The sequence below is a fragment of the Python bivittatus genome, unplaced genomic scaffold (genome assembly GCF_059951505.1).
Source record: "Python bivittatus isolate LINGU-HERP-01145 unplaced genomic scaffold, Pbiv_v1 ctg000780_np1212, whole genome shotgun sequence".
In the NCBI taxonomy this organism is placed as follows: Eukaryota; Metazoa; Chordata; class Lepidosauria; order Squamata; family Pythonidae; genus Python; species Python bivittatus.
In genome coordinates this window covers 4,120,137-4,250,268 of record NW_028277108.1, presented here as the reverse complement: position 1 = coordinate 4,250,268, position 130,132 = coordinate 4,120,137, and the positions used below count along the sequence as shown (strand labels likewise).

Here is a 130,132-nt window from a genome sequence, read left to right as displayed (position 1 = left end):
ATAGCTGGATGATACAGAATAAATACCTAACATAGGTGGAGTTGTGGCTCCGGTCTAAGATTTACAGTTTCCCAGATAGTTCCATTTAATGCAGTTTCAGTAATCAGGTTGATTATAAGCAGAAGCCTTTTTTCTACAGAATTGTACCACACACAAAAAACAACATCTTCCTTTGGTCTCCTTGAGCTCTAAGTTAAATACTGATAAAGGAAGGTTATTAGGTGAAGAAGCAAACCAGTTTCCATAAAGTGGCAAGAAAAATCATGATTTCATTTTTTAAAAAAGCATGCTATTTTATGAGAATTCATCTCTCCTGTTTGCTTCTGTGGTTAATTAACATAACTGAACACCAACACGTTTCCACAGCACTGACCAAAAATAATTCCACACACTTAAATATGTGGGAAGCAATTATGACCATCTTATAAACTAAAATCCTAACTCTGAGTGTTCTTGATTTATAATATGAAATTATGAAGAAGCAAAGTTCTGTGGGAAATGAAAAGTGTCTTGATGCAGAATGCTGCAGAGAGAAAATCAAAGATTACCCAACATTACTTATTCATCTCTGGTACCTCTTCACAAAAATGTAGCAGACAGAATTATTTTGTTTCATTCAGGTTTTGACTGGGTTAGGGTCATTTGATTAATTTGATTAATTTGCTTTTTAATTTGTTTAAAAGATGCTTTTCTTTTTAATTTGCTCTGATTTTATTAGTCCACTTTAAAATTGTTTATGATTGGGAAGTATGCTTTTTAGTGGAAAGGTGGTCAATGAAGTCCTTAATAAATAAGTTCAGCTGTGTGTGTGTATGTTCTAACCACAACATTTAACTCAAATTTAAATTGTCTGGAAATTCCATTGTTTAATTTGGGGAACTTAACATGGAAGAATTTAATTGCGCCAATAACTGTTGATAGACAAATTCTGCCAAGCATCATCCTTTAGGGGAAAATTCTGACTCGTCTTGTTAACAATTTTCATTTGTCTTTTGTTTTGGGTTTGGGTTTTTGCGGGGGGGGGGGCGTTTGGCCATAATAATGTTTTTGATTTTATTTCAAAAGGCACAAGAGGATCTGCTATCCTTGTTTGAACATTAACCAAGAGGAAAATGAGCATAAGATGACTGGGAGTTCCTAGAAAGAAGATTCTGAAAGCATAATTGTAAACAGTTCCAATGAGAGGAAGAAACAGAAGATGGTTCATGTGTGGTTGCCAAGATCTTCATGACTATCCAAAAGCCCAAACCAACAAACAAAAAAAGGACACAGACAGCAAGTGGAGAGAGACTAGATCATCAAGGAAAAGCATAAGGAAGTAACCCAGAACTGTAGAAAGAATGTCAGGAAACCTCAGAATGAGCTGAGATTGGCAAGGATATTAAGAGTAACAAAGAGGTCTTCTTTAGATAGATAGGAAGAGGATCAGTATAAAAGCTGTTTGGGGGACAAGACAAAATGCTAACAAGTGACAGAGGAAAAGCAGAACCACTTATCTTATATTTTCTCTCAGTCTTCTCCAACAAGAAAGTATATGTTTCTCCAGGAAATTGGGAAGAGAAGACTGAAGGGGCAGGAATGAAGCAGAACATTGATATGAATATGATCAGGAAGTATCTTCTTACTTGGAATGAGTTTAAATTCCAGGTCCAAATGAATGGTCAAGGGGCTAGAAGCTACAGTAAATCTTAAGAAAAGAGTTTGAAGGAACTGGGAATGTTTAGGCTTGAGATGAGAACACTTAGCAGGGATATAATTTTATTCTTCAAATAGCTGAAAGAATGCCACACAGAGGATCAAGTCCTACTGTCTGCTACTCCAGCATGCTGGATAAAAAATAATGGATTTAAGTCACAGGAAGAAAGTTTTTAATTCATTGTTACAGGGAAGAAAAGCCTTTTTGACTGGAAGCGCAGTTTGGCAGTGGAACCAATTATCTGGGGAAGTGGTGAGCTATTCTTCATATTCAAGCAGAGATCAGAAAGTCATCTTGCACAGAGCAAGGGGGTAGACTCAATGTTCCCTTCCATTTCCACCTCTCCAATTTTAATTAACTTCTCTTTAACTGCTATTGGGACATCAATTAGCACTTACAACTTCTTTTGCTTTTTAACAGAACTGGATGAAAGTTTTAGGCACAGTAGCTCCTTCTGAGAGGATGGAGTATGACACACTTCAGACCAGGAAGTGCACAGGACTTCTATGCAAGTGACTTTTATTATCAGATTTTGCTGTAAATGGAATGATGTTTCTTTCAACTTTTCAGCAGAAGTGGATGTTAGCAGACATATCTGTTGCTCTCCATAAATCCGCTTATGGGGGGGGAAACTCCTTAAAAGGAAATGTTAGGATTTTATTTATAGGGAGTGATTAAAAAGGATTTGCTTCCTTCCATTATGGTGGTTTTGTGGATATTTCTATATCATAGAAGTGTCCTGCAGGAAATACCGCATACCATTTCAGAACAGTAAGTGCAGGAGACAAGGACTAACACTGGTTTTGGATCAAGTGCTCTCAGCCTAACTTACCTCACAAAATAAGGTACGATCAAATGCACTGTTGTGTACTTGAAGGTATAGATGTGATAAAATAATAAAATGTTTTGTTTCTCTGGCTTTCTACTCATGCCTCCCCAAAATGTCTGGGGGAGAGATGCCTGAGGAAACAGGAAAGGAGAAAAACATCCAAGAACCTATACAGTTGGGTTCCTTCTTCCCTACCTGTAGGGCCATTTCCATCCATCTGACCGTGGAAAGTTTGTTGTTTGTTTTTACATAATATTTATTGTATTTCTTTATTTCAATATTTTATACTGCGGGGAAGCTGCTTTAGGAGAACTGCCATTGGACACTTCTGGTGAGTGCTCTGGCAAGCTGATATCCTGCCAGCAGCACGACCGCATTTACAAGGAAAATCACGGCTGGACGCTGGATCTGGACCAGCAAAATCTCTCTGGAAGGAGAGATTGTTGAGATAACCACATGACTCCAGACAGCCGCTCCTCACAAGTAGACTGCAGAAACTGTTGCTTTGCAGTCGGCTTATGGGTTGAGTGGCTGGGAGTCGGGACACCATCGAGCTTATACTCGTAATGCAGCCTTTTTAGGACATAAAGCTCAACTGAACCTCATTTCTTAATCACTTTTTGGATTTTTTTTTTATTATTGTACTGGAAATATTAAGCCCCTTTGGATCGGCAAGGTTTTACCGTATTCATCAGGTGAGTGCCTATTCCTTGGAGACAGATGTTTTAAATGTGATTTTAGAAGCTCTAGAAAAATACTATTTTGGGGTTTAAACAGCAAAAGGGTGTTTAGAATATGGATTCTGGAAAATTAACAATGGATTAAGGGTCCAGATAGACTTGGAATTACAGTTTTGAATTAATTAGAAGAATCCTTCCCATGGGAAATGGTGATTGTTTGGGTTCTTTCAAGAGGAAATACGATAATGAGACCTTGAAGGATTGACACTAGAGGGAGTTAGAGGATAATAAATTTGTTTTGTTAACAAAGAAAAGAACGGAGCAAACAGCTTTAATGGATGTCTTTGAATATTGGTCTTTAAAATTACTTGATATGATAGACAGATCGTGCATCAATGAAGTCACAGAAGAACAAGTTACAATGGATAAGTTTGAAATTACTTTGAATGTGGATTTAATTGTGTCAAGCAGTGAGAAATATATGGAGAAAGATGCACTGGATATTCAAATGAAACCGCTTAAGTTTCACTGCTTAAAGGAGATACTCAATTACTAAACCAGAAAAGCAATTTGGATAACTTCTTCTTACTGGATTTACAAAAGAGGTCTGTTAAAGTCTTGAAGGACTTTATGAGAAGTGATTTAAAAAAGGACAAATTTTACTTACTGAATGTACAAAACAGGTCTCTTAAAGTTTTGAAAGATTTTTGGGTTAAAGAGAAGATGAACAGAAAGCAAGCTCTGGAACTACAGTATTTTGGAAGGGATTAAAAATTCAGATTGTTAAAAATTCAGGGAAGGAATACAGGGTTGGCTTATTCCATCAAAGTTAAAATAGAAAATCAGTTATATTTGGCTTCCCTTACTGGACTTTTGCTGATAAAGAACAAATGACAAGCCTTTTGGATTTTGTTTTTTAGTTAAGAAATGAGTTGGAGCTGAAGAGAGTATATGTTGTATTAAGAGATGGTGATAAGCTATTAAAATTTTTACTTGCTGATATGAAGGAGGAAGTTACTTCTTTTTTTCTCCTTTCTTTTTTACACTTTTTTCCTTCTTTCATATTTTCCTTTTTATATTCCTATATTTTTGTAGTTTGTATTAGTTTTTATTCTTAATAAAATTATTTTTTTTTAAAAAAAGGAGAACTGCCATCCATCCATCCATCCATCCAAATATTAGTGAATAAGTAAATATACTTATGGGGGACTTTTCACATTTGAGATGTGTTGAAATGAGATTCCTTATCCCTGCTTTTGTGGCCAATTGTTATGCTCTTTGGCATGTGTGTATATGTGCAGACTCATATACTACTTGTGTTTGATATAGCCATAAAACTACCTTATCGAAAAAGCTCTCAGATCACCCACCCACCCAGCCCTATTATTTCAGGCAGAGAGGGAGTGTTCTTGCTCATGGTTTCAGAATGAATTCATTGTTGGGTTTTGCATTCAACAGTGAGGTAGAAAAAGGCAGACGAAGCAAAACCAGTTCTTCTCCCCCACTGTACTGCAAATTCTGGTCACTCGTAGTTCATGTGATATGACCTGCGTGCACTCCCTTTAACAGAGGGTGATACCCTCTGAAGATCTGAATTCATCAGGAGTTCTTCTTAGAGGATATGCTCCTGAACATATACAGAGTACTAAAAGAATATTAAATAATGAAATAGCAGAAAGCCCCATTAAAAATAAAAACATTCATAATATAGTGATCTTGGATGCAGTGTCTAGGCTTAGTCTAGCTATCAGTGATTGCCAGCAGATATTCATTATATCTGAAGTAAAAGTTAGAGTTATTGATAAATATTTAAGATAGGAAAGCCTTTCTAAATTGCATCTTGAAGAGAAGGAAGCACAAGAAAGAGAAAGTTCTCTTTTCTCTCTTAAACAGGGAGATTCATTTAACTAACTACAGGCCAGGTGGGAAACATGACACATGAACAGCATGCGAAGATTTTTATCCTTATCCCTTGGCCTGATGGAAAGAGATGATACAATCTCCAACAACTAGATATAATGTGTTACAGAAATTTAATGCAGGCTGTAAGACTCTGTGGGAATTCTACACTGTGATTGCCAGTAGGAACTACCCAGTTAACACAAGTTCATTAACTCCTTGTAGAGAGCTCTCGGCATTTCTGTCACGGACACAGATTGCATCTGCATTGTATGGTAAGTAATACTGTAGGTGGAAGTTACCAGGAAAATGTATATATGAAAGACCATTGACCATGAGCAATAAGCATAGCTTGGGGCATCTAACCAGTACTGCTCAGTTACAAAATGGAATAAACATTCAAGAAAAACCCATGGATGTGTTCCTTCTAAAATACTTCCAAAACCTCTATGACATGAAGTAATAAGAATAAACTTTATAAAGCTATTCCCAAATTGAAAACTTGAAAGGCGGGGCTGACTATCTGAAGAACTGCTTATTCCTCATAGTTTCTATCCATCTCATATGGTTTGACAGAGTCAGCATGTTCCAGATCCCATCAATTAAACAATGTCACTTGGTGGGACTCAGGAAGTGTGCCTTCACTGTCATGGCACCTGCCCTCTGCAACACCAGTCCCTCTGAGATTCATACAGCCCTCACCCTGGTTGTATTTAAATGTACCCTTAAAACCTGGCTCTGTTCCCAGGGTCTGGATTAGAGTGAGTGATGGACCCTTTATTTGACGTATTTTTTTTAATTGTTGGTTTTTTCCCATACTTTCTGATGATATATTCTGTGCTTTTACTGTAGTTTTATTCGTTGGATTTTGTAAGCTGACCAGAGTCACAACAGACTGAAATACTATACATTTCATAAATAAATAAAATTATACCCTTTCCACTTTCAACCAACTTTTTTTTAAAAAAATATGAAGAACTGGAGAGAAATTGGAGGTGCAATTATCTCTGCATCTGTTATGGTATCCTGGCATATTGCTTTCTAGCTATTATAGAAATTGATACCTGAAACTATACTAGTCTACTGCCTACTGTCGTCTTAACTACAGGGAAGATCTTGAAAAAGTTGAGACTACTGCATTACTCTCTTAGAACATATTCATGTTGCGATGAATCAATAGCCCAGAATTTGCAAGAGGTTTTGAAGAAGGCAGGGCATTTTCCTCTTTGTTTCAAAGGGGGTGGGGAAAAAAATCTAATTGAAATTTCTTTAACTCCTAATGTCACATTTTCTTTTTGTCTGACCATGCAACACTGTGTGATTGGATGATCACTGAAACAGAAGAACAGGAGGGATGGTGTTGGGCATGCCCAGGGCACAGGCAGAGTCCTTATGCTGCTATTGAAAACCTCTTGTTCTTCACACCTTGTTTGCAGTGCCACAAGCAAACAAACATGGGGGGGGGGGAATAGGAAGTATTCAGAGACTTTTTTCAGAGTGCAGAAAAGTTAAATATCACCACCTGGTGTGAAGCTGTGAAATAATGTTATCATTTGAAAATCATTTGGAGTAGGCATGGAAGAACAGAAGCTCTATGGATTCCAGCGTCCAAGATATAGAGACAACCACAGAATGTACGTGGTCCTGGCTGAGCTCCATTCTAGTTCTCCCGTGTTGAGTGTAGAAGTCCAAATGGGAAATCCTAAAGTAAATCATTGTTCAGCAATGGGGATGCACTAAAATAGAGTAGCTAACAGTCTTCCCAAGTATGTAAGAGGTTGCTGCTTCAAAAGCAAAAAAAAAAAAAGTTTTAACTTTTACAAGTTTTACTTTTATACATACCTCAAATGACTGGACTTCAATAACTTCATTGTTTAATAAATTTCATGTTTTAATGAATTTCATGTTTAATGAAGTTCATTGTTTAATGTTCAAATGACTTCATTGTTTAATGAAGGCAGAACCCCATGCTTTTTCTTTTAAGCCTTCAGCTGAAGGAAATAAAATTTCATTTTTTAAAAGTATTGCTTTGGTTTAAATATTATCAAATAAAATATAAAACCCGCCTGTGTTTACCAGGACTCATTTCCAAACACAGCAATTGCTCCCTGAAACCACCTTTAGCTCAGTTCAAAATCTGCTATATATCTCCTACCTAATCTAAACACCTACATTAATACATTGCGCAAAGCTATGCCTGACTGAGCAGAGTCTAAATGTATCTAAAAGGTAAAGCTAGATCTTCAAGTGAGTTGCATAACCTTCCTCAACCAGTTGTCTGCAAAGAGTGGGATTTATGTGGGCAATGTTTTGGAACTGGGAATTGTATATGCTATGGGAGTTGTTCAGCCATGTCTGGAAAATCAGATAAAATGGAAAACGGCCAGAAAATACCATAAGGAGTTGTCCTTAGAGTTTGTCTTGGCCAACTTTGTTCAGACTCATAAGCTAAACAGCATTGGGCCTAGTTAGTACTTGGATGAGAAACTACCAGGGAATAAGATGGCTGTAGGCTAAAATGGAAAATTAAAAAAAAAATGCTAGAACACAGTGAAGGCAAACCTGTTTTAAGGAAGAAAAGAGGAAGAATGAGAAACTTGTGGCTGGATGGAGATGATGAGATCTTCAAAAAGAGAGAGGTGAAAAGCTTAAGAAAAAGGGACAATGCATCAACTTGGTAGAAACAACAATGAATTGCAAGGACAGAAAGGTCTGGAGAGACGTAGTGAGTAGTGTTGGTATAAATTAGATTCAGCTATGTTTCCTTTTGTCTTTTGCTGTCTCCTTTTCTGCACTTTTCCACTGCTTATCTCAAATAAATAAATGGTTATAAATAAAGAAATCTCTGCATGGATGTGTCCACATGGTCACCAGGAATTAAGCTCAACTTCAGCAAGTCTTTATCTTTATTCTTCTAGTAGCATTGCAGGCAGGATGACTCTTTGGAATAGCAAGGTTGCAACGAGCACATCATATAAGTAGAATTATTATAATCTGACTTTTGCTAAATCTATGTACTGATGACACCCAATATAATGTATATGTTTGGGTATCCATTCATGTAAAGATAACTAATAGATTCATGTACATTATATACCCTAGAAATTTATGTAAGGTTATTTAAAATAAAAGATGATGTTCTAAAGAAGTTTGGAGGGAAAAAAGCCATTACTAAATAGTAGGCAATATCTTGGCTGCATGGGTGTGTGTGTAAGAGAGAAAGACACACAGCGAAATTTAGCAAAAATCTAATGAACAAATACAAAGGCAAATAAGTACTTTCTTGCATTTGCTGTCTTCCAACGGAAAAATTGTACTGGAGATAACAAGAAAAAAAATATATTCTGCCCTCTTTCTCTACCCTCTGCCTGCCTATGGGTCTACAATTAACGATGTGATGAATGGCTTCCTCCAGCATGAAAAAGAAAAGATGGGGGTGGAGAATGCATTCATTACACAAGCAGGGAGGAAACCTCACCAGCAGATAGCATTTAATGACTTTCAGAATACAAAGCCTTATGGGCAGAGAAACAGGTATTACAAGAAAGAGTACATGGAGAAATTGTTTGCAAAAATGGCGGGTAGGAATGCCACCTATTCCAATGTGTGCAGGTGACAAATGAAAATATTCTCTCACTGCCCCGGGAATGGGGAAAATCCCCAAGGAATCTGCTGTTTCTTGGGGTGTCCTGTGATAGAATCCTCTGGTTTCATAACGCTAGTTGCAGATTTTGAAACTGCTGCTACCAACTGCAAACAAGCCAGACCACATTTATTCTTCAGAAACCATATGTGGGAAATCTGGCCCATATGAACCACTTTGAACCAAGGCTGAAAGTTGGAAAGGGTACCTGCTAGGTCAGAGAATAGAGAAATATAGATGTGGCACTGTGTATTTGCCTTTTCATAAATAGCTTGGTTTTTCTCAGGTTTCTGCACGGTCTGGAAGGAAGTTAGCACCTTCCCAGTCTGCCTTCAGCTACAATGCTGGGCCAAGCTGCTCAACATAGGAATTATACCCATATCACCCTAAGTCTTTCTTGTTTTTGATCTCCAGGTGATTTGTGTTCTGAATTCTCTTGTATTTTAACAGAAGGAAATCAGGGTACACACACACACACGTATAAAATAAATAGAGAGAAGCCAGGGTAAGCACATATTAAAAAATATATAATAATACGAACCAGTAACAGCATGAATTGACAGGAACATTTCTTGGCTAGGAAAAGGACTGAGATGGGCCTACCCTCCAGATGTAATGGGCTGTGAGAATAACCTTGGGAGACGGAGGAAGAGCTACAGCCACAGATAAGAGACATCTCAGCCCCCAGGAGGAATGGGGACATGAAAAGCATCTCAGAAGGGACCCTCCCTAGTTCACCAGAAAGCAAAGGCAAGGGGAGAGAGATGTGCTTTCACACTTGCAAGACCTGTTACTGTAACCTTACAATAAACATTGTGTTAATCCTCCTGGTGTTGGTTTCCTGTCTGGTCCACCTCGAAGGGCTGACATCAGCCTGCCCCCAGTACTTGGCACTGCTGCTTCTCCTCTCATTCACATATACCTGCGTAGTGCCTCCGCAGGGGCTGACTTTCATGGTTGCCCAAAAGTTTTGCTGCCACCACGTTGTGGCAATCCAACGCCAGCCTGGTGGCTTAAGCCTGGAGGGGGATAAAAAAATAATAAAAAGAGGCGGACACGCAGCTTCCCCCGCCGAGCCGGCCGTTCGGTCCCTTTCCTCTGAGGCGTCCGCCTTTTGCCCCACCCCATCCCCGTTAGTTCGGTGTAACTATAAGCCCGCGCGCGGCGCCACGCCCTCGCCTTGCCAGGGGAGAAATGGGGGCTCCTTCCGCGGAGGGACCCCTCCGGGACGAACGGCCTCTCGCGTGAGACACGAAGCGGAGCCGGCGGCTTGGCACCGCTCAGGGGAGGAAGCGGCGGTGGCGAGGCCAGGCGAGTGGGTGCAGCTGCTGGGCCGGCCTCGGCCTCTCATTGTTAGGTATTGTGGCGCGGCGGCAGCAGCAAGCGGTAGCGACTGCAGCTGATCCGAACAAGAAGAGCGCCAGGCGGGCAACCTCCCCGCGTCGACGCGAATCTGGGCACCCTGCGCGGCGGCGGCGTAATGGTAAGCGAGCCGCAGGGCGCCGCCCGCCTCCTTTGTGTATCTTTCTTGAGCGCGAGGGATGGGTGGCGGTGTAAGGAAGCAGGAAGGCAGGGCTGGCTTTGCTGCGCAGAGATACCGCCGGGAAGAGAGGGAAAGGAAAGGAAAGGAAAGGAAAGGAAAGGAAGGGAGGAGACACGCTGCGGGAAAGCTCCGGTGCGTGCGTTTGTGGCGGCGGCGGCGGCATTCTCCATTGCTCGTCGCCACGCTTTGAGCTTCCGGCGCCTTTGGGCTGGCTGCGGCTTTGGTCTCACCTAGCAAGGAGGACCAGCTTCTCGTGTTTTGTAGCGCTGCAGTGGCAGCGCCTATGAGTGTGGCGTTTGGGGGCGGGGTGGGATAGAGCGTGCACGGCTTCTACGAGAAAACTGCTCTTTTTTCCTCCCCAATTGCGGGAAATTGGTGCAGCCGGATCCCAGCGACGAGAGATCGAGCGGCAAGGGCTTGGGAGAACCGCCGGCTGCGGTGGTGGTTACCTAACGTAAGGGTTCTCCCCCACCCCGCCGATGCATCAGCCTAGACCGGGACCGGCGACGGCTTTGGCCGTCCCGGGGGGCATATCCAGCCCCCTGGGATGAGCAATTGCTACTTCTTCTTCTGGCAGGTGGTGCCCGCGCTCAAGATTTACTGCATGCTTCCCTTCAGGGCTGAACCTTTCCCTTGCTTGTCCTCAGCAGTTTGGCATCTATTACTGCGAGGCACGGGTGGTTTCCACCGTGATGACTTTGAATGAGGTCCCATGGCTGCGAGAGCAGAAGGAAATCAGGGTAATGTGTAAAGCGGCACTGAGGAGATCCAGGAATACTAATTGCCTGGAAGGCCCTATTCGAAGCAGATAATCATAAATTGCTTTATTTATATATATATATAGAGAGAGAGAGAGAGAGAGAGAGAGAGGCTTAACAATTCACAATAACTTTACATTTTGGCAGAATGAAAGCTGTGTTCTATTTCCAGTTAGATTCAAGAGTGATTAACATAGTCAAGAGTAAATTCTGGCTTAGCAATTCTTGTCCTGTTTTATCACAGGTGATTTGAAATGATACCTAGAAGTCGCATTGCTAGAATATAAAGAAAACAGAACAGAAATGTTGATTCCATGCAGTTATGCTGTCCTGAACAGTATCCCCCTCCCTTGTAAACCGTCCAGATGTACAGTATTGGGAATTCAGCTGCCAGAATGGCCTGCAAGTTCCAGTACGTCTGGATAGTGCCTGGTTGGAAAATGCTGGCCTGCAATCTTGGCCTAGCTTGTCCTCATAACATTTTGAACAGACTATAGTGTCACTTGCAGTAATATGTTTTGAAAAGCCAATAAAAGAGAAATGTTGTTATATCATATTACACAAAGACATGTTTACCATTTCTACACTGCATCCACAAAACGGGATAAATTATCTCATATAAAATTGCTAACATGGCTGATAGGACTAGGATTGGATTAAGTCTGAAGGGAGATAATCATCTTGAACAATTCAGCAGTTCAGGATCATAAGATTCCAGACTACAGTACAGAGGATAATGTCAGGCAGAAGCTTTTAATAAACAACTAAAACTCAGTTTCAACTATAAAAGCTTTACATTTTAGATATTTATGTGTGTTTTTGTTACATTAGATGCATAAAGCCAAATTTTACCTTGTGCATTACCTACAGCTTTGTTACTTTTTAAAGAAAACTGGCTGGTTTCTCTCTACATCTGTTTTCCATCTTTCACTGGAGGGAGGAGAAATCCAGGTAACATTAGAGTGTTATATTAAAAGGCTGGTTTACCATTTAATTGTTTCATCATCAAGCAGCTTTAGAGCAGTTTTTTCCTACTGTAACCGTTTCCAATTATGTGGACAGCAGTGGCTATGCTGGCTGGGGAATTCAGTGAATTAGAAACCCCATCATCTGGAAGCTGCCAGGTTTGAGAAGCACTTACTCTAAAGGAAGTTCTGGTTTATTTATAATTCGTCTCTTAATTTTCTAGGGCTGATAAATCACTTCAGTGATGAATGCCTTTGAATGGTATATAGCCCAACTTTCATAAGTCAGGCAAAAAAACATGCACATCCATACCAACAGCCAGTTTGGTGGTGTGGTTAAGGAATCAGGCTGGAAACCAGGAGACTGTGAGTTCTAGTCCCGTCTTGGGCACAAAGCCAGAAGAAGGAAATAGCAAACCACTTCCAAAAAAGCTTGCCAAGAAAACTGCAGGGACTAGTCCAGGCAGTTGCCAGGAGTCAAAACTGACTCAAAGGCACAAAAAGGAAAACCACATCAATCATATGGTTTTGATTGATTATGTGCCATCAAGTCAGTTTTAAAACCACACTCATCTTCTTCCAATCCAGCTTTCATCAAGATATATTCTACTCTACATGTAGGTAGAGTAAGGAAAGACTATGCAGCCTCATCTCATCCCTATGACAACTTGGAGCCAGTTTGTTCCGCCATGTTCTCTCTCTACTGTGGCTTCCTGAGGTATGTATAGAATTCATATGAGGACAGAAAGATGTTCTGAGATTCCCGTTTTTCTAAGCACATTCCACAGCTTGACATGATGAACACAACTGAGAGGCTTTTCTGCAATGGAAGTGTATGTTGACTTTTCTTTGGTATTCTTTGGCTTTCTCAGTTATCCAGCCCGCATCAGCAAAAATAGTTTTTTAATGAGATGGGCGGTGACAAATTTGATATATAAATAAATAAATGATGTGTCATGTTCCTTGACCTTTTCTAAAGGCTTGAACATCTGGTATTTCTCTTTCTATGTAGGGCTTAATCTGTGTTGGATGATCCTGAGCATTATTTTGCTAGCATGTGAAATTAAAAACAGTATACAATAGTTCACACATTTTGTTTAATATGGCTATATAAATTGACCTCTTCCCATCTCTTGGCCACTGTGTCATTTTCCAGATTTGCTGGCATATCTTAGTTAGATATGTCTTAATCATCTGTACTGATTCTTCTTCTGTTGCTAGCCATATTTCTGTTGCTATTCTATCTGTTCCTGTAGCCTTCCAACTTGATGATGAGCAGAGTGTTAATCTCACTTCATCTTTGAACCTTATAGGTTCTCCTAAGCAGGAAATACTTTTAAAGGTATCTTGGATGCTGACACCTTTACTGTACAGAATTTCAGTATCAACCTTTCATCTTTGTTTGATCTTCTTTGAATCAGTTGTCAATTGGCATCCTTTAGCTTACCAATTCAAGGTTGGAACCCATTTCTGAGTTCAGAGATCTTTTGGAAGACCTTCTTTGTTTTTCCATGTCTGTTTCCAACTTCAGTGTCTTTATGGATGTTGTTGTAATACTGCTTCTTGTCTCTTCTAACAGTTCCTTGAAATTCTTTATTACTGTAAGTTTGTTCCTGAGATCTTTGTATTTCTTGGCTTTGGCTTCTCTTCTCTTCTTAGCAATTTCCACAGTTTGTTTTCTTCTGTTTCTTGATTATTGGCAGTTTCTTTTCACATTCATCCATAACAACTTCTTTAAGTTTATTACAGAGTTTCTCTTGTTCCTGATGAATAAGGTTCAGAACTTCAAAGCGATTCCTGATGTTCTCCTTGAAAATAGTCTGTATATGCTCAAGATCATATCATTGAAACTAGTTGGGTTTCTTCTTCTATTTTTGCTTAATTTGGAATTTGCATGTGAGCAATGTATGACCTGTTCTACAGTCAGCCTCTGGCCATATCTTTGCTGTTGTAACTGAGCCCTTACACCTTCTTCTACCAATAATATAGTCAATTTGATTTGGTTCTTTGAAGACAGTGCTAGCTATGAAGAAATCATTGGATTGGCAGTTAATAAGTTGTTCCCCTAGGCCATTCAGTCCAAAACCCTTTTCTTCCTTGATATTTCCAATTTTAGCATTCCAGTCTCCAGCCACAAGCAGCACATCTTGCTTGCATGTTCTATGAGTTTCAGATTGAACTTGATCATAAAATCCATAAACCTCCTCTTCATCAGTGATTGGAACATAAACTTGGATAGTCATAATATTAAACAGTTGTCCATAAAGTCTTATTTCTATTATTCAGTCATTAATTGGATTGTAGCCAAGTACTGTTCTTGCTGTACTCTTCCTAACTAGAAAAGCAGCACTTTTCGTTCTTTGTTTTTCATGTCCTGAGTAGTAAACAGTGTGAACTTCTGACTGAAAGTGTCCAGTTCCAGTCCATCTCAATCTGCTGATGCCTAAGATGTCAATTTGCAGTTGTTTCATTTCATCTTTCCTTGTGTTGAGTTTTCCCATGCTCATACCTCTTACGTTCCACGTTCCCACTGGAACTCTGCCTTTGCAGCTTCAGGTTTTCTTTTCCTGTATAGCAGTATCAGCAACTAGATAACCCAAAGGCTTTCATCTAGCCATGTCATAAGCACTACTAGTACCCTGAGTGATCCTTAGCTTTTCCCCAGTACTGTAGCACATTGAGTGCCATCCAACCTGAGGGGCCCATCACCCATCACTATATCATTAATTATTTTGTATATATTATATAGTAATATGTTGATATCATGACTCACTCTAAAACCAACGAAGTATCAGTTGGAGCCTAGTTTTCATATATTTAGTCTTCTATGTTTTGTGTGGGACCCTGTAACCAGACAGGGCTTTTGACTTCAGTACCATGAACAGTTTATTTTTTCCTCTGCTGTTTTTCTCTTCTTACCGACCTGGAAATCTTGAAACCATGCACATTTTTAGTGGTCTTTGAGTGGATCTTATAAAATATATTACCTGATATGGATTTTATAATAAATAGAAATGTTATTGAAGCTTTCTTGCAGTCTTGTCCATAATCATATTCCACTTCCTTTACTAAAACAAGTAAAAGATGTCCAAGATTTATTGCCAGGCAGGCAATATACCAGACTGGTGTTTTAGTTTTAGTTTTCATTTTTTTAAATGTGGAATTTGGGATTAATTTGTAATACATTTTGGCAGAATTTGAAACATAATTGAATGTTGAATCATAAAACCTTATTATAACATTGTGCACCCTATAAAATAGCCAGCTTGTAACAAACTGACTGAGGAAAGGAATATTGTTTATATTTCCATGTGCTAAGTTCAGAACTGATAGTCATGGATCTTACCAGCAGTAGAAGCAGTTGCTGATAGTTGTAATATTGCTAGTAGTGTTTACATAGTTGTCACAATCATACAATATCCTCTACCATCTTTGGCATGCAGACTTGTATCTTCAATTATTTTTGCATGGACTGAATCTGTTTTCTAATTGAAAGTAGAAATTAAGCCCTCCAGGCTTCATACAACTGTACAAAACACTGTTATTTTGGGGGAGTAAAAATCTTCTCTTCTACTTTCTGTGTTTCATTGTGAAGAGGAACTGGGATTGTGTCTCTCAGCCTGCCTGAATAGACAGTCATAAAACTAACTGTGATTAGCTAACTGCATGCAAAAATGTGCATCAGTGCATGAATAGCTTGCTCCACATTCTGTGCATACTGTATATTAAGACAGGTCCGCATTTTGAATATGGCTCAACAAATCGCATGCATATGTCAGAAGCAAATAAAATCTAATTGATTCATAAAACTAATTTTTAATTGAAAAATAAAGTAATAATAACTTGGGCAAAGGTTACTTCCTGAGAGTCATAAAGGTAAGCTAAAGACAGTTAGTATGGAATGTTGGATGAAATTAGATTTTTGTCAGGACATTCAGTGTACAAGTTCTTGTTCTGCCATGAAACATACTCTTTGATGTTAGATTAGTTGCTCATTCTCTAATTTAATTAACAAGATTGCAGGTGGGAAAACAAAATAGGATAATTTTCATATGTCACCTTTCAGTAGAATATGCATGGTGTTTGCATATAGAATAAAAATCAGATAAGTAAGTTATGTGGGTTTTTAATGTGTTGGTGTCATGTGATGGAAAAGCTATGATTAAGCATTGTGCAGTTTAAAATAGGAAATGTATTAGCTAGAAACTTTTCTTTTGAACAGAAGTTATGTTGGTTTTGAGTTGGGATGGAAAAAAACCTAATGTACCTACAGTGGGGCAAAAAAGTATTTAGTCAGCCACCAATTGTACAAGTTCTCCCACTTAAAAAGATGAGAGAGGCCTGTAATTTTCATCATAGGTATACCTCAACTATGAGAGACAAAATGGGGGAAAAAATCCAGAAAATCACATTGCCTGATTTTTAAAGAATTTATTTGCAAATCATGGTGGAAAATAAGTATTTGGTCACCTATAAACAAGCAAGATGTCTGGCTCTCATAGACCTGTAACTACTTCTTTAAGAGGCTCCTCTGTCCTCCACTCGTTACCTGTAGTAATGGCACCTGTTTGACCTTGTTATCAGTATAACAGACACCTGTCCACAACCTCAAACAGTCACACTCCAAACTCTACTATGGCCAAGACCAAAGAGCTGTTGAAGGACACCAGAAACAAAATTGTAGACCTGCACCAGGCTGGGAAGACTGAATCTGCAATAGGCAAGCAGCTTGGTGTGAAGAAATCAACTGTGGGAGCAATAATTAGAAAATGGAAGGCATACAAGACCACTGATAATCTCCCTCGATCTGGGGCTCCATGTAAGATCTCACCCAGTGGGGTCAAAATGATCACAAGAATGGTGAGCAAAAATCCCAGAACCACACGGGGGGACCTAGTGAATGACCTGCAGAGAGCTGGGACCAAAGTAACAAAGGCTACCATCAGTAACATACTATGCTGCCAGGGACTCAAATCCTGCAGTGCCAGATGTGTCCCCCTGCTTAAGCCAGTACATGTCCGGGCCTGTCTGAAGTTTGCTAGAGAGCATTTGGATGATCCAGAAGAGGATTGGGAGAATGTCATATGGTCAGATGAAACCAAAGTAGAATGTTTTGGTCTAAACTCAACTCGTCGTGTTTGGAGGAGAGAGAATGCTGAGTTGCATCCAAAGAACACCATACCTACTGTGAAGCATGGGGGTGGAAACATCATGCTTTGGGGCTGTTTTTCTGCAAAGGGACCAGGACGACTGATCCGTGTAAAGGAAAGAATGAATGGGGCCATGTATTGTGAGATTTTGAGTGAACACCTCCTTCCATCAGCAAGGGCATTGAAGATGAAACGTGGCTGGGTCTTTCAGCATGACAGTGATCCCAAACACACCGCCCGGGCAATGAAGGAGTGGCTTCGTAAGAAGCATTTCAAGGTCCTGGAGCGGCCTAGCCAGTCTCCAGATCTCAACCCCATGGAAAACCTTTGGAGGGAGTTGAAAGTCCGTGTTGCCCAGTGACAGCCCCAAAACATCACTGCTCTAGAAGAGATCTGCATGGAGGAATGGGCCAAAATACCAGTAACTGTGTGTGAAAACCTTGTGAAGACTTACAGAAAACGTTTGACCTCTGTCATTGCCAACAAAGGATATATAACAAAGTATTGAGATGAACTTTTGATATGGACCAAATACTTATTTTCCACCATGATTTGCAAATAAATTCTTTAAAAATCAGACAATGTGATTTTCTGGATTTTTTTCCCCATTTTGTCTCTCATAGTTGAGGTATACCTTTGATGAAAATTACAGGCCTCTCTCATCTTTTTAAGTGGGAGAACTTGCACAATTGGTGGCTGACTAAATACTTTTTTGCCCCACTGTATCAGTCATAGTTATATCAATTGAAATACTAGTATACTATTACTTATTTTGATTATATGAGAGGCCTTTCCATCTGTTGGCTGTGATTTGATTAGAACATAAACGTCTAAGGGAATGTTTAGAACAACCCATTTATCTGAATGAAATCTATGGAAAAGAAGTTTACGAAAGTAAATTCTTCATTGCAAATTGATAATCATGTCCCTTGGTACTCTGCTATGGCTGACCAAAGTTTAGCTTTGAAAATCAATGGAATATTTACATTATATTGAGATAGTACTGACTACTGTAATAACTTTTCTAGTCTTGATTCTGTAACTATGGTTACTTCAGATTCAGCTTGTTTTCTTTTGAAGATTTGCATGATCAGTCTGATTGTGATTTTCTTAGCCTCTTTACACCCTGTTTAGGTGTGAGGGCATATTCACTTTTTAAACTTCTGTTAATATTAGATATTACTGTAAGAAGTTACTGAACATACAACATTTGTATAGACGGTGCAGATGATCAGAATTAGTCTGTTAACCAAACTGTATGCCCACTTCTTGTATCGTAAGGTACAGGATTGCCTGGATCAGGAGAATTTCCTAGCACATGCACAATCAGGATTTAGGGAGCGCAGTTCCCCAGTAGATTAGTCTTACAATTCCTAATAGAAAAATACACATATGGGCAACATCACCCCCTATATATTGCCTTTATTGACCTAAAATCACCTTTCAGTTCTGTTCCAGGGGATAGTCTTAGGTGGAAGCTGTCTCTCACATCCATGGACCAGCAGCTACTTTTTCTAATTGGAATGATGCATAAAAATACCAGCACCCATGTTAGATGTGACAGAGCTGGCTACCTAACTGCAGACATACCAATATGTTGAGGAATGAAACAGGGTGGTATTCTAGCCCTCTCTGTTGTTTATTTTATGTGTGTATTCAGTTGTAGGTATCTTAAACAAAAAGAAATTCCTGCCTCCTAAATTTAATGGTAGACATTTAGCAGTTCTGCCATGTGCTGATGACGCAACAGTGCTTTTGCATATATATATAGATGAGCCTCAAGGGAAGTTTGCAGGCCTTCGTGGAATTCAGTAAGGAAGAAGGGTTATAATCTGTCAATCCAAAAGCCTAATTATGGTTTTCTCAGGAAAACCTAGCTGCTATAAACATCAGTGGCAAACTGGAAATAATAACATCAAACACATCTCGGTATTTAAATACCTTGGAATAATTTTTTCAAGCCTCTGGAACTTGGTGGCAACAAATGAGAGCCATCTCTGCCAAAACAATCCTGGGCTTTTTTTATTCTAAAGGGAGTAAGGCCACCATCCAACTTAATAAAGCTAAAAGTGTATCTCAAAGGTTGTATGATGCCCAGGTATGTGCCTATAATAATTCACAGCTCTTAGATATTGTCCAGTCTAGGTTTTTATGAGCATCCTTCCAGGTTCCATGCTGTGCCTCAAATGTAGTTTTTGAAGTAGTTTTTGTTTTATATTCTATTTCTGCTTTCTTTTATCGTCTTTTATCTATTTTTTTCTTTCTAAGTTTTAACTTTTTAAGTCCTTATGACTGATACACCATTTTTGTGGTATTTGGTTGACCCTTCTGTGTTTTTATCTTGCTAGTAAAATAGATTTATTCATTCTATATTACATACTTTTTTAAACTAAGTTTTGAGAAATCTTTTTTATTTATCATGCTATCATCTATAATGCATCTGTTGCATTTATGCTTTTATGAAGTTAAAATATAGACTTTGTTAATTTAAACATTGTGTGATACCATGTTTATTTTATTTGCAGTACCTTATTTGAAGGTGATACATATTTCTATTTAAATGTCAGTGTTCACTACACTTTGTTGCTGATTTGGTTAAAGCCACAAACAGTTCTGAACTGATATTTTGGCTGCTTTCATTGCTACAGTCTAAATCTACAATTATTATATCTTCAATATCTTTTCTTCTCTGATGTAGTTTTTATGATGAGGGCAACATAAGTTAACCTGCCCTTGATGAATAAGCACATTTTTACCAATTTGATCTATTGTTATCCAGTGTTGTGAAATACATGTTATTTTTCATTCTTAATTTGGCTTAGGTGAAGATGAGTAAATGATCCATGTAAGTAAAAGGTAAATGAACAGTTGAGCAGTCAAAAGAATTTGGTTGGTTGAAATAATAATGGATAATTTTTAAAGCACCATGGTTAGCCACAGGAGGAATTGAATCATCAACAGGATTGGAATTTGTGACTCACCACACAGTATTATTGCAATTGTGAAATAATGAAGTTATATTTCAAACATGTTATCTTATATCAAGTATAAGTCATGCAATTTCAGACATTAGAGATAACATTTCCAGGTCACTTAACTAAGGATAAATGTTGCAATGTCATGAAATTTATTCATTAGATTTCTGAATTGCTGCAATCAAGCAACTCGTAGTAGTCTGCAAAGATAATAATAAAATATATAAACGAAAGGTATCTACAGTATAATAATGCAGCAGTTACAAACATTAAAAACAACAGCCTTCAGGTCTTTCAATGGGTGTACCATTGGAAGACCTGAAAGACCAGGTTAGGGACAGATCGCCATGCAGAAAATCCATTTATGTGGTCACTGAGAGTTGATGCACATAATAATATGGCACATAATCATATTGTAAACTGCCTTGAGTCTTTGAAAGTAGATCAGTATAGGATTGAATTATCAAGAAATAATTCATTTTTCAAATCTTCCTGAAAAACTTTGACATCTACTAGCCCATAGAATCTTGTTTCCCAAGTGATTTTGCTCTTTGGGGTATCTTTTTTGCTGCTACAAAAGCCTAGATTTGATCAGAAAAGCAATTACACAAGCAGCTGTCACAGATTGCTGGGAATCAAGACTCCAGCTAGATCTGCTGAATATATTGAAAAAATAATTCTCATGTGATCTAGAACTGTAAAATACCTTGGAAAAACGGTTTTTAGAAGATAAGACATTTTAGAATCTTTTTAGGAAGAGTGGATTTGGCTCTGAAAGAAGTCAAGGCTCCAAAAACGAAGAAGTTAAATCTTTCTTGGGACTAGTGCGATATTACAATTGGTTTATTCCCCATTTTGCTACCTGTGCCTAAGTATTAACAGATCTCACCCAGAAGGCAGAACCAACAATAGTGGGGTGGACACCAGAATGTCAACAAGCCTTCAAGGTCCTGAAAGAAGCTCTGTGTCAAGATCTCATCCTAAAAGGACCAGATTATGACTAATGTTTCATTGTACAAGTTGATGCATCTGATGTAGGACTTGGCGCAGCGTTAATACAAAATTATGAGGATGGAGAACATCCAGTGGTATATTTAGCCAAGAAGCTATTACCACAAGAAATCAAGTACAGCACCACTGAAAAGGAAGTATTAGCCTTGAAATGGGCCATAGATGCCCTTAAAGTATATTTATGGGGGTAGGAATTTACAGTTGTAACAGACAATCAACCATTGGTATGGATACAATGGATGAAATACAGTAATCCACAAATTACATGGTGATAGCTGTCATTGCAGCCCTACAAGTTCACTATCCAGCACAGAGCAGGGAAACAAAAATCCTTGCAGATTTTCTATCCCGTCAGGGATAAGATGCAGGAACAAATAAAGAAATGGCTAGTGAAGATGTTGTGACAAGAGTGCCAAGAAAAGATCTTGTCACTTAAAAGAAGGGAGATACGTGGAAGAGCGAACTTACCACCTGGAGTGAGCAGGCATTTTTCCCCCCTCCTGGGATCCAGAGTTTTGGTTCTACCTGGGAAAGAGGGTTAAAACAGCCCCACCTTCTCCTTAATTGGAGAGATTGTTTTATGAAAAGGGAACTGAAAACAAGTACATGCGTGGGTGTATCAAGAAAAAGAGTTGAGCCCAGAAGACAGCAGAGACTTGAGAAAGAGAAAGCCCCAACCCAAGGGGAAGCACCTCAGCAGTAGTCTTCGGACAGCAAAAGAAACCTTCAATTCTTGGAGGTGCAAGACTGCTGAGCGGCAGAGCTGAGAGACAGGAAGGAAAAGAGCAAAACCAGAGTCTGCAAACCAGTTCAAGCCTGCAAACCAGACCAAGTCCAAGCCATGCAGCAGCCCAGGTGCAGAGCTCTACAAACCAGCTCCAGAAAGAGAGGGCTGGGGGTGTTAGGTGTGCATGTGTATGGAGAAAAGCCCACTCACAAGTCTGCAGAGGAGTGAAAAGGGTTTTCACATGCAAATAGGCTGAGACTGGCTACAAGAGCTAAAGACCTGGGGGGAAAGGATTTAAAGAGCTAAGAAATAGTTAGGATAAGAAAACATAGTGCTACAAACATAGGAATAGAAACATAGAAATAGAACATATAGATAGACATTTATAGATTAAATAAGAATAGAAATAGTTGTAAACTATTTCCTATAGTAATAGGAAGAAAGTAGAATTAATTTTGTACCCCCCAAAAAAAAACAATTTTGTGTGAGAAAAACAAATAGAGTTTTTTTTCTGTGTTCTGTACCATATTAGGAAAAACCCTAACAGGGTTATTATTCATTACTATTAATAAACTCTGAATATCTGGCTTCTATTTAACGGATACTTTGATGAGTGATAGGCCAAACCCAGATTTGTTTCTTCATAAATTGTGGCAAAATAAGATGACACTTCTGTGAGACAATAGGCTACAAAAGGACTGTTTCTATTCTCCTGTAATGATAGAGTAAATATTAATTTTTTCATGAGAGATATGTGGATCAAATGGGTTACCTAGTCAGCTTTTTTTCCAGTCTGAAATCATTTTGGTTTCTGTATATTTGATACTTGTACTATTTTTGGAGGAAGATGGTACATAGTGACAAGATTGAATAGAATGTTAGCTTTGTGAGGGCAGAATGACTCTAATTGTTAGTTGTTTTTTTAAATAATGTGATGATTTATAGACACAGAAGTCTTATGAGTAAAAGGGAGATTATGTAAATAGACAGCACTGGAACTATTGGGAGGAAGGGTGGTATAAAATAAGGAAATCATATTGGTGCAAAAGCTATGGCCTATGCATTGCTTCAGTTTTTTGAAACTAAGTGGTCATTGTCAGTTTTAATGAAATGAAAAAGGTTTGGTGGCCAGGTTAAATGAAGTATAATACTCAGATTTTGTGGAAAGTGATAAGAATCCATCTTCCACTATAATGCTTCTTCCGAAATGTTGTGGGTTGTGTTACTGGCCAAATCCTGCTAGCTAATAAGAATGTAGGTGTTAGGTGTAGGCCTTGTAGTTAAGGTTTTGAATTAGGATTGGGGCCACCCTCATCTGTGGAAGCTCATTGAGTGACTTGGTTAATCATTCTTGATATTCCAACTTACTGCACAGGGCTTTTGGGAGGAGAACATGAAGTGTGCTATATATGCCATCTTGAATTTCTGGAGAAAAAGGTGGGTATAAATCTAATGAATGTACAAATTAAATCATCTTCAATGTCTCCACTGCAGTAAAACACCAAAAAGCACAGAGACAGTATATTAAAAACATGATTTCAGATTAAAATTCATAACTTAATACTATTTTTAACTTCACAGTGCTATTTTTAACTTAACCCCTCCCACTCATCCCCGGTACTCTCCAAAAAGCTTGGAAAGTTTTTGCAGTACACAATAATTGTTCAGCTTGACTCTACGCTTAAATTCATTTGAAATAATCTTGTACTGGTGAATAATATTATGGACCAGAATGGTTGAAAAATGTTTTCTTAATAGGAAATGGCTGCAAAGGTCCCATGAGGCTTTAAATGGAAGAGCTTTTACAAATAGGGAAGTTTTAATAGCAACTAAGTTCTACCTTCCATTGGGGGAGAGATGGTTGATGTGTGTCTGAAGGAACAAAAGAAGCACTTTTTTTAAAAAAAAGAAAGAAATATGAAAAAGGATAGAATCAGAAAAAGTGAGTTTCTGACTCAGGTTTCCTCTCGCTGTATACCTTATTTAGGGTAACAGATGTTCTCTGGGATTTGGGAAATGGGGAGTGGTAGTGGATCTGGGATGTATTAAGACTTGGACACCATTTTATTGGTTATTTTCCTGCTAAAAGGTAGTAGGAAATTGCACCGCTGACGACTTGGAGTTTTCTGCCAAAATTCAGCCACATGATTTTTGGAGGCTCAGTGAGATACAAAAGAGCCACATGAGAGCAGACGTGATCTGTGAAGAACTCACATTGCTTAGTATGATAAAAGAGGTTTGTCTGCAGATTTGAGGCTAAAATGAAATCAAAAGCAATGAGATTGGCAGAGGGGAAAAAACTTTTTTTTTTTAAAGCATATAATATGAAGGTGTAGTTTATACATTAAAAAATACATTGAAATTCAGCAGGACTGTGAAGTGCTTTGAATTTCATCTCCAAAAAGAACAGTGGAGGAGGCAAGAAGAGAAGGACGCTATGCATCTGGGGGAAAAAAAATGGAAACTGGAGCTGTTTGTGCTCCTGTGTGCTCTGAAGCACTTTTTGGAGGTTGAATCCAGAGCTCTGTGCAACCCTTATTCAATGGGTTGAATAATATTCAATGTTGCAAGGCTGCCAGTACTGATAAAGGTTTATATTATACCACCCCCCCCCATGAAAACAGGGGGGGAAAAAGCCTCTTTCCTGTTTCATTAATATTTTACATGACACTGTCTATTATAAAATCTTGCCTCTTTAGATAGTGGCATAATAATAAATAATGTAGGGAGTCAGGCTGGAAACTGAACACATTTACTTAATAAATTCATTATTAAACACTGGCGAATTGTCAGCAATATAATCATTTTAAATACTTTAAAATGCCATTTTGCATGTTTCTTTGCAATAGTGTATTGTGTCCTTTAAAAATACAGTAATTGAACTGATTTTGTAATGTTAGTGGACAGTACTTTGATTTTCTGTCTTAGAAGCCAAAATACATTAGGCTACTTTTGAACATCAGTCTGCGTAGATTCCTCACACTGCTAAAGACCAATATTGCTTTGTCAGAGTTGATGATAAAATGGTTATTGCCAGTGACTGCTTTTACCTCTTATATTCAAAATGTTCCATCTGAATAACTGCCACTAACTCTTAATGTGCACATAGTGCTCTAAACAGACAATTCTGCATTCATGGGTTGTTTTAGAAGCTAGAAATCCTTTTCTTTCAAGAGACTTGGGCCTTAGGACCTTCAGATCTTCAAAGGTTATCTCTTATTTCATCACAGCTAGACCCAGTCTGAAAGGAAGCTGTGCTCTTGGGTTATAAGCATCTTAATGTGTACTAAATTGCATGCTGACATCTCACTGGCTTTAATATGTGAACTATAGCTATAGCTTCCCCCTTAACATTTGGTTCTACCAACTTTTTCTATTAAAACCTCATAGTCTTATTTCTCAAATTAACATCTCTTGACCCAGTCTCCAAATTCAGTATTGTATTAATAATCACAGGTGATTTTAATGCTAGGATGGAACTCAGCAATGACTTCCTGCTCCCACACTCTAACATCCCATGTTTCTCCCTACCTGTATTGGCTCCTTGGAAATCTGAAGAAAAAGACATCAATATGGGAATGGGGCAGAGTGGAGATTTGTTTTAATTGGCAGCAAAATTTGGTTTGAAGATCCTCAGTGGATCTTCTCCAGGTGACACCTTCTGGGACTCCAGAGGAACCTCCATTGCAGACTGTATGCTAATTTGATGATTAGCTACATGATAATTCTGCCCCACATTCTTGAAACTTTAAGATTGGTTTCCATCTTGACTGTGATCACCTGATCACCTAAATTGCAGTCTAATTTCTTGAATCATTGCAAGTCAGTAATTTGAAACAGATTATCGGCACAACCAGCAATATTCATGAAAGGTTTGTCACTTTTCAGAAAATTACTGCTTTAGCTCATGACTGTTCAAAGTCAAACTCCATTCCACTATCACTCTAACAAACATTCCAAACCTTGGTTTGGTAAGAATTATGTTCAGACCAAGGCTATGGTAAATTCAGCCTATAGAAACATTCAGTTTTATCATGATTCTCCCTCTTGTGAAATTTTTCATTTACTAAAAAAAAGGAATATAAAAAGCTTCTGAGGAAAAACAACAAAATGACTCATTAGTGAAATGACAAGGCTCCAACAAGCAGTAACAAATTAGGATGATCATCTATTGTGGCATCTTGTTTCTCACATTCAGATAAACCCAGCTCCAGTGCCAGTGATTTTATCTATTTAGAATCCTGGACAAGATATTTTGGCAACTTACTCAGTGTTCCTTTTGGTGGTGATTCTCTTGGGCCCTCTTTATCTGATCCCTAGCCCAGTTGGCCCCGGGTTTCACAATCAGAAATCCAAAAACTAATGTCTCAGTTGAAAAGTGGCAAAGCCCCAGGTAAAGATAAGATTTTGCCAGAATTGCTGAAAATAAATCCTGACTGGTTGGCCTCTCTGTTAGCCTCCATGTTTACTGCCATTAAATAGCTCTTTATCACTCCCCAAAGAGTGGCTTAATTCTATCTTTCATCCAATATACAAGAAAGGCGATAGACAAAATCCTGCTAATTATTGCCCAATTAGTTTATTGTCAATAATTAGCAAACTCTGTCCTTGATTTTTATACCATAAACGTTTAGATTAGAATATTTTGGCTTATGAATAAGCAAGTTTTAGATCAGAATATTCCACCATGGATCAATGTGCAATTTTGCATGATTTAGCTGAAAAATAAGCATCCTTTATGTTACTTTTATTGATTTAAGGGCAGCCTTCGATTCAGTTACTGGTAAGATACTATGGAGGAAATTAGCCACAACCGCAATTGATTGTTGCTCTCTTAGGTTGATAATTCTGTTACATGAAAATATTACAATGTAGATTAGAAACAAATGTAACGCTGAATTAACCATCCCCATCCACAGACAAGTCAAACAGGGCTGTGCCTTGCCCCCTTATAACTAGTCCTCACTTAGCAACTGCCTCATTTAGTGATGGTTTGAAGTTACGACAGTGCTAAAAAAAACAATTTAGTTACCAGTCTTTACATTTACGACCTTTGCAGTGTCTCTCTGCTCTTATTTTCACTTGCTTATTTTCTCCATACCAAGATGTCCTCAAAGAGAAAGAACCCCAGTTCAGCTGAAGGAAGTAACAAGAAGCAAAAGAAAACTGAAGGAAGATCGTAAGCCCAGTTGCGGTCACATGATTTTCAATCACTTCACTTAACAATCTATTGCCAGTCCCAATAATGGTAGCTAAAGAGGACTACCTTTATTGTTCAACTTTCATATAAATGACAGTATTGTGGCTCTTTTTAAACCAGAATTTCACCCCCCAGTACTTGCCCATCATCCTTTTTCAGTCCTCTTGTATACAGATGATGCTGTCATCTTATCAGTAACCCAAGTTGGCCTTAATAGATGCATACTGTAGCTGCTTTAGTGTTCTACTGTTCTAGGGAATTTCTTGAAATTAGTTACTCAAAAACCAAATTTCTAGTTTTCTCTAGAATGCACTTTAAGTCCCCTGTTAAATGGGAAATCAATAAAAGGCCAGTTGATCAGGTTAAGGACTTCAAATACCTAAGTATCCACTTCCAACCATCCACTGAAGTAACTGACTGAGTGAGCTTTCTAGTAGAGGTCAAAAAGTTGCTAATGCAATCTTAAAATATGCTAGTCATGAAGGCAATAATTTCATTCCTGCAGCAAAAAAAAAAAAAATTATATAAAGCAAGCATCCTGGGCTTGTTATATTGTGCACAACTCTATAAGGATGCCTCCACTTTAGAAGCTGCTCAGTCTGAGTTTCCGAAAGCCCTACTCCGCGTCTCTGGCTCAACTTCAAATGCCCTTGTTTAGCTAGAGATTGGCTTCATTTCTCTTGGGGCACACCTGACCTTTTGGTATCTCAGATTTTGGCTGAAACAGTTTTTTGGAGGTGAGTCTCTGTTCCCCTCATCCTACATTATAGGTTTTCCTCATTGCTGAGGAGACAAATTGATTCCAATCTGGCATGTTGTGGCCCTCTCCCTTCTGGCAATATTTGTCACTCAGCCTAGATAAAGCCTTAATCAAACTTAAACAGAGGATTTGAGATTTAAATCTACAAAATGACAGGGCTAAAATTATTCATCCTTAATACAGCACAATTTCCATGGATGCTTTTTAGCTAACTGTGTAATATCCTACATATTCCACATAGATTTTTTTTTTTTTTTACCTTGGCTCGAGTTGGCACATTACCTGTTACGGAGACTATTGGGCAAAGATACTAGTATCCTGTACAATAATCGTGTGTGTCTGCCCAGATACAGAGGTTGAGTCAGTAATCTATGTATTGTTACAGTGCCCATTGTACCACTATGATGTCTGGCACTCATAAACCTGATTGTCAGAAATTTGTCTCTCTAATCAAGGAATTACAGCCTTCCTTCTGCAAGATCTAACTTGGATAACCACTATAAAGATTGCTAAGTTTCTAGCAATAGCTATGGCTGGCTGATATCCGCTTCTCATTATTAATTGTTTCAGGACTGGTTTTTCTGTGTTTTAAATTTTATACTTGTGCTTTGTTCTTGGACCATGAATAAATGATTTGATTTAATTTCATTTGGTTATATTTATTTGAAACTTCTCCATTGGCTACTAATTGCAGTTTATTATTTGTACTGGGTACTATACATTTTCCCATTCTCTTTTGTGACTAGATGGCATGATTGGAAAGAAAAAATAAGCTGCATTGCTGACACAACATGGAACAACCATTCACTGTGAGCTCCTTGGTAAGGATGAATGCTTTATAATGTAGGGAAAACTGCTGATCAGACAGCACGTCTGCTTAGCTTCTGTAGAACAAGCATTCTGTTCAAATTCAAATATGTCCTGAGATGCACTGATTCTCCAAATCTAGCGAAGGTGCATCTAAGTTAGTCTCACTTAGTGTATTATTCATAATGTTGTCCTTTTCTGATTTCCTGTGATACTTCTCAGTCTTAAGCTTACAGGTAGTTCTCACTTTAACGATGGTAATTGGGACCAGAATTTCCATTGCTAAATGACGTGGTTGTAAAGCTTTGTGCTGGAATTTCTGGCACTTCTGGTTGCTAGCGTTAAGTGAATCCTGCGCCGTTGTTAAGGGAGGATGTCATATGGTCACCATTTGCAACTTCTTGCTGGCTTCCCCGTTGACTTTGCTTGTATGAAGCTGACAAAGAAGGTCCCAAATGGCGATCATGTGACTGCGGGATGCTGCGACCAAGTACGAGGACCAGTCATAACTACCATTTGTTCAGTGCCATCATAAGTTTGAATGGTTGCTGAACAAGTGGTTGTTAAGCGAGGACCGCCTGTACTGTTAAATTACTCTAAAATGCACCCTTAAACTCTTAGGCTTTTCACTAAAAATCACAATATTAAAGGTTCAGTTAGATACAGTGGAAAATATGTGGGTGTTGCTGATATGGGGGGACATTGATTTTTTCCTCCTCTGTGTCCCAATACCTGGTGATACATGACGCATGGTCTGAACATTATCCCAGTGCGAATATTTCCCTTCCATTTCATTGCCTGCTGTTTGTGTGGGCAGACTAACTCTTAGTGTAGCAGTATTTCATCATGCATTGACACAGCTAGATATTTTCAAGGAAAGAAAGGGAATAGGAAGAAGAAGAGATATGAAGATGCTGTATTCAACAACAGTTCCTTATCCTTATGCCTTGTTTCAGCATGAATCATGTTTCATATCTCTCATACTCCTCTCTGTTAGGGAAAAATAGAACAGTTCACATTGATTTTAAAAGTAGTGCCTGAAAGGTTTATGATTCAGATGCATTTGCATAAGTGTAACATGAAAGAAACTAAAATAAAAAACAGGAATGCGACACAATGGGCATTATTTTTGTTACATGTCTGTAGCAATAAGTATCAAGGAAATTATGATGTTGATGTATATATGTGTGTGTGTATGCATGCACACAGTATTTTGCAGGGCTTTTGTAGAAACATAATGAAACTTCTTCTTAAAAGCAGGGGGTGCACCTTTTAATTGTAGCTCACAATTTCACTTGCATATCTTGACTAAAAGCATGCCTGAATAAAAGTCACCTGTCAAAACAAAATGCAATTTGTGATCTCTTTTAACAGAAAAAGCTAGCAGCTATTCCTGACCACACTGATATTTCCTTGAGCCCAGAAGAGCGTGTCCGTGCCTTAAGCAAGCTTGGCTGTAACATCACAATAAATGAAGACATTACACCACGACGCTACTTCAGATCTGGAGTAGAGATGGAGCGCATGGCTTCTGTCTATCTACAGGAAGGAAATCTTGAAAATGCCTTTGTTCTCTATAACAAGTTTATAACGTAAGGATTGGTCTCAGTTTATAAGCACATATTTTAATCTTTAGAAATTATATGTATTTTATTTATTACTCTGATGCAGTACCAGCAGACTGTACTGACTAGGACTCTGCAGTGCTTTGGATTCAGTTTCAGAAAGGTGTTTTGGAGCATGTAAGAAGCGTTAATTTGCAACTGCCTAGAAGCAATCACATCTTTTCCCATTATTCCATGGGAGCTGCAGAGAGCAGCAGAATAATCCCATGAAAAGATGCCACTGCTGAAGCTTTGCATAGTCTTATAATGACAGATCTAAATCTGGTAGCTACTAAATGATCATGAGTTAAATGTTACCATAAACTCGAGATCATTATCAAAACTCTGGATATGTTTGCTCTCTCCGCAGTTATAAAAAAAAAATCCCTGGGAAAATTCTTGGTTCCAATTCAGTCTTATTCGTTGGCTGTTGTGGGGGTATGGAAAGTCAAGCCGTGACTGCATCTAATATCCCTAGCCTCTGAGGAAAAAAGAGAAAAAAATATTAGAGAGTCAACTAGTGTTTGCTATACTTGAAGAGGGGAGAGGAATATGGTGAAAAGAGAGATTTTTGGTAAACATGGACATGCAAAAATACCTTCTGAAAGTGGCTTTGAGTATAATTTACAAGCCATTTCTTTCAGAAGCGTTCCACTAAAAAGAGTTCCACTGCACCATAATAAATAATATGATTCCAAATAATTATGCTTTATTTATTTATCACATGTATGTGCCACTGCCATCCGAAGACTCTTGGCTTATGCCTTCAAGGGACCAGTGCTTTGCATTGATGAGGTATTTCACAATTTGTATTATTAGGTGCAGGGGTAACACAGTGTGTATCTCCAAGGTGTTTCCCATCCATTCAGGGCCTCTTCTGGTGCTTCCAATTGCTGTGGTTGAGGTGGAAGACACTTCTGCCTATCCATCTTTTCCAGCTGCTCAAATGGCCAACTGAAGCTTTGGTGTAGCCATTTTGTTTTTAGAAGGGGGCGGGCACTTCCCTACCCTGAGCAGTTTCAGAGAGCCACATTGTGTCAACTTTCATGGTCGCAAAGTATCCCTTCAAAGCTCTGAATATTCTGTTTTGGTCTTCAGGCCTGAAGGACCCAACAGTAGAATAGCAGTGCTGTTAATTTAACCTTAAAGTTACAGAAAGCTTCTGTGAATGAAAAGAAAAAGAAAAAGAATGTTGCTTCTAGCCTCATTTATGCACTCTGCAGTTGTCTCAGTGGAAAAGCACTAGTATTGTTCATGAGACTTGCAAAGGGGTAACTGTGTGTTTTCCAGTTTATTTGTAGAAAAGCTGCCATGTCATCGAGACTACCAGCAATGTGCAGTTCCAGAGAAACAGGATATTATGAAGGTAGATTTTTTTTAAAAAAAATAAAGGGTCATCCAGGGGATTTCCCCCCCTCTTTTCAAAGAATGATTCATGACAGATAGACCCTGGCAGTGGTCTGAGGATGTGGTATGTTCTCATTAAGTCTTTTAGGGTACAAATTCAAGAGTCAGAATCAGTATTTGATGTTTGATCCTAGGCTCCAGCATGATGAATTGGGCTTTAAAAAAAGAGAGTTAGGGCCAAATCCTGAAGTCAGCAATCTATAATCTTAGGAATGTATCCCTAGTACCCAAAGATAGAATAGTTGCATATTCCTTGTGTTAATAACAGAGAAAGGATTAACCTGCTATTGAATGTCAACTTTATTGGGATAAGCACTCTGCAACTAAAGCTGTTTCACAGCATTGGGCCTATATATATGCTTTTAATTCAGTACTGTACTAGTGAACCATTCTAGTTGTAGGATTAAGCTGATTATTTGGCACATGAGGAAAGCAAAAGTATTTATATGTGTGTGTGTGTGTATAACACACATAACACACACAGATTGCATTTTATTTCTATTTTCTCTCTTCTTTTCTCTCTAACGAAGAAACTAAAAGATATAGCATTTCCAAGGACTGATGAACTGAAGAAAGACTTGTTAAAGAAATACAGCGCAGAATACCAGGAATATATGCAAGACAAGGTATTTTTTAATTTTATCTATACAGATATGTATAAAATCTCTTAATACATTCTCTGGATAGCCAAGGCAAAGCAAAATTGTAACTTTATGTGATGAACTGATACCATTCATTTTGATGTAGACAAAGTGGCTGCTTTTGCCTTTAAATGCCCAGGTGGTGGAGAAAGTTGATGTGGCTTTATCATCACCCTGCTAAAAAGTATCCAAGTGAAGAAAAAGGTAATGTAAGAAGCAAACATTTGTTATTAGATCTTGAAGCACAAACATGTTCCACTGAGGGATGCTAGTCCTTTTCTGTAATGGTGTGTGGGAATGACCGTGGGAGACAGGAGAAACAGCCACAGACTAGACAATAGTCAGATAAGAGGCGAGGCAGCTAAGTCCACAGAAGGAATGCGGGTTGGCAAATGTCTCAGAAGGGACCCTCCCTAGTTTCTTGGACTGAAAGGCAAGGGATGGCTGGGGTGGGGGGGAGAGATGTACTTTCAGACTTGCAAGATTCTGTTAATATAACCTTACAATAAAGATAGAGCTAATACTCCCAAGTGTGCTTCTTGTCTGGACTACTTTGCAAGGCTGATATTTCTTTCTTACACACGGGGATATCCTCAGAGGGAAGGGGGACAAAAAGCCAAGGGGGTAGGCACAGCTGTGTGGTCCAAGCCCTTCCTCTTCGTAGGTGCATGCATAAAGGGCTTGGATTGTGCAGATGTAACCAACGTCTTGGTTTTTTGTCACTCCCCATCAACCCCCCCCCCCCCACTTGCCCACTTGAGCTGATGATGACTGTCCCACTGCCAGCATAAGAGATAAGAGTACATACAATCCATAGCCATCTGACCGCTGCAAGGACTGCCTTATTCTGGCCAAAGAGATGGAAGAGTGTCAGCAGTTGTTGAAAATGCAGTGACTTCTTTTGCCATTCTTTGTGGCTGCGTTCCAGACAGAGGAACCAATTATATAATGGTCTTAAATACCTTTTTGGATCCTTATGTGGTTTTTGTTGCTGTTTGTAAATTAAAGCTGCTCTCCTTTACAGAGGCTGCTGAAATCCTGTGAAAATAATTACATTTTAAGTTGCCTAATAGTTCCATTGTTTATTTACAATTTAAAAATTTGTGCTACCCTTTAAAACTACATTTTTCCAGAACAATTTACGCTCCATTAAGTTAGAATTAGTCATTCAATCATCATTAAGACTGACAATAAAATGAACAAAAGCAGCAGCCAGAGCAGTTAAAAGTTTCTGTGCAGCACAATTATTAATAATTAACATATTGGTATAAATGTAAAGGCCTGAGAAAATAAAAATGTATTTTCTTGGTGCCAAAAACAAAGGAAGTCAATGCCAAGAATATCTTTTTGCTGAAGTATTCCAGAGACAGGGGGCTCACAGTCACTTATGAGTTCCTTGGAGTTAATGCTTATATTTACTAGAAGTAATTGTATATGGCTTTGTAACCTAAACCATTATATTGGCCTAGTAAGATTCTTGTACTCCTTTTTGTTATATGGAGATTTCTGCCAACCCTAAAATCTTACAAGTTAAGCTATGTAATGAGTATAAAATATGCAGAAAGAAACAACTTCTTCTAGATGCACGTGTAAATAGCAAAATATATTTTCTTGTGGCCCTTTTTGTATGAATAAGAATAACTTTCTAAAATGCAATGTAACTCTTCAGGTTTATTGATTTAATTAAGTGAGGTGGTAGTCCTTTCCCGATATACCAGTCTAGTCTGTATCTGTGACATAAGTTTTTGTTTTCATTTCCCAGATTCAAACTACAAATGATGATGGCAAACTTTTGGGTGAACTAATTAACCTAGCAAAACGGGGGGTGGAAGGGTGAGCAAATAATTATTCAGACATGAGAGTGGTATTGAATTCTAGAATCTGCTATTGAGACTTCAATAATCAGAATAAACCTAGCTGAAGAAAATCTCTAGGCAGAAGAATGAATCATCTTCCCCACCCATACCCTTTGCTTTTAAAATCTGTTTCAGGTGTGTATAGAAACTGGGTCCTTTAGCCTTCCAGATGTTCCTGACTTAGAGCTGTTAGCAGTCTGCACCTTGGCCATGCTGGCTGGGGCTGCTGGAGATGCCAACATCTGGAGAGTGATGTTGCATTACTTTCCATCATTTTCTTGGTAGATGGAGCAGATATTAAAATACTCAGATCTGTTATGCTTCATGTTGTTTAAGCGCATTAGACCTTCTCATCTGGATTAACCCCATTTCAGCTGATGACCTGTTCATTTAATGTGTTCTGTTTTCCAGAACAAATGCAAAGCTGAGTTATTGAAGAAAATAGAGCAACAGAAATTGATTGAAGCAGAAAAGAAGCGGATTGCACAGATCCGTCAACAGCAACTGGAAACAGAACAGTTTCAGTTCTTTGAAGATCAATTAAAGAAACAAGAATTAGCTCGTGGTCAGAAAATTAAGGATAACTCAGTTACATCAGAGCCAACAGATAGGAGCATGTTGTCATCATGCATTTCAGCACACCTGAACAATACTTTCCCCAGAACAGTAGCAAATAAAAGTGATGTTTCTGCTGGTCAGTCTCCTCCAGTCAGTCGGGCCTTAAAGCCAGCTGCTACCTTAAGTGCCGTTCAGAGTAAGAAAGTACATTTGTTGTTCTTGTTTACCTTCTGTGTTTTTGCATGGATAGGATTTAGAGCTCACTAAATGGCTTTTGGATGTATTTACAAAATATACATTTCTTAATACGTGTGGTTTGCCATGAAGCAAGAGAAGCTGCATCAGGCACAAAAAACAATGGTGGTTTTGATCAGGACAAGTCAGATGCAGAGTCTCTGAACACTGAAGCACCCTCTCTAAAGCAGCACATTGTCTGCTGAATGCTTTTCAGATTAGGTTATATGAGAACATTTCACACTGTAGACGTCTTGGTAAATGTCACTCTCGTTCTCTTTGTTAGACAACGCTGCTGAAGGACTGCGAAATGTGGTTCTGCCCAGTGATCTTTGTCACAAATTTTTGCTGCTCGCAGATGCAAATACAGCAAGAGGAATAGAGACGTGTGGCATTCTCTGTGGAAAACTGGTACAATAAAACCTTCACATTTATATGGGAAAGGCACTTTTAATGGTACTCTGTTTAACCGGAATGAACCGACAACAAGAGCAGATCTGAAGCATAAGCGTGCTGTGTAATAGCTGATTTTATTGAAGAGCTGTGAGGGTCTCTTCAGAAAATCTTATTGCACTGTGATCTGCTGTTTGCTGCTTTACTGCAAAATAGTTTATCTTAGACACTGGAAAGCCTGTAATGTTATTAAGCTATCTTCCTGCTGCCTCCAGCTTCCTTTTTATGATTCTGCACTGCGTTTCTCTAGTTTTTGTGAAATTTTATTACAAGCAAAGTGATATTAAATATAGTGATCATGATTGATGTGTTATATCAGATTCTTGGGAAGGAGGGACGAAAAGCTTCTGACAAATATCACTTGGATATTAGCATTTAGATTTTGTTTGCTGTTGAATAATGTTTCTATCATTAGGGTGGATCTTTGCACCATAGCAAAGAGAACAATTATCTATTAGTCTTGATTTTGTAAAACTTTCAGGCTGGGATCAACCTATCTGTCACAGGAACTGATATAAGAGGAAGAACAGCTCAGAGCATGTCAACAATTCAATATCTTTTACTTGTTGGTTAAAGAACTATTTGCATCTATGAAATTTTAGTATTGTGGTAGTTTAGAATACAATGTAATAATTTCCTCCTGCAGCCTGAAACTATCTTGGGGGGCCAGTCATTACCTCATGAAGTTAATTTGAGCCAATAGTTGACATGATAAATCTGAGCTTGACCTCACGGTTGATGCCATGCCTGATTCCACATGTAACACCGAATTGGGGACACATCTGGGCACTAGGAAAGTATCCCATTAGGAATAAATCTGTCCATTTTAAAATTTACTTTATTTCCACTATTTCTTTACCACCATTGCATATCTCTAGGTGATTTACAGATAATGGAAACAATTAAAAACCATAAACGTAATAACTCTCAAAAATTAAGTAAAATATAAAATAGCCCACTGCCAACTGGGTAGGAAGGAAAGCATAGATGTTAGGCTCCAGACACCTGTTGAAAAAGACATGTTTCTACCAGTTTATGAAAAATATCTAAAATAGGGGCTAGCTGGATCTTGGGAATAGGGAGCGTGTTCCAGAGGATCAGAGTTGAGTGGCCTCTAAGTGGTCCAAAATCCCTATAGACACAGTCCTAGGAACCACATAATGACTATAATACAGTCATGGTCTCAAACTTTAACACTGCAAAGATTTAATTGCCTTCCCCTATGATGAATTTATTTGAACCCTTCAGGAGTTTGAGGCATGAAAAACTTCCAAAGCTCTAAATGTCATGACTTGTTTCTTTGACATATGTGACATTCTTTGACATTCTTTGTCGTATGTGTTTGCGATGAGCTGTTCTCTTCATAAAGATCATAACGTTGGCTTTTTTTTATAATCAATGACCAGATCCTTATCTGAACAGAAGGAGGCAGCAGTTCTAAATGTTCTCCTTAGTCCAGAAAGAGAAGTTGAGAATATTGCTGCGGTTTCACATTATAGGGGCACTAAAACAGCCCTATTGGGCATCAATAGACCAGTGTAAAAAAACTGAATGATATTGCAGACCAAATGCAGTGTTTTACACAAAGATGTGCAAAATATTTTGAACTGAACCATTTTGAATTTGAAACACCCCAACTGTGAGTGTAAAGTGCCCTATTTTGAATGAAAAGTAGCTGTCTTGAGATTAAAACAGTAATTTTATGTGTTTTGAACAAGTTGTGTTTTACACTCAGAACAGAGCTGTTTTGCTAAAAAAAACCTCCTAAGGCATGCAAAGCAGTCTATCATGCGTTCAGAGCAGTTGTTTTGCATCTGAAATGGGATATTCGGAATTCAAAAATGTTTACCGCAAAACACTGTGCACTTCTACTTTAAACCACTGAACTGCTTTTATGAGATTTTAAGGAGTTATATTTGATTTTTTGCAGTTATCCACCTTATGTATTCTGGGTAGGAAAATAGGATTTAAATAGTAAGAATAAATAAGGAAATAATAGTGCTTATTTAAAAAAATAGTATTTATCTCCCAGCTTTACAAGAGAATAGATGCATATCCTTCAACAGACTTCAGTACATGACGATATACTATAACTATATAAATAAATAAGAAAGAAAGTTTTATGGTAGGCCTCAAGATTTATTCCTGGAATTCCCAAGTAGTGATGGTAAACATTTGTGTCATCAATCAGTCAGTACTGAACTAGAGACACCAATGATCTGAAATGGATAAAAGTAAGGCAGTTTCTAATATTTTTTCTCTGTAACATCTCTGTATGCAATATATAGAGCCTCCCTAGAACAGGAACCTTCCATGGGGGAAAGCAATTCCTGTTTTACCTGTTGCTTTGATGATTCTTTGGCATCAATTGATGTACACGAGCACAGCTTCTGTGGAATAAATAGTTAAAAAAATTGGTTGATGCCAGTGCTGGTTCTTGGGATTGAAGTCCAAAAGCTATCTTCTTGTGCTTGTGTCTTACAGACTCATAATGAATTCACTATTACTCATGTAATCGTACCAAAACAGTCTGCAGGACCAGACTACTGTGACATGGAGAATGTAGAAGAGCTATTCGGTGTTCAAGACCAACATGATCTTCTCACGCTGGGCTGGATCCATGTAGGTAGAGATAAATATGCTGTGATAGACCGTAGACATTCTTTGCAGCAGGAGGAAAGGGCACTTCTTCCAGTGTAAAGTTGCATTCTCCTTAAGCTAATGTTTGGGGCTGTATGCCGTTGGTAGGAGGGCTGAGTAGACCAGATGAATTTTCTTTCTCATGCAGATGTACTTCTGCATTTTTACATACATACACAAAGCACACCTTTGCTTTCTTATATGCATACGTACATTCTAACACATGACATAGATTGGATTTGGGGGAATAGGTTGCACCATGAAGAAGGAAGAACTGCACCCTTTCTTCACTCAGAAGTGTCTCCCGTGACACAAGTGGGCTTGAGAAAGTTTTATATTGAAAAGTGTTGTCCAGATAAGATCACTCCAGAAGAAGAAAAGATGTGAGTTGTGGAGTGAGGGAGGAGAGGTCAGTTTAGGAGGATGCTGTGGTCCAGATCAAAGATGTTCCAATCCAGTATTAGAGAAACAATATTCCTGTGACCTATTTAAAGATATTGTTCAAGTAAGCATTTGGTGTTTGCCTTTCCCTTTTTCCTTAAATCCCAGTCGATTCTTTTAAAACCAGGTACTTATTCTTGGGAAGTGGCTTTGAGACTGGCAGAAGAACTTGCTGACTTAGGTGGAGCTCCTTTCAGCTACCACAACGTGGAAAACTGCCCTAGGTCAATACGAAAGAGAACATTTTTCCATGTTACGTCAGTGTTGATTTGATGGTGTTTTGGTTTTATTCCAGCTGCCAATTATGTACTTATTGTTGATGTTGTTTTTAACTGTTGATAGATGCCCAGAGTCATGTTTTTGAGATAATGAAATAAATAATTATGTATTTATTTTTTAATAATTTTCATTTATTTATTAATATTTATTTAATAAATAATAGATGGGTGCAGCTAATTCTGACTTCTTCCTACTGTATCTGTAAAACAGAATAAAAGTCACATGCTATATAAAAGTTTGCCTTTCTCTGCAGTCCCATCCAACCCAGACTGCATTCTTATCCAGTGTTGATCTTCACACACATTGTTCTTATCAGCTGATGCTTCCAGAGGCCATTGCAATCGTTTGTTCACCAAAACATAATGAGTGAGTTTGAGCTTCCTTTTCCATCCTCAATAATATTAAGATACTTAGTTTATCGTGTCTGTTAACGTCAACTATAAAACGTTCAAGAAGGCAAGGCGAAAAAAATGTTGAAATACTTATTGTTTGAGTAAATATACCTTTACAGGTATATTTTTAGAAGCGAATTTAATTCTTGCTTTCTTTCTGCTATTTCCTTCTGCTATTTCTATGCCTTGCAACATTGATCTCTCTTTGTTTTGTTAAACCTGAACAAAGTTCAGGTACTCAGGTACTCAGATCCCATGTCTCACATTTTTAGTCTTTGAAAAAAATATTAGGGGTAGTTGCACAGACATAGGGGTTTAATGATCTCTTCCTACTCCTTCTTGGACCATAGAAGGAACACCTCTGTGAATCCTGTTCTGTGCTCCAGCCCGTGTTAGCATGGCCCAGAAATATCTCATTAACTGGTAGTGATTCTTGTGTGTTTGTGGTACTTCTCTAGTCTTTTTTTCTGAGGTCCTTTTATATTAAAAGTGCCAGGGATTTATCTCTTTCATGTAACATGCAATGTATTTACCCTTGATTAAATAATTAAACTACAAAGCATATGATCAATCAAATGAAATTATTTTTGGTTGGTTTTTCAAAAGTTGGATATTATTTTACTTGTCATTTTAACATTTTTGCTGAAGCAGTAAAACTGCTGTAGACCTATGGCCCAATATTTCTGGTAACACTTAAATCATATATGATGCAACTGTGTTATAGAAATGACTCTCTTAATTCAGGGAGAGAGTTTATCTTTGCAAGGAAGCCTCTCAGCGTGAGAAGGGAAGTTATTCTGAGCATTAGGCAGTGTTTGACTGTCATAATATTGTAGCAACAGCTTTATCAACAAGGTGACTCTTAATTAATTTTCATTAAGTGACTTATGCTGTTGAGTATGTGACTTCTCTCAGTACTATGTGGTGTCTCTCCATTTAGTAGCCAGCTGTGAATTTAATTAAAACACACTTCAGGCAAACTCCATGAACCTCCTGAATTCCTTGTGCAACTGAGATCAACATTATGTGCTATAAACAAATTGTTGGGTTTGAATTGCTTTCCTAGACCTAATCTTTCTTTTATTTTCTAGGATGGGAATCTTCAGACTTACTAATGCTGGCATGTTGGAAGTTTCTGCTTGTAAAAAGAAGGGCTTTCACCCTCATACCAAGGACCCTAGGCTATTTAATGTAAGGATAGCACATTAATTTCCAACATTCTGTATACACACTGCATTATTATTAAAATATGTGTGAATACGAGCGTAATTGCTTAAAATTTGTCTTCTCCAATCTGGTGCATCCAGATGGTCCAATTCATATTATCACCAGCCAGCTCAGAGAAATTTGGTTTAGATTTTGGCAGGAGGAGTTGAAAAGAATGGCACCAGGAACAAGATTAGTCCAGCAATACATAGATGTGTGTTGAAGGTTGGTCATTTCATACGTCAGTTTATCTGTTCATTTGGAAAGGAGGGGAAAGTTGCAAACTGGGGCAAATTCAAACCTTCCTGCAGTGAAGAGTTCAGCAATTCTGCAAAAACAGCTGAAAGGCTGTTTTTCCTTGTAGAAAGGGTGAGGGGAGCAGTGTTCAGATGCCGGATGTGAAAATTAAAGTGGGACATGCTAACTTGCTATAGTAGCTGTCCCCAGCCCAGCACCTTCCAGATATTTTGCACTGCAGTCCTCAGAATTCAGATTTTGCTAGCAAGTTGGTCTGAGGACCTTTTCCCCACTATTCCTCTCTCATTCATATTCTAAGCTTCTGTAAAGGTAAAAGTCAAATCAACTGTTCAGAATGAAAATGTAAGAATGCCTCTGGAAGAAGATATACTGTATTAGAAAATAACATTATTCCCAGGATTGTTTGATGTGTATGTGGGGAGAGGGGAATGTCGGTTTCCATATAATAATTAAGATATATATTTAATAAATATTTATCCATTTTCAAAGTCAAGTTACTTCCCCTAGTGGTTTAGATTTTGGCAGGAGGAGTTGAAAAGAATGGCACCAGGAACAAGATTAGTCCAACAATACATAGATGTGTAGGCTGGTCATTTCATACGTCAGTTTATCTGTTCATTTGGAAAGGAGGGGAAAGTTGCAAACTGGGGCAAATTCAAACCTTCCTGCAGTGAAGGAAGACTTCACTTAGAAACCAAGACTGGATGACACCCATTTGTCCCATGAAACTATTTACATTGTCCTAGTGAAAGAGTAAATTACCTTCTTACATCCCAATGTCCTTGTGTTTTTTATGGAGAAAGATAATCAGAAGAACTAGCTGTGTTAAATCATGGATACCAACAAACCAGATGAACAATATGGTTAGGCTTACATGACCAGAAGTCTGGGAAATAGGTAGCAGTGCCTAGATAATGTTGGCTGATCTCAAAAAAACTAAACAAGGTCAGACCAGGTTAGAACTGCCCAGAGTTACTTTTTGTGAGATGAGTGGCCATATAAATGTGATTAATAAACAAATAAATAAACAAACTTGAACAGGAAGTCTCCAGGAAATTTCAGTTTATCAAGTTGAGTTTTAAAAAATCCCAGAATCTAATAATGGCAAATCACTTTCATACTTCTGTCAAGAAAGTTACATAGATGTGTGCATGAAATCACCAGGAGTCTAGCTTGACTCAAGAGAATCTTTACCTTATCCAGAAGGAAGAAAGAACAGAGTGTGGTTGGGTTGGGAATATGCCCTTCAGTGTCCTAATTGGATCACAGCTTCAGGGCAACCCTTACCCTCAGATGAATATCCTAGTGAAATAATTCCAAATTTCCCTTAAATTGTTGCAGATTTAAGTTATATGATTTTGCAGCAGCTGTCTCATGACAGATAATCTCTGATTAATCTGGTGTTTTCTTTTGCAGATCTGCAAACATGTCATTGGAAAAGAGATAAAAATAACTGTACTGGATCTGAGGTGATAGAGATAGAAGAACGCCTTCCGTAAAACATAAGGCCAAAGGGGAACAAAGCTGCCAGGTTTTCCTAGTGTTTTCCAAGTTACTGACATTTTATATTTGTATGTTTTAAATTTAACGGTTTGATATTTATTGCCCTTTTCCCATTTTGAAGTTATTTTGTTGTACGGTCAAAATGAAGTTCACAGTGGCATTCAATCCAGGTATGTTATTTTATTGGAATAATATGATAATAAAGTGAACTTGACACAATGACAGTCTTGGCCCCTTTGCAAAATTTCTCTCTCTCTCTTGTTTTTCCTCTGGAGTATATGATTGTTTTCCTGTCCTCTAGGTATTCAGGGGTGTGTAAGTGTGGCATGTGAATGTTTACAGCATATTTGAAAATACAGTAGATATTATGTAGAGTGTGAAATATGGAATGAGAACAGAACAGCCAATAGGAGCAAAACAGATTCTGCTGAGAAACACACAGAGAGCCTGTGCTCAGATGAACATAGTGAACTATGAATGTGTGAGCTCACAAACACCAGCTCCTTCTAGTCAACTAGCTTCAGTTCCAAACAGCTGCTACTGCATTATTCAAGGGCCAGTGTTGTCTTCCTATAAATTCACTGTAGAAGAAAGAAACTTAAAATAGTTCTGATTTATCTGAGTAACAGAAAGTAGAAGTCAAAGGATATGGGGAACAGAAAACTATGTAGGTATAACCAGGAGAAAAGAAAGTAACAGCCCACAATTCTATCATCAGTTATCCATCAGATATAATCAGTGTCCATCTAAGTCTTAAATATAAAAATAGCGGTTCTTTTTGTGTGTTCTCCAACAGATGGTTAAAATAAGTACAAACTACCCTTGATCATCAAGATTCACTTTTTGCACTATCCATAGAACTGTAATGCAAATATTGGCTAGTGTAGTGTTGATCAGCTGTGTCTCACTCTTCTTCCAGAGGAGAAGGAATACTATTTACTCCAAGTAGAGTATGAAAAAGTTGAGGTTTATTAATAAAAATTCAAAGCACCTGAAAAGCATGTTTACAATTTATTCTTTCCTCCTCTGCCCCCTAAAAACTTCAAATACACCTTATTGAAAACACAGCTAATTGTTAAGGGAGGTATTTGGGATAGGTTGATAAGAATATTTTTCACAGAAGGGGAGGCAACTCAGAAGCATTTGCGGTGAACAATAGAAGGTCCAGCTTCATCATACTCTGGTTTGCTGATCCACATCTGCTGGAAGGTGGAAAGAGAAGCAAGGATAGATCCCCCAATCCAGACTGAATACTTGCGCTCAGGTGGAGCAATAATCTGAAGAAAAAAGATTGAAATGATCTGGTTAAACCACTTCAGGCAGAGATAATACAAATTATGCATATCCCAGTTTTCACTGAAAGCAAGCCTTTTTTTTTTTTTTTTTGCAAAACTGGTAACAGAGACTTCATGTCTGTTATTAGGTATCTAACCCAAGCAAGTGTGGTTATTCTTGATGGTGCTGCACATCTGAGGGTGAGATTACACAAATCATTTTGGACAGAAAAAAAGCTATACTTGGTTACTTTAGATTCTTGCAAAAGCTATCAACTCTGGTTTCACTTCTATTTTTAAAAGCAATGTAATCTGTGCATAGATTTTCTGTTAAAATTGGAACCTTTTTCATGAGGTTCACTATGATAGATAAAGAAATATGATGGGTACTTTAAAAAGAATGATCCTGAGAAGTAAAATCCAGTCACTACTGGTGTGATGGATCTCCTTAAAGGAACTTTCTTTCTCCATCTCCTACCTTTTCAACTAAGGAATTCAGAATAGGATTGTGAATTTAATTAATCCCAATGAAATGATTAAAAAACAGTCCCACTGATGCTTAATTTTGATTTTTAAAATATTAAATTAAACCCAAATGTACTAATTTCAATTTGTAATTCTTTCACATTTATTTTCATTCAGATTTCTTTTGCTGGAATATTACTGCTTTGCACTGCATTTTGTTAGTATTTTCATTGACTTGTATGTGAGTGAATGTTGCTACATCCCCCGGCTACTGAGAGATAGTCCATCTCATGCCAAAGATCCTTGGGACCAATTTACTCAAAGCAAGACAAGATAAAATAAAAGGATCCCCCCACAAAGGAAAGTAAAAATAATTTTAAATTCTAAAATCAAATCAAACAAAAAATACATTTCTAATACACATTCCTAATTCAGATATAGAACTAGGAAAAATGTTTGGTATGGGTTTTGTTTTTTGGTTTTGTTTTGTTTTTCTGTGCCTTCAAGTCAGTGTGGACTCCCAGATATTGCTGAACTACAATTCTTAGGAGTCCTAGCCAGCAGGGCTAGCAGTGAGGATGTTCAGAGCTGTGGTCCATCCACATCTGGAACACAGCAGGTTCCTCATCCCTAAGAACCCTGACATATCGTGTAAATATAATTAGCCATCTCTGGCACTATGAATTACGTAGAGATCAATAAAACAATACCTTTATTTTCATAGTACTGGGAGCCAAGGCAGTGATCTCCTTTTGCATACGATCTGCAATGCCAGGATACATTGTGGTCCCACCAGATAGGACATTGTTTGCATAAAGGTCCTTTCTGATATCTATGTCACACTTCATGATGCTGTTGTAGGTGGTTTCATGAATGCCAGCAGATTCCATGCCTGATGAGGATTTCAAAAGGAACACTTATTAAATATTCTTAAATAAGGGATTAAACCTGTTAAATCCTTTGATCTGCCACCCCAAAATGATTTACAATCAAATGTTGAAAGAATTTATAACCTTTTACAAATAAAGCAAGCAGAATCAGAACTAACATTGCATGGAAAGTACAGGTAGATTTATACATTTAAGAAAGTTGCATGATGCACTGAGTATTCAGAAGTCTGGATGAACAAGTTGCCTTTTTTCATAGATGTCAAAGTGCAGTCCAGTTAGATGACAAATGTGCAATGCAAAGATGACTTCAAAATCTTTAAGTGTCACAATCAAGGGCCTTATCCAGTTGGCTTCCAGAGATCTTAAAATATGATGTCAGATTGAACATAAATGATGCTATAATGGAACTCATTCAGAATTACTGTTGTTTCAAACCCAACATCTAGACAATATAAGGTTATTATAGGTTTGTTTAGGGGTTAGGGTTACATCTTACAGCCAGGGGAAAAAAGTTATTGCAACGGCCATGCTTGGTGTTTTTAAAATGTGTGCTTTATAAAAGAAATGACTGCACTGAAAGAAAAGTAGAGACGTTGTTGATTGTCAATTTACATATTAAGTATTCCTTATACACTTACTGAAATTGTCTTTTAACACAAAAATAAACGCAGCTGCTACATCCCTATTTGATTCTTAATCGAAAAACCAATTCCAAACTATATTGCCTACAGTAACATTTCTTTTCCCTAAGGCAACAAGAATACTTTAGTTCAAGTTTGCATTATTTTGTACGTCATCATGACCAGTAAATGGCCATCATTCATGCTTGTAGCACACTTGATGGAAAATTCAGCTTTCTGCCTTGTCATGTGCACAATGTCTCATCACGTTGAACATACAGACTAACCAAGTAAAAACTGAAGGGATGGCTAATCTATATATATTGTATAAACCTAGATTAGAGCCAATATGGTGTAGTAGTTAAGGCATCAGGCTAGAAACCAGGAGTCCTACCTTAGGCCCAGGAGCTAGCTGGGTGACCTTGGATCAGTCACTTTCTCTCAGCCCTAGGAAGAAGGCAGTGGCAAACTACTTCCAAAATCTTGCCGAGAAAACTGCAGGGTCTAGTCTAGGCAGTCAGGAGCCAACATTGACTCAAAGCGCACACACACACATACCCCAAAAAACCACACAAAACCAGACCTAGATTAGGGGTTGGGAACCTGTAGATTATCAGATGTTGGACTACCTCTCCCATCATCCCTGATCATTGATCAGGTTGGTTGGTTGAATTGGAGCTGGAGTCCAAAAGTATCTGGAAAAGGTTCCCCAACTGCATGATAGAATACAGATGAAGTGGGTATTGCCTTTTAAGGAACAGCAGCTATATTTTATATTGGTATATAAACTAATTGTCCAAGAAACACTATATATCAACCTACCAATGAAAGAGGGTTGAAAGAGGGTCTCTGGGCAACGGAAACGCTCATTCCCTATAGTAATCACCTGACCATCAGGCAACTCATAGCTTTTCTCTAAGGACGATGAAGAAGCAGCAGTGGCCATCTCATTTTCAAAATCCAGAGCAACGTAACAGAGTTTCTCCTTGATGTCACGGACAATTTCACGCTCGGCTGTAGATGAAATTTGAAGAAGAGATGTCTGCGTGAACTCCTTGTCCATCAGATACAAGAAGAAATGCAGACTCGTGGTGTTTGCTTTAGTTATAGTTTAATATTTATGCTAATTGAAAAGAAATATTTTAAACCAATTCAATGTTCAGCACTTATCATAAATGTATTACCCAACAAATATTCTGAATTTGCCAAAGATTTTTAATTTTGCTTTAATTTGTCAAAATTGATCATTCTAGATAGGCTTGTCTAACTTCAGGAACTGGCAGTTTGGAAAGTAAAACCTGTACTATGTATTATGTTGCAGCCAAAGTATTTTGATTTCCGTATTTAAAAGGAAAAAGGGAAAAATAGATTTCCTATCAAATTTAAATGTTTCAGAATTTAAATATAAGCAGTATTTTTCATTCAGCTTTTTTGGGTGGGGGATGTATATTTGCACATTCTGCCCTATGCACTAAAGAAGACTTCCTCATTGCAGGGCTAGGAGCTAAATGTGTAATGGGAGCACAGAATACATTCAACATCTTGTGCAATGGAATTCCCCTTCTTCCTCCCACTTCCTTGAACCACCAAACTGCTCTATGAGGTTCTCCTAAGCCCTGTAATTGGTGTGCAGAAGTGCAAAGATAATAAGGAATCCATTCTGCTAGGATAGACATTATTGATAACAACCCCCTATGAATGTGGATCCCTAGTTCAGAGCCCATAAGATGCAGAAGGGATTGTCTATACAGTTCTGATATTGCACACACAGTGGCCATTGGCTAGTAGACAATGATTCAGATGTAAGGATACTTAGCTTAGCAATACAATTTCTCATCCAGTGCCAAAGTGTTCAAATTATAATTTGAATTACTATTTGCACAAAATAATTTGTTGCATCTGAATAGGAGCCAATTTCTGCTCCACTTTTTTCAAACTGTAAGTAAGGGCTTGTCCTGAGTTTTCTGAGAAACTAGCTATAGGTTTGTCAAGAGAACATTATAAAAGACAACACATTTTCTTTTAAGAAAATTTGGCACAAACTATAGATACCCCTATACGATGAACCAATTCAGCAGTCAGTCTGTATTCGGATCTGCCAACAACAGTCCATTTGAACTGAATCTATATTTTAGGTCACCCTTTGAAATGTTGACAATATATAGCAATTTTTTAATCAGAAAAATGTGTAGATTGGATTCTTTGAGAGAATATTTGAAAATAATTTGTTTTATACGTGGACTAGGAGGATACATAGCTATATGTCAGTGAAGATCATATGTAATTTCCTTACCAGTAGTAACAAATGAGTAGCCACGTTCTGTCAAGATTTTCATGAGGTAGTCAGTAAGATCACGGCCAGCCAGGTCCAGGCGCATGATGGCATGGGGCAGAGCATAGCCTTCATAGATTGGCACATTGTGGGTGACACCATCACCAGAGTCAAGCACAATCCCTTGAGGTAACACAAAACAGGTTTTGACTGACTTCAAGCCAACTCACTCTCCTTCACATTCTGAAGACCCAAAGCAGAATCACTTTCTGTGATGGAATGGTGTTATGAAGGCCACGCTCACGGTGATAAGCGTTTCCTTAACCCCCAACAGGAGCGTGGGAAGTTTAAGATGAGACTGGCACCACCCTAAGGAATTCATGGTGTTGTGGCTTGCTGGCTTGGGAACTTAGGTTCAGTCTGGAGAGATTTTTGTCTTGAGGTGGAAGCTAATAAACACAACAGAACTACATTTGCACTGTCTCGTGGAGTTCTTTGGGCTGAGCCTGACACTTTCTTACCTGTTGTACGTCCAGAGGCGTAGAGAGACAGAACAGCCTGAATAGCAACATACATGGCTGGGACATTGAATGTCTCAAACATAATCTGAGAATAATAGAAAAAAATAAATAAATCCTTCCCGTGATCATTTTAATTTGAACATCTGTATGCCACTTTTCAAAACCAAGCATTGGGCTTGCAATGTTATACAATCTTTTGTGATAACAGGCAGATCACTGACAGTAGATGCTTATTAAAGATATAAAACTACATCTCCCATAATCCCACAGTTCTGTACAATTATTGATATATATATCAATATATCAATATATATATCAATAAGGCCATTCAGCCATGTTTGGTAGTTCATCAATTTTTCCCTCTTTTCATTTGACTATTTTACTTTTAAAGGAGTGTTAGGCCTTGTTAAGTTTTCCACTGGAAAATCACACCATCAATCTTCTTAAAAGCTCTGTGGGCCACATGGGGCCAACTGGATGCCCATCCCTGACTGATGAGGCTGGTGGGGACTCTTTGGCTTATTGGGTCACAATTGTGCAGACTGAATACAGTTACAGTATGTATGTATGTGTGTGTGTGTATGTGTGTGTGTGTGTGTGTGTATGTGTGTGTGTATGTATGTATGTATGTGTATGTGTGTGTGTGTGTGTGTGTGTATATGAATGATCTTATTCACAAGCAAGCAGCAAGGATGCCAGGATGAAATTCAAACTGTCAATGCTGATTAAGGCCGAAACATTTGCATCTGAATCTGGTTTGTGAGAAGTTCACTTGCCTGAACAAAGATCAAAAATTATGAATGGAAGAAATGGTGTCTTGATAGAACTGCTCCACAAACAAGTAATTCAAAACTCAAAGAGAATTTCAGGAGGAATACAGGGTTTGTAAACCTGGGCACTGGAAGGCAGGAAGGCAGGCAGGCAGGCAGGCAGGCAGGCAGGAAGGAAGGAAGGAAGGAAGGAAGGAAGGAAGGAAGGAAGGAAGGAAGGAAGGCCTAACAATGAAATACTAATATTGTTTTAAGGTCTTGGCTCCATGTTTCTGCACAAAAATATAAACAGGGATCAAATTCCACAGGTGTAATGGGTAGAACGGCCACTTGGACAGGTTAGCAAAACATCATCATACTATACACCACTTACCTGTGTCATTTTTTCTCGGTTAGCCTTTGGATTCAAAGGTGCCTCTGTAAGCAAAGTTGGATGCTCTTCAGGAGCCACACGGAGCTCATTGTAGAATGAATGATGCCAAATCTGGAATAAATGGCAACAGGAATTATTAGCATCATGAGAAACGCCTCTAACTCAGCCCCACCACAGGAACAATTAACCAGAAAGCCAAGAATAACATATTGCATTTTGAGTTTCCAGAAAATGAAAAAAGAGCCCTTCAACAAAAGATATGTAAATGGCACTCAACAAATTAAAAACACCATTGCCCTTATGCCGTGTAATAAAATTGCAAAAGTTAAGACATAACATGAAGTCATCACTGACATACATCATTAAATCCTACACACTGTCAAATTGGCAGTTTAAATACCTTCTCCATATCGTCCCAGTTTGTGATGATGCCATGTTCAATGGGGTATTTCAGTGTCAGGATCCCTCTCTTGCTTTGAGCTTCATCTCCTACGTAGCTGTCTTTCTGTCCCATGCCTACCATTACACCCTAAAGAGAGGAAAAGGCTCAGGACCACATCTGGCTCAGAAGCAAACAGGGTCAGAAAGAAACATATCATTCCATAGTGTTACTTTTCCCCAGAGTATAACTATGATCCAATTCCCAATCACACTAAGCCATGGCTTGTGATCCCTTGAGTGACTCACAATTGGCTAGGTGCACATAACACCCAAACCCAAACCAAGCATGTCATATTAGCCCAATATCTGAACACAGCATATAGGAACATAATATATATGTTTTTAAAGGATCCTATATCAGCTGAGCATGTCAAGCTGTATTGCCCTGGATCACAACGGCACTGATCTATTTAGCCTAATGTAATCTGAAGTATTTTCAATAATAGCTTTCTTAATAAATCCTTTTCCCATTCCATTTATTAGAAGTGTTCTTTAGCTTCTTGTGGGCCTTGCAACCTGAAATCTAATATGGATTACTCATCACTATTTAACAATCAACTCAATTTATGTTAAGCCAATCAGGGTCCTCCTTGAACCGTCACTAGATAGCAACCACAATAGGGAAAAGAGGGCCATTCAACCAGGCCAGTTGAATGAGTGGCTGTGTAGAGTTCCTCTTCTGAAGTCTTCATTCCTCCTGTATCATGCCATTTAGATAGTCCATCCTGCAGACAGACATCAATCTTTTCCCTATTGATTCTACAGTAATATAAGTTACTCTGAGACCCCTTTTTGGCTGAAGAATAGAATAAAAATAATTCACTGAGATAAAATGAGCAGAGAGCCATCTAGCACAAACATTGTACAGTCTACAAGCTCCATTCACCTTGGTATTTGTATCAGTTCAAGCCCAGCCATGTTTATTTAGAATTAAGCCCTGTTAGCTCAGCTGGATTTATTTCCAAATAAATGTATTTGACATTGCAGCTTTTCGTGGAGAGAGAGAGAGAGTGATTTTGAAGCATTATAAATAATAACTATCTTGAAAAGTGATGATAGGCACTCTTCACCCCACTGAACCACAAGAATTCAGCAAACCTCTGTATTGTTGGAAAATTAATGTGGGTGATTTCCAGTTTAGTTTGCAACCAGCACGCTCCCAGTCAATCCCTATATCCGGATCAGAGCAAATCCTCAGTTTTCAGAGCTCTCCACTCAGTTCAGCTAGCAAAAAATATAGCTTGAAGTTTATTAAAAATCAGTAAGCATCAAAATCAGCTAATTGGCAGAGTGAGGCAGAGGGCAGGTGGAAGCAGGGAAAGAGAGGAACGTGAACAAGGAAAATTCAGAGTAGTTATAGATCTATATCAAAAGGCACAGAACTTTTCAGAGCCAGTGGAAATATACTGTGGGCAATTAACATGGTTGATCCCAAAGGGAGGGGCCTATGGTTATTCCAACTTTGACCCTTTGATGTACCTAATAGCAGCAGAATAGGAGGACAGTTTCAGCAGTTTCAGAGTCTTCACAGGCAATGACTTTGAAATATAACATCAGTGACTATTTAGAAAGGAGAATTAAGTACATTATCAGATTTGCTATTATTTTATATTTCATTTTCTGGCGATCCTAGGACCCACCTTTACAACCATTTGTGCTTATTCCACCTCCCTTCGTACTACTTAATATATATTGGTTATTTGTAATCAACAGCAAGTATAAATCTTTTTATTCAATTAGTTGATTCACTTCTTCCCTTGTATCTCAGGGAAAAACAACAACAACAGTTGGGAATAGAAGAAACAGAGGGAGAGAGGGAGGCCTGATTAGTATGAACAAAGCAAAAACAAAAAATACATTTCAAGAAGTTAAAAGAGGCTGCCAATTTCCCATGAAAGATGATTTGGTTCAAGAATCTAACTGAAAATCAGGCCTGTTTGTATCAACTGCGCTAATCTAAAATAATTCACATGAGGATTGTGGCACGGAGTTGAGCGAGTCTACAAGTTTTCCATGGTTACATTTCAATCTTTGGCTTCCTCTGCTAAGCAGCTGAATCAACCATTCACCTGATGCCTCGGACGTCCCACGATGGAAGGGAAGACAGCCCTGGGAGCATCATCGCCAGCAAAGCCCGCCTTACATAGCCCAGAGCCATTGTCGCAAACCAGTGCCGTGCTGTCCTCTTCTTCACACATCTTCTAGAGTCACTTTCACAGACTTTCCACACAGGTATTGTCCTACAAAGAGAAGGGAGAAGATCCATGGCAAATATCCAACATTTTCAGCCAACAAAGGACAGGGGAAGGGTGGGCTAAAATATGTAGCGTGACTTCACTTACCGTTTTAATAGCCATAGGAAAGGCAAAGAGCAGTAAAGGAATTTTTTAAACTCTTCCTCTCTTTTACTGCCTGCAAACCATCACTGCATAACTTAAAGCAGAGGTGAGGCCCTTAGGACACTTTCAATATTCCTAAATGCAATTTGAATAGTTCTAGCTAGAAGAGCCAATGCTGGGGGATGCAGCTCAGCAAACCCTGGAGGTTTCCTCTCCCTAACTTAAAACTAGTTTTATCCTTTGCTCAATGAATGCATACTAACAACTCCTGCTACACCAATCTGAGTCTGAGCTCAAACACAAACAAGCTACGATACCTGGCCTGCAGAAATCCAGACGATCACAAGATGGCAGCAAAGAGATTCAGACTACTTTACCTCTTTGTTTAATCTTCTTGATTTTTGCAGCCTAGATAAGGTAACCTGAGCATAGAGAAATCTATTACTCTGTGGATAAAGCTACACTTTTTGGAAATGTAAAGGGCAGGTGTGGGGATTCCAAAATGTATTAGAGCCTCCATCTAAAGAAGGATTAAAGCTTCCCCTGCAACTTGTAAATCCCTTAATCCAGATCAGGTCTCCCTTATTTTAAGAAGCAGAAGGAATAAAGTGCATCTTTAAGGTTTGGTTTACAAAATTTACAGAAGAACAACAGAACGTGGTCCCTGAGTGCACAGAATTTATCTTTCTTGATAATCTCAACTTTTGTTCTATAATATACAAATTTCTCACTTGATGATGACGATGATTTACACACAGAGAGAGAGAGAATTTCTTCCAGGTAGCTCATGGCATTGTTCCCTCTCCCCATTTCACCCTTACAAAAAAATTAAAATAAAACTGCAAGGCCTGGCTCTAATTTCATTAGCTTACTACTTCTTACATGTTTCCTGCACTTTGCATTATACTGCTTATCCCAAAAGAGAATAATAGGATGACCATGTATTTAAACATATTATGAGGAAAGGTAGACTGTCAGATCACAGCCAGCCTAACACATTTAATGAGCTTTTTGGTTGAGGCCGAATCTCAGGCTTTATCCAACATCACAGGCAGGTCATTACACAGACATTCAGTTGTTAATCAAAAGTACATGGATAACATACCTCAGAAGCCAGAAATATAGCCAATTAAGATTTCCAGCTCTATTTTTCTTGCATCTCTCATGCTTAGCGTTTAAAAGAAATAACGAAAAGTAGCCAATAAGTAGCATTGGTTGATCACCAGAATCTGCCAAAGAATGATAATTGGCTATCAAACACATACAAATTGGATATACTGGGCTTGATTTCCCACATTAGACACAGGATATGGAGGTTCAAAAGGAAGAGGATTCCACTGAATTGCATCTGAAGGTGAAGGGCACAGATTATGAGGCAGGACATGGGGACGCATGGAGAGGATGGTGAACCTCCCCATCAGCACCCATTTTCAGTTATTTTTACTATGTTTTATTTCCTCAAAGATCCACAGCCAAGTGATGAGATTCCTGTGATGAACTGCAATGCTCGGTCCCCAACAAATGTGACTCTTGAAGCTCTTGAAGTGTGTTTCCTATCAGCTTCTTGAATTGTTTAACAAAGTTGCTCCATTACAATGCTCAGTTCACATGTACCTTTGGATCCTGAAATGTGTCGATTGTGTTACTTTTTGGTTGTGCAAGAGAACTTAATACAAATGTTTTCTCAGCCAGGATAAAAAAATATGTATTTATGAATGAAATATAAATATCAAAGCCTTTTTCCACACCTTACGATGGGGCAAGTGAATTAGTGTGAGCTCAGTTTATGGATGCATTAGTAAAAATCTCACATTTGCAAATAATGATTTGTCATATTTGCAGGTGACAAACATCTCAAAATGTAATGTGTAAACAAGTCCTGTGTTGGGTAGTCTCTTGTAAAATTGCTTTTTATTCAGCATTGCTTTCTGAAAGGGTAAAATTGAATTAGAATGCATACTGTAGTTCAGGATAATTCTTAGGCAAATTCTTCTCTTCTTTGTTTCTTACCAAAAAAGAAAGAAAAAAAGAAAAGAAAAGAAAAGAAAAGAAAAGAAAAGAAAAGAAAAGAAAAGAAAAGAAAAGAAAAAATCCTAGAATTTTCCAGAGAAATGCTGGAAAAGATGCATTTATAGGGGCTATATATTTATAGATAAACATTTACTAAAAACACAGAATCTGCACCTAGGCTGAAAACCTCTGGCAGATTTGGAACAAACTATTTCCTAATTAGGAAACAAAGCCTTTAAAAAGCCTGCTTTTGGAACAGAGCAGAAAAGGTCAGGGGTTCCTTTCTTCAAACTCAACTCAACTGAGCCAAAAAGGGAAAAAATATCCTTAGAGGGAGGGGGAAGAAGGGAATGCTGCATTTCTGCATGAGCACGGGGAACTCTAAATGAAAGCCATATTTAGTAACTGCCAGAGCTCAGGGAAATTCAGGGAAACCAAACATTTAAGGCAGGACTTCTAACGACAGCCAAGCAGTCATTTAAAGCTCCAGGAAACTCACAGCAACTTGCAGAGTCCAGAACTCAGCACTAAACCTGAAACATGCATCTGTCCTGGGTAAGCTCTACAGATAATTGCAAATTGTTTCATTGACACACAAAGCTAAGGGCGATCCCAGCACACCAGCAGTCATGGTATACAACAACAAAGGCAAACTCGTTGGTTGCAGTGAGTAGGGCTACCAGATCTGAGCTGCAAACATTTAGACAGCCACTAGAAGACAGGAAAAAAATGGAATTTTCTGTGTTCCTTTGCTTCCATTTTGTGGTCTTCTGGTTTTGGGAATCCAGATCTGGTAGCCCTAAGGCATTCCTGACTGGCACTAATAACAACAGCAACAGCAGCAATAATTTGTTTTCCAGCCAAACAAGCTACATCTGTCAGAACAAAACATATGATATATTATAGGAATCTAACTGAAAATCTACAATGGAACAGTTGAAAAGCACACTCCCAAAAATCAGTTCAAGAATAAGGGGAATAATTCAAATACAGATTTAATATCTGAAATATTCTCTTTTTACAACATAAACTGATCAGATTAGTCTCCCTTGGCCAAGAATTCTGCAAAAATGTGTAACTATCGGGAAGGCTCTGGGTTTTGTGATACCCCCACATAAACTGTGTTCACATTGTCTGCTAGGCCATAAGACAATTTGTGTGTTTGCAGGGACTGTGAATCCAGGGTTATGGCTTGTAAACCATGGTTTATGACTCATGACTAACAATTCATTATCAAAATTATGACTTAACATGGTTTACAGATCTCAGTGGTTGGGTTCGCATAACCTTCTAACCCATCCTGAAGCAAACCAGCCAGGTTATGGCTTTGGATTCTACCATGTGTGAAGCCAGCCTTTAAGAAATTAAAGATCCCAAAGACAAAAATCAAAGAAAAGGCTTCATGCAGTGAACAAAAGCAAAGATAAGTACTGCTACCATCTTGATTCACTGAACTGCAATTCCTATGCTATTCCTGGTATTAATTATTAAGATGCATGGTAATAATGTAATTATAGTTAAAATGATAACACACTAATAAAAATATCAAGCATATCACAGATATGTCCAATTTACCAACACCATGTACAATAAAACAATAGGAAGTTGGATGAAACAGTCATGTTAAATAGTGTTAGCACAGAGACAAAGAACATTTAGCCCTCTTCATATATCTCTGTGTTTTGATTAATAGGATGTAGAGGAGCAGAGCGTCATATACATCCATTATAGATTCCTTCTTTCTCTCTCTCTCTTTCTCCTTTTCTGTGGGGGGACGGAGGGGGAGTGGAGAGATTGCCTCTGAATGTCTACTAAAAGTAGATAGGAAAACTACCTGTCTTGGATTATGTCAGACAAGACTTCTGGACTCATTACAAGCCTGTGGTTGCCACCCATGAGTATCCCAACTCCAATTATTTTTTGCAGGATTTACTGCTTGAATTAATCTTAGCTGTCACTGAAGTAGTAATAGGGTGATGTTAAACTTGCCATGTTTGTATGTTTACTTCGAGTAACCTTCCACCTAGGGATAGTAAGAACAGCTTCCGTTCTCATACTTAAATAGCACAAAAGGCATGTCCATACAAAATAAACAACAATCAAACACAGGTTGCTACTTACACAGGCCCTCTAAGCAGCTGAAATGAAAGTTAGCCCCCCTCTTCTGGTTAATGGAACCAGGATGTCAACTACTCTATATGCTTAGATCCCAAGCTCCTGGTTTGCAGGTGAAGGTTTGAAAAGAAGTGGTCAGACATGAAAGATCTTTCTCAGCTCCGCAATGAAAAAATAAAGATTCTTGATTTGGGGTTACAGCTTCAAAAATGAAGGCTTGCATTATGGATCGGTCTGAACGGCAGAGGAGCTGTCCATCAGGATGTCACACGAAGAGCAATGTAAGAAGTAAGATCGCATTACAGAAACAGATGGAAAGCTGTACAGAAAACTCAGTTGTGCAAAGCTTGTAAACCCTACAGCTGTTTTATCTCTGCAGTTTCAATCGGAAATAAAAGAATAAGGATGGAAATAAGGCAAATGCAGAATCAAATCCAGCAAATTTTCCTTCAGCCCCACTGATTTCAGTGGGAGAGAACAGCTTGGAGTGTGCTTAAATTTTTAAAGGAGTTAAGTCTCCTTTAAATCTTTAAAGGAGTTAAAGATGCGTCACTGGGTGGTGCCCATCCACAGAGTCCAATGTATCTTGCATATTTACTCAGACATAACTCTCCCTGTATTAGATACTTTTCCCCTGCAAAATATCTAAGGCAGGGAATCATCTCCATGGAGTTCTGTCAGACTTACTTCCAGCTAAATCTGCAGAGCCTCCACCTATGAAGGAGGAGTTGCACTTCTGCCTCCTGAACCCAAGGGCAAAACCTAGTGACTCTGTTATGCAGCTCAGGCATTTACTGTTCTATCTGGAGACCCCTCTGAAGAGTCTCCCCAGTTCTTAACTCAGAAGACAGCTTCCATGTTCTTTCCTCTGTCCTGGCCACTTACCCTTTTCAGCTCAGGGTGTGCTGCTCTGGGATGGTGCACTGGGAAATGGCATCGTCTCCAATTATATAGCCTCTTGGCCTGTCTCCTCCCACCAGCTCGCCAAACAAGGAGCAAACCCAAGCTCCATCTCCATCTCTCTGTCAAACAGAACCATATAGGGGCTTCTTCACAAATCCTTTGGTTCTGGGTGGCTGCTGGTTGCTGAGTCTCTTCCACTTGGCATTCCTTTCTGCAGTTCACAAAGCCAGTAGAGGCTCTGACTGCCTGCTCTGTAAACACAGTGAAAATCCAGGCTAGCGGCTACTGAGAGATTCCTGGAGTAGTTGGTACATCCGGCACAGCTTCTGGCATGGAGCAGATGCTTTGGCAAGACCGATGTGTACTATATGTGTACGTAGCTGTCAATGGAGCACGAGAGGAGTCGTTAATCCTGCCTTGGCGCCATCCTGGAGAGATCTCATTCACAGACTAGGGGGTTGGGACCAAACAGCGTTAGAACTGCCAGAGAGATGAACGCCTCGTTGCGCACAACGGGAAAGCAAAGCTATGATTTGATTTTAGAACTATGCAGCACTGAGGAGACCGGTAATGTAGAGCACGTGCCTTATCAAGCCTATGGCTAAAAGGTATTTTGGAGTTATAAGAGCCAAAAGAAAAGAAAAAGAAAACGATGCTCCTAATGCGACATATGACAAAAACATGGATTAAACATACTGCCTTTTTATAGATCCAAGACTTGGGAGAGTTTTCAGTTTACTCTGAAGTAAACCCCAGCATTTGCCATCAGACTGAGTTGAAGTAAAAACCCCAGCATCTCCCCCCCAATGGCATCTGCAGGATCTTGAGATGTGGCCCAAGGATGCGCCTTTTCAAGCTATGCACAGCATGACTGACTGCTTTTATCCTACCATCTTTCTTCACACCACCTAAAGTCCAAGGGCCCCTTAAAAAGTTTACCAAATGTTTATGTATTTGCCACAGTTGCTAAACTGAATGGATTTTTCCCAGGCTCTCACATTAATTCTGGGGTTAATGGGTTCTTTACTTCACCTTAGCAATTGATAGAGAAATAAACAGACATGGAGATGAAATCCATGCTAGTAGTAGCTTGAGTTATTAAAATGAATATCGTTGGGAATCAGGAATGCATATATAGGCTGCCTGCAATTCTAGGTGTAGTTATCTAAGAATGACTGTGTTTCAATCTAGAGGAGTGCCTCCCCACCAGTTTTTCCCCCACCCGTTGTTGACTACACTCCCGTCAGCATGACCATTGGTCAGGGTGAGAGGGGTTGTAATCCAGACTATCTAGAAGGACCCAAAGAAGCTGAAAAGCATGCAAAATTCGGAATGCTTCAGCTCATGTCCCCAGAATAAGTTATTATGAAGCATATTTCACACGGTTCTTATTAGAACAAAATGCCTTTTTTCAGTAAATTTGAAATACTGTCTGATTAAGCTTCCTTGTGAAGCTGGATCGAAAACATTCCACCAGAAAAGGGCGGGGGGCAGGGGGGGGGAGCCAATACGTGCCTTTGCTTTATAAGGCAAAGCAGTTGATTCACTGCCTCAGAGAACTGCTTCCTGAAACGGAGCGATCTTGCTAAAAAGCCTTTATCCTTTTTATTTAAAAATCACGTTTCTCTCTGCACGCATGCCGGCTTCCGAGCCTGCCAGCACCATTCCTAAAAGTCAACAGGGAGCAAACTGTTCTTTTTTCACAGGAGAGAAAGAGAATTAGGAGCAAAAAAGAGATTTGAATTTATTGCAGCAGCTTTATCCTTTAAGGCAAGGATCCCCAACTTTGGGGGGGGCAGTTGGTAAGTAGAATTTTGAGACCCTGTGATGGGTCTTCTTAAAAAAAAGACTCCATAGTAGATGTTGCCAATGATAAAGCATCCAAGGGCCATAACTGCTCAGTTGAACACCTTCCCGGTTTTTATGTGTGTTGCACATATGAAAGTAGGTGAGAATTTAATTGCATAATCACAGCCACCATCTTGACTTTTTGGACCTCCCCTGGAGGTGCCCCTGAAGACACAGAAAACACTAGACTGGGCTGTGCCCCATTCTACTTCTTAAGAAGGCTTCTGAAGTCTATGGGGGACCCAGAAGCAAGCTTAGAAGTACAGCTACCTTGAAACTGGTCTCTTGTTTGATGGCCTGCTGGTTTCCTATTTATTCATTTTGGTAATTAAATTAGGTACGGCGGGCAGCTTGGCACACTCCAAGGGAGGGTCAGTGGGCACATTACTGGGGACACGAGATGTAGCACAAAAGCAAGTACAAAAGCAGGAACATCTAATATAGCCCCTCGGACTGAACAAAGGAGACAGAGAAAACAGGAAGTGGAAACAAAATGAAATTATCACGACTTTGTAGTTGGAACCGCGTGGGCAAGTCAGGGTGTCTCACTGTGCAAAATGTCCCCAACTTTCAGCACCTGAAGAGAAGGTGGGGGGTTTGGGGGTGGGTTCTATTGTTGTTTTCACCATGATATGCTACAGAAAAAGACACACAGCAAGGCAACTTCTTCACTCAGTAGCAATCCCCACTTTGTTCCTGCAGCAAAAAGAAGGTTGCCTTTGACTGAGTGACTCCAGCCATTGTAGCTTGTTCTGTAAACCGTGATGGAAACGAAGCTGAGATTCCATACAGTGTTTCACTGTGGTTTATTTTCATCGTGAGTGGCTTGGGCACTGCATGATCCTGACCCTTCCCTGCACGGCTTTAACTGGGATCCCACATCAGTTGGATGGCTTCACACAACCTGCTAAGTAAAACCCCCCAAAGCAACATGATTTTGCATGTTGCGTAAACTGGGGGTTGTTTTCCTTTGTTTCCTAGAGAAGAACAGGCATTGCTCCTGACTGGCCAGAATAATCTTTGCTTCACCCTTACATCCCAAACCCATTTTTGTGTCCTGGGAAGAAGTGGGCTTTCCTGTCACCTAGAAGTCCACTCATTCCCTGCCCAAATTTCAGTCCCTATGTTTAGATCATGCATGAAACATGTATACAACTATCATATCTGTGCTGCAAAAATCCAATCAACCACTGAATGTCAGCAAAGAGTTTGAGTTATATGTACCTCTTTGTGGCCATCTAGGCAACCCAGATGTGATGGTTCTAGATATATTTGTATGGATATATTTTCCTGCATCTCCAATTGGCTGGTTCTTGCAAGATTCAGAAGCCAGCCAATTGGAGATGCAGGAAAATATATCCATACAAATATATGCCAGCCAGAAGCAGTAGTAGAGGCAACAATCTGAACAGAGAGGTATGGGCTTTCATTAGAACAAGGGATGGTGTCTAGTAAACAATTGTTTCTAGTCTGAGAGCCAGAATTGTGTGCTTTTCCTTGTAATGTGCTTCCAATATCAGAGTTTCTTCTGCTTACGTGGAATGGAGAGAAAGCTAGGAGAAGATACAATTCACTAATAAGCAGGAGCCCTGATCTCAGGAAACTCTTCCTGTTGGTACAATTCATAGTGTCAAAATATATGTTAGTAGATACTTGGTTCATACTCTTATGTATGATCATATGTATGCCTAGTTCACATTTGCATGTATTAAAACTACATCACAAATCTATAAGTAAATCATAATTCTGAAATTGTAGAATAAGACTGGAATAGTTGTTGGAAAGAAAATTCAAATTACCAGCTTTATATTGGGTCCCCAAAGTGATCTTAAGCTATTTTTATTGCACCAGCAATTTCATCTGAATATGTAATACACATTGGTATTTCTAATGGGAATCATCTGTGTCATTTTATTGATATTTTTAATATGCTGCATTTGTTCTTCCATCTCTTCATACTGTTCCTCCCACATACACTTTTAAGATATATACAAACACACACACATATACATATAGGTAGTCCTTGACTTATGCCCGTTTGTTTAACGACCATTAGAAGTTATGATGGTGCTGAAAAAAGTGATTTATGACCAGTCCTCGCACTTACAACTGTCACAGCATCCCCACAGTCATGTGATCAAAATTCAGGCACTTGGCAGCTGGCATGTATTTACATCCTGGGGTCATGTGATTGCCATTTGTGACCTTCTCAGGGGGCTTCCAACAAGCAAATGGGGAAAGCTGGATTTGCTTAACCACCACAGTGATTTGCTTAACGACTGCAGCAAAAAAGGTTGTAAAATTGGGCGTGACTTATTTAATGACCACATCGCTCAGTGATGAAGTTCCGGTCCCAGTTGTGGTCGTACGTCGAGGACTACCTGCATACATATAGACACACACATTTTCTCCAGATACTTTTAGATATGTTTTAGATATATTTGAAACGTATTTCCTATATTATGTAATTTCATTTGTTTTTTCAGTACCCAGATAAAGTGATATTCTCTAGAAATGCACTGTGACTTTGCTGCAGAAAAATACTTTTTTTTTGTCCAACTATGTTTTTTCTAATTTACCCCTTACTTATAAAAGCAAAAAGCATAGGGGAAGGGGGGAAGGAATATTGACTACCTGTACACTGATGAAAGGGAGAATCCCTTTGTTTCATAGCTATTATATGTTGTATTTTGTGCAATCGTATTAATGATTACACAGTTTTATGAATCTGTAATTTATCATGCTTAACCTCACATCTAGAGTTTTAAAACATAATATAAATATGTTGATAATTGTCCAACCTTTGATTTCACATTCTTTCACCTGTATTTAACTTCATACCTAGGGCTTTAAAATGTGGTATAAAGGAACATTTTATATATATTTATATTTATTTATAGATATGTGGGACCAATGTCAAGGCTCAGGGGTGCTGTCATCAAAATCTTAAAGGCTTAATCTTGGTAGGATTGCCAGCATATCAGAGGAAGCCACTCCACTCTATTCATGCTGATCACTGAAAATCATGAAATGAAACTTTTTGTGGTCATAAACATTCAACAGCTGTAACGTAACTGATAAGCATATTGCAGCTCCTTGATGTGGCTAAATTTTATACCTCATGTTAATAAGAGGGAAAAAATGTGTTCCTAAGAAATCATTCCTATGAATTTAAAATGAGGGAAGAAGACATACATTTTAAATGTGTTATTTTTAGTATTTTCCTGCCAGGCTTCTTTCAAAAGTCTAGGAAAAAATTAATCAGAATGAGTAAATCATCGACCCTAAATTATCACGTGGCATATGAGAAACAGCACTCCGGTTTTGATTGTGCAAAGTGACGAGAATGATCTGTGGCTAAAAGGACATCTGTTTTGCTTTCTCTCCGCCCCCCCCCCCCTCCATGCATCCTGTAACCAATTTAGAAGATCGAAACACAATTGAATCCAAGCACCACAAAGCGGAGTCATTTGTAGAACAGCAGCTGGATTTTTTCAATGAAATGCTGCTCGCAGGAGCCTTTTTTCACAAGGCAGATGGGGGGGGGCGGTATTTGCTGAGGCTAGAAAACATGGCTTTTTCAGTCATGCCACCAACATCAGGAACAGCCTCCCCTGGAATGAAATTGGCCCCTTTGCAAAGAGAGTCATTGTCACCAATGGATTAACCATGTGGGGTTCTGTCATTAAAAAAAAATAATTAAGCTGATTTTGTATTCTGTGTCTGTTTGGGGCATGTAGTTGGGTTGTTAGGGATTATTATAATGATGGACGTTTTAGGTATCTATTGTATCTTTTTGTTGCTGTAAACTGTCAGGGGTCTGTAAGGATTGGGCAGCATATCGGTCAAAGGAATAAAACGCTGTCATCTTGTAAGTACCCAGTTATCATTTTCCAAAAATGATCAGTGGCCAAATTCACAGAAAGGATAAAGTAAAGGATGCTGCCTTTACTTGATATCTTCCAATCTGTTGACTGGTGAACTCCTAAAGGAGTTCCTGCTCCTGCATAGGAGCATTTCCTTCCTTCCTTCCTTCCTTCCTTCCTTCCTTCCTTCCTTCCTTCCTTCCTTCCTTCCTTCCTTCCTTCCTTCCTTCCTTCCTTCCCACAGCAGTTATACATTATTGTTTTATTTGTACCTTTTAGATGTGTTGGACTTCAGCCGTCACAATTTTCAGCCACTTGGTCAAAGCAGATGAGAGTACATGCAATCTATCTTGTGGGCAACAGGCTAGTTGATCTATCAAGCTAACTGATGTTATTTTTACGTAGAAATGCATTTTGCTCCTTTGAGAGTCAAAGCTAAAGAGCAACTTGTAAATGTTTAAAAAAAAAAGCACTAGGTGAGGGGAAATCACATTTCTGTTAGGAGATTACCCCAAATGTGTTAGGGTGCAGTGTAAAGCTCACACCAAGTGGGAAAGCATCAAGAATGAAATCTTGTGGCTTCAGCTAAAACCATAGATGACCCTTCTTCAAATGTCTGGCTAGGAATTGGGGAAGGGACTAGTTTAAGGAAAGTTGTTCTACTCAGTGCATTTTGAGTTAGAAATGCATTTACATTTATGGTTAACATTGCAGTGATTGGCTGTGAGTACATTCAGGCATCAAGCCAAATTACTTTTCCATTCGAAGGGAATGCTTAAGCTATTTGTGGAGAAAAGTTGGTTCCACTGTAGACAATCATGCTGATTTTAATATATGGTTATAAATGAAAGGGGGAAGGAGGAAATTTAAATAAGCTGTACGAGAGACAGCCCATGTAGATTCTCTCCAGCAGGACAGTGGAAAGCAACGTGCTTTAAATCTAAGCACCTTACTTGACCCAAAGGGACCAAATAAGGACAAAATTGTTCTTCAAGGTTTTTCAGCTGCACTGGCTTCATGGATGCTCAAGATATGGTTGTGGATTACAAGAACAGGCTGAAGCAGTTGTACTCTTAAGATCAATGTATTTTAAACCCCTCAGTCTGTTCAAGCACAAATAGAGCCAGATGAGATGAGAAGTGAGGCTATACCCTCACTGTGGTCATGTCCTATTGCCAGGGCATTCCTTCCACCATTTGCATAGTAGAGGGAAGTACAGAGGCTGTTCCATCACATTAAACCTGTATGATCAGGGGTTTATTCATATGGGGTTTTTCAAGACTCCATCTTCAGATTTGTCCCCATTGCATGAACACTGAACTCAGCAAGACATGAAATGGGAGGAACGGGATCATTAGAGCTGCCCAATTCTTGGAAATGCCACCACAAAACATGAATTAGGGGATCATCCTTAACATTAAGGATGTTAAAGATGATCCTCTAACAGTAATACAAAGATGCACCACAAACTGTTCTGAAAGGACACATCTTCATGATGTTGCCTTCACCTCATGCTCAGTCCACCATGGAAGCAGCTTACATTTGATTTCAGCTATTCCAGTTTTAAACTAGTGTTTTCCTTCTTCTTTTGATCCAAGTCTTGTCATGCACACAATCTACAACCTCTCATAGATGACACTAATGGTGATGTCAAGCCAAGGTTCTGTCCAGTTCCTATTGGCCATTCTAAGCTGCTGCAACCATGCTCCTTTCCTTTCTGTTGCTGGGTACTGGGAACTTCAAGAGAGGCCAAACACCTGGTTGAACATGATCCCTGACCAGTGTTTCTGAAACTGGACTCTCCCAGGAAATATTAGACTTGTGTTCAAAAATATCCTGGCTCACACACTGGTGGCATGGAGAAGGAGAGAGAAAGAGTTCCTTCCTGCTTCATCCCACACTCCTCCTTCATGCATGTGACTGATCACCAGGCTCTTTTCTACAAGGGTTTATTGGTCAACAGCACGGTGGTAGACCTATATTCAGATACAGTCCAGGACAGGTTCCCAGCATGAAATACCAACCTACCCCTCAGTCAATTTGAAAGATAGCCAAACCCTCTATCCTAGGCATCCATCCATAGTTACCCAATCACATCCCACCATATATTAAGGAGAATGATTGACAGTCTTTCCCACTGGCAGGTCAAATTGGGTGGGAGGGGGAAATGTCACCAGGAAAAGCCATCAGTTCCTTAGCTTATCTTGAAAGCTGCAAGCACAGCATCATTTGCCAACCCTGTTACCGAGGCAGAACAGAGCTTGGCATCAGGAGAGAACCCAGCCATAAGGAAGAGTTCTTGGCCCTTCTTTCTCAGCTATATTATTACAGCATTTCAAACAAAAATGTTTTCTTACAATGCATCCTCACTGGGGCATGGTCCAGTCGCAATGAAAAACCACCAAATAAAAACTGAACACCAGTTAACGCCCCCCCCGAAAAAACCAATAAAATCAAGATATGCCATTTCCAATCACAATAAAAATAACATTTATATAATGATGAAATCCTAAACCTACCCATCATTTAAGTTTACTAATTTGATACAACAAAACAGCCCTTCTGCCATTCTCAGCATCTGCTCACAACCACTTTCGCCCATCAGTCTGCTTTATTAAATATGTTTTCAGACCCTTCTTGAAGTGCATCCAAAGATGTTTTCAGCCAGAGCAGGAGCAAATAGAACCATCAGAAGAAGACAGACCCAACTTCCCTTCTTAACTTAAACAGATGTCACCAAATTTTGGAGGGCACTAACTCTAGCATGCTGTAATGCTCTTCCTCCAGCAGTTTTGGAGGGCCGATACAAAAAAGTCCCATATGAGCTGAGATTGTGCCCCTGCGGACAAGGGGCTATTGAAACTATAGCACATGTCCTGTTATACTGTATTTTTTATAAGGACTCACGAACCCATCTAATAACTCCTCATCTGATAAAATATCCAGGTAATTCTGATCTTTTTTATGTCCAGTTGTTGCTATCTGATCAGAATGATTTAGTTTCCCTGAACATAGTGAAATTTTGTTATACGGTCTGCAAAATTAGGCACATTTTGACTGCCCGCAGATGACCCCACCAATATATATATATATATATATATATATATATATATATATATATTATCATGTGCTGTTCATTTTATTTAATGTATTTTTAATGTATTTCAATGTATTTCAGTGTATTTTTATTTGTAATTCTGGTCCGTGACCCTAATAAAGATGATGATGATGATGATTGAAATAGAGGCTTATCAGATGTCCTGTTCTGACTCAGATTGTTCTTGCTTGTCCTCCAGCATGGGTTTCCTGGTCAGTTTACAAAAATGTCCCAAAGAAAGAAAGTAGGACTTAACAGACCTTAACAGACCTGCAAAGGGAGAATGACGCCCTAGCTATGTGTCACAATTTTGTCCCTATTTGGGGAACATAACTTGAGCCATTTAAATGCCTACTGTATCCCTTTGCTGGCAGAGGTAAAGGAGAAATGAGTTTCATCAGATGGCTAAATGCACGTTCTTCATTGCCTGAGTGGTGTGGATTCAATCTCACTGCACAGATGAAACCGAAGCTTGTTTTGAAAGAAAGCTGAAGTCTATCCTCTCTGGCTTTATCTGAATGAGCTTACTGATCATGACCTTAGTCCCAGTTTAACTGCTATGGAGTGCTTAAAAGATACTGCCCACTGGATGCTAACAACCACAAGCTGAAAATGATCCTTCACATCAAAGGCAGAACTTCCATATCTGTCCCATTCTTAGGATGATTTTTCAGCGGAATATAGGCTCTCAGGCATCTCTCTTACCCTGTGAAAATTGGAAAACTTGCCCTTGTTCAAGTGTAAATCAGCCACAAGAAGTCTGTTAACAACAACAACAAAGACTGGATCTAACATAGCTTTAAGCTCTGCTTACCTGCGGTTTCCTGAATAAACCATAGGGCCTGTGTGCACACAAGATGCTAAGCCAAAACCAAATCGAATCAGATAATAGCTTGGTGAATGGATTCCAAACTGGCTGGTCTTCTATCAAGCCATTCAATCTTTAAGAGGCCACAATCGTTTTCGTTACATAAAATATTCATTTTGTGCAGTGATGTCTATAGCCCTCTAGTGGCAAGATACAGAACTGTAAAGATATCTCCCTTGTCTAATTTCTAACTCCTGCATTTGTACTGAGTCCCCTGCCCCACCCCCATCTTTCAGCTCAGCAAGTCTTACAGCTCCAGTTCCTTCCGGTTGGAGGTTTATTTTCCGCTTCTCTGCCAACTTCCTAACTCACCTCCTTTTTCGCCACACCTGCACACAGACTTGATGGGACATGCTGTCCCATTAAGGAGAGGGTGGGGCTGTTTTAACCTCCCCTTCCCAGACAGCACCAATGGTGGTGAGTTCATTCTTCCACACCCAGGTGACCGGTGTTCCCTTTTTCCTTGTATCCATTCTCTTCCATATTGCTCTCCGGGTCAATGTTCCTAAACAAGTGTGTGTGTTGGGGGGGGGGGGGGAGGTTAATCACACAGTTGCAGCTGCCCTCTTGAGTTTTTAACTCACCTGCACACCCCATGGACACTCCCGCCATTTATTTTATCTTCCTCTATCCACATCTGGTTCTTTCTCCCTCTCTCAGCTGCTGTAAATCATTTTTTTGTTTGTTGGTTTGCTTTGAGTTAAGAAGCCACTCCAACCTTTCACTCTTGCAAACTCTGGTCAAGCTTCAGCCAAGTTACGGGCCCCTGGCTCTTGCTAAGGTTGCAAGCTATGGTGGCTGCTGGCCTCTGCTTTTGGCTTTCCCTAAACTCTACTGTAGGAGGAGTAGAGGAAGCTGCCATTGGCCATGGTAAGTGGTGATCAGCAAAAGAATCTGACTTGGTCTATGGCAGCCCCAAGTAGCTCATAGTCCCTGCAGGTGGAAACTCTGGGAAAGCAATTTTCTCTCTTGAGTTTTTCTAAGCTATCACCACACCCTGTACTGATCATTTCTATAGATGTCAACCCTATAAGATAGGCTAGACTAAGAAACCAATGTCACATAGGTCAGGAGTAATTTTATTGAAGCGGCTATAGTAACAGAAACTTCCAAGTCTGAATATGCTCCCCCCCACCTTCATGTGAATTAGGGAGGGGTCTGTCTGAGACCTTTACTCATACTAGTTTCTTGGAATGAGCTCAAGATCTGCCGGTCTGATCATTGCCTTAGCAGTGGCTCTTCCTCCTGTCCTTCAAAGCCATTCCCTATGCCCTTTACAATATATTAACCCACAGGTTTGAGTTCTTTCCTTATTGAGGACAATTATAAATCAGTACGGTTCAGGACTATTTCACAAAAACTGCAACATCTTGGCTTCTCCAAGAAGGTGTTCCTAATGATGGGCTATGAGTGTGTACTTAGTGCATTTAAACAAAGTATCAAAGATCTGGAAGTCCAACAGGACCAGCCTGCTCTACCTAGGAACGTTTTTCTGAGCAGATTGGCTCATTTTTATAAACCAGCAAGATCCTTACATTATAAAACTGTCTCCAAATTCCAAAAGGCACTAACTCTAGCACATTGCAACGCAGCAGTTTTAGAGGGCAGATACAAAAAAAGTCCCATATGAGCTGAGATTGTGCCCCTGTGGACAAGGGGCTATTAAAACTACAGCTTATGTCTTACTATATTGTACCTTCTATAAGGACTCGCAGACCCATTTTATAACTTTATTTGATAAAATACCCAGGAAATTCTGATTTTTTTTTTTTTTATATTCTGTAGTTGCTGCTATCTGATCAGTATGATTCAGTTTCTTTGAATGTAGCTAAATTTTGTTATACTGCCCATAAAATTAGGCAGACTTTGCCCGCTGATGATCCCATCATTAACTAATATATTATCATGTTTTGTTTTATTTCATTTTAATGCATGTTTATTTGTAATTCTGGTCTGTGACCATAATGAACGATTGAATTACAATATATCAATGATGGGTCTTGATACCTCTTTCTTTGCTAGGTGCAAGGGTGAATTCCTTTGGTTGCATTGGTAGTACTGCTGGCTACCGAGCTGTTGCAGAGTGGAATTTCCCTGCCTTAGAAGAACACCAGAAGCTCTGAAGAGGGAGGGTGTTGCCTTGACATTCTAGTTGCACTGCTGCCAATGAAGATTAGAGCTTCATTCTCCTAAAAGGTTCCCGTTTCACTTTCTCTTTCAGCTCTACACAGAGCCAGCCTCGCGACATGGCCAGGCGACTCCTTTTCTTCATCATCTGCCCTGTAAGTATTTATCCAGACCCAGTGTTTCTTGCCTTCCTTAAAGGACCCACGCAAGGGGTATTTTTGGTACCAGAGATTCAGTTGCTTGTTTTGACCTGTCATGGTGTAGCTGAAACTATTCTATCTGCTGCTTTTAACAAGAGTAGTATAGTCAGTCAAATCTTCATTACGGTCACAGCTTAAACAAGAGTGGTAGCTTTACACAGAAACAATCTTGTTTTTTTAAGGAGAAGAAAAAGGTACTGAGAGGACTGTGTGTGGTACAGTTCAAGAAGGGATATTAAAGGGATATTATTCTTTCTTTTAATTATAGAAATAGAAATTTACGAACTATCAGAAGTAGGCAGTATATCAAATTGCTTTTATTACCAGTAGGTTTATTGCCAGCAGACTGAACCCATTTGACGGTTTTAAATGACCAGGAAGAATAAGGTAAAACCCTCAGGATATGTTGTTTGCAATAATTTATGATGTAATTCTGAGTTCATTCTTGTAAACAGGAAGTTGACCATTTTTAAAATTCTTCTGCATCTTGGGCAAATGTCTTTCAGAGACACGACAAGAAGCTCTGGTTTAAGGTGCTGCACATTCTGTCTACGTGTGATATTCAAAGCTATGATAATTTAAAGTTGTTTTTAATTACTTACAAGGTTAACTTTATTTTTTAAAATCTGAAGCCTTTGGATAGGAGAGGTATAAAAAAAAGGGGTCACTACCAGTTCTGACGATATGCCGTTAAACTCAAGTTGACAAGAAAATACCTCTGCATCTTTTTAGGTTTAGTCATTCAGATTCCACAGCATCTTATTTTAGCTGTTTCTGGTCAACCACTTCTAATTTCAAATGTGGGACTTTTGAGTGTTCTTTCATGTGAAAAAGTCCCTGCATTTAAACAAGGTAGCACACCAGGGAGGAGACATCAGCTCTTTTGGATGAACTAGCTTTCTATGAAAAAGGATATTTCCACTCAGAGTAGCAGTGTAGCACTCAGAAATGCATTTTTCCACCCTTAGTTTGAAGTAACGTAGCCCCACTCAATTACCTGGCATTCTGTGGAAGGAAAAGCTCTTTCTACCTGAACAGTTCCCAACTATAACTTCTCTTTGCATTAGGAAATAAAACAGATCATGTTTAATTAAATTTTTAAAAGGGCATTTTATTTTAGCGCTCTTGATTGAGGGACACAGGGGTGCCTGCAGGGTGGGGTCAAAAAAACTCCAGATGGTGGCCATGATGGTGCCAGGGACAGACAAAATGAGTGAGCTTCCATCACACTGCCATGGCCACCATCTTGACTCTTTGACCATACCTCCCAGACATCCCCAGAGGAATGAATTTCTACAGAATATTATGCCCAGTTGCCCCCTGTGCTGCTAGAATAAAAGCACAAAGGCGAGCAAGGAGATAGAATACATGGGAGAATAAAAGCATGAATTTCTAGATAGGATGGCAAGGGACACAGGGTTTATGAAGGAGGGCTGTGCAAACCCTTGAGAAGAGATGCTTGGTGCTTCTTTTTAAATAATTAAAACAGCCAGATCTTTTTTTCTGGGCTTATGCTGCTGGGAAACTGCTTCCAGCTGTTGTTGCATGCATGTGAATGCACAGCCATTTCCTACGTGTTTTTCCCTCTTGGAGAAAACATGTATGTGGAGACAGCTGGAGACTATTTCCAAAGCCACCACACCAGCCTGGAAAAAGATGCAGCTGCTTTAATGATTCAAAAAGAGATCCTTCATATGTACTCCTGCACTTTCCAAAGCATTTTTTTTGCAAGGATATGCACAGCCGTACTACTTAGGGACTAAACCTGGTTCTTGTTTATTATGAGGTTTACTCTTGGTCTCCACAGTGGCAATCTCAGAGTACCCCAAAGGCTGTCTATTCTCATGTGTCAAGAGCTACCAGCCTATCCATCCCTTGGGCCCTTTTGGGGCACACAGTTCATGCCATACAGGGTTAGCAATGAATTGCCTTCTGGCCATGAAACTCAAGGACGAAGAATGAGCAGGTGCCAGGACTAAGACAGATGTTTATGTAAGAGTTGTGGCATAGAAGTCACCTATTGCACAGTGTGGTTATCCCTGACTCCTTTGCAGTTGTATAGCTGGCTGGTAATGAAGATTGATACAAACTACAGATGGTCTTCTAATAACCCCAGTATGTTCCACTCCTAATGAATGCAGCCTGTGGAGAAACTGTTCAGAAACTTCACCCTTAAATGTTGTACCCCAAAGTAGGGCAGCAGGGAACAGGTGAAAAACAGAATGGCCAGTGGGCTAAAGGAAGAGAAAAAGTATCCTCATCTGCTGCATGACTACCTTAAGGGAAGAAAAGGGGGAGGAAGCTGTCCCAAACTTCAGTTGGCTATAATGAATATCCACCGATAAGCAGTCAAAGATGAGTGGACCTTGTGAAAGGGGTAAGCTGCATAATGGGATAACCAGGGGTCATAAGGTAGAACAGGTGGAATATTTTACCTAGCTGGGAGCAGAATTTTACTCCTGGGGAAGTCTGAAATCTCAGAGGGATTCTAGAGCAGTGATAGGCAAAGGGTTTCAACATTTCTGTTTTCAAGGGTAGGTAAACACTTGCCACCATTGAATTACTTCAGGTGAAAGCACTGGCCTCTATCCTAGAGTGTATATAGGTATGTGTGTGTGTATATATATATAGAGAGAGAGAATACTAAATTCTTAAGAGCAATTTTACGGCTTCCTAGATGATGTGTTCCAGCTGCAGCTTTATGGTTGGAGGATGGATTGCAGGGAATAAAAACAAGAGATGGTTAACTATTGGCTGAATATGTATGCATGTGTGTATACAGGGTGTACCAAAGACCAGTTCCATAGGCCAATCATAATAAGTTTTATTAATTTTATTAATATCTTTTCCCAGAGAAAATGTTCTTTCTGTACTTAGGAATGTCCCAAGGTCATGTGTCAAATGAGTAAGGAAGTGTTTAGGAGAAAATGGTAACCAATTTGAACATTTAATTTATATAATAAATTGTCTATGATACACTCTGTGTGTCTGTGTATGTATCTACATCTATATCTACATCTATACAGATAGTCCTTCTTTAGCGGCTGCCTTGCTGTTCACAGTTACGACGGTAATGAAAAAGCAACTTTTGCAACCTTTGCAGGTCTGTAAAGCAAAGGAAAGCTGAAATAAGATCATAAGCACAGTTGTGTTTTCATTTAGTGACCACTTAACTTATTGACTGAGTGGCCAGTTCCAATTGTGGTCGCTAAACAAGAACTATATATACCTATACACAAACACATACACACATGGTTTAGTTCCGTATATACTTTGTGATATTTTCAGTTTAGGTGGAAATAGACAATACCTTTAAAGTTGTGTTCCTTTGATGCTCCCCTAAAATTCTATTTTTTGGGTTATGAGCAAGCCATAGTGGTATTAAGGTATCAGCAAGAATTAGATTCTCAAGCAGGAAGTTCAAGAGAGATCTATTCATCTCAGAGGGAAGTTTTCCAGTTACTGTCTCTCATTTCCACCTCTATAATATAAGTGAGCATTTGCAAAAGCAAGATTTGATGGGCCTCCATCAGCAGTATTATGGAACAGATTTAGTAACATCCCATATGTTCTTGTGGGGTAGGATTAATAGAGTTATTATTCTGTTGCATCTTTTAATGAGAGCCCTGCACTAAGAATATTATACCACTTTTGTTGCAATTCCCAGATTGCTCAAAGCAATGTTATATCTCTTTGCCTCCATTAGATAAAAGTGATTATCTCACCTATGTTGTGGCAAAGTGTTACGTATCCACATGTAGACTTTGGAGATAATATCTAAGCAGCTGCTATTGGTTGGTGATTAACACTTGAGTATAATGTTATTCCTGCCCTGTTTGTTATGTGTGCTTTGTAATTAAGGATTTAATAATCTACAAATATGATTTGTTTGGATTCTGACTGTAGTAAAGTTTTATCTGTGCAGAAAGCTTTACAGCTTCTCCTTCTCCTCACAATGCCAGTCCTTTGCTACTAATTTAATTATGCTGAAACTAAATGGCCCTTTCCAACTCTATGATTCTGTAAAGTACTAGCTTTCTATGCAAATGTACTTTTTACCTGGCAAAGCATTAGAAATATAATTTCCCACAAGTAGTTTGAAATGATATTGACATAGCTGAACATCAGTTGATTGAAAAACCATATCAGGACATCAATCAAAAAGAATTATTTTTCCCTATGGAAGTGCTTTTTTCCCATACAAGGATTCTTGTGTCAGGGGAAAATATGATAAATTCATCCCATAGAGATCAAAGAAGCTACGATGGTCCAGAATGTGGCAGCACAAGCAGTGATGGGAAGGCCTTGCAATGCCTATGTAAATCCCTGCTAGATACAGGTAGCCAGTTGACTTCCAGTGCAATTTAAGGTGCTATAAAGCCCTACATGACATAGAACCTAGTCTCCCATAGTGTCTTCCTCTCTTGTGTGCTCCAGAAGAATTGGCTTGGTTCAGTCCCACCAGATGGGAGTAATGTCATGTAGTGGGATCCAGGAGATGAGCCTCCTCTGTTGCTGTATCTGCCCTTTAGAATAGCATCTCTCTAGAGATCAGTAAGGTAACCTTGCCACCTTGAAGTGTTCTTTAAAAATCTGGCTTTTCCCCAGGCTTTATGTTAGGATGGTGGAGTAGTCCTCTTTAAGCTGGAAGAAGGTGTGGAATCATGGTTCTGTTCCTTGTATGGCTGTTATCCTACATCACGTTCTTTTAATTTGTGAAGGTGCCCAGAGTCATTTTGGGGTTGAGCAGCTTGGAATTGTAATAAATGAAATGGTGCCATCAGAACCATTGTGGCCATCATTCTGTTCCCATCAGTGTTCTTATCCTCTGCTCATGTCACTCATTTTTCCATTTTTTTTACTAATTTAGTCTCTGCTAAGGAATTCCAAAATAGCTTTAGAGGTAAGTTTACACCAGAGTACCGTTAGTGGTACAACACTAAGAATAGATCTGTCTCCAAGACCAAAAGCTACAATGCATTAATACCCCTTTTTCCCCTTTGTTACAGATTCTTGATTTAACAGCTGCCAGATTCTTACACAACAGCAGTTCAATACTTACGACACAGCGAATGCACATTAAGCCGAAGTGTCATAGTAGGCAATATGAATTCAATGGTATTTGCTGTGACTTTTGTGAGCCTGGTAAGTATTATCATAAAGAAATAGAAAAAAGTTTGACATCAGTGTGGACAGCTGAAAAGAATCTGGATGTTGTGATTGTTTTGCTATTAAGGATTGCCCTTTTTAGAATTGCTTAGAGGCACTTCTGAGAATGCATGAAATGGGTTGGAAGGCAGGGGTCACCAGGAGCAGTAAGTCCCCACTGCAAAGATGAGCAGGCCAGTCTCTGCTTTCCTGATCCATCCATGCATCATTGTCTAGCTGGAGCAGAACCGTGATGAAACTATATTCCAATGACATGCATGTCCTGAATTTATTTCATTGGGCTATAAAAGTCTCCTTAACATATTTCTCACAAAGTGGGGGAGCAAAAATGGAAAAAGCACAGGGCTACACATGCTGGCCTGCTCGCATGCATCCTCTGTGTGCTCCTGCCTGGCCCTCTCAACTTCAGATCTTGCCAGGTTGAGTCTCAGCAGTTGAAATGCATTTCTCCTCAATGGAATGCAGGTTAAAGTCTCCTCCGTGTCCCACCATTATAAGGAATCTTCTGTTGAATGGGTTAGACATTCCTTTTGCTGTTGTTTTTCTTGCTAGCAGATGGAGACTTCACCCATCACATTCCTCAAGTTGAGCCCTATTAAATCTGCAAGGGCAGCACCCATTGCTGACTTTGTCACTGAGGCAGGATGGTAGCGAGGACAGCACCAAGTATGTGACAATGTTTTTGTGCTGCCCCGTGGCCTGGAATTAACATAGCTGTGAGGAAGAGCACTATTCAACCCTTCTATAGTTTCAGGCAGCTCACAAAAAAGCTTTTAAAATATTATTATTATTATTATTATTATTAATAATAATAATAATAATAATAATAATAATATAATACCATATGTTAGTTTAATGACAAAAACTTGGGAATTCAATTTCAGCTGTTTCCAAATTTCTTGTGAAGAACCAGGAGGGCATTTAATGGAGTCCAGATGGCCTGAAGGCTGAAGAGTATCACCCAGCTGTACTTTGCACAATGAAAACTCTGCCATACGGTTTTGATTATGTTAACTAGCAGACTGCCCTTCTTTATCAAAAGAGCTATTTACTGCCACTCTCTCCTCTCATTCTTTCTGTTTATAGCAGTGAAAGAGATCCATCCCCCACCAGCATTATCTGTGACTATTAAGGAGTTTCAGCAGGGCATCATAACGTTTGTCCATTCCAGGGAACTGGAGCAGCCCCATATCCTTCTTTCTGATGTGCTTTGAAGAAGGTCAAGAAGGGGGCTTTCTTGGGCTCGTAGTCTCACTTGAGGCTTGCAAAGCTCCATCCCCCACCTGGTTTTACTTTATTTAAATGCATGTACTTAAAATAATAACTGGGAAGCAAGCATTCTGCCAAACAATGCATTAGTTTGGGGCATCATTTGTTATTTCCCAGAATGCCTCTAGGTCTCAGATAAACCCCAGTATAGAAGAGACATGTTTAGAAAAGGAAAGATATGGGTGTTTTTCTGAACAGCACAGTGCTTCAGGTAAAAGTGTGACCACTGCAAGATCAAGGCCTCTTCACTGATCACTGATCACTTCACTGATCATAATCTATCACCTTGGTCTAGTACAAGTTGGTAGACTGCTGTTTTTCAACTTCTGTCAGCCCTTTGAGGTAGTCCAGACAAGAAACCAAAAACATGAGGACTAACTTTACCTTTATTGTAAGGTTACAGTAATAGAATCTTGCAAGTCTGAAAGTATTTCCCCCTTCTCTTGCCTTTACTTTCCAGGGAACTAGGAAGGGTCCCTTCTGAGATGCTTGCCATGCCCCCATTGCTTCTGTGGGCTAAGCTGCCTCTTATCTAACCATTGCCCTGGCTACAGCTCTTCCTCCTCCTGCCTCTCAAGGATATTCCCACAGACCATTATAACTTCCCAGTCTAAGGCTGAGAGAGGGTGACTGGCCCAGATGGCTTCTGTGCCTAAGGGAAGACTAGAACCTAGGAAGACACCTAGCCCAGCATCTTAACCCCTACACCATGCTCATTCAGACTGAATCCCTGTCTCCCCCCCAACTCCCTGGGTTATAAAAGGGAGGGCAGGGAAAACACTGGCAGACTTGCAAGATTCTGTTACTATAACCTATCTCAATAAAGTATAATTCTAGTCAGCTTCCTCACATGGCCTGCCTCATTGGGCTGACACGTATACTGTATATATAAGCTGATAGGGTAGAAAAACTCCTGATAGGCTAGTGGATGGGGACAGTTGTACCAATAATGGTGCCATTTGTGATTACCTGTGGGTTTCACAGCAGTCATTCTGTGAGAACACTTGCTGGAGGCTTTCAATATTTCAAATGTCCCCCCATCCAAATTTGCCAAGCTCTATTTGGAAGGATTTTACTGACCTCTGTCTGAAACATTTTCTTTTTACAGGTTTTGTTGCCAAATCTCTAGGTTGCACAGAGAATCATAAAACCAACTGCATACGTTGCACAGAGGGTAAAGAATATATGGATGAATATAACTATAAAACAGCTTGTCTACGATGTAATCTCTGTGATACAGAACACGGTATGTACAATTGACAGTATTTAATTTCAACATTAGTGTATTTCACTCAGGAGAAAGGATGTTAAGTGCATTTGATTACAGAAAGCCTAAGACATGAATTTAGTCCACAGCTGCAATGTGGCTGTCACAAGCTGCAGATTATCTGTGAACACCAGCTGGGTCCCTGTGCAGCAAAACAGATGACTCTGAATACAACTTAAAGAGACGTTTGGGTTCTGATTTATGTCAACTGGAAGTAAAATACATACTCAGGTCCCTGGGGTTTCATGCAGATTTGAGCATTTTTAAAATTTTACAATCCTTGAATTGGAGGGAAACCTGAAAACCACTTTGTTCAAGCCTTGGTTTGATGGAGGAAGTGCAGAGTTAGAGGATCTTCACTAGATGTCAGTCCACCCACCAGCAAGGCTTCAAATAAAGATTGGTTTTACAGATGAAGTGATTCTGATTTAAATGTTTCTCTGAAGGTTCAGTCAAAATCTATCACTAAAATGTGCATATTAGATGGGCAGTGACAGTGCAAAGAAGAATTCTTTGCCTTTTGTTTGAAAACCCCTCATGTATTTGAAGAATAGCATTATTTTCCTTGAGCAGGTGCCTAGTCTTCAAAACCTGGTGGTGGGTATTAAAAATGAGGTTTTTAAAATTATTTGAATAACAAAATGTTTCAATTTATTTTAGGAATGGAAATTGAAAAAAACTGTACCAGCAACCAGAATGTAACATGTAGGTGTAAGCCTGATTTCTTTTGCAATTCAACTAAACCTTGCCGCCACTGTGATAAATGTGATAAGTAAGTTTTCTGTACAACTGTTAAGAATAACAAAACTAGATGCTGATAGATTTCAGTCCAGATGTGACAATTAATCTCTCCAGAAATTCAACCTTCCTTTCAGTAATTAGCTAAAGGTTCACATATGCAGAACATATTATAAGCTGCTTTATTGTTAACAAGAAGACATAGAGAGATTTCTTACTACAGAACCCAGAAATCAAGCTGATACATACACATACACATAACACACATGCATACTCCATACAGTGATACCTCGGGATACGAACGCCTCTGCTTGCGAATTTTTCGGGTTACGACCAGCTCTGGCCCCAAAATTTTACCTCGGTTTGCGAACTCCGCCTCGGGGTACGAGCCATTTTCCGCCCGTGCCACGTGGTCCGCGGCCATTTTCTGCCCGTGCCACGTGGTCCGCGGCCATTTTTCCGCCCGTGCCACGTAGTCCGCGGCTGTTTTTCCGGCCCTGCAGCGTGGTCCGCGGCCGTTTTCGCGCCGCGCCGGGCTGTTTTCGCACCGCGCTGCGCCGGGCCGTTTTCGCGCCGCGCCGCGCTGCACCCGGCCATTTTCGCGCCGCACCACGCCGCGCCCGGCCGCTTTCCGTGTGGTCCGTGGACGCCAGAACGGATTAACGGTAATTACATTGAACCTTATGGGAAATTGCCTCGGGTTGCGACCAAATTCGGGCGGAGGGCGGAACGGATTAACCGGATTTACATTGAACCCTATGGGGAAATTTGCCTCGGGGTGCGACCAAATTCAGAGGGCGGAACGGATTAACCGGATTTACATTGAACCCTATGGGGAAATTTCCTTCGGGTTACGACCAACTCGGGATACGCCCAGAGTCACGGAACGGATTAAGTTCGTATCCCGAGGTACCACTGTAATTGTTTGCCTCCCCCAGGGTTTAAATTCTAAGCCATTTCTTTTCCCTTTTTCATATCAGTGGAAATCTGGCTATTCTCTATCAGGCCTTGATATTGGGGAACACCTGTTCAGTCAAGTGAGGATAGTAGGGAATCTATTCAATCAGGGAGAAACAGACAGGAATCTAGGAGGAGATAAATATACGTACAACTCCAGCCAATGAAGAGATGGAAATCCTCTCCAATCCCAGTATTTCTCAGGTTTGAGGAGGGAGGGCTATAAAACCCTAAAATTGGGGGGGTGGGGAGGAGATACCTTGGTGGCGCCAACTAACAAGGAGGTTGAAATGGGGAGGGTGACCTCTAGACATCCTCCAGCTGTCTACAACCTTTAGAGGGGTAAAAGAAAGAGGAAACTGGAAAGGAAAGTTGTGTTAGGACTGAAGCAGATGAGATAGGAACTACAGATGGTCCTCGTTTAATGTCCACTCACTCAGCAACATTCAAACTTAGGAGAGCGCTGAACAAGTGATAGTTACAATTGGACCTCATACTTACAGCACTTGCAGCATCCCCACAGTCATGTGATCATGATTTGCATCCTTCCCTGCTTGCTTCCCAGAAGCAAAGTCAGTGGGGAAGCCAGCAGGAAGTCAAAGGTCACGGTCACACGAGGTCCTCACTTAACAACCTGTGTGGTCCTCGTTTAATGAGGCAACTGCGACTGCCAGAACTGCCACTGCTAAGCAGCACAGTCACATGGTTTTTTAACTTACATCCGAGTTGCTTAGTGACAGAGTTTCTGGTCCCAATTAGCTTAGTTAAATGAGGACTACCTGTAGCGATTTTCAGGCTCAAGAGAATGTATTTGCATGGCCTTGAAGATAAAGGCCTATTATCTTTTGACTTAAGATAAGTAGAAGGAAAAACCCAGACTTTGCATGCTGAAGCCCTGATCTATATTGCCTTGTTGGCTGTGTACTGGATGCAGAGTTTTTGTGTGAATAATGGCATCATCTGGTTTGCAGTAAAGGAACTAATCTAGCCGTTATCAGAAAAACTTCTGCCAAGAAATCAGATCCTGAACAATATTAAGGGCCTGGAGTGTTAAGATTTACTGGCAGGTCAGGCATGAAAACTGAGCCATAGTTTTCAAAAACAACACAGGTTGTTAAGTGAGGACCTCGTGTGACCGTGACCTTTGACTTCCTGCTGGCTTCCCCACTGACTTTGCTTCTGGGAAGCAAGCAGGGAAGGACGCAAATCATGATCACATGACTGTGGTAACGCTGCAAGTGCTGTAAGTAGGAGGTCCAATTATAACTATCACTTGTTCAGCGGTCTCCTAAGTTTGAATGTTGCTGAGTGAGTGGACGTTAAACGAGGACCATCTGTAGTTCCTATCTCATCTGCTTCAGTCCTAACACAACTTTCCCACATACAAGTGTAACTCTATAATTATTCTGGTTTCAAATACACGGATTATCCATGTGAGAAGATTGTAAGATGCATAGATGACCCTAGGTATTTTTCTGCTTAAGATGAAGGACAAGATGTTGGCTCTTCAGCTTCTATAGACATTGCTATCCAAGATGGATAACCAAGTTTTCCTTCAGCATCCACCATTATATTAAAGCAGCTTAGGTGGTACAAGACAGATCATCTAATTTCCATCCTGTCACTCTCTACCTGTACCATATAAGGTTACTGCCTTACTCTCTCTAAATCTTAAATCTTACTCTCCAGAAAGAATGGTAGGTTTTATAATATACCGGGAGAGGCCTCTTTCAATCTGTCTTTACCTCTGAGAGAGAAGATGCACAATCACTTCCACCCACCAGGTGGCGCATTACGGTTGAGAATACCAATATCACTTGTCTCATATGTTACTGTATTTCGGGCCAATCTGTGATTTTTTGGGTTTGTTTTTTTTTTAAAGGTAACAGCTACAGCTGTGCAAATATTTTTTGTGGAGATTAAAGTAAAAGACAGCTTGATTAAAATGAATCAGCTAACTGAACTGGCACATTTATTCAAATTGCTGAATCAAAGGAGATACCTCTGATTGTATTCAGACCCCTCTGCACAGACATAAAGACAGATTTTTCCAAATTGAATCAGCAGTCTAAATCGAATCAATCCAACAGAATGGTTCAGTTTGAATTTTTGAATCAAATTGCAATGGTATTTTCTGATTCATCTAGTCATCAAGGACTAAGCTGAACTACCTCATTGTAAAATCTGATAAGATTTTTTTTCTGCTTCCTACTGGCATAATCTGATTTTTCTTCATCGTGTGAAACCTGGAGTGCTTCAGTTCTGGGTAATTCCGGATACGTGACCTTATCTTACGCCTGACATACGGGTTGATGTTTGGTTATCCAACAGAACGTGCCTTTTCTCTGAGCATTGCAACATCACTGCTGTCATTTTAAATCTAACTTTTTTTTTTTTTTAATGGCAAGGGCTCTGCTACAACTTTCAGGGTTTAAATGCTATTCATTTATTTATTTACTGGATTTACACACTGCCAAATCTCCTGACTCATATCAGCAACTGGCAGGGTAAGCGAAATCCTAAAACTGATGCTGGTTGCCACAGAACTTCTTTTTTACGGCTGAGAAGGCAGCGAAGAGCAGAATGTGCGGTCTCCTTTTTTTTCTCCTGAAGTTCCTCTCCACACATTGATGGACATTGCGGGAACCTGCCTTGACAGTAAACATTTCATTGCACCTCTCACCAGTTTCATCCCTGAAGGGACTACAGAATATACCAAAACTCAGGAAGGATGAACAGCTTTCTCTGACTGAACCTCCTCATTATTATCCACTGCTTTATTTGTAGGTGTGAAAATGGCATCATTGTAGAAAAGTGCACCCAAAAGCAAAACACAGTATGCGGAAATAAAGGTAACTATCAATGTATTTGATTAAAGCTCCAGAAAGGAAGGGATGTCTGCAGGGGTGTCAAGAAATTCAAGATGGGGGCCACAACTATGTGATCAAAGCCCCACCCCTTTTTCTGATGCACGTAAAAAAGGGGTGGGGCTTTGATCACATGGTTGTGGGCCCCATCTTGAGTTTTTTGACACACACCCTGTTGAAACCCATGGGAAGAACTGAATTTGGATATGTATAAGGCCAGGTTCCAGCCCCTAGCATCTCTAAGAGCCAATCTGTCCAAACTCTCTCTCTGCTATTACTACCCCTAGCTCCATCTACCATTTAGGTATTCCTTTCAATAGCAAGCAAAAGAGACTTGAAAAGCAGTGGAGCCCAAAATCAGTCTCTCTCTAAAATTCAATAATATGGTTGGATCTAAGCTTGTGCTAGATGGACTTCTGCCAGCTCTGAAAGAAGGGCTACCTTCCATCACTGTTTCCATTCAAAACCCTTGGAATGGCCTCAGAAGTGGTGAGGAGAAGGGAGAATTAAGGAATGCTGCTGTCTGCCTCTTCTCTTCCAATGGATGCCTGGGTCCTCTGTCAATCTTCCCCAGAAGGCATCAAAGCCACCCTTGAATGTCAGCAAGCATTATGAACGAATAACAATTTGCACAAAGAAATATGTATTGAGTTTCATCCCACCATCTCACCTGCTTTCTTCCTGCCTCTTTCATTCTTCTTCTGCCCATGGAGAATTTCAGAAATCTGCTTCCTCATTAATTTGCTCAACAGGGTGAACTGAATGGAAGGAAACAAAATGAATATTAGGCCTAGGACTCATTTTTGAAACAATTTAAAATCTATCTTGAGTCAAATTACTCTTTTCATGTGTTTCTCACATCAAAGTGGTGAAAACCCACACCAGTAATGTTCATCAGTTGTACCCCTGGATTTTGCAACTACTTGGCCAATCTTCTGAAGAGTCACTATCAAACTTGATCTTCTGAAAAGTTTGAGCATTTCTGTAGAATTTGAATAACTCTATAGAGCTCTTGGAGGTGTCCATGAAGTCACCAGCAACTGAGCTCCACTCAAGAGAGACTTTACTTATGGAGTGTATTGCATGCTATTACTATGTCTGTTCAGGACATAATTGGAAATCAACATGAGATTAGTAAAAAAATTAAGTTTCCATGGATTGACACAGTAACTTGAATGGGTAATCAATTGTATTCTGTTTCATTCAAAGGAATGTTTACAGTTCTAATGAGCATGGCTTCTGTTTGCATTTTTAACAGTTCATTTGTTGCTTAATCGTCATGTCTGTGAAATGCTTTTTTAACAGAACAGAATCAGAAATCTGCAAATTGACTCATGTGGATTTGGAAAATATGATTTTATTAAATATTCTTCTTCACAGAGAATTTACAACGTGGTTGGATAGTTCTCTCTGCTGTTATCACAGTAATTGTGGGACTGATTTTATGGATTTTATGTAAGTAGATATAACTTTCTTTTAAAAACCACAGTATACTCTCAGCTTTATTATTGTTTTTAGAGAAGTCAGCAAGTATGCAGAGGGACAGCTCTTCCAAAGCTTTCGATCTACATTTAAAATGCAATTGTTTCCTCTTCCAACAATTTTGGAAGTCAAGGTTCTTCTTTGAGATAGAGAGGAATTCTCATCTTGGACAGCAAATTGAAAGGGATCCAATAGTATCTCCCATCACTTTGTTCTAGCTTTTGGCATCACCTAATTTAAAATTATGGCCCCTTATGGAGTGCATCCAAAATGGGAAGATCTATCTTGGCAGCACTTCAACCATCAATATTTGCTTTGAGGCAAAATTTGGATCGTATGCTCTTGTTGTTCCTGACCTAACCAGCTCTTACATTCTTACACCTTTATTGTCCTAAAACACATCAACCAGATTTTTGTAGCTTGCACACTAAATAGGATATGGAGCTGGGCACAACTAATATCCTTAAACAATGGGAGGCAACCACAAGGTCCTTGTCAGGCACTGGCAACTTGCAGCCCCAGTGCCAAATATGCCATCTCACTTCAATGTTTGGATCCCCCTCCCAACATCCATTTTCAATAACCTGCCTTTTGAAGGCAGCAGACTGTAGTAAACTAAAGTAAGTTTGAGAACTCAGCTCATCACAAATTCCAAAAAAACAAGCAAACTGTTACAACCTACTGATATACATGATGCACTCTGCTTCTTCTCAATAACCCCTCTTTTTGTAGGTCTCAGCTTTTTTCTTTTCTTTTCTTTTCTTTTCTTTTCTTTTCTTTTTAAAAGCATTAAGTATGATTCCTGCCCCACAAAGTGGGACCATTCCTGGACTGTCTCTTTATCTGAAATTAACTCAACAAAAGATCACATTAAGAATGATCCGATTGGTTAATATGGGCAGACCCAGAAATACTGCTGAAAGTGAAAGGATCCAGAGCCTGCCATAAAGCTATGATGCCGGATTCAGCCAAAAAAACAAAACATAACAAAGGGATCTGGTGCCTGGGGCAGGGCCAAGAACAGGTCAGAAGGCAGGGAAAAGAAAGCTCACTTAAATTACAAATTTACTGCAAGCAAGAAATACTGTCTGAAGACGATGCCAGCCTGCACAGACCAAACGAACACTGCTCAAATTACACTATGACTGGGATATATTATCTTATAGATAAGATGATAAAATAGAAAATATGTAGTGGTTTATTAATTTTTAAGCTTTAAAAATGACAGGTGTACAGTGTTTTCCCCAAAAAATCAGAATTTTTAATTTAAGCAAGCCTTTTTATAATTATTGTTAGAGCAACTCAGTAAGTACACTGGGGGAGGGGGGACTTTGTGTACTTTGGAAAAAAGGTCCAGTTAGTGCATACAGGTTTTATTACAGTTAAGATATATTACTCACTTTGGTTTTCATATGGTTTTACGCTTGGTGAAAAGGTGATAAAATATTACTTATAATAAGTACCCAGAGAGAATCAGGTAGGGTCATCTGGTTTGTGAATGTACACATCAAATAAATATAAAATCAATGTGAGGATCTTTAGCATACCAAGGTAACCTGTCCTCAAATTTGTCAGTCCTATCCAGATTAAAAAAAAAACATGTTTCTCTCTGCTATAATATACAAATAGTACCAGGCTCCCCACTACAAGACAAAAGACTCAAATGTTCAGAAATACAAAGCTACTAATTAGCATAATTTTACATTAGATTGCTGCATTTCACACTTAGTGTAAGCACATTCCTAATATGCCAATTCTGGTTATTTGAAGACTATCTAGAAAATACTTCTTTGTGTTCCTTTGTAGGGTACAAAAGGTGGAAGATGCCAAAGAATCCAATTCACGGGGACCCTAATCACTATGTAAGCCTCCTTTTTTGAAGTAATCCAGAGAATTAAAAAGGTCAATGGGGGAAAACGAAGACATTGAACCAACAGTTGCATACTATGTTCGCTTGTGTCTAGCTTCTCATGGTGGTAATGGTGTTTTTCTACCGCTAATACTTCCTTTTGGTTCTTATCTTTAAAATTCCAAATAGTTTGGGGCCTTCCTCCAGATGTCCTTTCCCATCCTTTAGGTGAGGTGTTGGACCCAATCAGTGGTGATGACCATCTGTGCAGAGACATCTACTGGGGTCAGAAAAGTCAAGAGATGGTGGCTATGACCATGATCAAAGCCCTGCCCCATAAAAAATGGAATGGGGCCCTTTAGACACTCCAAAACTATAATGCACTTTTCTTTGTCAGATAAAGAATGGGTTCTCTCACACATTTTTGGAGTGCATTTAGAACTTCATGCTGTACTATTTCTCTCATGTAACTAGAAGGTGTGTATATGCATAAAACAGAACGCCAGAAATCAAGCTAGAAACATTAACTTCAGAAGCTTCATCTCTCCTGGGATAGTTCTAACTAAAAAATGATTCCTGAGTATATAATAAAATTCAATACACGTTTCAGCTGGCCTCTTGGCAAGGTAGCTCAATGAACTGTTCCAGTTTGTAGAGATTCCTGTTGTTTATTTGCTCTCCTCACCACAAATTGAAAATTTGGTTGAAAAGGGATTAAGTCATCCATGGGTCCAGGCCTATAAATACTTAAAAGTATAATTGGTAAATCTTTTCAATTTCCTATGAATTCAGAGTCAGCCCCTTGTTTGATAATGTGACATCAGGACCCAACTTTTCTATTACAAAGAACAGGATCGAATTCAACCCAAGCATGTTGCTTTTGGTGGGAAGTTCTTCGGATATGGTTTGAAACTTGATTATTTTGGAACAAAATACTGTAGAGTATTTTGCCTACTTGAGCATGAAACTGAGCAAACTCAGGGAGGCAGTGAAGGACAGGAAGGCCTGGTGCAATATGGTTCATGGGGTCACGAAGAGTCGGACACGACTTAACGACTAAACAACAACAATTTTGCCTACTACTAATAAAAAATGGTATTTGCTTTAGGGAATTTGCACTAACGAGTGTTATAGAAGTAACAGGAAGCTGTATGGATTTTGTTCATCTTTTTTTTTTAATTTGTTTCCTTTTAGGAAATTAAGGAACTCTATCCAGGTATGTAAAAATCCAAAACACAGTCATTGCACTGTATGTTTGTATGTGTTTGCTTTTATGCTTGGGCATAAATTGGGCTATAGTAACAGCTTGGTTATATCATTCCATCACTAACATTTGTTCCGGACTGAGCTGTCTGTCACTGATGCAGAGTGTAGTAGGTAGGTTGTTCATGTCACTTGCCTTGACTAGGACTACTAGATCTAGTAACTCTTTGAGGCCGTCTCATGGTTCTCTTGATTTTTGCATCCAAGTATGGTAACCTTAGCCCTGATAGAGACACATACCTCCAGTGCTGAACTGGTTTCGTTTCTTTTTAAGCCCAATTCATACATGCTTGTGATGACCTTCTAATATAACTTGGGACCAAATGATCTCAAGGGAGAAGTGCTTCCTAACCCTAAATGAATCTGCTTGCTTGCTAAATTCAGTACTGCAGTTCTTCTCTGGGCACAGCTGGTATTCTTAGTATTCATACCTAGGCTTTAGGATTTGCTCCAGATAAAAAATTTGCTTCCCCTCACCTGTCCCACTGAGCAATTTACGAACCATATGCAGCTTCTAATACCAGTTTCGAGCTCAGCAGAGGTTGCCACCGTTTTCTCTCCTTTCACTGACATTGTGTTGCTAAATGCCATCCTCGGCCCTTGAGAGGATTAGCAGCCATTGTGGCATGCACATTCAGTGTTTGATCAGCGACCTCATCTAACCCTTAACTGGTGTTTTGACAACAAGGTTCTGTGATGGACCACAGAATAGCTGAAAGAGCAAGTTTGGAGGAAGGGAAAGGTTGGGGGCATGGAGACTGTCAGTGGGACAGCATAGGCTCCATTACATGTCCCTCTTGTCTGCATGTGTTCAGATGAGTGACTGGGAAGAGGATTTCCAGATCCGATCCAGAAAGAAACCTATAGGTGTTGCAGAGAAACTGTTATTCATTGTAGCTTTTTTATGCCTTATGGACCTTGTGCAATTTTTTTTTATTAAGCATATAGGAACACTGTATTTAGACCCTTGGCACTGTTATTCTGTCATTCTGTTGCTTCTGATTCTTCATTAGCTGATGAATGTTGTTTCTGGAGTATTTCTATCAGAAACTACTGCTTTGAAGTCTTGTAAGCTCATTCTTCTGTCATCAGTGACAGCATCTAGCTACCTTGTCTTTTGTTGGCCTTTTTTAAAAACTGCTTTTGAATCTTCTCTAATGATTCTTGCCTTTGCATTAGACATCCAAACTATTCGATTTCTTTTGTTTCATGCCTTTCTTAACAAGTTTCTCCAGCACCAAGGTTTTTGTTGTTGTTGTTATTGCTGTTCATTCTCTCTGATAGGCCAGTTTCGACAGCCATATGTTACATCTGGGAAAATCATGGCCTTAACAATATATACTGTACCTCCCCTGCACCCACATCAAAGTGTTTGTTATATATAAAGGTTTTGGTCTTAAACGAATTAATGAATATTAAAATTTCCATTGTATTATTGCGCGCGCTCTCTCTCTCTCTCTGTATGTATGTATGTGTGTATACACACACACACACACACACACACACACATATAATAGACATAAATACATAAAATAAATGTTAATAAAAAGAAAAAATAGAACAAATTTAACAAGAATTAAAATACCACAAATAGCAAAAGAGAAAAAAGAAAATGGGAAAAAAAAGAACTCTAATAGATTTATAGCTTCCCCCTTTTTGTACATCTGCTAATTTGCAATATTTGTAAACATTTAGGCCCCCATCGAAGCCAAACTGTAAGTGATTATATTTGCCATGCTGCATAACGTGTTGTATGTATGGGAACCGTTCATGCTTAAATTTAGTTAAACTTCTATTGTGTAATATGTACCTTAGTTGTTAGGGTGATGTCTTTTCACTTTCTTATCATTTTGATGTCTCTGGATCATACTTAAAGTTGATTGAGGACAATGTTATTTACCTTTTTATATATCATTGGTTATTGCAATTCCATGCACTTTTTCTTATTTTCCTTTACAGATACTGATTTGAGCCTTTACATTGCTGACATTGCATATGAGATGACGTTGAATGAAGTCAAAATGCTTGTTCGGAAACTGGGTGTTCATAGGGTTCAAATCGATGGGATCGACCACGAGAATTTGCATGATGCTTCTGAGCAAAAAATAAAATTACTGGAATGTTGGTACCAAAAGCATGGGATAAAAGATGCTTACAAGACTCTAATCACCACTCTGAGAGAACTTAAATTTCATATCACTGCTGATAACATTAAGCAAAAAATTGAGGAAGAATTGAGCCATTCAGAAGATTAAAAGAGGTAATCTTTAAAATGCTCATAAAAGTGTAAGGCTTTTCAGATAAAAGTCACAGTTGTGATATGTAGCAGAACTGATTCCACAGACAGCTGTCTTTGGAAACTGATCTCTCATTCCCATTTTTGTCAGCACTATATCCGAAAATGACAACTGGTTGGTTTACATTATCTTCCATATTCTGAGGCAGCATCCTTTTGTTTTGTATTTCAGATGTCACTGTGTAATCAAATTGGACTGGCTATGTCGACACGGCGTACGTCAGCATGCATAACATCAGTAACAGGACTAGTTGATACAGCAATATTCCCTGTTGAACTTCCTCCCAAAAGCACACTATGCTACCTCAGGGGTATTTTGTCAATTGCAGGATCACTGCTTTACAAGAATAATAGACATGCAGATCATGGAGGACTCCTTCCAAGTGAAGAATGACATGCGGTGTGTAGGCAAATAAAACCACCACAACAAAATGGTGGTGGTTGACACGTAATCAGTGTCAGCATCTGATTTGCCCTGTTTGGGCTCAGAAGCTAAGTACAGGGATAGAAGATCTCCAGGGCTGTAGGCTAACTTAGGAAGTCAAAAACAAAACCAAAAATCAGCAAAAAGGTAGTGGCAAACTGTTTTTGTATTGTTGCTAAGCATAGACTACATCATGACTATCATGAAGGCACCAGCAGTTGAGCTCAACTTGAAGAAGACTTGCTTACCCCAATATACAATGCTTTCTCTGCAGACGGTATGATTTCGGGAATTATCCACGTACTTCATGCATTTTAAATATCTGCTTTTAAAGAAGCAGATGTTCTTTCGTTTTAGTTTCTGTTGCTGATATGTTTATTTTTGTATATGTTTATTTTTGATATGTGTGGTGTAATTCGATTTTCAGCAGTGAGAGAATTCGGTATTTGCGTGAGATATTAAGAATGAATGACAGAATGAAAAATAAATAAATAACCCTCCCCCGGGCAATGTCCTTTTCAATACATATTATAACAAATTATAATTACAAGTTATAAATCGTCTTAAAATGAACAGTATCTAGAGCTCTATTGATTACACCAAAGTTTAATTTCTACAGATAAACTTATGCTAAAGTTTTATACCATTTGCACCACTAATCCTGTGTTTTGTACTTCCAAGTTAAAGAATGTCCCCTTAACTATGGGGATATATTTACCCCCTTAACTTGCAAAGTCTCAAATCGGTAACACTGAGCAGAACAGGAACAATACAGTCCTTTTGTCACACCCCTGTCCAAGACATGGGATTTAGGTCAGCTGTTGGACTGGCCTAAATATATTATCTTCCGCTGCATACAAAAAGAAAAAAGAAAATCTTTAATTTAAGAAGCAGGATAGGAACTGGGTGGAGAACTACAGAGGTACCATTTAATCACTATTTTCATGTCTGTTCTTCATCCACCCACACTATTTCCTCAGTGAAAACTACATTCAAAAAGCTATTTGCTCTATTAAGAAAATTATATATGCAGATGTTCCCCCTCCCAACAAAACAGAGTGCTTCAAGAGTAAAATACCAATTGCAGATACCCAAGCTGAGCTGAACTGGGACCATGAAAGAGAAGTTTATTTTAACCCTTTCCTTCTCCAGTAGTAGTTGATATTTCACTCCAGTTTTATGGAATTGGAATTGGGAGTTTCCTGCTTGGAAAAACACACTAAAAGGCTGTAACCATATAGGCTTTCCTCTTGATGTTAGAAACAAGGCTTTCTATGTGGGGAGTAGGAATATCAATTTTGGGACTAAAGTGAGGGTACTTCTAGTTTCACCCCTACTCTGCCCTCAGTTTGATTCAGGGATTCGGTTCAGACCTCTGGATTAAATAGGAGTGATTTCCAATCAGTGTCAGAAATTTGAATCAAACCACAATCTACATCAAGTCAATCATGTAAACTGGATTTTGTCTGATTATATGACCTTATTCTCAACAAGAACAACAAAAGCAGGACATTGCTCCAACTTGCTTCAAGGATTTGCTGCTGAATGTTAGCAATGAAAACTCGAGGGGTTCCAACCGGCAAAAAAAGGGATGGGAGCTGGAAGCCACACTCATCCCCAAGCTGTAGGCTGCTCACCTCAATCTCATGTGCTTCCTTTGGTTTCACCATGCCTTGTGGATCCCACGGACTTGCACCTCTCACTGGATGTCAGTCCTTTGAGGTAGTCCGGACTAGAAACCAAAAACATGAGGACTGACGCTACCTTTATTGTAAGGTTACAGTAACAGAATCTGGCAAGTCTGAAAGTATTTTCCCCTTCTCTTGCCTTTACTTTTCAGGGAATTAGGGAAGGTCCCTTCTGAGAAGCTTTCCACAACCCTTATTCTTCCGGTGGCCTGAAATGTCTCCTATCTGACTGTTGCCCTGGGTGTGGTTCTTCCTCTTCCTGTCTCTCAAGGATATTCCCACAGACCATTACACAGAACAAAAGGTTCCCATCCCTTTCTTGGTGGTTGCGATGATGCATTATAAATGGGCACTGAATGAGCCTCTCATAAAACAGAGTGCTAGCACGCTGTATCCTTCTTACGTTTTAGGTTAATATATCTGTTAGACAATTACAAAATAAAAATACCTTTCTTTACTCTCCATTTCCTTTCATAAAAGTTGAACTCAGCTTGTATTTCCCTTACGCAGTGAACTACAGGTCTTTGGATCATGATAGTAGCATGGCTTGACCTAAAGTAGATTCAAAGCTTTGTGCTGTAATCTTGACATGGAATTTCCCCAGTAATTAACTGCTATTAAAACCTTTTGTTAAAAAAAAAAAAAAGTCTCAATGCATGAGTCATTCTTTCCAAACAAAAATACAACGATTTCACAAGGACTATTTCAAGTGGATGAAATACATTTCCTATACTTAACCAGCATTCACAAAGGGGAAAGTGTGAGAATCACATGGAATGTGTATCCATACATGATTCCTCATAAAACTCGAGTGAAGTATCAAGTGGGACGCTACACGGTTCAATCCTGGGTCCTGTAGTCTTTAACAATAATTTAATGGCTTAGACAAAGAGGAGGAAGACATGCTTACCAAATCTGCAAATAACACAAAATTGGGTGGGTACCTTAAAAGTCAGAAATAAAATTCAAAACAATCTTGGTAAGTTAGAAAATAGCCTGAAAATAACAGAATGAAATGTTGCTGAAACAAATGCAAAGTTCTGTAGTTAAGCAGAATTCAAATGTGCTGGTATAGAGTGGGGAATATCTGGCTTGGTGAAGGTACTGGTGAAAAAGATCTTAGAATACATACTGAACTGCAGACTGATAAGAGTCAGCACTTTGATGTGGCTAGGGGGAAAAATGCAATTTTGGACCAAATCATCAGCAGTATAGCTTCCAAATCACAGGAAATGATTGTTCCATTTTATTCTGTATTGGTCAAGCTCTGCTTTGTGTCTTGTGTTCATTTCTGCCAGGCTTTAAGAAGGATTCAGAGGAGCAAGTTCAGAGAAGGGTCATAACAAGGGAGACTATGTCCTCTCAAGAGTTTCTGAGCAATGGTCTGTGGCTGTAATAAATCTTACTTTGCTATGAAGTTAGATGGGAAGACTTGAGAATGAGACTTTCATTAACCTTGAAAAATAAAAATTAAGGAGAGAAATTCAAACACCTAAGAAGAAATCACCCAGAACAAGGTTGAGACCTTTATCATTCTACAGTGCAGGACATGGAATAAGAGATTTAAATTATAGGAAGGCATATTTCAACAGAATTTTTAAAAATCTTTGTAACAGGAAGAACAGTTGGACAGCAGAACTAATGATCCAGAGAGGTGGTGGGTTCCTCTGAATACGTTCAAGAAGAGACTGAACATTCTGGAGGTGCTTGGGTTCCCACGTGGAGCAGGAAGTTAGACTTGATGGACTGATTGGCACTAATTGGCACTTTCCAACTCTATAATTCTGTAAAACAATTGTTGTAAGTTTATTTGCCCTACATTGTAACATGCAGATTAGACTTGTGCAATCTATTTATCTATGGCTCACTCTGTCCAATTTTCTGGTTTTGTATGACATACTGAACCTCACAGTAACCACACAGACTGGGCAAAATGAAATTGCTGGCAAAAATACGGAGGGCTAGTTTGTGACTCAGTGATTTATGCCAACACAGCCATACCATGCCAGGATGCATAGCTGTGCAAATAGCATCAGAAAGAGAGAATGTAATAATAGGAATTGATAAAATATTACAATGATCCTCCTGAAGTTGTCATTCCTAAGTTTCACAAGGACACATTTCCTAGAATGAAAAAACATGTTCTTACACTTCCTGTTCTAAACAAGAACCATAGAAGTCTTCAAGGGACAAAATGATTCATCTAGAAAAGAACCCAGAAGAATTATGTTGCAACTCAGCGTTCCTGCAGGAGAGCAAAGGTGCTTGTGATGAACACATGAAAAGGAAAGAGCACTGTGAATTCCCTCCACACCACCTCATACAGAATTCAAGCTCCACCCAGAAAGTTACAGAAATAGTCAACAAATGGAAGCCCTTCTTCACACAATGCATTATTCACTTAAGGAAATGATAGCCACATTCCCCCCGGAAGAGGACCAGAATGGAAAGGACAGTGTGAGATCTGTGATTCCAATGGCAATTTAAGTTAGTAAGTCTGTGTGATTTGGGTTGGGACCATGCCACTGGGAGAGGAGAATTTTTCTGTCCCAAACAACCTTTTCCCAGTTATTCCCCAAATTCAATGTACCGTTCAACTGAAATGCCCTCCAGCTCCAATGGCCACAGTTTCCCCCATAGCTGGATATAAAGTAAGGGATTTGAATGTTTTTTTCTGGCAGGGGTTGGTGGAGAAGAGGACATTTCAGCTGAGAAAGGCTTGGTGGGAAAAGGAAATGCTAAAGCATAGTTGCACTTGATTTTTTCCAAAATGAACTTCTTGGGAAATCCTAGAGCTAGTTTCAGCATGAGCTGGCTTTCAAAGGAGATTTAAAAGATTTATTACTATGAATGTGTGTGAAAGAGTACCAGGACCTTATTCCTGCAAATAGTTAACTGATTTAGCAAAAAAGCATATCACCAGACTCTAAAAGGTGAGAAACCTCTGGGCGACGCTAGAGGATATGGGTTGCTAAAGCAACAGTGGAGACTTCTCTTCCAGCTTTCTTCCAACTCTCTTGCCAATTCACATTCCATCTGCTGGGAATTCCTTCCTTCCTTCCTTCCTTTTTTTTTTTTTTTCCTGTTTGTTTCTTTTTCTGTTTCTTTTTCTAATTTGGAACAGCAACAGCAGTCCATTGCTTTTGGACCGTCCCTTTGTATCTGCTTTTTTGGAATCCACCTAAAGGCAAAGAAAGGACAGGTAGGTTTATGAAGGCAGGGAATACTGAGAGAGTGTTTAAAGAAATGTATTCCAGTACCAGCAGCTGCTGATGGAATTCTTAGCAATTACAGAGAGCAGCCTTCCCCAGTCTGGCATTCTGATTTCTTTTGCCTGCAATTCCCACAATTCTGAGCATTAACTGGGAATTCTGAGATTTAAATTTGGAGGATCCCAGATTGGAGAAGGCTGGTATTAAACCTCTCCAGTCAATAGGGCATCATTCACAGTCCTGAATAAACAGGTTTCAAATTCCAGTACATACTAACTGTTGAGCACCTACGGTTAGATCAGTTGCATAACGTACTAGACAGTGGACGGTGAAACCCAAACCTTTGGTTCCAAATCTTTTTTGCAGTCAATTCGGTTGACCAGTACACCACACGGGGCATAGCTGCCCTCCAATTTTTCCATCAGAAGTGCAAGCATGCGAGAACTCTCTTCTAACTGAGACCACTGTAATTTGGTGATGAAGGCATTAAAGCTTTCTTGACTACAATTATTACAACATCGTCCCTACACACATAAATAACTGCCAATTAAGGTTTTTTTAAAAAAAATTTTTTTTTAAATCTCTGTGTAGAAGGAAGATGACAGGAATTTGGCAGAGCAAGTGGCTGCAGGAACATTGGCATTTGTATCTGAAAGGTGATTTGCATAAATCCTGCAAATTTCTATTTTTGTATTTCACAAGTTATGGAGTAGATTATGCTTCAGATGCAGAAAGGCTATTTCAGACAATTTCAGCTGGACATCAACTCTCTCAAAAGTTAAAATGGGAACTGGGGTTAATGTTCAGGAGAGGTCTACAAGTTAGGGAAAGCTGATGTAGATATTCTATGCACAAAACCAAAATGGAGATAAAATATCCTTGCAATAGGATCTCTGATTCTGTTTGATTGAGGATCAATCAAGAGACATCCTTGCATTATATAGAGAGGTTTTGAAGTCTGATTTATCATTTATTTAAAAAAAAAATCAGCATTAATTTGGAAGCTACTACTTCAAGTTTGAATCTCTCACAATTAGAACTTTCAGTTTGAAAATAATTTGTCTAATTTGGAATTAAGCCCCCGTCATTGTTTCAAATCTGGAACAAAGTTTTAAAAAGTTTTATTACTAAATCGTTTATTATTTTGTACCATCATAGGGGCAATAGCTTATATGACGCCTAATGAAACAGATCCATTTACATTTCGTGGTTAGGCATTTTGCACAAATAAATGAAGATGACCATTGTTATTTGTGTGCGTGCCCAGCCATTGCTGAGACAATATAAAGCTTCAATATTGTTATTTCAATATTGCCCACGTTTACGTAGGTATAAAGATCCATCAAGGCCAATGAGATACATTCCCTAGTATTAAATGTGCATAAAACGGCAGAACTACAGAATCTTTTTTTTTCATTCACAGAAATATCCACTAGATGGCAGGAAATACTGTAATCAAGCCACAACAAGGCTATTGGCCTAAACTCCTTGATAGTCCAAAACAGAATGATCTCTTCTTGCATAATTAATAAAGATACAAGGCCTACCACTTGGCTGAGAGACACACTTTCCCACACAGTAGTTAAGAAGTTGGCTATATTTCTACATGAATTCAAAATTAATCATCATTCTGAAAGAAGCAGCCAGCCATAAAATGATGGGTATCATTATGACAGGCCAGTTTCACATAACCTGAAGGCTGTATCCCACTCTGGCCTCACTCTCTACCTGCATGGACACCTATGGCTGAGTCCCCAGGACTGGGGGCTTCCGATCATTGTCCCTATATATAAAAAAGGGAAAAAGGATGATCCTGATCATTATAGATCGATCAGCCTCCTCAACCCTATCAGCAAACTCTACGCAAGACATCTACAATGGAAATTCCAGGACTGGATGGAGCAAGAAAACATACTTGCAGAGGAGAAAGCTGGCTTTAGGGAAGGCTGATCCACCATGGATCAGTGCCTAGTACTCCAACATCTCATTGAAAAATATTCCTCCCACAAAATAACCTCCCTTTATGCCACTTTCATGGACTTCAAAGCAGCTTTTAATTCCCAAGCTATATTATGGGAAAAACTGGAGGCCTCCTCAATTGACCGTATACTTCATCTAATATGTATGCTTCATGAAGGGGCCTCACTCAAAGTAAGAGGTAACCCCCAGGGCCATCTCATCAGCACCATTGGAACTGAGAAAGGTATCAAGAAAGGCTGCATATTGGCCCCACTCTTATTCAATTTCTATATCAACTCCATGGTGGGCCATCAGAACGAACAAAGCACTAACACAGTACTGCAAGGAAGACCAGCTAGAACTCAGTTATCAAAAAACTAAAATCATGGCATTTGCCAAAAGACCCAAGAGCCACTCCTGGAGCATCGATGGCCACAAGATTGAGCAGGTCTCCTGTTTCAAATACCTAGGGGTCCTTCATTCTGCCAGCAGTAGGAAAGCCCATGGGGACTACATTACTGAAAATGCACAGAGGAGTTCATCTGCTATTCTTAAATTCCTCAAGACAAGAGGTGGCCACTATATTCCTGCAGCACTCAAATTATTTGAAGCCAAGCCAATAGCACATCTTTATGGTGCTCAGCTGGGCCCGTTCTCCAATTTTGCATCATTAGAACTTATACAATCCAAATTTCTAAGATCAGCCCTTCAAGTCCCAAAATGTGTTTCTAATGCCACCCTGAGACTAGAGATGGGCCTCATGGAGGCTAGAGTGTGGGTGACCATACTCAACTATTGGCTCAGACTATCCTTTTTCCCCTTGGCCTTGCTCACTCCATGAGGGATGATTTTCAATCCACATGGAAACAGGCAGTGGCAACTAAAATCTCATCCTTGGGCTTCTATCCAGGTCTTCTACTCAGCATGGGATATGATCAGGCCAAAGCACTCAACAGCATGCAGCAGACACAGAGCGCCAATTGGATCAAGCCAAGTCCCCAACCTTTATTGTCAGTGGATCCAACAGATACTCCTCCTCCCCTACGACATACTTAACTAAACTCGAAGTACTTAAACACTGGAGGGCCTTTACTCTGGCAGATGTTACGCCCTCCCCTCAGCTGTCCTTGAAGGCTGATATAGTAAGATCCCTTACCCTGAGAGACCACGCCCCTGTGACTCTGGACACACAGCAACAATAGAGCATGTGCTTCTCCAGTGCGGAGACATTTGTACTATCCTCACCTCACCATTACTGCATAAATACCCAGGGCACACAGGACAATTCTACACCTCCCTGCTGCTTTCAAATACCACATATTGCTACAACATATAATGTTGCCAGTTTCTGCACAGCGATAAAATCCATCAGATGATGACCTGTGCCATAAATTAGTCTTAATGTGCATCTAGTTCATCATACTAGAGCGCTCTGTAATTTGATAGATACAGTCTGCGATATGCTAACACCCATCTAATGCTCCTACCCCTCCTTTTAGATTCCTTTTAGATATATACTTTCTATTTTATATCTTTTGGCTTTTTATTATTATTATGGCTGGTCACACAGTCAGCCAGATGTTTAGACTGGATTTGGCATTTTTATCCACCTATCAAGTCCTTCCCAAGGACCTGGGATAGGCAGATGGTGTTTGATGGTGTTAAAGATATCATCACAGGATATAAGCTGTTCCAAGTAAAATTACCTTTTGCAATTGACTTGTGATGATGATGATGATGATGATGATGATGATGATGATGATGATGATGATTTAGACTCTGATGTATTTTCTATGCTTTTTAATTGACTGTACCCCACCCTCCTTATGCTGTCTTTGACCATAATAAAGATGTGATGTGATGTGATGTGATGTGATGTGATGTGATTTGATTTGATTTGATTTGATTTGATTTGATTTGATTTGATTTGATTTGATTTGATTTGATTTGAAGGCTGTAGGTGGCTACAAAGGTCTTATCCATCATCCTTACAATTTTGCACTGAAATGTAATTTTTAAGGGAAAATTATCTAAAACGATTGACTCTGTGGAGACTATCTATATTAACTACATTAAATCAACTTAAGTTTTGGAGAATTGTTGCTGGCACAGAGCTCAAAAATTATTTCTGCCTCAGGCAGAAGGCCGCAAGGTTGACTAATTGAATAGCTTGGTATGATCAAGGTATTTTTATTCATCAACAAGTTTCCCAATAAAGTGAAGAGCAGATTTAAAAGATACACATTTTAATCAAAGGAACTATAAGAATTGCATTGTTTTAATAGGACTTCCTTCCTTGTCTGCAATACAGGAAGGACGGTCTCCTTGAATAACAAAGCTTTTCAAGTGCTTATTTGTAAATGTCCTTCTGCAACAGAAAGATGTGGAAAGAATGGAGGACAAAACTAAGCTTTGGGGAGGTGGTAAGTTGCATAATCTGAACATATGTATCATTCCCCCTCCCCTTCCCCTCCCCATTTTATTTGACCCAGAAATGTCCAGAGGGAAAAGCTCTTTTACACTCCAAACTGGCAAGCGTAAGCAAGTCAAGCTTGGCTCTGGTGTTTCCTCAGCTTTTATTATCAGCATAGGCCTGGGAGTCATTGGCTGCTATGAAAATAAAATTAAATGAGGAGGAGGAAGAGGAAGAGTATTTCAGAAAGAGGACTATGGTCTTTTGTTTTCTTGTTATTATTGTTAAAAATCCCATGGATATGCTTTTTAAAAAAAAGAAAGCCAGTATTCTGAATCCCTCAATATCAGAATAGGACAAACATAAACTTCTGCACAGTTTAGCAGTCTGTTGGCCACTAAACTGCCTTCAAGAATTTCTTTTAAAAGAATTTACAGAAAGGTGCAGCTCTGGAGGCATTTGTGGGATTGGGGGATAGTAGGGGGTAGCCACAAACAGAAACCAAGAGGTGCCAGTTTACTCCTTAATCTAGGAGTAAATTGTTCTCCTGACCACAGATGGTTAAAAGCAGCAGCGTATGGTTTTTCCTTTCTCAATTTAACTGCTGCTTGAGGGGGCACAACAACTTTAAAGGATTGGCTTTAGGCCTCATAAATAATATTTTCATTACCACAGACGTATTTCAACCGAAACCCAAAGGTTCAACTTTTCTCCAAACCTGCACGTTGTTCATATAGTCTACGTGACTTAAAACACCATATTGAAATATGTCTTAGTAGCTGAGATTTTTCATACCTCACCCGCCTGCTGCAGAGAGGATGAGGAGGAGCTGGAGGAGGAGGAGGGGGAGAAGAGGAGAAGGGGGAGAAGAGGAAGAGGAAGAAGGAGAGGAAGAAGTGATGTTAGTACTTTATATTTTGTTTAAATACAAAAGTGGTGTAGTCCTTATAAATTCTAAAGGGCAGATATTTTCAACTGATGGCATGCAAGGTTCAGTGTAAAACTCAGAGAAAAGACATAGCCCAATTTTGAGCTTTCAGACACAAACAGTGCAGTCCGAAGGTTGCCATTTCAAAAGTTTGAGGAAGGATTATACATTGCATTAAGCCATAATACTTTGGCTTTCATGTAATGCACTTGCAAACCCAGCCACTGTGGTTGTAAATTTTATGTATTAGCATAACATGTGAGCCCAGCAAATCTTAATTTATTGTTTAAAAAGTGATTAAGCATATCAGTAATGCAGAGTCTTTCCACAGTGTTGCACTGAAATGGTTTCCACCATTCTTGAGTCAGCCGAAAACTACACTGGTAGAAAATCTGACTTCCCCATTGCTGATCTCTATCCTGTCCCTTCTACCTCTATTCCCAGTTGTCTGACTAGATAGTAGCTGACAAAGCTTAACAGACTTTTGGAAGGCTGCCCTTGGACAGTGTTGGAATAAGAAGGAAAATGCTACTTTGAATAGCTAAGAATGACTTAAACTTCTCTCACTCATGAGCTGGGGATGAGATGAAAGCAATGTCTGGTAGACATGACAGGAAAGAAAAGTGATGCCAGGGCACATTTGGGCTGGATTTAAGTGCAAGAGAAGCGAGATGGAGTTCAATTGAGCTGCCAGTTCCTCACTGGTGATCATAAGTTTCTAACCTTAGCAGGTGTTGACACCTTAGGCTACAGGCTCTTGGGAGCCCCAGATAAGCTGCCTTAGTGCCCTTCTGCTGACCCAGCAGGTCCCTGGTGCCAGTGGTTGAGGCCCATTTCCCTGCCACTTTTGGTGAAAAACCCGAAATTCCATGGCTTCACACAACTTTTCAACTCCATTTCTCCTACCTTTGAAGATACAGTGGAACCTCGGGTTACGAATTTAATTCGTTCCGTGACTCTGGTCGTGCCCCGAATTGGTTGCAACCTGAAGGAAATTTTCCCATAAGGTTCAATGTAATTACCGTTAATCCGTTCTGGCGTGGAGGACAGGGAGGTGGCTATTGCTTGGAGGGAGAGTCCCCCTCCCTATGACCACGTGTCAGGGGCGGAAAAATGGCCGCGGACCACGTGTCAGGGGCGGAAAAATGGCCGTGGACCGTGTCACGGGAGGGAAAATGGCCGCGTATCCTGCTCGTACCCCGAGGCAGAGTTCGCAAATCGAGGTAAATTTTTGCGGCCTGAGCTGGTCGTAACCCCAAAAGTTCGTTAACAGAGGCGTTCGTAACCCGAGGTTCCACTGTACCGCCAACTAAAATGTCCAGTGGTTTCCTGCCATTGTGAGATAGGGAACTCAAAATATTTTAATCCCTATAGTATCCTTAATATCAGGACTGCAAGTTCTGAGCTGTAAAAATGCAAACCACTAGATGGAAGCAAGAGTTAGAGCTTTCAGTATCTCTTTGCTGCCATCTAGGGATTACATGGCTCTATGCGGCCACATCTGGTAGCTACTTAACATCCCTCTGAACTCCTATCTCCAAAGCATGAGGAAGAAGAAAACCACAAGAGAATCCTGGCCCCATCCACGTGTGTCACCCACTTTCTTTCCCTGTTGTCCTGCCCACTGCAGGCCTCATCTTTGGTGTGAAGCTATCTGTGCCTTCTTGTAGCAAAAGTGGTAATTAATTATTTGTTTCGCACCTATAGCCAAGTGCGTTACAAGATATGCACCAAAAACTACCAATGCAAAATGAAATACCTTTAAAATCAAATTATTCTTCAACACAGCAACCATCTTAGTTCCACAAGCTAAAGTCTAGATGGTACATGTCCTATATACATATACTGTATAATAAGCTATGGTTTAACTGGCATATGTATTCCCTGATATAATACATATGCAAATAAAAATCATTAACCAATAGAATGCACATAAACTATTTTAAAAGTTTCAGTCTCCACCAGCTTCCATAAAATGAAACACCATGTAATTTATGAGATCACTGCAAAAATAGTGGCAGTTGGGTGACCCCATTTTTAGTCTCTTCTTAAGTATACTAAGTGTATTGGTTAATACACTTAACCAAATACACTAAGATCAAAATACCCAGAATCATGAACCTCATCAACCTCTGCTTCACTACCTATTTTCAGTTTGATGGACAAATATACCAACACCCATGGGATCACCACTCTTGGGACTCATAGCAGAGACTGTAATGCAGCATCTAGAAACTATAGCATTTGCATACATACAACCAAAAACATCTTAAGTAAACCAAAAGATCCAGTAGCCCAAGAAGAAAAAACAGGTGTCATCTACAACATACAGTGTAAGGACTGTAACAGCCACTATGTAGTACAGACAGTCAGAAGACTGGTAGAGCACATACATGAACACCAAGTAGCAGTCAGAGGATATGATGAAAACTCCTTAATGTCACAACACATGGACAAACTCAGTCATAGTTTCAACTGGGAAATTGTGAGCAACTTAGGCCAAGCTAAATCCAAAAATGCTAGGGAATTTCTGGAAACTTGGCACTCAGAGATGTCAGCCATCAATAGATACATAAACTGCATTTACACACCATTCAAAACAGACAATCAGAAAGCTAAGAAGGAAACAAAAAGACCAGAACTCATCCTCTTCAGCAGCCTACACCCAGATAAGCAGGGATTAACAGCAGACAAACCATCAAGCAGAAAACAATACTCTAATCAAAGAACTACTAAGGAGACAAACAATCAAGCAGACAAACAATCAAGCAGAAAAGAATACCCCAATCAAGGTACAAAAGAAGAAAACCACAGCCCCACCAACGTTGGCAGGGCAAGCTACTGTAGATAAACAGGGAGCAAACCCCATACTCACTAGCACTGCTGATGTTGCCTAGTCAGGTAATGAAACATCTGCAAGCAAACAGCCAAGCTCAGAGAACACCAAGGACTCCACCGTCTTCTTAAATGTTATTAACTTGACTCCCCAGGAATGAGGCTGCCACCTTTAGAATGGCAGGCTTGGGAAAGACAGGCACAGAGAAGTGCTCCTGATTGTCTTCTGGAAAAGCAGCTTGGTCCTCTTGTTGTACCTCGCTAGCAACATAATTTACCCAGCTCACTCAAGAGAGTCTCTCCTTCCTATCTGGGGAGACAACAAGTTATGACACGTCACGTAGATATTGGGCTCACCTATCCTTTCTGTTCCCATTACTGTGCAGCTAACCTGTTTGGTTATTAGCAGTGGCTGGTCAGGATAGGCAGCGCGCCACACCCTGCCCTGCTTAAATGGAAAAACAACCCCTCTACGAAATGTGGATCCTGAACATTATTTCAGTTTTCCATGTAAGCCACAATAAAGCAAATTAAGCAAATGCTTCAGAGGTAGGATTACCGGATATCTGAACAGGCAAAGGAGGACATAGACAATGGAGAAGGAGGACAAAGGGGGGGGGGGAATAGGAAGACACATTAACTGTTTAGCTTTCTTGGCATCCACAACAAAAATTATGGTGAAAAACTGGAAGAAAAAAAAAAAGGACTGAGGCCTACATGTACAGTATTTGAAATTACTTTTTCCAGCATCCGAAAACCAGTTTTTCAATTACACGAAGTTGCTAGAGCTGACAGGAGGCAACAGCCTTCAGCCTGTAACTGATTAAGATCTTGTCAATTTCAGGCCACCTCACAAGCTGGCCAGAGGGTACCAATCAACTAATTAAGATCCCAGAGCAGAATTTGTTAACTTGCAGTTAGCACATATTAGGGAAGCCTTGTGGTTGGAGAAAAGCTATTCAGGCAGCTTGTTAGATACTCAAAAAACCTGAAATATTTCATTTTAAAGCTATGCCTGCCGGACCAAGAACAGGAGGAGAAAAAGGAGGACTTGCTCTCCTTCTGCTGGACGTGTGGTAACCCTATTCAGAGGATGCTTGACTGGATGAATTCTAAAACAATGGCCTTACTAGAAGTGATAAACGTTTGCATCCTTCCCCAAGGTTTCTAAACTTCCAAATTCAGCAGGCCATTGAGGAAGTTTTATCTTAGGAAAATATCTTTTTTTTCTTCCTTGCAAAATATTCTCATTTCTGGAAACCTAAATATAATCTAACATTCTTGCAGGCTTTTGAAATAGAAAGAGGAAGGAAGGAGATAAAGGTGCCCATTATGTAACTCATTATATATTATGTACTTAAAACATTCTATTGAAATATATCATGTTTGCCTTTACTGTATTATGTTGGTGAGGAACATTAACATCCAAGCAGAAAAAAGTCAACATAAATTCTGTGTCAGCCTTGAAGTTCATCCAGGCTACTTTTTATGGCGCATACTGGCAATAATTATACTAATATTTTACTGTGCATCGAGTGCAACACATGAGCGTGTAGACTTTACACAAAAAGGATCTGAGCCCAAACCTTCAGCCATTCTAATCTCCAGAAAGGTTACGACTCTTCCTGTCAATTTTGTAGGACAGAAAAATATTCTTAGAGTTTCAAAGTCAAATTAAGGAAGAGCACAAATGAGTATGTAGACTCTTGCAAACCACAGTCATCAAGCTAACAGCAGAACGCACTTCCCCTGTGTTCACGCAGGCAGTTTTCTGAGCAATCTAACATTTCCTTGAAGTTTTAAATGCCACATTAAAAATAACGACTGTATAACCACTTGACTGTCAGGTGGCTGCCTGTGTAATAAGAAGGCTAGATTGGGGTGGGGGGTCTCTGTGTGCCAGTCAAGTGAATGAGAAACCTTTTCACATTTTCACAAGATGGCCCCTTGAAAATGAATGTCATTCTCCTTCTTGATTGCTCTACAGAACTCCTAGAAATAGCTATCAAAGAAGCATTTTTCCCATGTGGCCATTTCAGGAGCATCAGGGGACTCATGCTGAACTTGCCAAAATAATCTGTGGCCTTTTTGTGCCTAACATTGTCAAGAGAAGCCTGACTATGCAACCCTGATGTAGTAAATAAAACAGAACCATTTCTCTCTAATAATGGAGGTGGGATAGGATGGGCTAAAGCAAGGAGATACAGTCGCTTAGCAAATATGACCAGGTACAATATTTTAAGCACGGCCTTCCTGTCTTTATAGTTCAGTCTCCCTGTCCATTATATTTGTCATCTGAAAATCTTTTATTCTTTCATTTACAGACATATACTTTGTCAAGGAGAAACATGACACCTCCTCTAGGCCTCAACTCAATCCAGTTGTAGATGCAGTCATGCAGATGCAGATGTTTCCCCTCACTCCCTCCAAAATGTGGGAACAGATGGGCTTCCAAAAGTTGTCACCAGACTGTCATTTGCAAGAGGAAATGTATTGTTAGTCTCATTAACTTATTTGATTAATGTTACTAACTTTTAATTAACTTGCCATATAAATTTAATCACAACAAATTTGGGTTTTGTTCAGGCCTCGTCTATTTCATTGTACTAATCCCACGTACTCACAGAATCCTAGCATCATAGAATTAGGAGGGGCCATTGAGACGCCTTAGTCCAATGTTTTTCAAACTTGGCAACTTTAAGATGTGTGGACTTCAACTCCCAGAATTCGCAACCCAGATTCCCTAGTCCAATCTCCTGCTCTATGTAGGAATCCAAATTTGTATGGATGGCTATCCAGATTTTGCTTGAGTGCATCCAGTGTAAAGGATTCCACCATTTCTAAAAGTAATTTGACTCCACTGTCAAAATGATCATACTACAAGAAATTTTCATTTTTCAAATATTCATGCTTTCCTGTAAGAAGGCATTATTCCACGTTGTCACTCTGGATTGATGGAGTACATTGACTTCTCAGATACTTGAAGAATGCTATTATATCATCATCTTCTTAAAATGTGGTGCCCAGAATTGAACCCAATGGTTGATGTGGGATTCCTGTTTCCTGAGATTTAGAAACAGTACTTGATAGATTTCTTTACAATCTGCTTCAGAATCTTGCCAGGTACTGATGTCAGTCTGACTGGAACCTTGTTTTTCCTTTTTCTGAAGATGGGGAAAACCTTTGCCCTCTTCCTGTCATCTGTATTTCGTTCTTTCTCCATGATTTATCAAAGATAATGTGCTAAGTTTTGGCTAGAACATGAGGCCCTAAGATGTAATTTGTCTGGACCTGAAGATTTAAATTCATTCAGAAAAACAAATATTCCTTGGCCAGGTGTATAGCAATCTTCAGCTTCAGCCCTGCTTCTTCATTCCATTCTTCACAGATTCAGCTACCCTTCTACTAGAGAAGATGAGACAGAATAGGAGCCAAGCTGCTCTGCCTTTGTTAGCATTTTGCCATCTTCAATGAATAATTGTATACTGAATCTTTTTTCAGAAGATGGAATATGGCTGATTGCCCTGAAACTCTGGTTAAAAATAGGCATCTTTTGGACAGCACCAGGGTTATTGTCTTATCCCCTTGCAGATGCCCATATCCTACAGACCACTGCTAGCTCACTGGGCTCACTGTACTGGGCTATCATCTGTTTTTTCCCAGCAGATATGATTCCACAGTCTCACTAATAAAGCAAAGATGATGGGGGAATATATTTATTTTATCGTTGTTTATCTTGTTCATCCTGCTAGTTTGGCATTGTATTTGGAAAAAAAAAACTTTTCAATCAGCTACCTATCTTAGAAGCCTTCCTGTAATTAATTATGTTGTGGAATTTTTTGCCAAAGACAGGAGCACAACGCTGAGGAGAAGAGCCACATTTATTGTAATGACCACTGGGTGCCTGCTTTCCAAGAAAGAACAATAGAAAAGCATAGAATTTATACACTTTTGAGGTTGAGAGGCGAGAAATCTGAGGGATCTGATTCAAGGATAGGTTTGGATAGGTGTTAAATGGGGGATAAATGGTTTTTCTATCATGAGGTAAGAACCATGGCAAACCCTTAAGCGGACAGGTGACGGCCCTTCCATTGTTTCAGTATGATAGTGTTCAGAGGGCTATTTTTGGCAGCGGAACATGGGCACTCTTGGGTCATGCAGTAGTCTGGAGCTGATCCTATTTTGCGTGAGCAAAGAATGGCAGGAGGAAGTAGAGAAAAGAGATTGTAGGAGAGGCAAGGGGAGGGGGAGTAAAAAGTTTGATGCAGGAGAGGCAAGGGGGAAGGGGGAAGAGTTTCCAGCTTTATTTTATTATTTTCCCATCACAGTGATTTGCCTCTTCTTGAGAAAGATTGAACATACTCCCCATATAAGTTCTTTAAGGAAGCTATACTGGGATTCTCCTACCCATGAAGGAAATCCATATAATGACTAGGCAGTGAAGTCTGTGGAGTACATTCCTCCGTACTGCATATTTTTCACTGGAACTCACCAGCAACTGGCAACATCTATAGACAATATATATTTTAAAATTTTTGATAATGTTTTTATTTTTATAGTCACTTTTTATCTTTTATAATGATCATTTTATCTATTCATTGTTTTATTTGATTATTGTACACTACCCAGAGTCGCTTTGTGTGAGATGGGCAGCTATATAAAGGTGGAAAATAAATAAATAAAATAAAATAATGATTGCATTCATTTCCCCTCCATTATAGGTTAAATATTAATTGAAAGATACCATTAGAATGAGGAGAAAATTTGTTGATGGAAGTATGATTTCGTTGAACAGTGTTTATTCTTGGTTATTGCAGTTGTAGTTATTTACTATATTATTGTTACTTGCACATTTTGTTCGGTTTATCTGTTCTTATCTGGTCTTCTGATTGCATTAAAATTTGTTGTGATTGTTTATTGAATCTTTTCCTTTTATTTCAAATAGGTGTAGATTTGTTTAGCACCCCAAATATTCCTTGTAGTTGCCCTTGGCACAACATCTAAATGTCAAATGATCAGCACAAATCTAAGAGAACAGAGCCATACTGTACCTAGCCCATTAAATTAGATCACAAGCGAAGGAGAACAACTCTGATCGGTAAACCCATGCAAAAGGCTGAATTCAGAAATTCAGCGCCTATTGATCGATTTGCAATGACTTATATTAGGAATTGTTACATAATTTTGCATAGTATCAGATGCTTCGAGATTGTAACTGTAAGTAGTTTGTGCATTTTTTTCTTCTCCTGCAGACTAGGACAAAATACTTGAAAAAAGCCGTTCTGAACAGCGTCTTGCCTCTTTTTCCAGGCCTCATCCTTCCAATGCTACTGCTTCATTTATTATCCAGTAGATGGATTTAACTTCTAAGGGAAATTTTAAATTGTACTTTAATCTACTATATTCTCTCTGTGTGTATTTGTATGTGTAACGGTCAAAAAAGAGACAAGAAAAATACAGAGGTACATAAATAGTAGATTATTACTCAGAGGCACACAGACTTTGAGTGTTTAACAATGAACTTAAATCTGATACAACTACAGACAGAAGAGACAGAAGGGAAATGTCTTACATAATATTGAAACAAGACACAAACAACAGAAAGAATAAATAAGCATTTGAACGCCAAGGATTGAATTCCAGGAAAGATTTTGTCTAGGCTGAAATAAGATGGTCATGCAAGTACAGCCAATAACAATTCATTCAACACTGCTACTTCCAGGAAAATCAACTTCAATGAGTAATGTAATTTCTGATATCTTGTCCCATCCTTTCTAAACATATCTGCGCTTGATCATTCCTGATAAGTTCAATCACATACAGTCACTCCACCCCAATAAAAAGCTATAACTTGTTCAAAACTCTTCATATTTTCTTCTCTATGCTGGTGGTTTCATTACAAACCAGGCTTTTCTAAAGCCCTCGAGGACAAAGGTCTGAAATTAGTACAGAACCTAATGTGGATTCCATGTACCTATTGAACTGAGAAGCATAATGATCCATTTCAAAATACAAAAACTCATGAAATGGAATTGAACACTTTTGCCACACCAGTCACTGGTTGACATAATCAAAGGCCTTTCTATAATCATTGAAGCCCATATTTACTTCTTTTTTTACATTTTTTGGCTTTCTCAATTATCCAATGTACATCAGCAATAATGTCACATGTTCCTTGGCATTTTTCTATAGCCAGCTTGAACATCTGGCATCTCTCTTTTCTACGTAGGGATTAATCTGTGTTGCATGATCCTAAGCATTATTTTGCTAGCATGTGAAGTTAAGGAAGTTGTACAATAGTTCACACACTTTGTTTGGTCCTGGTATGCAAACTGACCTCTTCCTATATGTTGGCTAGTGTCGTTTTCCAGATTTGTTGGCATAGTTTGGTTAGAATCTTTACTGATTCTTCTTCTGTTGCTTGCCATATTTCTGTCATTATTCTATCAGTTCCTATAGCCTTCCAGTTTGATTGTGACCAGAGTGATCTAACTTCATCTTCTACTACAAGATCCAACTTCATCTTCTAGTATGAGAGGTCCTTGTAAGTACAGAATATCTTCTAAGTTATCTTAAATGTTGACATCCCTACTGTACTGTATTTCAGAATACTCCTTCCATCTTAGCTTTAGCATACCAATTCAAGGTTGGAACCTCCTTCTGAGTTCAGAGATCTTTTGGAAAACTTTCCTTGTTTTTCCTTGACTGTTTCCATCTTCATTGTCTTTACAGGTGTTATAACTGCTCAGAGTCACTTCTTCATGAGATGGGCTGTATCTAAATTTGAAATATAAATAAATAAATAAATAAATAAATAAATAAATAAATAAATACTGCTTCTTGTCTCTTCTAACAGCTGTCTGAAACTCTTTGTTATGTTTCTTCCTGAATTTTTTGTCTATCTTGGCTTGGGCTTCTCTTCTATTCTTAGCAATTTCCAGTTTGTTTTAACACCCAGTTTGTTTTCTTCTCTTTCATTTCACATTCATCCTTAACAACTTCTTTAAATTCATTCCTGAGATCCTCTGGTTCCCGACTGCTGAGGTTCTTCAAAGTGATTCCTGATGTTCTCCTTGAAAATGGTTTGTATATATTCAAGATCATATCAAATAAACTGGTTGGCTTTCTTCTTCCATTTTAGCTTAACTTGAAACTTGCACATGAACAATTTATTACAGGTAGTCCTTGCTTAACAACCACAATAGGGACCATAAAGTTGGTCGTTAAGTGGGGCAGTTATTAAGCGAGTCATCACATAACTGGACCTGATTTTATTACCATTTTTACGACAGTCATTAAGTGAAACACATGGTCATTTAGTGAATCCTGTTGTCATTAAGTGAATCACATGAGCATTAAGAAAATACAGCTTCCCCAATGGACATTTTTGCCAGAATTAGCTTAATGACCGCGTGATTCACTTAACAACCACATGATTTCCTTAACGACCAATGTAAAAAAGGTTGCAAATCATGATCACATGACCACAGAGGGTGATGCGACGTTTTGCAATGGTTGTAAGTGCAAGTACAGGTTGTAAAGCACTTTTTCCAAGGCTGTTATAACTTTGAACGATCGTTAAATGAATGGTTGTTAAGTGAGAACTACCTGTATCTGTTCTACAGTCAGCACCTGGCCATATCCTTAACATTATAACTAAGTTTTTCCACCTCCTTTTAGCAATAATATAGTCAATTTGATTTCTATGTACTTCTTCTGATGATGTCCATGTATACAGGTGTCATTTTGATTGTTTGAAGACAGTGTTAGCTACGAAGAGATCATTGGATTGGCAGAAATTGATAAGTCATTCTCCTGCTTCATTTAGGTTTCCTAGGCCATATAATCCAGCTACATTTTCCTTCTTAATATTTCCAATTTTGGCATTCCAGTTTCCAGTCAATCAATCAACCAATCCATCCATCAATCAAAATTTATATATGGTCCAAGACCAAACACAACCAAAAACCAGCATACAATACAATAACTATAAAAGGACATTTAAAAATTGTGAGAAAATGCTAAAGCAATCAGCAGCTAACAAATAATAGCATGCGGGCCAAACTGGGCCTAAATAAATAGTTTCCTAGGTAGAGCATATAAGATGTTATAAATATCTAGGGACAGACCAGGGAAGAGGAGTGATTGTGCTATACAGGTAGCCCTCAGTTAATTACCACTTGTTCAGCAATCATTCAAACAATGGTGCTGAATGAGTGGTACTTATGACTGGTCCTCAAAGGTCCAGCTGTTGCAGTGCCCCTGCAGCCACATGATTGTAATTTGTGCCCTTCCTTGCCAGTTTTCCACAAACAAAATCAATGGGGAAGCCAGCAGGAAGTCAGAAGTTGCAGTCACATGAGGTCCTTGCTTAGCAGCCCATGGTGATTCACTTAATGATGGCAACTGGGGACTGCTGGAACTGCCATCGCTAAGCAGCACACTCACCTAACATCGTACTTTATGACCGCGTTGCTTAGCATTGGAAATTCTGGTCCCTATTACCATTGTCAAGCAAGAACTACCTGTAAAAGGGATGGGAGACTTTGGTTCTGTCATTTTGGATATCTAGGTCCCAAATCATCTGTTTTAGTTCTGTCAGGGTTTTATCATAGCCCAAAGCAGGTAGTACTAACAAGGTAAGATAACAATGTGCTAAATCACCATTAATTTATCTTCTTAGGTTGGAAGAGAACCTATCCAGCAAGGTGACATGGACTAAGGAAGTTCCCCAGTAGACTTGTTTCAGCCAGAATCTAAGACAACAAAGTCTTAATCAGGACCCAAAGGAAATACAGCCAAATTCTAGTCATGTTCAGGCATCGGAATTTGAATAAGGAACTTATAGTAAGATTTTCAAGAATTTTGATTGGCTTTCTTCTAAGCTAGGAAATTCCTTATAAATACATAACTGAGCACCATATAGCAACAAACCCAGAACTTTAGCTTTAAATAGTTTAATAGCTGCTGAGGCATAGTTGTTACCAAATTGATCTGCAAATTTAGTACAGTAATTGAAAGGGATGCCATTTGGGCTTTTACCAGAAGCTCTCTTGTTTGAACAGACCAGCAGGTAGAAGATTGAAAATAGAGACCTAGATATTTAAAGGATCTTACCTGCTTGATGAGTTTGCCATTGATCATCCACCAATACTTTTGTTTTAGAGTAGTTTATTTCGAGGTGTTCTCTAGAGCAGTAAAATAATAGAGCTTTGAGGCATCTTTGGAGGCCTACTTGAGTTACAGACAGTATGGCAGCATCATTAGCATAAAGGAGAATAAACGTGGGGCAGTGGGCAAGGGACGGAGGATGGAATTCTGGCTTAGCAAACGTCTCAACAATATTGTTAAAGTTGAATAATAATGGGGCAAAGATACAGTCTTGCTTAAAACCTTTGCTAGTGAAGATGGGTTCAGTTAGATCACCAAGGATATTACCCTTAATTTGGTTGTGCTTTGGTATAATAGCATTATTAGCCTAAGAAGATGGCAGTCTATCGGTGGAGTGGCTAATTTCCTCCACAGTCCTTGCAGAATAGAATCAAAGGTTGCCCTCAAGTTATAAAGGCTACATAGAGGGCACCTTTGGGCTGATTGTAATATTACTCAGCTAAGTGATGTAATATAGCATACTGATATATGACTGAGTATTCAAACCTGAAGACATCTTACTCCGGGGCAAAATGTTTTCCTAGGACATCCTAGGATCCAGCCTAGAAGTTTATAATATAGAAAATCTAGTATATAATTTACTAATTACAGAAAAAAGGCTAATTGACTGATAATTTGCAGGGTCACATTTATCATCTTTCTTGTAAATTGGGATAATAATAGAGCTAATCCAACTTTAGGGAGACATAAAAAATTATTTATGGCTGTGAAGAGGGGAGCAAGCACAGAAGCCCACCATGTAGGGTTTAATTTTAAAAATTCTGGTAAAATTAAACCTTTACTATGAGCTTTACTGCTTTCCAACTGAAAAATTAGATTTTGAACCTCTAGGGGTGAAACTGGGCACCATTCAGGGAGAAGTTCATCAAATAGCTAGGTAGGAAGTTCACTGCCTTCAGATGCAGTGTATTAACTACAGAAATATCCAGTCTAAGACTCAAGGGGAATTAGACTGTTATTGCTGTCAGTATTTATTTTGGATGAAAATCAAAAGACAAGTCACCAGAACAGGCAGTACATTTATTCAGGACTGCTTATTGGACTCTGGTCCAATAATTCTCAAGAGCGTAATTATGCTTTGTTTTCTTTTAAAAGTTTCTTATAGTCCTTTTTTAGGGAGTAAATGTTTTCATATGAGGGAGAGTCATTATAGATACAGACATTCCTGAAAGTAAGAATTACCTGTACTTTGGCTGTATTACTCTTTGGCAAACCAGGATTTGGACCAGGGGTTAGATTGATGAAATGAGGGGTAGGCTGTAAGTGTTTTTGAGCAAGGCTAATGATTCTCTGATAGAATGAGATTATTTCAAGGGTATCACTGGTTGTATATTTAGACTGCCTCAAATCAACAGTCAAAGGGGCAACAAAAAATTGAGATGAGTTCATGGCCAGTCTGTTTGTCCAGACAGGTCTAAGGTACCTGTCAATAGGGGGTTAATCATAAGCTGGTAGTGAGAAACTTGGACTCAAAAACAAACGACCCCATTAACTGGAATTAAAGCATCATTGTTCCTAGTTAGTGAATTTGCTGGCATTTATAGAATGTTGCTGCCCCAAGTTGAGCAGCAGTGTTGGACTCTTGGGGGAAAAGATATTACTGTATTGCACTAAATGTATTATTTTAATAATTGTTCATGGAACATTCGATCAGAGGTCAAGAACACGCTTGTTAGAAAAACTGTGAAATGACTTGGCTCAATTCTTAGCAAATGAACACAGCAATGAATCATAACTTCTCTATGACAGAATAATTCTAGAGAATTGGAAGAAAGCCAGGAAGCTGGAAATGTCAAGCCTTGTACCCTTTTGTCACAAAAGAAAAATCTGGTAAGAAAATGTAAAAGAGAGAGGAGGAGGAGGAGGAGGAGGAGGAGAGGAGGAGATAGAGACCATCTGTATGTCATTTTTGTATGTTCACAGGCAGGATTTAAAAAAAAAAAAAGATGGAAACACAACGGTGTGACCCCACTTCCTTTTAATTTGTATTATGTGCATATAAAAAATAGGTGGGTCATGTCCATCATCTTGACTTTTTGACTCCCCCCAAAAAAATCCAAAATACCCTTCCCTTTTCTTGTCACTTCTATTTAACCAGTATTCAAGGCTTCTTGTGTCAAAGAAAGGAGGTTCAGCATGGGAAGGGATGATCAGCTGGGGAGGCATTTCAACCCACACTTTACAACAGCCAGATTCATTGCTAATAGGTTCCTAGGCAAGCTGGCTGGGGAATTCTGGAAGTTGAAGCCCACACATCTTAAAATTGCCAAGGTAATTTTCTTTTCAAGCTATTTTCATTGTCCCATTTTGGTGATCAGTGCATAAAAAGAAGTAAACGGAAATCCAAAAGGGGGGGGCGTAAGGATTAAAAAAACGGTCTAAAGGTTTGAATTATGAAGGCAGCGCGAAACTATCAGCAAGCAGACTTGAAATTAATATTGCGTCTTTTCGAGACAGCGGGCGCCCCGATCATCCACGCCACATTCATTCTTTCCAGCGGCTGCGGCGGCCGCTTCGAAGTACTCGCGCAGGCGCAATGAGCAGAGAACGCGAAACCGCTCTCCGCGCCGCCTGTAGCTTTTGCTGCTGTCGCTGCTGGGCGGGAAAGGGTGAGCGACGTATTCCTGGTTTGCGGAGTGGAGGGTGGGGTGTTATCCCACAAACAGAGAATGTCCTGGCAAAACTGGGACTTTTGGCCGTCGAAGCGTGGGGGAAACAGGAAGGAAGACTCGGGCTGCCCCCCTGCCCCTGACTTCAAAATCCCAGACTAATCCAGACGTTTCCAGAAGCCTGGTAAACCTAATTAGGATTGTCTTAATTTATAATCCAGGGCGTTTTGCCCTGATGAAGATCCTGAGGTGAGTTTTCTGGCTGTAAGGCTGTAAAAACTGATATCAAGAAAGTAAGACACACATACGCTCCATGTATGTAGTGACATCCCCAGCATTAGCTGCTTAGGCACGCCATACAATCAGAGCCTCCATTCCAACCCTATAAAAAATACTCAGCTTATTTTTTTTCCCCACAGGAGTTGATACCTCATGTAACTTGACCCCTATATAGGTGATTGTCTGTTTCACCTATGTGGATGGGTCACTCCTGCAAGGTAACCAGTCTGGCCATTGTATGTTACCACTATATTAGTAGTGGGACAGACTATCTGGTTTCACAGCTGTCCCTTCATATTACCACTGTGTCCCCTGAAGTCTCTTCTGGAGTGCTGAGGGCCCTCATCTAAATGATATTGTTAACCTTGCTTTAGGCAACCTATTTAGGCAACGTGTGGAAAATAATTACAAAGAAGAGCTGTTAAAATAGATGATCCAGGGCCATGGAGCAGTTTCCACCAGACAAAACTCTTCCATTTCTGATATTCCCCTAATCAAGGGACTACCAAGGCGAAAACCACAACCCCACCAACACTGGCAGGGCAAGCTACTGCATATAAACAGGGAGCAAACCCCACACTTACTAACACTGATGATATTACCTAGTTGGGTAATGAAACATCCACAAACAAACAACCAAGCTTAGAGAGCACCAAGGGCTCCACCCTTCTGACATTCATTTAGATAATATAGTCTTCCCAGACTATAGGCTGGTGGCCGGTGTTCCAGCTTCTCCCTTTTTTCCCCAGATTATTTTTTTTATAATATTTTATTGAAATTTTTAAAGATACACATTTAAAAGTTAGAAATAGAAAAGAAAATTTGAAATACAAAATATAAAGAAAAGGAAAGAAAAAAGTGAAGTAAAGTAAAAGAAGAAAAGGATGAAAAATAGATAGCTTCCAATCTCTGGTCTTAAGAATAAAAAGGCTCCCATAAGTGCTAGTTTTTAATACATTAAATAAGAATAATTCTTTGTCTAATATATCCCATTACATTTATAATATAATCTTCAAATCAAATGTAAGCTTCACCCCACCTTCGTTTTGCAAATAATCCCTCAATTGTTTCCATTCTTTAAGGTAATAATTATTTGAGTTTCTTTTAATAAGCAAGTCATTTTCTGCCATGTCCATCAATTTTAACAACCATTCTTGTATTGTTGGTAGTGTCTGGGTTTTCCAAAATTGTGCATAAAGAAGTCTTGCTGTGGTAATCATGTACTGAGTAATTCTAATAAACCAGATTATTTTTTTAATTAGAAATAATGCTGCCCCTCTCAGTCTCTGATTTCAGTCTGCCATATACATATGTTGATGGAACACTTAACATTTACATAACAAATTAGGTTCTGCATGGTGTAGATGCACAAACTCAAAAATCCAGATAACAAAAACATAAATTTTTTGCAGGTTTCCCTGTTTTTATTTATCTATCTGGCAGAATATTTTTTTGTATCTTGCCATCTATTGTCTAGTTTGAAGAATTTCTCCAGGCAACTGCCCAGAGTTGCTGGGAGTTGGGTGGCATATAAATTTAATAAATATTTTATTTATTTATTAAATTTTATTTATTTAATTATTTTAATAATAATTAAATTATTATTATTATGGTGGTGTTTTTCTCTTCGATTTATCTGAGAAGGCATACCACAGAATTAGGCATATACAGTACAGTATGGTCTTATTTCCTTCTTTCTTTAGTCCATTAGGTTTGTGTTAACATTTTAATTATAGGCCAGCTAATTTTATTCCTTTTTTCAAAGATATATCCATACAGTGCTCAGAAAGTAAATTAAGTTATGTGGTATAAGACAAGGCAGAAGAAACTTAGTAACATATGGCGGAAAACTTCTTCCTCCAACCACAACAACTGATAACCTTTCATAACAATTATGGAAATGCTATTGCTGATGGATTAACTCCTCACTGCACAATGTTTGAAATTCATAGGACATTGGGCCAGTGGATATAAAAGTGGAATTCTCAAGAGCTAAGCAGTATGGAACAGGCAGTATTGTGTATATGCTATATTACAGTGGGGCAAAAAAGTATTTAGTCAGCCACCAGTTGTGCAAGTTCTCCCACTTAAAAAGATGAGAGAGGCCTGTAATTTTCATCATAGGTATACCTCAACTATGAGTGACAAAATGAGAAAAAAAATCCAGAAAATCACATTGTCTGATTTTTAAAGAATTTATTTGCAAATCATGGTTGAAAATAAGTATTTGGTCACCTACAAACAAGCAAGATGTCTGGCTCTCACAGACCTGTAACTACTTCTTTAAGAGGCTCCTCTGTTCTCCACTCGTTACCTGTAGTAATGGCACCTGTTTGACCTTGTTATCAGTATAAAAGATACCTGTCCACAACCTCAAACAGTCACACTCCAAACTCCACTATGTCCAAGACCAAAGAGCTGTTGAAGGACACCAGAAACAAAATTGTAGACCTGCACCAGGCTGGGAAGACTGAATCTGCAATAGGCAAGCAGCTTGGTGTGAAGAAATCAACTGTGGGAGCAATAATTAGAAAATGGAAGATATATAAGACCACTGATAATCTCCCTTGATCTGGGGTTCCACGCAAGATCTCACCCTGTGGGGTCAAAATGATCACAAGAACGGTGAGCAAAAATCGACCTAGTGAATGACCTGCAGAGAGCTGGGGCCAAAGTAACAAAGGCTACCATCAGTAACACACTACGCTGCCAGGGACTCAAATCCTGCAGTGCCAGATGTGTCCCCCTGCTTAAGCCAGTACATGTCCGGGCCCGTCTGAAGTTTGCTAGAGAGCATTTGGATGATCCAGAAGAGGATTGGGAGAATGTCATATGGTCAGATGAAACCAAAGTAGAATGTTTTGGTCTAAACTCAACTCGTCGTGTTTGGAGGAGAGAGAATGCTGAGTTGCATCCAAAGAACACCATACCTACTGTGAAGCATGGGGGTGGAAACATCATGCTTTGGGGCTGTTTTTCTGCAAAGGGACCAGGACGACTGATCCGTGTAAAGGAAAGAATGAATGGGGCCATGTGTCGTGAGATTTTGAGTGAACACCTCCTTCCATCAGCAAGGGCATTGAAGATGAAACGTGGCTGGGTCTTTCAGCATGACAATGGTCCCAAACAAACTGCCTAGGCAACGAAGGAGTGGCTTCGTAAGAAGCATTTCAAGGTCCTGGAGCGGCCTAGCCAGTCTCCAGATCTCAACCCCATGGAAAACCTTTGGAGGGAGTTGAAAGTCTGTGTTGCCCAGCGACAGCCCCAAAACATCACTGCTCTAGAGGAGATCTGCATGGAGGAATGGGCCAAAATACCAGCAACAGTGTGTGAAAACCTTGTGAAGACTTACAGAAAACGTTTGACCTCTGTCATTGCCAACAAAGGATATATAACAAAGTATTGAGATGAACTTTTGATATTGACCAAATACTTATTTTCCACCATGATTTGCAAATAAATTCTTTAAAAATCAGACAATGTGATTTTCTGGATTTTTTTCCCCATTTTGTCTCTCATAGTTGAGGTATACCTATGATGAAAATTACAGGCCTCTCTCATCTTTTTAAGTGGGAGAACTTGCACAATTGGTGGCTGACTAAATACTTTTTTGCCCCACTGTATATCTATTGGTATGGCCCCTAAACTTACCAGCTGGTTTGAAGTATTATGGAGGATTGTTAGTGTTGAAGGAAACTTGAATTTCTCACTTTGGTCAAGAGAAAGACACCTTCTTATCCTTCACCTCAGAAGGCGAAATGTTAGTTGCTGGTCTAGACCTATTTTAATGCTATGGACTTCCTGGAAGCATCCGGTTGACTGTGGTAAAAAACAGGATGCTAGATCTTCACATGGTCCAACCTTCCTCTTTCCTTCCTGCCAGCCATTCTGGGGGGCAGGGGAAATCTTCCAAGAGGTGAGGAGGGAGGTGAAGTCTACCTCACGGCTTTTCCTCCCCAGCCCACTTCCGCCAATGCTGCTGTAGGAAAAATATGTGCAGAGACAGGAAGGCAAGTGAAGACAATCAATATGTGTGTTCGGATTATCCACACACATCATACATACACACACTCTATAGCCAGTTACTGGTCTTTAGCAATGAATCCTGAAGATAGAGAATTTCATTGGCTATTTCTTTTTTTCGAATATTGTTGATTGTGAATGTATTATTTAGGTTTGATGCTTCTTATAAGTGTCTTGGCAGGATTTGTACCCTGGAAAGTGGATAGTAAGAAAAAGATGTTTCCTTTTCTCAAGTTGAATCTTCTCTTTAAGATTGCTCTAAGTTCTATGTACATTGAAAAGACACACATCTCTTGCTAGTTTAATTACAAGATGCTATAGTAGATAAAAGAGCCAGTTTGGTGCAATGGTTAAAGGTACCAGACTAGAAACTGGGAGAGTGTGAGTTCTAGTCCCATCTTAGGCACAAAGCTAGCTGGGTGACCTTAAGCCAGTCACTCTCTCTCAGCCTTTCGGAAGAAGGCAAGGGCAAACCACTTCCAAAAAATCTTGCCAAAAAAAACTAGTCCAGGCAGATTCTAGGAGTCAGCACTGACTCAAAGGCACATCCACCCACCCACACAAATACATAAGCCAGCTCTGATTCTCCAGATCAAAGCTCTAGAATTTATTAGACCAGTGTTCCTTTAAGACAATGTTCCTCAAACTTGGCAATTTTAAGACATGTGGACTTCAACTCCCAGAATTTCCCAGCCAGCCAAGTTTGAGGAACACTGCTTTAAGATGTGTGGATTGAAACACCATCTTAGACAATTATTGCTTCCACATTCGCCCATTAAAACATACAACCTGGAATTATTTTCCCCATCCAGTTTTATTAGGAGAACAGTTTTTGGGGGAGTGCAGGAGGAACTGGTAGGATGTTACTTTGAACCAAAGATGTTACTTTGGAATCTTTAGCCTTTTTGTAATTCTCTTATCTATACTTCTGGTGAAATAGATTTGTTTTTTTAATCTAGTGTAGCCTTCCCCTATCTTGTGTCTTTCAGATTTGTCTGGACTGCAGTTACAATCCACCAAGTATTTTTTTTACATAAGTTTTTTTTCTTTTTATTATTGATAGCCATCATGTATTGAGAGGGCAGCCATATAAATCTACTAAATAAAAATTTAAAACATAAAAATAAAAGTAGGACAAAGCTGATTTGATGTATTTTTATGCTTTGAGCTTCAAAATAGCAGGTGTAAATCAATTCTGCTAACAGGTTAGTATGCCAGATTCTAAATATTTCCAAACATTGCTGCTTATTTTTATCATGGAGGGCAAAATCAAACATTTATGTTAAGGCTGTCTAAAGCCAGAAAGAAAACAATATTTTGTCATTTCCATCTGGCATGGCTTCAACTGACTTCTTTGCAAAGAAAGCAAACATGTGAATACAGAAAGAGCAAGGGGTTATGAGGACCTGGCTGATATGAATGACATATTTGCTTGCTTCAGTTTTTTCCTAAAAAAGAGAGCATGTACTTTTGAAAAAGGAAATTCCATTTGCAAAAGTACATGCCCCTCTTTTTTAGGAAAGAATTGAAGCAAACAAATACGTCATAGAAGATATGTGTGGAAGATGCAGAAAAGGTACAACTAAACCAAAGATATATAGGATTTTTGAAGCTGCTTTAGTAGAAGAATAATTTCTGATCAACAGAAGTAATTGTTCCAGTTTATGGCATGCTATTTTGGAATACAGGTAGTTCCCAGTTTAAGAATAAGTTCTGTTCCCAAGGTCTATCCTTAAGTTGAATTTGTATGTAAGCCAGAACAGTATCATTGTATAATACTGTGTAAGTAGTATTGTGTAACGCACTCAAACCATTATGTATTTAACTTGAATCATTGTGTATTTAACTCAAATTATCCTTCATGGCTTTCATTTATCTCTTCTTTTGAACACCCACATAAAGACAGTAGGAAAGGTCATTTAATCATTTTGTGGCCTCCTTTCAGCATTCTATCTCTTACCCTTTGTTATCGGATACCTAGGGGGAAATTCTGAAGGGTTATCTGGATGAACTAACAGAGCATACACAATTGTAGCTCAATCCTGATAAGATAGAGTTGAAGTGGCCAGATGACAGACTTCTAAAGGTTTGAACACACCTTGCTCTGTGTAGAGGTGCCCGAATCAGGAGGAAACGGGAGCATGGAGCTTCTGAATTCAACTTTGCTCTTTGTTGCTTCAGTGGCAGCTATAGCAAACTTCTCCCAGCTTCAGTTGATTTGCCAGTTGCATACCATAATGACCACAATGACTCATTCCTTAGGCTTAGTTGCTTCCTGCAGTGCACACCAGAACTGCAGAAACATAATGTCTAGAGTACTCTCCCACAGTAATATTTATTACTTTATTGCTGCATTTTGGTTGGTGGTAGAAACTTACACACCAACAAGGACCCATTTCCTTGGGGGGAAAAAGGGTCACCTGCCCTTGGACATTGAAAATAAGCACAAAGTAGAAAGAATGTAGCGCTCTCTTTGTTTCAATCTCTATTCTTAGCTTTTCTCTCCTCCAGCTGCTGTGGAAGGAACAGGTCAGTTTTCTAAGTAATCTGAATTGTTGATGTACAAAAAGCTTTTAAAATCAAACTGAGAATTATGGGAAATTAGGTTGACAATTGTCCATTTTAGTTCTTTAGAAATTCACAATACTCTTAGATGGTTGAATATTGTTTGTTTGTTCAGTCATTTTTTTGAGTGACCAGTCTGTAGGGTTATTGAGGACTGCCAGATCTCAGAGTCCCTATCTTGCATTGTGTAGTCCATCCCCAGTAGGTTCACTGTTGTTGTTCAGTAGAGATCTTCAAGCCAAAAGGAGGGAATCATTGGCTGGGTATGCTGTAAATCTGGATTTCTTCCATCAAGCAAGAAGATGGACCATAGGACACCTACCATGATATGATTTAAAGATAATATGGATCACTATTTAGTGGGCCTATATGAGATGGCTGTGCTTTACATCAGTGACAGACTTTGCATAGGAGCCATACAGTTCTTATTGAGGTTAGGCTATGCACTTCATATTGATATGGCTCTTTGGATCATGGCACTTTGCAGTTCCATTATTAGTAATAGGTTTCTCAATATGCTGGCCTGCCCAGCAAGGTACTGGTCAACACAAAATGAAGCAATATGGCCCTTTGGTTTAGAAGTGGAGGGGCGCTTGTTTTAGGAAGCACCTTCAGAGGTTAATTTTGCATGAATCTTCATTGAAGTGAAGCATCCTTTCCACACTTTGTGCAGCCTAGCATTTAAACAACTCTAGGGCCTGATTCAGAAATGTACAGATTAACTTCTGTACATTTGCATAAAGAGAGTTCTGCTTGATCAGGCAAACAACTCATTCTGTGTCCACTTTGGACAACTAGATACATTCAAGAAGCTCAAACATGGCCTTCTGAAACTGGTGCTCCTTAGCAATTAGTATTTAAAATGCTGCTTGTGATTCCAAAGGTAGCAAACAGATAATTAATCTTCCATGAAGGTTCACATTCCCCCTTTTAAACTGTTCAGATGGTGGCCGTCTGGCCAGTTCTACAATTAACTATGAATTGTGTCAGTAAGAACTTCCTTTTCAGTTTTGAGTCTGCTCACATTTTCTGAGATGACCACAAGTTCTAATATTTTGCGTGAGAGGGAAAAAAATTCTCCAGCTACAATTTTCCACCTCATTTATGATTCTGTATACTTTTTATCATGTTTTCCCCTATCTGCCTTCCTGCCAAGCTAAAAACAACCTTAATTGTTTTGGATGTCCTCTTTCATAGTTTTTCTACAGTGATCTTGTTTAATGGTAATAATTGCTTGTTGTAGTTTTTTTATTTTTAGTTCCTTTTCACATAATTCCAAAATGAAGTTGTTGTTTTTTTAACAGCAGTCACATCCTAAGTTATTTTTATTGAGCATTTCAGCCTGATTCCAAGATCTCTTTCCTGATCAGTCAATGGCAGCTCAGAATCTTTTAATATATGTGTGAAATTTGATTTTTTAATTTTTTTAAAACTTTTGATGCCAATGTGTATCACCTTCCAGTTTTTACATTGCATTTTTGCATTAGCAATTTTGATGCTCCCAGTTTGGAGAAAATCTTGTGAAAGGGTTCACGGTTGCATCTTAGTTTTATTAAGATTCTGAAAGTTACAAAGCAGATACAAGTAAAACAGACATCTTGGGATGGGAATGTGGTGGAGTACTTGAAGCTGATGGACAGTGCAAACAAACAAGAAGCTGAGTGAATTATATCTTTGAAAGGAAGAATCAGAAGTCTGCCCTTTCCTTATCCAAGCTCCCCTCCCCTGCCCGAAAAAGGAACAATATGTCAGTCCTCTGAGGTAGACCAGATCCAGAAATCAGTTCCACAGGAAGGCTATAACTATACTTTATTGAGTTAGGCTATAGTAAAGGATCTCGCAAGTCTGCTTGTGTTTTACCTTCCCTCTCTCTTATACCCTATTTCTGAGTATTCCAAGACCATATCCATGGCTCTCTACACAATATCATAAACAGCTCAAGGACAGAGAATACAATGGTTCCACCAAAAGTACCAGAGATATTTCTAAAGACAACCTTCAGGAAATCCAACGTTCTTTAAAGGATGCACATGGAAAAGCTCATGCTACTAGCCAGAGTAATGGAAGCAGCAAAGCAAGGGTTCCAGGAATCTTGTTGACCCCCACCAGGGCTTGTTTTCAATATATCCCAGAGAGTCTGCAAATCTGTTATGGAATGACTTTGGTAGTGGTGACAACACTGCTTGGATGCAGAAAATCCTTCTAAAGGCATATGGTAATAGTGCTATCATAATAGCCATCCCCAAATGCACCAGGGATTATGAATGCTCAAATGGAACATCTGGCTCTGTAAATGGTGATGGAGACCAGTCCTTGGGCTATGATGGGGCAAATGCTTTGGACAACCATGGACAGCTTTTTATGTCCTTGGAAAAACTCTCCTTTTAAGAATTCTCCAAACTGGTTAGAGGGTACGAATAACCTAAGTTATTGGAATTCCTGTGGTGCTTTGTAACAAAAGCCTCTTGATTGTGTTATCTTGAACAGCTTGATATCATCAGCAGTCTAGGCCACCTCACTGATTTCTGGGGAAACATTCCTCCAGTTTGAAAATTACTCACTTATTCTTCCTTCATGCAATACTCTTAACTTGATTATTGAATTATTACATTTTCTAATGTTTGCACAACACATAAAATCGTAATTTAGCCAAACAGGCTGGATTCACACAACACTCTAAGCAACTGAAAAGTAACCCATTGTCAAAACTAATGAAGCTTAGTATGTCTGAATGCAACTACTGCATTTTTAACTGACTTGCTTAAGCACGTTCACCGAAGCCAACATTTGTTTCCTATTCTTTAGCCAGTTACCACTCCATAAGAATGCCTTTTTTAAAAATCCCACTGCTGCTAAGTTTCTTTGTAAGTGTAAGGGACTTTGTCATTTTTTTTTTAAATCAAAATATATGGTGTGTCATTTATTTATTTATTTATTCATCAAGTTTATATAGCCACCTATCTCACAACAAGTGACTCTGGGTGGCATACAAAAACAATAAATATATATATAAAACAATGATGGTGATGATGATGATGATGATGGTTGGTCGCACAGTCAGCCAGATGTTTAGACTGGATTTGGCATTTTTATCCACCTATTGTGTCCTTCCCAAGGACCTGGGATAGGCAGATGGTGTTGTTTGATGGCGTTAAAGGTATCGTTGCAGGATATAAGCTATTTCAAGTAAATAGCTTATATCCTTTTGCAATTGACTCATGGTGATTCTGTCAATGCCAATGGTCTTCCGGTGGTACTCCAGATGTTTTGGGGTTGCACCCAAGGCACCTATAACTATTGGTACTATTTTTGCTTTCTTTTGCCATAGTCGTTCTACTTCTATTTTCAGGTCTTTGTATCTTGTGATTTTCTCCAGTTCTTTCTCTTCTCTTCTGCTGTCTTCAGGTATTGCAGTGTCCACTGTCTAGATTTTTTTGTCTTTCTTATCAACAGTTGTTAAGTCTGGGGTGTTGTGTGGCAGGTGCTTGTCTGTTTGAATTCTAAAGTCCCAGAGCACTTTAGCTTCTTCATTTTCTATTACTTTGTCTGTTTTGTGTTCCCACCAGTTCTTGCTTGCAGGCAAATGGTATTTCTTGCAGATATCCAGTGCGCCATTGTTGCTACTTGTCATACTGATGTTTGCAGTCAGTCTGTGTGATCTTCTTGCAGCAGCTAACTAGGTGGTCCACTGTTTCTTCAGCTTCTTTGCAGAGGTGGTATTTGCTGTCTGTTGCTGTCTTCTCAATTCTGGCTTTATCTGCATTTGTTCTTAAGGCTTGGTCTTGTGCAGCCAGAATTAGCCCCTCTGTCTCTTTCTTCAACTTTCCTGCTCTTAGCCATTGCCAGGTCTTGTTGTTCTCTACTTTGCCTGCTAGTTTGTGTGTGTGTGTGTGTGTGTATGTGTGTGTATGTCTGTACTGGGCATGTAATACTTTGCCTTGCCATGTCTTTTTTCTATTCTTCATTTGGTCTTTCTTATAGGCCAGCTTGGTCTCTCTGGTATTCAGTAAGCCTTCATGATGTACTGGCTTCAGTGCCTCTTCTTCACTGTCCTTCAGATTTTCTTCCAATGCCCTTTTTTCCTCTTCAGCTGTCTGGTGTACTTGCAACATCCCACACCCACCTATGCTCCTTGGTAAGTGTCAACATCACTGCGTGGATGAAGGTCATGATTCATTGTCATTATTTTTCTGGTCTTTCTATCCAGGGCTTCTAGTTCTGCTTGAGTCCAGTCCACTATTCCAGCTGTATATCGAATGACTGGAACTGCCCAGGTGTTAATTGTCTTGATGGTATTTCTGCCACTGAGTTTGGACTGTAAGATCTTCTTCACTCTTAAAAGAAGGTCTTAAAGTACTGAAAGATAAAGAGAATTTATTGAAATTGCTCCTGAAAGAAGAAGACAAGGGGAAAATAATAAAGACTCAATATGTGGGATACTATGTTAGGATTAAAGAATGAACCTCTTAAAAGTAAACAGAAAGTGTATAAAGGAAATCTGTTTGATTATGTTTAAAACATAGGCTGTGGTTTCTGATATATTAATAGCAATTTTGGGGGGACCAGAACTGCATGATAAGGTTATTAAGATTATTGTTGCTTAATAGTAGTAAAAATGAATATAGGTTGTGACTCCTGATAGTTATGAGAGGGGTTTCTTGTTGATTAGGACTGAATGGGGAAGCTATTCAGATTATATAAGAGAATGTTACTATGAGTGGGACATATGAATGATATTAAAGTGCTTTTTATTATCTCTGGGAAGGGATGATGGTATGTGACAATACTATTGAGATTTTTATATGCACATAGATGACAAAAACACACAGGTATTTATGATTGGACATTAATGGCAGTGGTGGAGATGGTGACATTTGTTGTTGTTGTTCAATCGTTAAGTCGTGTCCGACTCTTCATGACCCCATGAACCATATTGCGCCAGGCCTTCCTGTCCTTCACTGCCTCCCTGAGTTTGCTCAGTTTCATGCTCATTGCTTCAGTGATGCTATCTAACCATCTCATCCTCTGCCGTCCTCTTCTCCTTTTGCCTTCAATCTTTCCCAGCATCTTGGAAGGACTGATAATGAAGCTCAAGCTCAGATGGTGACATAGTGTATTGAAATTAAAAAGGGGGGGGGGTAGCCTTGCTTCTGTTTCGAAATCGCTTTTGTTTTTCTTTTTTTGATTGGGATTGTAAATTGCCATGTTGACTTGGGGATGTGATGATTATTGGATTTTAGGATTAGAGAAGTATTTTGTATTAGTTATATTTTTAAAGTAAAAGATGTATGTATTCTATATTTGTATCTGCAACAGAGAAAGTTGAAAGTCACCTATTCTTTCTCTCTCTTCTTTTTTTATTTATTTTCCTTTTCTACATTTTTAACTTTCTTTTTTTTCTGAAACTTTCTCTGTTTTTTGTGTTTCCTTATATTTTATTCTTTATTGAAAATTAATAAAGTTCTTGTAGGTAAAAAAAAAAAGATCTTTACTCTTCTGATGTATTCACTACTAACTTTCTTCTTGACTTCAGTGTGCTTGATGTTGTCAGCCTGAAGGATGCCCTGGTATTTTTAGTGATCTTCTTCATCCAGACTCTTGATATTGTTTCCATTGGGCATCTTGATTCCTTCAGTTTTCACTATTTTCCCCGTGTTGATGGTAAGGGTGGCACATTTGTCCAGTCCAAACTCCACTGCAAAATCTTGGCTATATATTTGGACAGCATTCCATTTCATTTGGTGTTTTTCTGTACAGCTTCAGATCATCCACGTGAAGGAGGTGGGATAACCTAGCAGATGTTTTTGATGTTTGATAGCCATCCCCAGACTTGCTCAGTATTGTTGACAGAGGAATCAATGCAATGACAAACAGTAGTGGGATCGTCTCCTTGAAAGATTCACCATTGAATCTAACACCATTGACCAGCAACTGTGTCTTCCATTGTGCCACTGATCTTTCCACAAAGCTTTTAATGTTTCTATTGACTCCTGTTATTTCTAGGCACTTGATTATCCAGTCATGTGGCAGGGAGTCAAATGCCTTCTTGTAGTCAATCTAAGCCACGTTCAAGTTGGTCTTCCTTCTCTTACAGTTTTCCTATTATTATTATTATTATTATTATTATTATTATTATTATTATTGAAACTTTAAAAGAAAACAAAGTTAAAAGAGAAGAAATATTGATGAAGAGCAAATGTTAATGACAAAGGAGCCATCTCAATATTACACCAGTCCCCCGGGGTCCCCAGGCCTGATGGTACAACTAGGTTTTGAGGGATTTTTGGAAAGTCAAAAGGGATGAAGCCAGCCTCACTTCAGTGGGGAGGATATTCCATAAAGCGGGTGCCACAGCAGAAAAGGTCCACTGCCTAGGACCAACCAAATGTAGCTCCTTAGCCAATGGGACCCACAGCATGCCCCCTCTGCTGGATCTGGTGGGATGGGCAGATGTAAGGGGGAGAGGCAGATCCTTAGATAACCGGGTCCCATAGCATGTAGGAATTAAAGTCAAAATCAACACTTTGGTTTTGGTAAGCAGACTGGTAAGCAGTACAGCTGGTGGAGCACAGTATAAAATGTGTTCTTCTAGAAACATACATAACTTCCTGTGCCGCTGCATTTTGCACTGGCTAAAGCTTCTGGATATTCTTCAAGGGCAGCTCCATCTAGAGTGCATTACAGTAGTCCAACCAGGGGGTGACTAGGGCATGAGTGACTGAATAGGGCCCCTTGATCTAGGAACAGGTGCAACCGGCACACAATACGAAGTTGAGCAAATGCCCTCCTGGCCATAACTGCCACCTGCTCTTTGAGCAGGAGCTGAGAGTCTAGGAGGACCCCTAGATTGCACACGGGGTCTCTTTGGGGCAGTACAACCCCATCCAGCACCAAATATGGTATAGTCCTAGAACTGGCAGGCCCCAAAACCCAAAGCCTCTCAGTCTTGCTGGGGTTCAGTTGAAGCCTGTTGTTCTCCATCCAGATCCTCACGGTCTCCAAGCATGGGATAAGACTTCCACAGCATTGCTTACTTCACCAGGAGCAGGGATGTATAATTGGGTATCATCAGTGTACTGATGATACCTCACCCCATGGAAACGGTTGAGCTCACCCAGTAGCCTCATGTAGATGTTGAATAGGAGTGGAGAGAGCACCAATCCCTGTGGCACCCCACACAGTAGCAGCTGAGGGCAGGATCTCTTTTCCCCCCAATCATCACTGACTAGAATTGACCCCAAAGAAAGGAGGTGAACCAGCACAACACTGTGCCACCTATCCTCAATCCTCTGAGTCAGTCCAGAAGGATACCATGATCCAGGTTATTGGACCAACTCAGTTTGTATGACTATGAACAAGGGAGAGCTAACCCCTCTACCACCAAAAGAATCTTGATAAGACTAATCATTGAAATATTATTGTATGGTGTCATTTTTCTAATAGTTTTCCCTGTATACATTTTTCCCTGAAATAGTTACCAGAGAAGTTTGAAAAATTGCCACAAACTCAATTATATTTCTTTAGCTCTGCATGAGCACTTTTGGAAAGCAACAGATGGATTTAAGATTCCTAGGAAGAGATGAGTGCGTCCATTAAGTAAACACTCCATAAAAAAGGACAAATGCTGGAATAGTGAACAGAGGTAAACAGTAACATCCCCAAAAATAATTATTTCTGTCTGTATATGTTAATTACGTATTTGTATTAATTAGATTACATCTGCACAGAGATGACCTTACTTAACAAAAATGCATAGTCTGGAACGAGCTGTGGCACTAACGAAATAGGAAGTTGTAGTTTGGAACTAGACATGGATAAATCAAATGAAGAATCATAAATCTCTTTATGACCTTGTTGTTGTTGTTGTTTAGTCGTTAAGTCGTGTCCGACTCTCCGTGACCCCATGAACCATATTGTGCCAGGCCTTCCTGTCCTTCACTGCCTCCCTGAGTTTGCTCAGTTTCATGCTCATTGCTTCAGTGATGCTATCTAACCATCTCATCCTCTGCCGTCCTCTTCTCCTTTTGCCTTCAATCTTTCCCAGCATCAGGGTCTTCTCCAAAGAGATCTCTCTTCGCATTAGGTGACCAAAGTATCTGAGCTTGAGCTTCATTATCGATCCTTCCAATGAGCAATCAGGGTTGATTTCCTTTAAGATTGACTGGTTTGACCTCCTAGCAGTCCAGGGGACTCTCAAGAGTCTTCTCCAGCACCACAGTTCAAAGGCATCAATTCTTCGGCGCTCCGCCTTCTTTATGGTCCAGCTCTCACAGCCATACATTACTACTGGAAAAACCATAGCTTTGACTATGCGGATCTTTGACGGCAAGGTGATGTCTCTGCTTTTTAATATGCTATCTAGGCTTGCCATGGCTTTCCTCCCAAGGAGCAAGCGTCTTTTAATTTCATGGCTGCAGTCTCCGTCTGCGGTGATCTTGGAGCCCAAATAAATGAAGTCTGTTACTGCTTCCATTTCTACCCCTTCTATCTGCCAGGAATTGATGGGTCCAGATGCCATGATCTTAGTTTTTTTAATGTTGAGTTTCAAACCAGCTTTCGCACTCTCCTCTTTCACCCTCATCAAGAGGCTCTTTAGTTCTTCTTCACTTTCTGCCATTAGGGTGGTATCGTCTGCATATCTGAGGTTGTTGATGATTCTCCCTGCAATCTTAATTCCGGCTTGTGATTCTTCCAGCCTGGCATTTCTCATGATGTACTCTGCATATAGGTTAAATAAGCAGGGTGACAGTATACAGCCTTGTCGTACACCTTTCCCTATTTTGAACCAATCGGTTGTTCCATGACCAGTTCTAATTGTCGCTTCTTGGCCTGTATACAGATTTCTCAGGAGACAGGTAAGGTGGTCTGGTACTCCCATCTCTTTAAGAATTTGCCACAGTTTGTTGTGATCCACACAATCAAAGGCTTTTGCATAGTCAATGAAGCAGAAGTAGATATTTTTCTGGAACTCTCGTGCTTTCTCCATGATCCAGCGAATGTTGGCAATTTGATCTCTAGTTCCTCTGCCTCTTCGAAACCCAGCTTGTACATCCAGTAGTTCTCGGTTCATGTATTGCTGAAGCCTAGCTTGTAGGATTTTGAGCATAACCTTGCTAGCATGTGAAATGAGTGCAATTGTGCGATAGTTTGAGCATTCTTTGGCATTGCCCTTCTTTGGAATTGGAACGTAAACTGACCTTTTCCAATCCCGTGGCCACTGTTGCATTTTCCAAACTTGCTGGCATATTGAGTGCAGCACTTTAACACCATCGTCTTTTAGTATTTTAAATAACTCAGCTGGAATACTGTCATCTCCACTAGCTTTGTGGTTAGCAATGCCTCCTAAGGCCCACTTGACTTCACTCTCTAACATGTCTGGCTCAAGGTCAGTGATCACACCAGCGTGGACATCAGGGACATTAAGATCTTTCTTGTATAGTTCTTCTGTGTATTCTTGCCACCTCTTCTTAATCTCTTCTGCTTCTGTTAGGTCCCTGCCTTTTTTGTCCTTTATCATGCCCATCTTTGCACTAAACGTTCCTTTCATATCTCCAATTTTCTTGAAGAGATCTCTAGTCTTCCCCATTCTATTGTTTTCCTCAATTTCTTTGCATTGTTCATTTAAGAAGGCCTTCTTATCTCTCCTGGCTATTCTCTGGAAATCTGCATTCAGCTGCTTATATCTTTCCCTTTCACCCTTGCTTTTCGCATTCCTTCTTTCCACAGCTATTTGTAAAGCCTCATCAGACAGCCAT

The 130,132-nt window shown here is 39.3% G+C and overlaps 3 protein-coding genes across 7 annotated transcripts; 2 read left to right on the top strand and 1 right to left on the bottom strand.

The window, feature by feature from the left end:
- The first annotated feature begins 9,855 nt into the window (after positions 1-9,855).
- Positions 9,856-42,341, top strand: STAMBPL1 (STAM binding protein like 1). Of its 5 annotated transcripts, none has more exons than XM_015890421.3 (11): positions 9,856-10,230; positions 28,583-28,657; positions 30,018-30,235; positions 31,538-31,613; positions 32,185-32,280; positions 34,563-34,905; positions 35,230-35,354; positions 37,881-38,018; positions 39,010-39,122; positions 40,240-40,339; positions 42,029-42,341. In XM_015890421.3, the coding sequence occupies exons 2-11, from the start codon at positions 28,628-28,630 to the stop codon at positions 42,083-42,085; spliced, it is 1,296 nt and encodes a 431-aa protein (XP_015745907.1). In that variant the 5' UTR covers positions 9,856-10,230; positions 28,583-28,627; the 3' UTR covers positions 42,086-42,341. The 5 variants fall into 5 exon arrangements, with proteins under 5 accessions (XP_015745907.1, XP_025030770.1, XP_025030768.1 ...); XM_025175002.2 differs by lacking the exon at positions 9,856-10,230 and adding an exon at positions 12,544-12,731; XM_025175000.2 differs by lacking the exon at positions 9,856-10,230 and adding an exon at positions 22,934-23,313.
- A 720-nt stretch (positions 42,342-43,061) lies between these two features.
- ACTA2 (actin alpha 2, smooth muscle) lies at positions 43,062-57,244 on the bottom strand. Its single transcript, XM_007441158.4, has 9 exons — positions 57,091-57,244; positions 51,811-51,981; positions 49,701-49,829; positions 49,301-49,411; positions 48,158-48,242; positions 47,658-47,819; positions 46,187-46,378; positions 44,565-44,746; positions 43,062-43,392 (listed from the first exon to the last, which is right to left on the bottom strand). Exons 2-9 carry the CDS (start codon positions 51,937-51,939, stop codon positions 43,249-43,251), a joined length of 1,134 nt encoding a protein of 377 aa, XP_007441220.1. The 5' UTR covers positions 51,940-51,981; positions 57,091-57,244; the 3' UTR covers positions 43,062-43,248.
- Positions 57,245-68,964: 11,720 nt separating this feature from the next.
- Positions 68,965-90,999, top strand: FAS (Fas cell surface death receptor). Its single transcript, XM_015890507.3, has 10 exons — positions 68,965-69,069; positions 74,124-74,259; positions 76,661-76,798; positions 77,480-77,591; positions 81,302-81,366; positions 82,762-82,836; positions 84,670-84,725; positions 85,907-85,928; positions 87,935-88,235; positions 88,444-90,999. The coding sequence occupies exons 1-9, from the start codon at positions 69,034-69,036 to the stop codon at positions 88,228-88,230; spliced, it is 936 nt and encodes a 311-aa protein (XP_015745993.1). The 5' UTR covers positions 68,965-69,033; the 3' UTR covers positions 88,231-88,235; positions 88,444-90,999.
- The last annotated feature ends 39,133 nt before the right edge of the window (positions 91,000-130,132 follow it).

Excerpts from the sequence above, each read along its gene's own strand:
- FAS (XM_015890507.3), top strand. The coding sequence starts at position 69,034 with ATGGCCAGGCGACTCCTTTTCTTCATCATCTGCCCT. Across the intron at positions 84,726-85,906 it reads ACGGGGACCCTAATCACTAT|GAAATTAAGGAACTCTATCC; the intron begins GTAAGCCTCCTT and ends GTTTCCTTTTAG. Across the intron at positions 85,929-87,934 it reads AATTAAGGAACTCTATCCAG|ATACTGATTTGAGCCTTTAC; the intron begins GTATGTAAAAAT and ends TTTCCTTTACAG.
- STAMBPL1 (XM_015890421.3), top strand. The coding sequence starts at position 28,628 with ATGGAACAACCATTCACTGTGAGCTCCTTG. Across the intron at positions 35,355-37,880 it reads GCATTCTCTGTGGAAAACTG|ACTCATAATGAATTCACTAT; the intron begins GTACAATAAAAC and ends TGTGTCTTACAG. Across the intron at positions 40,340-42,028 it reads AGGACCCTAGGCTATTTAAT|ATCTGCAAACATGTCATTGG; the intron begins GTAAGGATAGCA and ends TTTCTTTTGCAG.
- ACTA2 (XM_007441158.4), bottom strand. The coding sequence starts at position 51,939 with ATGTGTGAAGAAGAGGACAGCACGGCACTGGTTTGCGACAATGGCTCT. Across the intron at positions 47,820-48,157 it reads CGCCTCTGGACGTACAACAG|GGATTGTGCTTGACTCTGGT; the intron begins GTAAGAAAGTGT and ends TGTTACCTCAAG. Across the intron at positions 44,747-46,186 it reads CTTTCAACCCTCTTTCATTG|GCATGGAATCTGCTGGCATT; the intron begins GTAGGTTGATAT and ends AATCCTCATCAG.